Source organism: Drosophila teissieri, chromosome 3L (assembly GCF_016746235.2).
Source record: "Drosophila teissieri strain GT53w chromosome 3L, Prin_Dtei_1.1, whole genome shotgun sequence".
NCBI lineage: Eukaryota > Metazoa > Arthropoda > Insecta > Diptera > Drosophilidae > Drosophila > Drosophila teissieri.
Window position 1 is genome coordinate 5,212,490 of NC_053031.1, and position 137,173 is coordinate 5,349,662.

The following is a 137,173-nucleotide window of genomic DNA, read 5'->3' on the forward strand; positions in this document are numbered from 1 at the left end:
CTTTTCTATGGTCAGCGCGAAAGGCGATGTGCTGCAGAAATAAAATCACGCATACGCCGCGTATGACGAAAGTGAAATAGGCGCGACGACGAAGGCCCATAAAAAGCGGCAGACAAAATAAAGCCAAGTAAAAGAGAAAGAGTAGGCGGCAAGAGAGCGAAAGGCGAAAAAAGCAGACACACAGAAATAGAGAGCTAGGACGGTAGCTTCACTTTTTTTTTCGGCAGTTCAACAAACTTTGAAACGAACTTGGGTCAACAAACTATGCAAGAACCACGGGGAGATCATTAGAAGATCACCATCAAAAAGACGTTGATGATGGCGCTACAGCTGAACCGAATCTTTTGTCCGTGGTACACGCATAAATAAAAAACAACAAGGCGAGAGGTCAATGGCAGCCACACTCGCTTCAAAATGCAAAGTGGTGAAGGGGCAGGCGCTGTAGAAAAAAGCTAAGAAAAAGTGAAAAAAAAAACCATAAAAATCTTACAAATATAGGTGCTCATTAAGTTTTGTAACTGCGTTCTTTGACCCCGAGTTTGTTGTATTTCTTGAGCCTTATAGTAGTAAATACATTTAATAATATAAATAATCATAAGCTTTCAATGTTCTTATTATAAAAGTCATACATGTGCCTGTTTGATTTGATATATTGTATCGTATATGCAGTATACGAATTTCAAGAATCTATTCATAATGCAACAAAATGGAATCAAACTTTTCCATTCGATTTTATTTGCATAGATAACAACGTAGTTTCCAAAATTTGCTGTAAGCAGCGCCACCTATGCAGATAAATTTGATACTACATCGTGTTTGAGTCACAGCTGAAAGTTAGCACCGACCTAAACCGATAGTCGGAACAGATAACCATAGGTCGATAAAAAGTTTAATCGTAGACCAACGGAATTACTGCTTTGCAACATCTGGTCACATTGTCCAAAACAAAATATAAATTGTTGAAATTCTAGCATTTTCCAAAAATATGAGCTCGCCAACGAGTAAAAATGTCAGCGAAACGAACGGCAACAAGCCCAAGAAGTCGGGCAAAACGAGTTCGAATACGAAAAGCGGCTCCATGGACACACGCGCCGAGTTGGCGGACCTCATCAAGAAGAAGGCCGAAACATCGGTGAGCCACAACATAAACAAACCCAAAATCGCACCACTTTATCATTATTGTGTTGCATAAATGACAGGAACAACTGGCCAACCTGGAGCGACAGATTTACGCCTTCGAGGGCTCCTACCTAGAGGACACGCAACTGTGCGGAAATATCATCCGCGGCTGGGAGCGCTACCTGACCTCCAACAAGGCCACCAACTCCAAGGCCGACAAGCGGAATCGCAAGTTCAAGGAGGCCGAGCGCCTGTTCTCCAAGTCCAGCATTACCTCCATGGCCATATGCAATCGTAAGTGCGGTGCTCATGCCCTTGTTTATTCATGCATTTGTTTATTAAAAATATTCGCACATTAATTCACCTTCAGCTGAGCGCGCCAGCGAATCGGATTCCATCACCAATGAAGACTCCAGCGACAATCAGATCTCAATCAATCAGAACACCACAACGGCCCACGATGGAACCACGACAATCAAGAGCACACCGAAAGATGAAAAGGGTAAGGAAGAACACTAGAGAGAATTTTTTAAGCGCTGTTCTCAAGACAAGAGTCTACGCTTCAAGTATTATTTAAATTAAATTTATTAAACCTATTTATTTTCAGACTCACCCTCGCATCGGAACGAGGGAAGTGTAGTTGGCGGTGTGGTGGCGGGATCTACGAATAGTGGAAGTAACAAGGATCTCCTCGGCACACCCACATCGAATACAAAGAGTAAACTGTCCACGAACTCCAGTGCGACGGCGAAGAAGAGCGGACACATAAACAAGAAGATTCGACATCGATGATGATTGCTACAGTATAATCCGCATCTGATAAAGCACTCTTTACGTTCAAAGTTTTTAAATTCAAATTTGTACAAGAAATAAAGCGAATGTAGATTTACAAATTCTTTTATTTGCATATTTCCCCATTGTCTTATCTTTACTCACTTACTCATACAACAACTTACTGGAAACAACCACTATACCGAATTACGCTATAAAATGATAAGCAATGGAAATGAACTCATTCTCGGCTCAAAGTTTAGATTGCAATATCTTGACTTAAAAAAACGACTGGTAAAATATGAAAATACTTTTTAGAAGTATACAAAAAACAAACAAAATATCGAGTCCGGATGTACCTCATAAAAAAAATATTATAATTTTAGTTTTTTTTTTAGTTTAAATAAGCTTATAGTTTCATGGAGATCCTAGACTGGTTAGGGATGTATTCCGAACACACACTTTGCTGAGGTGCTGTTAATTGTATAGGGTGGCCTTTCTTTTGGGGAAATATTCTAGAAAGAGACATACATATTAGAGAACTGGTTACTCGAACTGGGGACTCAAAATGACTTACTGTTCCTTTAATAGTCTCAGAGTTTTGGGCTTCAGAATAAATAGCACAAATATAATGATGCCTTGGGACCAGTTGAAGTAGTTACCGACAACATTTACCCATAGATTATCGTCTTGAGTCAAGTAGGTGAATATCTCAATGCTCCACGATATCCCCATTAAGGTGAAGAGCGACAGCAATTGTAGGTAACTGCAACGAATCCATGAGAGTCAGTTCTCTTAAACTGATATATTCCACAACTATAATTAAATTACTTTATTTGGTCCTGCTTTAGGCCATCCTGAGAAGAACATTTCCTAACAGCCAGCTTCGTGCCGATGAAATGCTTAGCCGTCAGGATAAACATAGTGATGTTGAAGAGAAGGATGATCACCATCGGTCCATAGAAGTACAGCATTGCAGACCAGGTATAAGCTAAGGATAGAAAGGAAAACATTGGTGTACGGGTTCCTCAAGCCGGATACAAAATAGAACCCACTAGAGATCCAGCAATGGCCAGCGTTGCCCATGTTAGGCCTCCAATCGTCGCAACCAATGACCCTATCAGCCAGAAAGGTGACTCCGGTCAAGGCCAAAGCCATTCCCCAGGCGTAGCAGCTGTATCTCAAGAACGCACTATCTGACCCAGTCGTTATGTGGGTGAGAAACTTCCAAAGGTGCCAGCTCATGACAGACAGCCAAAAGAACGCAGCCATGACGAAAAAGTATCCCAGGTAACCTGACGCGAATGGTTAAGTTGTTCACGTTGTGTTAAAGTGTATGCACATGTCTAAACCTTACCTGCTGTTTGACAGAAATTAACTGATAATTGCCACAGATTAAGGAGTAGGAAGAGGAAGCCGAAAAACAGGCACGCCACGTAGCAGACCAAGCAGTTGCCATATAAATTCCTTAGCTTCTTAACGCCCAGGAACACGGCCATTGCAAGAAGTATACATATCATCGATATGATCATTACTGAGGGGATAAGATTGATGTAGAACTGATGCTCCTATGCTGCAAACTATGGGCTTCACATTACCAACAGTCTGTCCCATTCTTTTCGGCTCTATCACGCAATTGTGGGCTGCAATGCGAATGGAGTAGCTATCAATGTCTTGGAATGTAAGGTGCTGTAGACAGTACTCCCGCTTGTCCAAATACACGTGATCGAGGTGGCGCAGAAAAGTTCCATTCTGCAGAGAATCAAAGGGAAAATATCATGCAGAAATAAGGGGTTTTTAAGCAGCCCTACCTCGAACAACGTATACTCTTCCAATTTGTGGCGGTTGTCTAGGGCAAACATTTGACAGGGAGGCACTGGGAGGTCCCCCTGCACTATGAGATCATCTTTAAAGTGCCTTTGCACCACCGATCCGTCCGCCAGGGTCACATTAAGAATGGGGTCGAGTACTTCCTGCTCTTCCGCCGTCATGTTGGGGACACAACCGCCATTATCCATTAAGTGGTCATGTGGGCAGCAAAACCTGACGCACGTCCTCAGCTTGCAAACACATCCTCTCACGTGACTGGGCACCTGCTCCTTTTCCCCGTTCGCCAGGAGCTTAAACTCATACACATCCATCAAATGGGCGGGTACGAGTAAGTTCTCGTAGAGGTATGATCCATTCGAGAGTCTCTGGCCCTCCGAGATATCTACGGTATCAAAGAAGTTGCAGTCGGCAATCTCTGCATTCACAGATTGCAGCTTCAGCAGGAGATACGTAATAAGCGATCCCAAAAGTAGCATTGTTCAACTATTATTTAAAAAAATTAAATTAAATTAAATGGGACTACAAAATACCGGCGACTTCACTGTGCGGATGCTTATGTAAAACTGCGGAAACTAAGCTACGCGTTAACTAATAATCTGGAAGTTCTGGACATTCCCATTCGTGGCTCATTTCTTACTCAACTTAAAAATTCAAAATAACGTGCATACGATAACATCGTATCACAGAATATGCTAAAACGCAGTTATTAATTATTCAAGCAACTAGTTGGATAAGATATAAATGTAACACCAGTTAGCTGGTACCGAGCTGAGCTTACCAAAAAACTATCTGTGAGATACATTCGATTAGCCCGCCATGGCGATACCGCTATGCGATAGGTGGTATTTTTGTAACACTTTTCCGCACGATACGTTCCCAGTCACGTTTTCGTTGGCATTCACATTCATACGTTTTCGAGATACAACCCTAAAAGACGAGAAGGGAATTATTTCTGCTGTCGGCAAATCTGTGTGTTTGCCACAAAAACTGTTTGAAAGCGCAATCTTAGCGAGGGCAATCGAGTCAGGCCGGCAGAGCGAGGTCACCCGGAAGACGCGCAATCGAGGTCACCACCTGGACTAGCCACGATGGGCAGCAGCGCCACGAAAACCACTGTGCCGTTCCGTGCAATTTGTTTATGTCTGCTGATCGCCAGCTGCTACGTGTCGCTCTCCCAGGCGGATGAGCACAACCACAAGGTGAGTCTGGATGCCACATCCCTCGAACACTGACCACATCATCCGCTTTGCCGCCCAGTACAATGACCGCGAGGAGGTGGTGCTTTGGATGAACACGGTCGGCCCATACCACAATCGGCAGGAGACCTACGCGTACTTCTCCCTACCCTTCTGCAGTGGCCAAAAGTCGTCGATTTCCCACTACCACGAGACGCTGAGCGAGGCGCTCCAAGGTGTCGAGCTGGAGTTCAGTGGCTACGAGATGGAGTTCAAGAACGATGCCCCCAAATCGGTCATCTGCATGGTCACCTTGCAGGAGGAGAGCGCCAAGGCCTTCACCTATGCGGTGAAGAACGAGTACTGGTACCAGATGTACATTGATGGCCTGCCCATTTGGGGGAAAGTCGGTGAGCGCGACGAGCGCGATGGCAAGTACTATATCTTCACGCACAAGAAGTTCGCCATTGGCTACAATGGCCAGCAAATCGTGGACATCACCCTGCACACCGAGGGTCGCGAGGAACTCAAGCCGGGCTCCCACATCAACTTCTCCTACGAGGTCAACTGGAAGCCCAGCAAGGTGGAGTTCAAGAACCGATTCGACAAGTATCTGGATCCCAACTTCTTCCAGCACAGGGTGTGTATAGCCAAAAGAGCTAGGATAGAACTTGTTTTACTCCAAAACGTTTAAATTAATCATATTTTACATGAATACCAAGAGGAAGAGGTCAGAGAGCAATCGGAAATTATATACAACCATTGCTTTCCATATCTCAGTTTTAATCATTATGAAAAAGCTTGATGACATCATTCCCTCCGTAATCTTTTTTAGATCCACTGGTTCAGCATCTTCAACAGCTTCATGATGGTCATCTTCCTGGTGGGTCTGGTGTCCATGATTCTGATGCGAACTCTGCGCAAGGATTACGCCCGGTACAGTAAGGACGAGGAGGTCGACGACATGGAGCGCGATCTTGGTGATGAATACGGATGGAAGCAGGTGCATGGCGATGTCTTCCGTTCGCCGCCCAACACGCTGCTCTTCTCGGCCTTGGTGGGCGCTGGATACCAACTGATTTCGGTGGTTTTCTGTGTGATCATGTTCGCCATAGTTGGTGAATTGTACACGGAACGCGGCTCCATGCTGTCCACGGCTATATTCGTGTACGCCGCCACATCCCCAATCAATGGATACTTTGGCGGATCGCTTTATGCGCGACTTGGTGGACGACTGTGGATCCGGCAGATGCTGGTGTCCGCCTTTACAGTTCCAGTAGCTGTGTGCGGCACGGCTTTCCTGATCAACTTCATTGCCATTGGATACCACGCCTCGAGAGCCATCCCCTTCGGAACCATGGTGGCGGTCACCTGCATCTGCCTATTTGTCATCCTGCCCTTGACTCTGGTGGGCACTGTGGTGGGTCGCAATTTGGACGGCCAGCCAGACTTTCCATGCCGCGTCAACGCTGTGCCACGACCCATTCCCGAAAAGAAGTGGTACATGGAGCCGCTGATTATTGTGCTTCTCGGCGGCGTACTGCCCTTTGGATCCATCTTCATTGAGATGTACTTCATCTTCACCTCGTTCTGGGCGTACAAGATCTACTACGTCTACGGCTTCATGTTGCTGGTGTTCAGCATCCTGACTGTGGTCACGGTGTGCGTCACCATTGTGTGCACCTACTTCCTGCTAAATGCTGAGGACTACCGATGGCAGTGGACGAGCTTCATGGCTGCGGGCTCCACGTCCATTTACGTGTACGCCTATTCCTTCTACTACTTCTTCTTTAAAACCAAGTAAGACGGCTTTTCCTAATGTATTTTCCATATATTTATATTTCATTCATATCCACTTTACTTTACAGAATGTTCGGTCTGTTCCAAACGGCCTTCTACTTTGGCTACATGGCACTCTTCAGCGGCGCCTTGGGTATCATCTGCGGCACCGTCGGCTATGTGGGCACGAATCTCTTCGTGCGCAAAATCTATTCCAATGTGAAAATAGACTAAGAGCCCTGCGACTGCAACCCGCCCCCAGATCTGTATATCATCCTAATCGATTTACACTTGTATTTATTGAGTAGAGTTTTAGTTGTGTCTCACAACTTTTGCTCCAGTTGGCTCTCCTTTTTTTCGTCTCTTTAGGTTTCCCACTTCTCATGTTGGTGTGAAAATGAATGCCAGTCCAATATATTCGCACCAAAGATTACAGATTCAGTTTAACGATGTATACGCAAACTACATATATTACCTAAAAGAGTTCCTTCGGAACTATAAGTCTAGGCGTTTGAAATGAGAAATGAGAAAATTTACGAAAACAGTGAATAGTGTGAATTAAAAGCTCTTTTTGTTGCATTTACGTTTGCTAGATTTAAGAGTCAATTATTAATCACATGCTCTTGTTTTTTTTTGTGGAATCTCTTTTGTTCCATTTTGTTTTGCGCTTACTTAAATTACTAACAAAGCTTGCTTACACAGAATATTTGATATATTTCCGAAGATAACTTTTATGTCATATATGTGCTTTTCTATGACGTATGCTACGTTGCATACGGTGTACATCGAGTATTTTATTTGAATTGTTTGCCTAGAAAACTTATCAATCTATGCAACTGCAACAAAATGTGACTTGAACTTGTTTGCGCCAATTAAGTTATGTACGATGCAAGAAATGTGCTGATTAGCAATAGTCGATAATCTAATAATAAATTCAATATATAAAACCAAACCAAATGTTTATTGCACTATATGCCCCTTCATCTTGGCGATTATCAGGGAGATCGTTTCACTTTTACTGTTCTTGATTCACTCGGTAACATTGACCCTCAAATTGTTTTCCAATTACTGGGAATTACTGGGAGGCAAACAACTTCAACGCGCTTATCTGCCCATTTATTAGGGGGCCAATTCTCACATTTGTATTCTTTTGCTTTTTGTTTGGGAGCAACAGGATGGATGGAGTACTTTGGGATTATTCCATGACAACAGCATTGATAAAGCCTTTTGGATTCTTGTCGTTAGCCGATGATGTTTGATTTGGCTCAAGTACTTGAACAAGTCTATTATGTTTACATTGCGTATACGACTAATCACTGCAGTGTTTACACCATGTGCTATGCACTGAAAGGGTTTGGTAAGGTTCCAAAAACCATTTATTTAATTCGTGTTAAGTAGTACCAAATTTCAAGTTTATAATCAGTATTTATTTGGTTATCTGTATTACGTAGATTTTAGTTTAAAGTTACGTTAGTTAAGTTAGTTTTGCTATGGACTGACACACCTTCAAGATAAGCAATTTTTGGTAAAAAAAAAAAACCATTTTGAAGTGTATTGAAAGGTTTCAACAGGTGCCACAAGCCACCCTTCATCCGGATTTACTCCTCTGCTTATCTGGACTTTCAAGAGGCCCAATGTCATCAGACTTCTAGTGGACACCTACGGAGTGGACGAGTCCCGCTAATGACGCGTGTTTTCGGGGGCTTTGGCTCGTCAATGGAATTCTTAGATAAGTCGGAAACGTCGCAGGGCCTTTTCATTTCCAGCCATCGACGAGTGGAAGCAGATTGGAAACATATTGATTTCGTAATTTATGCTAATTCTGGGCAATGGAAACTGTAAGGGCGCTTGGGATATTCGCTCCACAGTTTCCGATTCGATGAAAAGGCGATCAGTATGAGAGCGATTCAAAAGTCTGGGTGTCATTTTGATGGGTATCGCCCACATTTGGTCACATAAACTGTACAATCTGATGGCTGTTTATAGCCTGATAGACAGTTGATGTATTTTTGAACTGGTCCCGCTGATTGCAGGCCAAGAATCGAGAACCCTGCTGACCCAGTTTATAGGCTGGTCTCGCTCCTAATGATGTTCGTGTATCTTGTTGTATAAATTATCATAAATGTAACTGCACCGACTTGGTGATCACAGTTTTTCCCTTTTAATGTTGGGCCAAGAACAGTTATGGAGGTGCGGGAAATGTGTTTTCTGTTCGATCTAAAGATTATTTTGTATATTTTCTATGCACATTAAAATGTTGGTCTCCAGTTCTTCAGCTTATAAAAGCAGAAGTCGCATTCTTGGCTCAGCTCAGTCCGATCTAAAGAGATATCCGAAGTACATCATGAGTTTTCTGGGACTGTTGGCTTTCCTGGTTTTGGGTAAGTTTCTAAAATATTTATACATCTTCCTACCATATTGGAATACAATATTTTCCTTCAGGTCTGTGTTCTACCGCCCAGGCTTCGTTGGTGAAATGCTCGTGTGATCCTGGTCCACAGGGCGAGCGAGGACCTCCAGGACCGCCCGGACCTCCTGGCAATCAAAATCAGATCGGGCATCATGGCGGTGGATCAGGCTACTGGGGTTATCCACCCTCAGGTCCTTACCCCCCGAATCTGCCATTCATTCAGGGACCCAGAGGCTTACCAGGACCGCCGGGTCCTCCTGGATATTGTTTCCCATGCCCGGCTGGTCCACCATTGAGAGCCTTTCCGCCGCCTGGAGTTCCTGTGCCGCCTTTCATTTCCACCCCAGCTGGTGGCGCATTTGGTGGAGCCTCTTCACAGACCAGCGCCGTGGGCAACATCATTGTGATTCCGGGAGCTGCGGGAACGTTCGCAGCTGGTCGAGCTCAGTTCTACCACATTTCACCAGATGGTCAGGTGCTGCAGATCGATCGACCGCAGAATCTGCCCAGTGAACTATTCGATACGCCGGTGAACCAAGCTGCCGGTGCTCCCATTCCACCACCTCAGCCCACATCGACATCTCTGTCGGGAATCACACCTCCAGCCGTTCAAGTGCCACCCACTCAGCCCACACCCAGCGAACTGGGCGTCCAGCAGCCAACACTCTTGCCCGAGAATGTGGAGGAAACTGTGTTCGCGGTGGGCAATCGCAACGACTTCCTGCGCGGTAGCTCCGATGCCAGCGATTGGCGAAGGATTCTCCTCCTGGGAGAGCGACCCACCGCTGGGTTAGTCAAGGGCCAGTCCGTCCAGCAGATTAATCCCAACCAGCTCGAGAGCAGCGTGGAGAACTTCCAGAGGGCCCTGGTCGAACTGAAGGAGAAGTATGCAACGCTCACCCAACCGCGCAGCTCAAATCAATATGCAGTCATCATTTGAAGCGAATACTTAAGCTTAAAGTTAGTTGAATAATTTAATAAAAACGGTACTGATAATGATTAAAAAGAAGATAAATATCAATTGATGAGGAACATGTTTTAAATGGGTTATATTTCTCTTTTGTAGAGCTCTTTCTTCACTGACCTGTTATGTAGAGCTGGTTCTCAAGTGTCATTCGCTGAAGCTTCGCCAACAATTTACGATATCAATTCTTGGTATGTGCGGATAAAATTAGAAACACCTACTCGAGGGTATTCCCCAATGGAATCACGCATGATAATTGTCAACAATGAATTTGCGTTAAATATTTACCTTAACTACACGAGATTCACCAGACAAGTTCATTGTCATAAAATCGCGAATCCGATTAACATTTTATTAGCATATTAGTTTTGAAGCCAGTCTAACCGTTTTGGAAAGCAATTACGATAATGAGAATGAAAGTTGATTAAAATCATATTGAATTTTCTACAACCAAATTGAATTTAGTTGCAGTCAGACTATGTCAGTCTATCATTTTGTGATAGACTTCAAATAGATTTAACTTGTCGTTGATAAAAATAAAATTCCTTGGAATCGGTGGGTAAACAATTGTGGCGTCCAATCGTTTAACGTCATTGGATTCACTTTTTAAAAAAGAAAAGTGAAGTGATATTAGCAGATTACTTTTAACTCGTGATTTGCGAAGATAAAACAAATTGGATTTTCGGCCTTTGAACGATCGTATTCATCTTGAACGATTTGAGATCAGCGCTGCATACTTTGAAAAAGATTTGTTTGAAAGGATTCATCTTTGTAGTTGAATCGCATTTTGTTTCGTGACTTAACAGCATGTTGTTCGTTATTTTGTTGAAGTCCATTCCTTTGCGTCATTTAGTATATACAATCGCAAGAAAAGTTTAGTTATTTTGTTGAAGTCCATTCTTTGGCGTCATGTAGTATATGCAATCGCATAAAAGATTTAACCTTTATCACACATTAACGTTGGTATTTAATCGGAAGTACATATTTTGTGGAAAGTTTGTTTGTTTTTTGTTTAAAGAAATGCCCCATGATAGCAAAGTCCAGTATATTTTTTTTTGGTCCGCCGTACTATCAACATCTTCGAATGGTATGTTGATAGATAAAAGTCTTAAAGCAAATTCATTTCCCATTTTTGAATCACACCACTCTGAGTTATAAAAAGTCGAAAATATAAATTGTTCTTATTAATATAATCAGCTTTAATCGGGCTTTCATTGTCTGCCTATAATCAGACACTATAAGTACATTTGGTTTTTAACATTGATAGGAAATTGTATATTGAAGTATTGGTTTTGGTAATCCCTGATCGAAATTAATTCCTCGAGAGCCGCGTGTTCCAGCACCTGTCAATTGTTGAGTATTCATTTAAAACGATAAAGCGTACGTGAGAATCGTCTAGTGGATGTGCTAATTAAGAGTCCTTCTGTCTGTCAATCAACTCCTCCTGATGGCGTTTCCTAATCGCAGGCGGTTTGTCCATCGCCCACGCAGGCAGCAAATGCCATCATGTGGGGAATGGTGTTCTGCTCGTAGACGCCGGTGAAGAGATGTGCCCAGGGTCCCGAGGCAAAGACACCCACATCCTCGCCACCATGGGTTTCCGACTCCAGGGGCACCATCGCGGGGAAGAGCTGATCAAAGTCTCCGATTGTGGGCAGACTGGTGGGATCCTCACGCTCGTGGGTCTCCGTGTTGTAGAAGTCCTGGAAACTCTTGCCATTGGCGTAGCTCAGGGCCAGATAGGGTTTGCCATCCGAGCCCTTCGCCTTGGCAGCTCCAAAGATGTCGCTGCCTCGAGGCTGATAGCCGGAGATACTGAAGGTGTGCGAGTGATCCGAGGTCACCACAATGAGGGTCTCCTCCGGATTGGTCATCTCCCTAGCCTTCTTGACCGCCTTCGAGAGCTCAGCGGTCTCATCCAAGGCAATGCGTGCCATTGTATCGTGGTGGCTAATGTCAATCTTACCTCCTTCCACGAAAAGGAAGTAGCCCTGCTCTTCGGTTTCCAGAACTTCAATGGCCTTCTGTGTCATCTCCTCCAGGGTGGGCTCATTGTTATCCGGATCGTCCAGCTGCTCCAGGTGATAGTGCATATGGCTCTTGCTGAACAAACCCAACAATCGTCCGGTTTCAGTGGCATTCACATTGAGCAGCTTCTTCTGCGTTTTCACAAAGGTGTTGCCCGCGTCCAAGGCCTCGAACTCCTCGACGAGATTACGTCCATCCGTGCGCCGTCCCTTGTCGTAGTGTTCCGGACTGTAAAAGCTTCGCTTGCCTCCACCCAGCATGACCTTGAGTTTACTGCCCACCTCTCCGTGGATCAACTGGACAGCTATGTCCTGCAGACCTTCCGACAGCTCACCACAGGCCTCCTCCAGAACAGCGTTGTTCTCCCATTCGCGATCGGCGACATGGGCATAGACTCCGGACGGCGAGGCGTGGGTCACTCGGGTGGTGGTCACCAGGCCAGCAGCTTTGCCCGCATCCATGGCCCATTTTCCCAGAGAGAAGACATGGTTCGATTCGTTGGCCATCGCCGCACAGTCACCTCGTTTCACATGCGCATTAACGCCGATGGTTCCGTAGTTCGCCTTCACTCCGCACAGGTATGAGGTCGAGGTACAGGCGCTGTCGGGGACTATTTTGTCCACCGAATAGGTTTTCGATAGACCCGTGAAGGGGAATTCCTCGAAGGAGAGCTTCAGCTCCTCGCCACCAATGTAACTCCTGGCAGCGGCCAGAGTAGCCAGTCCCATGCCATCGCCCAAGAACAAAATAATGTTCTTGGCCTTCTTGGTATTTCTCACGAACTCCAACTTCTCGCGGATGAGTTTCTTGCTGGCCGAGTGCCAGAACTCCTGGGTTTCCTCGCCGGAAATCGCACGCAGCCTGGGACTGGTGGGCAGATGTGGATGCATTCGCTCCTCGTCCACGGGCGCCTTTCCAGGAACCGCAGCACTCCAAACGATGGTCAGCAGGCCGAGGCCAATGCAGAACTTAAGACTCAGCATTTTCGAGAGATGCTTTCACCGTGCCAGCCAAGTGAATACTGTACTCCGTAGTTCCATACCACCCATTAATATACCATCAGGTGCAGCTCGTGTGAGGGAGTCGATGGGGCAGTTTGGTGGGGATCGGGTAATTTACGACCCCTTCTTAGCCAGACCGTGATACTCACGTTTTTAGGCACTCGAGATAATTAATCGATCGCCACTTTAGATTGCTCAAATCACAAAAACAATCACCCATAACGCGTAGGTATATTACAGGAAGAGCGCTTTGAAAATCGTAGGCTATATAATCGGGCCATTTCGTCAGTTTTGGCCAGTCTCGCGGTCACTCCCGAACGGAGCATTTCTCAGTTTCAAGTCACCGCCCCTCCTCCCAAGATGGTAAAGAGTTGCCTGATTGTGTGCTTCATCGCTCTCCTGGTCATCCAGGTTCGGAGTGATCTAGCCGATGACCAAGAACAAGGTGAGTGGAGCCGAGCGGCATTACGAGCTAAACTGCCGAACGAATCCGATTGGCCAAGAGCTCAGCTTATCTACAGCCAATGGGCAGGCTCTCTCGTCTTATCACAGATCTTGTTGGCCTATTCGACTTGGCTAATCTAGACCTATTTTAGGAAGCATTCAATCATCAAGTGGCTACATAATAGTTTATGACTCTGTTGATCACGTGAAGGTAAATTTAAGTTAGGGTGCCATGCCTATTAATAGATTTATGTACATATGTTTAACAAGAAAGATTAAGTTTCTGAACTCAGTTAATAGGATCATTATTAAGCACTCAACGGTCTTATAATTATAATGAAGAATAATAATTATGAAGAATCGATCAATTTTAAAGAATTAGAGGCTTTGTTAGAAAAGAATTGTAGAATTGTTCACTACATGATATGTAGAATAAGCTTAAGTACTCAAATCGAATGCGTAATGGTGACAGCACGATAATCAGCTGAAACGTTTTTAACACGTTTTATTAAGCTGCAATCAAGCGATAGGGTGGTAGCCGCAACACCATAAACAGCTATAATTAAAACTGATTTATAGATCTGCTCCAGATAGGCTGAAAACTTGTTTACCACTTCAAATGTGTGTTTTATTAGACCCATTTTCCCCGCCGATTAGTTGCTAACCCAAAGTCCGGACTTTACAGCCCAACATCCCCGTCTGCAGTCATCACGCGACTTCGAGGCCCTCGACGAGGAGCTGGACACACGATTCTGGCACGATAAGGCCCAATCCATACTGGCCGATAAGCTGGCCAGCCATAAGAAACTCAACGAGAATCGCGCCAAGAACGTGATCCTATTTTTGGGCGATGGCATGTCCGTGCACACGATCGCAGCCACACGTGCTTTCATGGGCGATAGCAACAAACAGGTCTTCTTCGAGAAGTTCCCCTACTTGGGTCTGTCCAAGACCTATGCCGTCAACGAGCGCACTCCGGACTCGGCCAACACGGCGACGGCCTATTTGACCGGAGTCAAGGCCAACTATGGCACCATTGGCGTCAATGCCCAGGTGCAGAGGGGCGACTGCGTGACCAACTCGAGTACCCATGTCCAGAGCATTGGCCAGTGGGCCCAGGAGGCCGGCAAGTGGGCCGGTGTGGTGACCACCGCCCGGGTGACACACGCTTCTCCAGCCGGTGTTTATGCCCACGTCGCCGAGCGGAATTGGGAGCACGATGGTGAGATCACCAGCTCCAAATGCAGTTCGGACATCAACACGGATATTGCCCGACAGCTGGTGGAATGGCCAGTGGGTCAGGAACTGCGCGTCATCATGGGCGGCGGTCGATCCTATTTCCGGGATCAGTCCCAGCACGACGAGACTGGCGTTTCGGGCCTGCGAACCGATGGTCGCGATCTGATCAACGATTGGCAGGAGATCAAGAAACAGCAGGGAGCGGAGGGCAAGTACGTCTGGTCGCTGAAGGGCCTGAAGGAAACGGATCTCAGCAAGACGGACTATCTTCTCGGCCTCTTCGACACTTCCCACCTGCCCTACCATGGCGATCGTCGGCGCACCCATTATGAAGATGCCGAGCCATCCCTTTCCGACATGACCGAAGCCGCCATCAAAATGCTCAGCAAGAACGAGGAGGGTTACTTCCTGTTCGTCGAGAGTGGACGCATCGACATGGCCCATCATGCCACCAAGGCGAAGAAGGCTCTGGAGGATACCGAAGAATTCGCGGCAGCCATAGAGTTGGCTAGGAAGATGACCGACGAGGAGGACACGCTGATTGTGGTGACTTCGGATCACTCGCACACCATGTCCATTAACGGCTATCCGGTAAGAAACTAGCTTATATTTGAAAGAAGCCAAAATGACTATTAATTATGTATTTCTATTTTGAATTTAGTACCGCCGACAGAACATCCTTTCGTTAGCTCCCAATCTGGCCGATGATGAGCTGCCCTTTACCATCTTGTCCTATGCTAATGGTCCGGGATTCGTTGATACCTACAGTTCCAAGGACGGACGCATCGATCTTTCCCATGCGGACACAAATAATGCGGACTTTGCATTCCAGGCCACGGTGCCACTGAGCAGTGAAACCCACGGCGCCGAGGATGTGGGTGTCTTTGCCTCCGGTCCCTTCGAGCACCTTTTCACCGGCAATTACGAGCAGAGCTCCATCCCAGCCATGATGGCTTATGCCGCCAACATTGGACCCTTTGCCAAGGACAAGATTAATGAGCAATAAAGTGCCCACTGCAGTCGCTTACTCATAAGGAATACTCAATAAATTAATAAGGGGAAATACAAAATGTTATGCCTTTCCTGGTCAGTTATATAAATACATATATGTTACAAATATATTTCGCTTAATTTTCCACTAAAATGTATTTAGAGGAGGGGTGGGGATCCCAGGGGCAGTGGGGTCTTTCTTGCTGACGGATATTAAGAGGGCCACGCGAAGGCGGCAACTTAAACTGTATACAATTTTTGAGCTTAAGCAAATAAATAAATCCGGCAAATCGCTGTATCAGCAATTTGGCCAGTGAATGTTTCAGTTACTTGGGACTTTCAGTCCGTTGAATTGCGTTAACCTGAGCTCTTAAAAAGAAGGAACCAAGTTGCTAAAATAAATGTGTAAATTAAAATACATTCCAATCTTACCAACGGACATTTTGGATTGAGTCATTAGCATCCTGATTATTCATGTCCTCCTTTGAGTGGGAAAAACAAATGATTAAAGCCAAAACAAACAGGTAGCAAGCAAGATAATGGGCAGGTAATGTCTCAACCCACAGAAGGTAGAGCAGTTTTCCCGAAGGATCTGGGAAAGTCTTGCCCTGTCTACTTTACCTGGTTGCTTGACTGGCTTGGCCAGCGTTAGTTGTGTTTCGTGCTTCCTACTTGCAAGAGGTCAGCAAAAATGCTGGCTGTTTTGATTTGCACTATCTTGGCGATTTTACTGAGTGTTGTGGCCACGTCCTACATATGCATTCTATATGGAGTCAAACGTCGCGTTATTCAGCCCGTTAAAACAAAGAAATCCACTGAAATCAATCACATAGCTTATCAAAAGTATAATCAGGCTCCTGGACCGCGACCATGGCCCATTATTGGGAATCTGCATCTGCTGGATCGCTATAGAGACAGTCCCTTTGCGGGACTTACGGCGCTGTCCCAACAATACGGAGACATCTACTCCATGACTTTTGGCCACACCCGCTGCTTGGTGGTGAACAACTTGGAGCTGATCCGCGAGGTGCTGAACCAGAATGGCAAGCTGATGAGCGGGCGACCGGACTTCATACGGTATCATAAATTGTTTGGAGGAGAGCGAAGCAATTCACTGGCACTCTGCGATTGGTCACAGCTGCAGCAGAAGAGAAGGAATCTCGCCAGGCGCCACTGCTCGCCCAGGGAATCCTCCTCCTACTACATGAAAATGTCCCAAATTGGCTGCGAGGAAATGGAGCACTGGAATCGGGAGCTGAGAAACCAACTGGTGCCCGGAGAGCCCATCAACATAAAGCCACTGATTCTCAAGGCCTGCGGAAATATGTTTAGTCAGTACATGTGTTCCCTGAGGTTCGACTACGATGATATGGACTTCCAACAGATTGTTCAGTACTTTGATGAGATATTCTGGGAGATCAATCAGGGACACCCGCTAGATTTTCTACCCTGGCTATATCCCTTCTACCAGCGACACCTGAACAAGATCATCAACTGGTCCACGACCATCAGGCGCTTCATAATGGACAGGATTATCCGGCATCGGGAGCTGAACGTCGATTTGGATGAGCCAGATCGGGACTTCACGGATGCCCTACTTAAGAGCCTGCTTGAAGATAAAGATGTCTCCCGGAACACGATCATCTTTATGCTGGAGGATTTCATTGGCGGACACTCCGCGGTTGGAAATCTCGTGATGCTGGTGCTGGCCTATATAGCCAAGAATCTGGATATTGGAAGGAGAATCCAGGAGGAAATAGACGCAATTACATCAGAGGAAAAGAGGCCAATTAACTTACTGGACATGAGTGCTATGCCGTACACGATGGCGACTATTTTTGAGGTGCTGCGATATTCATCCTCCCCTATTGTTCCACATGTGGCCACTGAGGATACAGTGATCTCTGGCTACGGGGTGACCAAGGGCACCATTGTGTTCATCAACAATTATGTGCTCAACTCCAGCGAGAAGTACTGGGCAAATCCTACCGAATTTAATCCATTACGATTTTTGGAAACACCAAAGGAACAAAACCCCAAAAGTTTAAAAAGTTGTGATTCCGGCATCGAAAGTGATAATGAAAAACTTCAACTAAAGCGGAATATTCCGCATTTTCTACCCTTCAGCATCGGAAAGCGGACTTGCATTGGCCAGAATTTAGTGAGGGGCTTTGGTTTTCTGGTCCTGGTCAACGTCATGCAGAGATATGATATCAGCAGTCATGATGTTTCCACGATTAAGATCAGTCCTGAGAGTTTGGCACTGCCTGCCGATTGCTTTCCGTTGGTCTTGACACCCAGGAAATAGAACGGACTACTATAGCAAATTATAATTGCCAAAACATTTGATTAGTGGGCAAATCCCATTAAGCGATAGCAACTAAAGTATAAACCAGAAATAACTCAATATATATAATGGCTCCAGAATAAGATGTCTGCATTATTTCTTATCAAACATAACGAATAAGCTCAATCAAATAGTAAAACTATTTTACTGCTGAGTATATTTTCAATTATTCCACTAACGCAAATGCAAAATTTGTATTTCATGTCTATATTTTGTACGATACCATACACGCAAATTCTTATAGTTGCTCACCACACTATAAAAATTTCACATACATTCGATTCTTGAGGATCTTAATTTTAGATTAATTCGTTAAGAACTTCGTTATAATAAATGACTCAATTATGTTTAAACTGTACGCCGAATGTTAATTCAAGTATAATTCTTAAGCGAACTATTTACATTTTTTATTTTCTTTTAGAAATCAATAAACGTGGTCCAAGTTGGACAAGTTATAAATGACATAGAAACTTAAAGCTGAATAAACCTAAAACGACCTCTATGAATAAATGCAACTTGTTTACAAATGGTCAATTAAAAAATATTTTAAAAACAAAATATTTACGCAATAAATCTAAATGTACGGATACGGCATCCTTATGTTTATAATTAAAGATAATTATCTAAAAAAAAATCAAACTAGCAATATACGGATCTACTACTGGGTCTCCACAAGGAGCTGCGGCTTAACGTCCACCACAGGCTGTTCGGCTGGCTCTGCTACAACCTCCTTGAGATCGTCGCTAATCTCCTCCGGACTGGCAGTTCCGCCTCCATCATCAACGTCCAAGGTCTTGGGCAGCGGTCCCAACTTCTGTAGTATATCCACTGGCATTATCTCCGTTATAGTGGGCACGGAATTCACAGTGAATTGAGACGGCAGTTCGGGTAGAGTCGGCAGCTCGGGCAGGGGTGGTGGTGTGAAGTAAGGAGTTTTCATCGCGGGTGGTGGCGTAGGGTTAGTAGAAACAGGCAAGGGCACAGGCAGCGGCACTGGAACAGGAACTGGAACTGGTGATGGTACCATTGTAGCCGGCTGAGTATAGCCCTGATAACCACTTCCATCCAGCACGGGTATGGGTTGTGGTAGCACATTAACAGGCACAGGAGAAACGACAGCTCCACTTGGCATAGGCGGTGGACCACTCAGGTAATAGGGCATCCCATCGGGTAGAGGCATGGGCATCGATAGCGGCGGTGGAGGATGTTTGCTGAAGAATTCCTTAAGCATTGCCCCTTTCGTGACAGCATCGACATGCGCTGGTAAAATTGGCGGGCGATGTCGCAGGAATCCTGGAGGAATCTGAGGCAGGCGACCGGTCTTCATTAGCATGGCAAAATGCTTGGGATCGAATGGAGGGCGGTTGGGTGAACGTAGCATTCGTGTGTGCGTCTTCACTATTGCGCCTTTGAAAGGATCAAAATGAAAGTACCGGAACTTCGGTTTCTTCTGCACCAAAACAGGCTTTTCTAGATTGGCTGGCTTGGTTGTCAGTGGCGGTGGTGGTGGAGGTAACACAAGTAGCTCATCGCGAATCAGTTGCAGCTTTGCGGCGGCTTGGGAGCGACGCTCTTGATATTTCCGCAGGGCACGTTCCACCGCCATTCCAACAACAGCGCGGTCTTCGTTCTCGCTCTCGTATGTGGGCAGCACGTTATCCACGAAATTGACGCCTTTTCGCTTTGGTTTACTGAAAAACAAAATATATAAGAGTTTTTATATAAATATATTGAGAACTCTGTCTTACCTAATGTCCTCCATTGGTTCATCTATCGCAGCTGCCACTGTGCTCTTCTCCGCTACTATTATATCCTCACCGGAAGGTACTATTTCCAAGACGTTTCCTTTTTGTACGGCCACCGGCATCACTGACGCCGAGGACACCATTGATGGAATTGTCTCCACTGGGGCAATAGGAACAAGGGATTCTATGGGCATCATCGGCGCCATAGGCAGTTCCCTCAGAACCGATCCAGGTGGCTGAGGTGAGGAAGCTACTTCGCCCATATACTCCCCATACGTATTCGAATAATCTTCAGAGTACTGGGCATATGCTTGTTCCATGTTGTATGCGGAGTCCATATAGGCGGCGTAGGCGTCATAGCCCTCACCCATCGTATCCTGATTTTCCTGCTGCATTAATGACATATTGTAGTAGTAGGCAGCCGCTTCCATGCCCTGATTCTCCTCAAAATAATTTGCGAAGGCTCCTTCTGCGGATGATCGAGATCTTGGGGATATCGACCGTGATCTCGACCTGGAGAACGATCTCCTCCTGGTTGGTGATCGCGTTTTAGACCAACTGCGTCTCATCGGCGGCGAAGGTGGTTTAAAGGGCAAGGGGGAACGGGAGCGAGACAAGCGATCACGTTCTCGATCTCGGCTTAGTGAGTGACGACGACGAGAAGGAGGAGGTGACCGGGGTCCAGCCAATTTTGGTGGAATAGGGGATAATGAACTGCGTTTTCTATGCCCAGTTGTTGGCGGACGTCTTCTTCTATTCGGACTCCTACTGCGTGTTCGACTTCTTGTCAAGCTTCTACTATGACTTCTTCCTATCTTAATTCCTCCGACTGTAACCCCTCCGATTCGCTTAGTGTATCGGGAAGCTCTTCTGGGCGATGGAGGACGCCGACGTCTGGGGCTGGGAGTACGAGACTTGGCCCTCGAGCCGCGACGACGGGCCCTATTTCTAGAAATGGAACGGGACCGGGATCTGCGACGACTTCCGGCTGGTGGTGGTGGACTCCTTAGCTTAGGCTTAGATCGGGATTCAACAATGGTCGGTTTCACAATAGCAATCTCCTTCGGTGGCTTTTGTAGCGGTGGCTTAGGCAGCTCCGCCTTGGATGGTTCTGGTAGGTCTGGTTCATCCTTGTCGAAAAGCACAGATTTCCGTGTCAGTTTCAATGGCGAGATGGTCAACTTGATGGCTTCCCGATTGGCACTGAATATGTTGTTCACAGGAAACATTGTCTCCTTAACCACCTCTTGTGCCTGGACAGTTTCTTGTTCATCTACTGCCAGCTGCTCCTCACTGGAATTGCTTTTAAGTTCCTGTTTGCGATATTTATCCATGATCGCGTTGCGTTGCATTAAAAATAAGGATTCCATTTTTAGCAGTTCTTCCGAGATCTCATCCCCCGCATCATAGTTTTCACGCATCATCTGAATCCTGGCCAGATTGTCCTCAAGGCTCTTAAGTTTGCGAAGGTCCTTGCTAACGTTGTTTTTCTTTTGCAGCTGCTCTTTACCAGTGCTGTCATCTTGATTTGTGTTGCAATTAGCAGATGGTATGACCGATTCATCATTTGAAGAGTTTTCATTGGCTTCGTCGTCCTCTGAACTGGAGTCCTCCTCGGTTTCGCTACTGCTGCTACTTGTTGAGGAAGTCTCGCTACCCGAGGAACTTTCTTCGGCTGTGGAATTGCTCAAGGAGCTATTTTTTGAGGTGTCCAGCGTTTCCGACTCCACATGCTCGTCGGACATCTTAATACTATTCATGAATTTGTCATATAATTCATGGATGTTGCTCGTTGGCAGGTTCGCATTTTTGGATCGCGGAGGAGGTGTGCTGTTTGCATTCCACAGGGCGTTGGAATCGTCATCATCGCCATTAAATTGCGAAGCTATTGGCAAGGGTGGCAAAGGTGTAGCGTTAAGAGATGCGTTGGCACTTGGAGCAGGAGTAGGTGTAACGGGAGGGGCGTTCTTTGGCATACTGGCCATTGAATCGTCGTTTTCCCAGTTGTCGATGTAGTCATCCGTATCGGGACTTTCTTGCTCTTTTGCCGGTGGGGGAGCATTGGCCGCCACTGCACCGTTTCTAACCAGCACATCGCGCTCAATGGGTCGGGGAGGCGTGGCATTGCGTTCGATTTTTATAGTGGTTCGAGTAAAGTTCGTTTGCTGAGGCGGGGGCGTAAGATCTTTTTCCTTTTTAATGCTGAATTTTTTATACTCATCACTTCGTCTTGGCTGGGATCCAGTTGGATGACTGCCATGTAATTGATTTCTATCGTGTTCTAGATCTCTATCCCAATCCTCAACATCACTGTCGGGTCTTTGAAGTCGCCTCTCCTTACTTGAAGGGCGAGAGGACGATTTCCTCCCGCTTAATACTGATTCGCGCTTGAAAGGATTTTTATGTCTCGGTTGGCTTTTGTGATGATCGACCTCTGCTTTGACACTAGCAGATCTATTATGCCTGTTATTCGGAAGGGATTCCGCTTTAATCTCTTTGGGAGCCACTTTTCTCTCCTTGTATTCATTGGTGCGACGGAACAACTGCTCTTTAGTAGCCAGTAAAGCATCCAAATGCAAATCGGTATCTTCGAGCAGGGCGCCAATTCTACTATGAATTTCACTGGCCTTGAGCAGAGGATCCAGCTTGTCGGCTTTAGCAATCGGAACAACAGGAATGGACGACTTAAACGGCGGCGTGGTACTTCTTTCAATAGTTGCAGCTGGAGCTGAAATGGCAGTGTTTACTCGTGGAGGTGAATCGGCAAAAATATCAAAATCCTTGGGCTTTGTGTTATTGCCAATTGGAGTCTGAGAGATCTGAACTTGTGGTGGTGTCATTGGAGGAGTTCCTTCTCTACTCTCCCAAGATGAAGGCGCTTGATTTATTGTTCTTGAGTTGTGATCGCTTGTTGTTTCACTTTCACTACGGGAATTATGCGGCGTGCTTGATCGCTTGGACCTATCCAATCCATTTTCTTTCAGCGGATCCCAACATTTTCCTTGATATCTTTCCTTAGCCGAGTCCCACGAACGGTCCCTTAATTGGTCCTTGTGGGTCTCCTTTGGACATTTCGTTACAGATTTTTCTCTCGATCGCTTTGTGTGCTTATCCTTGGAACGTTCGTCACCTTTTTCTACTAATTGTCCCAACAGGTTGTCTTTTTTACGATCAGATGGCGTTACTTTAGAATGTTCTATTGCATTTAATTTTTTTGTTTCAGGTTTGTTTTCTGGTGACTTATTCTGAGTTCTTTCCTTAGAATGGTTTCTATCTTTCTCTTTGGAGCCCGCTCGAAGCCTTTTGTTTACGTTTTGCTCATTCGTATCCTTATTTTTGTCCTTGGATTCATTTCTTTTTTCGCTGCGCTCCTTAGATTTTTCCTTGGATAAGTCTCTGTTCTTTTCCTTATCGCCTAGCTTTTCCTTCGATTTTTCTCGTCGGTTATCCCTGGATCTGGACCTTTTCTTTGATTTCGCTCTGGTGTGTTCCGCATCTTTTGCCTTTCCTCTCGTTTGATCCCTGGCTTGTGATATTTCACGGGTTTTCGTCCTAGCCCGATCTCCCTCCCTAGATCGGTCTTTGGTTTTATCTCTGAATTGATCTCTTTCCTGGGACTTTCCACTTGCTTTACTCCTAAGCTCACCTCCAATTTCATCCTTTTCTGTAGATCGATTCATAATTGTTGCTCTGTTATACCTTTTATCTTGGGATCTTTCTCTACTTTTCCGACGAATAAAATCTCTATCTCTTGACTTTTCTCTTCCTTTCGCTGTGCTTTCATCCTTGTTTTTGGACTTTTCAGTGGACTTTCCTCGTGTTTCTTTTGACCTCTCCCTAGTTCTTCCTCGATTTTGGTTTCTGTCATGGAATCGATTACTAGTTTTTTTTCTTACGTCATTTCCGTGCATGGACTTCTCTCTCGATCGATCTATTTCACTTATCGTTTCGCTTGGGGGTTTCGCTTCCTTGGAGTTGTGGTCACCAGGTTCCGCTTTAGTCCTGCAACTCTCATGCTTTGTATTGGAGCACTCGGAAACAAGATTGAAAACAAAGGACACTGGTGGCTGCAATGCTGTCCAACTAAAAATAAAACATTATAAACTCAACTCTCGATATAAAAATGGAATTTACTTACACCACATCCGATTGGGGTCGCTTGCAACGACCTGAATTGCTGCTATTACCTGTTCCTGGGAGATTTTGCTGTGCGTACACTCCCGGCGGAGGTCCCTGTGTTGGGGGTCCACCCATCATGGGAGCTCCCATGCGATTCGGCGTGGGTGGTCGTCCAAAGAAAAGCGGCCGCATGCCCCTTGGTCCGCCCCTGTTCATTCGTGGCATAAAGCCCATGCGGGGAAAGTCAAAGCAAGGAGCTCTCATGTGGAATCTTAGCGGATTAATGCCTAATAGCGGCGTGGGTGGTGCTTGGGGAAGGGCAGCTGCTGCAGCCTCCTCCTGTTTCTCTTTCCTGGCCTTCTGCACATCCTCCACGTTTTTAAGGTCCTCCCCTGAGGAGTCCGAGTCCGAATAGAGGCCTTCGCTATCGTCCGCATCTTCGGTTTGGGCCTTTGGTGTCCCGACAGATCCGTTCTCATTGCGGGCCTGTTCCAGAATGCTACCTGGTAGCTTCCGCAGCGTTTTGCTTATGATCAGCTCCTTGGAGAGATGCTTTTTGACTGCTGGACTGCCAGGGTTATGATGGGGCGGGGTCACCACCTCGCCGGGTTCCAGACTATTGGTGTCATTGTCCTGGAGATCCTCCGGTGGCTTCGACTGTTTGCCAGTGGCTGGCTGCTCCATTCCGGCGGTCGATCCTCCAGCTGCTTGCGACATTTTCACATCCGGCGACCTCAAATCGGTTTGCCTCTCACTCCGCTCCCTTTTCGCTGGTTCTTTCTTGTTGTTTGCGGGCGCACACGCTTTTCTTTTTCTGCTCTCTCAATGGCGGCGCCGTGTTGCTGGGTTTCCACGCTGCGCTTTCCCTCGCCGAGCGGTAATATTGATTGGGCGGCGCGGGCGGACGTCCTCGTCGGTTGCAGCGGTGCACCAGCTCGGCGTTTGCGGTATCATGTACGTTCCCGGATAATGTTTATGCCATTATGAAAAACCAAAGCCAATAACTTTTCTGCAGCGAGTAAACACTGCTCAATGCAGAACAAAGTCTGGCCACATTGCATCTATCGGCAGGCAGTGCTGCCAGACCGCCTTCACGAATTTACTTTAAAAGTAGCTAAAAATAGGTTTCTTAAATCAATTTGACACGAAAATCTCCTATAGCAACATACAAAGCTAGGAGTTTCGTGTAAGCTCAAAGGTTCAAAATCCTAGATTGATTCTCAGAATCTCAATTAAAAATTATTGCGATTCATTTTTATTTTGCTATATCGGGCTTTCAAATTGTGCTTTCCCTGCAAACATGCTTAAGGCAGGTTTTAATCACAATTTTCATATATTTAAACAAACCATTATGAATTAGGAAAATTTTAGAAAATGTAGAAATATTTAAAAAAATGATACTTTTCCGGTGTGAATACTATCGATACTTATTGACACGTTTCTAGTGCGTACTTGCTATCGATATACTAGCGAAGACACCCTCCATAAAAGATAGCGAGTACACGTTGTTGTCAGCGTTGCCACCGTGTTGGACTCGTAACGCTCCCATATTTTAAATTGGATTTTGAATTCACCAACTTTGTATTTACTTAGCAACTGTCTTTTACATGCTCGGAAAGTTGTAGTAACTGTGCGAAACGCAAACACCCAAATGCGCTTTACCGCTGCAGACTGCACTTATTTCCGCTTCCTCTTGATGGCGAGCGGCGCTCACTCGAATGCGAAGTGCAAATAATTGACAAATACGGTTATCGTTGTGCCCGCTAAGCACACCGTCTCTAAATATAGATACATATATATACAGTGTGCGCGCACATAAGTCAAGCGCATCGTGGAAAATGCGCCTATCCGCAGATATTATGACATTGCCTTTGCCCGGCGGGTAAGGGAGATTCGAAAAAGGCGGAAAAGCTTTCCTCTGGCACATTGAGTTTCATCAAATATGAAGAGTTTGCACTGGGTGCTGCGCTTTTCCAATCAGGTAAAGTTTCTAAATAGCGCTTAGTTATATATATACATTTACATATATAATAATTTACATTTTCGTACAAAATGTAGTGTATTTTATTGCATTTTATTTAGTAACAAACAATTTAACTTACAAAGATTAAAGAAATGAAAGCTCATAAATCAATTAAAACCTTTAAAACTGCAAATTTGATTCATTTTCATCTCAGTGCAACACAGATGCCTTTAATTGCCGACAGCGCTCTCAGTTTTTCTTTCTTTTGTAGATTTGCATGTGCAACTTTCTCCGACTGCTGACGGCGACGGCGGCGGCGCTGCGGCAGAGGCGAAAGGTGCAAATTAATTTGTGCCGCCCCACAATAACCTTCCTCACTTTTATCCCCATCATCAAGCATAATCTCCTGCATTTCAAACGATTTTCCATCGTTTTCTTCTCAGCTTTGTCACGCTGCTCGCCTGAAGCTCAACCAAATATAAACACCCATCCTCAAAATGTGAGGTGTTATCTCATTTTGAAAATCACCCACTGCTAAGTGGATGCGCAATGAAAAACAAGGCAAAAAAAGTGCCACCATTGTTTGAGAACGTCGAAAAATCAACTTGGATGTCCCCGAGCAACGCTTGAGTTGAACCTACGTACAAAACTCATTGTATCCCATCACTGCGGTTCTTCAAGCAGGGCTTTGACTTTGGGCCTTTATGTGGCCACTGGCCATCCATTGGCGACCACGAGACTTCTCGAATTTGGCACTTGGGTGCGAAAACCTTGGGCAACATGGCACCTTTGGGATGGAGGGTGCTTTGTCCTTGGGAACAGAAGGAACATGATATTGCGAATATGTGGGGAAAAGCCTTTAGGATCAAAGCAGCTTAGGCATACGTTCTATGACAAATTGTTTGAATTGAAAATATCTGTACAATTACCGGTAAGCCCAACGCACATAATATTTTCAACTTAACACGCAATCCCTCTAAGTTAAGCAACCCAGTTTTCTTACTTTTAAACCTAGTATGTTTAATCTCATTTCATAAACTTTCTTAAATCACTTTCCTAAATCACTATAAGCAACCAGCACCCACGAGCTGCATAGCTTCCTCCTCTGCCATAACTAACTTAAATAAACATTTTTAAATGCCGCATTAAGCCAAATATGTGCGACTACAAATGTAGCTAATTTTTTCCCCATGCGAGCGTACTTATTTTCGCGATCTGGCCGGCAATTAATACCTGAGAAGCGTTAAAAGCGCAACGCTCCGTGGGCATTGAGGGCGGCACTTTTGTGTGTACTTAGTTGTACTTGCGTGGCGGCTGTTTGCCGGCGTTGACAAATGAGAGCGGTAAACGCTCCGCTCAGACCAGCGGCAGTTCCAATCCAAAAAGCTTACAGCAATGACGAGTCATTGACATTCGCTGCTGAACTAGAAAACTTATAGGCCCGCATTCGAAAAATGTGATAATTGCAGTGGAGTACGATGTAAATCAAATATGATATATGAGGCATAGAAATCTATATCCGATGTGGGATGTAGTCTAATAAACAAATTGAAATTAAATATATCCTTCAATCAGAGGTATCATTATAACAAAAGTTTCTGGGCAAGGATGTCAGTCAATATTCCTCATTTAAGATTTGGAGCTTAAGTATCCTTAGGAATACTTTTTAAAGCAACGATTCCCACAATTAGTTAATATAATAACCATTATTATATATACTTACCATTAAGCAGATATTGAATCTATATACTAAATAAAATTGTATGATATGAATGGTCCAAATAGGTGGTATCCTCTGTAAGGGCTTACCAAATTCCCTAACCACATCCGTTTATGTTCGTGTTAATTATAAATATTTGTAAATACACACACACACCTGTTGGCGTCGCTAATTGGCAGATTTAGAGGAACCGAGAGGTAAAACACGAACCACACAAATGAAGATCTCTGTCAATTTACGGACTGCTAGGCATACAAAAAACTTCTATTGTTCCTGCCCAAATTGGCTTAATTTATTTGGGCATGCTTTCATCACATGCGCATCTCCAGAGGGATGAATTGGCGATGAAGGGGTTGCGGGCCAGTTCTCTTTGGACAGGTAGTAGCTCCGTATGAGCTTGGCTTCTAGCGATGAGGTGCTAATCACAGGTCGCACGTTCGTTCCAGTATAGGCGGCACAAAAAAGCGGGGCAAGATGCTCGATTCTTAGAACGCAGTTTCTCCGGCAGCCACATATACAGATGTGGAAGTACACGTATGAAAAATTAAATAAAATCCCCTCGGCAATCGTTGAAGCAGTTTGAAATCCAATCGTAATTACTGCTTCGTTCACTCTCCCGTGACCAACTCGCATCAAATGCGATGAAACCATTTGCTGCGGGTCTAGGAAATTGTGATCCCTAATTGGGTGGGGAAAGGTTGTAAGCAAATGAAGTGGCATCTGCAAGGGTATAATTTGATTGTGGAACCTTCTTGAAAAATGGGGATAATACATAAGTAAAAGTTTTTGAAGCTTTGGATGAGAAAATCATGCTTATATGACATGCAACCTCGGAATTAGAGTTAAATGGAAGTATTTATTGTGCAAAAGTTATGATTGTTGCAGAAGTATTTTCTATACATTGAAGACCATCAAAGTCCCCATGAAGATTTATTTGCCTTGCTTTTCATAAGCTCGTTAGTTTTTTGGTTTATTTTGGTTTTCTGTTTACAATTTTTTATCGTTATTAGCTAATTTTAGCCAAGTCAAAATGGCGAGCTGCGCTAACGACTGAAAAACTTTTGTTGTTGTCGCTGGCGTTGTTCATTTTTGTGTGGCTATTATTTATGAGCTTTTCGAGATTTGTTTTGATTTTATTTTGCACATAGACACTCAAACATCAACTTGTATCCAGTTATTAGGCACTGGCGTATTGTATTTCTGAGATACTCGCATGTATCCGTCCGATACCTGCATTGAATTTGCTTTTTTCATTCATTTTTCTCGTTTTTAGTTTTGTGTTTTAAGTGTGTATTTTTTTGTTTGTTTTTATTTTTTTGTTGCTTTGCAGTTTCTGTTTTGTTTTTATGCCGTATTCACTTTACACAATTCCCAGGCCTAAGACGGTGCCAGTTCGCCGCTGGTACCTCGTAGCACCCGGCATCTCCGTTCCCCGTGATCTCCGCGAATAAAGTCGCAGTTGTTCCAGCCGGAGACGGAGCCAAATCCGAAGCCGGCTGCCAATTTGCGAGTGGAGCTAAGCTAAGCGCATCTTTCTCTCCCATTTTCCCATTTGGCTCAGATTTAGTTTCGATGTTTATGGCTGGGGAAATACCCCGATCGTAAAACTTCAAAGCCTGATCCCTTGATCAAAGTCTACACATATATATATATTTACACTTTTTTGATTTTGTTTATTTTGGCGGGAATCTATTTTCGCTAATACATTTGTAGCTATTACCATTAATTATAAATGCAAAAGTTGGTGCTTATCTTATTGTAGTTGCTTTTTCTAGTCTAAGAATGTGCTTTAGCATTGGTGCTTTGACTCTAAGCGATAATTAAATATAATATATTCATATTAAAAGTAAAATGTGTAAGTGTGATGCTCTGCAAATAATCTCATATTAGCGAGAAAGGGAAAACCCTTTTCTCTAATTATAATTGAACCAGTACGACGTGTATATCGTTGAGCTCGAACGATAACTTATATTACACTTCTTATTAATAGGAACTGCAATCATTAAGAAATGAATCTCTTTTTTTATTGTTACTAGCTCGAACTTTGAAGAATATTATAGATTTCAGGAATTGGAAGCACATGCTTGGGAATTTCCAGCTGATAAGAATGCAAGTTATTCAAGCTTCTCAACCAGCTGCTGTAAAAGTATCTGAAAAAATGAAACCCAAGCATCAACCACATTTGCAATTGGTTCGCACAATCTGTGATGCAATGAGAAATGAGTTCGGTTGTTCATTGTGCCATGCAAATTAGGGGACCCTAAACCAAATATTACAGTAATTAATAATGTGGCAGCAACCTGAGAAAGAAAAGGTAAATAAAAAGCATGGGATTAGCGGTGGGATGATCGCAATTAGAGGGATACTGTGGCCCATCTCCACTTTCGTGTTGCATAAACATAATCATAGAAAGCCACTTCGTTTTATTGACTAATCACTTGAGTTTGACCAACTTGAAGTGGGGCTTTTATTTCGTAGGTTGCCCGTTGGTTCGTTGGCTTGTGACATTTTATTCATAAACCCTGGGAATTATGCAATTAACGAAGAGAGTCGAAAAACAGATCTTCCGCTTACATAATACCTGAGGCGGGTCCAATGTTGGGTCACCGAAAATAGATAATAAACGAGCATCTAGCATGATACAAGTCCGTGGCGGAGGGAAAAATCAAAACAAAATCAAAAGATACGAAAACCCGAAAGATGCGAAAGAAGAGAAGAAAACTGGTTTCTAGCCAACATGTCGTATAAGCAATATTCGACTTAGAACACTGGTTCAAAAGTCAGCACCGAAGTGAGTCTTATCAAGCTTATTATTATTTATATTAAAAGCAATTCCCAGAATTGTTTAAAGTAATGGACAATCTAAGCAAACAGCAGGCGGCGCAGCTGTTCGGACAATCCAGATGAGTGTGTAGTCGACAGTAAATACCCTGGCATTCTGCATCTGTGTTGGGGCAATTGCAACGCTTTGGCCAGCTACAATCACAATGGAAAAATTACAAAAAAAAATAAAAAATACAGAAATACTACAGAAACCTAATGTTTTGTTTTTTCGTAAGCAACTCGAAGTGGTGCAACAACAACTGAGCTGCAGCCAACCACTTTTAAGTCGGGGAGCAAGTTATACGAGGTCTGCTCTGGTTGTTAATTTATGTATGTATGTATGTGCTGTTGTTGGCGGAGTTGTGCGAGTACCTTTAATTTTTAGTGTGTCGCGAGAGCTTTTTCCACACTCCACACTACATATGTATACCCTACATATGAGTGGGGCATATCGCTGGCTTCGCATTTAGCCTAGCATTCACCTACATGGTTCTGCTTCTGAACCGCATTAGCTGCTTCTAATTGATGGAATGCGTGGCGAATCGATTCGGTAAAACAGAGCTCAGCCAACAAAAGACCCTATAAATAGCTGTGTGTGTACACAATCTATTATATCATTTAATATGATTTTATTTATAAATTCAATTTAATTCGCATTTCGCATTCGGCTAATTGCTCAGCGTCAACGCACAATCACGTGTGTAGCTCAATTGCAGGGTCCACAGCGGCCGAGAGCTTTTTCTAAATCTAAGCTAGGCTTGAATGCGTACAGTCTGCACTCGATTAAATGGAATTCGTACTCATTCAAATATGGACAGCATTGAATGAATGAGTCATGTTATTTATTTAAATATATACAGCTTCCTATAATATATACGATTTTGAGAGCAAACTCTTTGTTATGTTTTTCTGATCTAGTAAACAATAACTTGAATATTTTTGGTTTTGAATGCGTGAGTGATCACTGTGCCCTCACGGATAAGCTGTCAGTGTATGAGTGAGCCAGCCAGCTTGAGCCGCTTCAGTGTGTTATTGTTGATCTTTTTTGTTGTGTTTTTTAGTTTAACTTTTGTTTTTCGTTCGTTTTTTCCAGCTTCGTGTTGATCGTGCAGCTGTCTCTGTCTGCTACAGTCTACCTGTGTGTGTGTGTGAGTGTGGCAGTGTGTGAGTGACCGCTCTGCCGCAGTCACCGTCACCGTCGCAGTCGCAGTCGCCGAGTGAAAAAAGTTTTAAATCTGGTAGACAAATCTGAAACGAAACGCGTTTGTGGCTTCAGACGGCGAGTGGCAGTCGTACAACAAAGACGTAGTAATCCAAAGTTTCCAGAGGCCCAAAGTCCCCCTGCTGAAAAGTTGGTCAGGCAACTTTTTCAAACCAACCGAGACCGCTGAAAAATAAATCGTACAACGAAAACTCCTCTTACTTTTTGTCGAATTTTTGGAAAATCCTCTACGTAAGTGCAGGATACTAAATGCATGACTCTGCGATATAAAACTAAAGCAAGTGAAAAGTGACTAAAAGAAAGTGTAGAAAACTGTGCCTTCCAACTATCAATACGAACTGTTATCCTTGCTTGGATTTTACATGCCAGAACTTCGAGTTGCCGAGAGTTAACCGATTGTTCCCCATATTTTGTAGTGCTATATAGATGACCGAGAAGGATACCGTCTCGATGGCTACCGTGCAAATGAAGCCCGACTATGCGGCTAGCGAGGTCTACAGCACCGCCAGCGAACCGCCACCGGTGAGTACAGTGAAGCCTCGAGTTGCAAGGCTCGATCTCTTTGGGTGTGACCAGTGGCGAAACTAATTACCACGAATGGCGATGATTATGGTTTTGCACCGAGAAAATAAATGAGAAGAAAAATTAGATTAGCCGATCGGTATTTCTGCTCAGTGTGTAGTTGTTTGTTAATGGTAATTTAAATGACATTATGAAAGTGATCAACATTTTTAGTCAGCCCAAAACTAAACATTTCAGTTCAACTGACCCGTTGAGCGCTGATTGGCCGGCCGCCAAGTGGGTTAGAAAATGCCAGGGTCACCCTTTGACTTATTGCATCCGCTGGCGGACGGACCACAGAGCGTATGCGCAATGCGGACTTTTTCTGCAAGTAGCTGCAAACGTGAGCTGCATTTTCACCAGATCAGTCTGCACTGCATGCATAAGCAATTTGCAAATGCCCCGCCATTAATGTGCAATTTCAAAAATGATTATTATTGTCTGACAGCCGAGAGGGAATCGCATGCAACGTGATCGGTTTCGACAATTGTCTGCGACTTGACATTTCCCTCAAATAGGCCATAGTATCGTTCGTATCTGCAAGATACAAGATATACGGATATACATATGTACCTACCTACCTGCATATTTCTTTCTCGGCAAGGTGTGAATGGATCTGTGTATCCGATATGGTTGGACAAATAGAAATCCGCCCGTTCCGAATCTCGAAGAGCTCTAATGCCACAGTCACGACACGCTAATAACGCAAAGCCTAAGCAAATACCATATCTATATAGACTGCGCCACCAGCGCCGAGTACTTTGACTTGTTCAACTTGTTTTCCCAACCATACCATACCATACCGTACACCATATTTATATGCATACGTATATAAATCTATTAGATCCCAGGGCGCAGTGGTGGTTCAACCCACACGGTTGAATTAAAATACAAATTTGCATAAATTGCACCGTACATTTTGCATTTGGCATTCAACAGTCAGCATCCGCATCAGCCATAAATGATTTGTTCGGTTCCATTCACGCGAGGGTTTCCCCTCCCATTATTATCGCCTTGCCAGCGGTACAGTGAAAGCAAAAAGTTATCTAACAGGCTCAATTTCAGTGCCCACTTCCACTGACCCAATGCAAAAGAGCGGCAAACCTGATTGGCTGAGGTACACTCATTTGATTTATAGGGTATATAACATTTAGTGAAAATATAAAACACCTAAAAGAGGTTTTTCATCAGATACACTGTTTATGGAAAATGAAAATGATTTATTTTAATAATTACCAGTTTTTGTTGAATTTTTAAACGCTTAATGACTGTAAAACCAAGCCATTACGAAAACCATTAGGGATAGTACTCAATGCTGTTGAAGTCTGTACAAGTAATTATCATTAATAAATGCTGAATATAAAAATCAACTAGAATTACCTTTGATGTTATACTACTTGACAATAAACCTAACTACGATTACTATCAGTGACTTGATATAATTTAAAGAGTCAATAGTATGACCTTTCCAATAACTGAGTCCATCAATCAATGAGTTACTTAATACGTCAATAGCCCTGTCTTAGCCTTCACAATCGACCCTTGGCCAAAAGCTTTCCCTTTTGTGCAGTGTTTACCTTTAAGCCATATGCGTTAGGTTTTCACCTCAAGTATTATTAAGCGACCCCACACAGATGCAGTACAATCTCATTAACTTTTTGTCTTTTCTTGTTTTTATGTACTGTGTGTGTGCACGACACTCGAAACAAACTCGAAACCACAAAAATCGTTTTTCTTTCGTGTTTGGCTGAAAAATGTGAATGCAAAAAACCGAAACCCAAACCATTCCCGAAACCGTGATTGACAATATGAAATTTTCTCTATTCCCCCGCACTCGCCACCACACAAAAAACCAACACTCAAAACCAACCACAGATGGGATTTTTTAACTTTAATCATCAGGTTTGTCGCTCAAGTCTTTTGTCTGCACAAAAATCTTCACAAAAAAAGTAAAAACACAATAAGCAAAAAAATTAAAACCTCATCAAGTAGAGTAGAGTAGTGTAGTGTAGAGTAGAGTAAAGTAGAGTGCCAGGCGATCCATTCACTTCCACTTCACTTTGCCTGGTGTTGATGATGATGATCACTCACTCATTTCGATCGCAGAGCTCACTCACAATTCACTTTCGCAACTGCATTTTGGGGCCACGCCAGCCACGCACGTAAAGGTGTTAACAAAAAGCATTGCACATTTCGAAAAAAAGATATAGATATAACCGAGAAAAGGCAGAAAAAGCGGCCTCACCTGACTGCACCCACACTTAAGACGCTTCGTCTTCAGTTTTCTCTTGGGCTTGCCACTTCCTCAATTTTGCGGAGGGTTTCCTGTTGCGCAACCAAAGGCAAAAAGGCAACCAAACGCGGAATTCGTTTAGCTAGCCTAACATTTTTGTGGGCATTCCCAATGCTGCGGCTTTTTGCATCCACTTGTAAATTTTTGCACCTTACGCGGAAAGCATTTACTGCGCATATTAGTCACGGCTTCACTCTGCTGGCGTGGCAAATATTTGCGATGATCTAAGGCGTAGTTTAGTCGATTAAAGCACTTGCCAAAATCTTAAATGCCTTTAACAATCACTTATTGTTCATTACCTTGGGCTTCATCTTTCAGCTGACTGTTCAGCTTTTTAATGATTAATCTCGAGCCACCTCTGTCACCTGGAAACTTTCCTACTTTTGTATCGCAGCACTTAAAACCCATTGATAATAAAACATTCATGAAATTGCATGCCCCATCCTAAAACAGTCTCAACTGAAGTAACCCTTTCACGTTTTTTTGTAAATACGTTACAAGCACTCACAAATCGTAGATCATTATGCACCCAGCACTTCTTTGAAATTCTGTACAACTTCAACGTTTTGAAGGGGAGAACGCGCTTGACCATGCCAAGTTGTATTTTGTGGAGTAAGGTCGTCGCTTTTACCTGACCCCCAAAAAAAAACCAACCGACACACAGAGAGGTCATAGGCAAATGAGCACGTAGAAATATTAAACTGCATACAAAAAGAAACTAAATATTTATGTTCATTGACGAAAACCCAAAGCTAATGTGATTTTCTGTACTTTTCTAGGCCTACAAGCGCCAGGCGAATTCGGTGAAAATTGCCAAGATCACCGCCTTCACCATCATCGTGTCAGCCTTCATCCTGGGATCCTTCATCCTGGCCTCCTCCTATCTGCAGGCCAAGGCCTCCTGCGATCAGGTCCAGGCCCTCGATTCGGTGCTGGAAAAGGAGCTAATGCTCGAAACTCTGCAGCAGGTGGGCAAGGTGAGTCGAAAGCATTATGCTATGTACGAGTATGTATTCAACCTGATATGCCAATCTGTACAATCCGTTGTGCTTCAATGGTCCGTTGCTATGGCAGATTAGTATCGTGCTCGGGCTCTGAATTTAAAAAATTATACAGTTGGCTAATAATGGCTCGCATCGTTCCACTGCACACGCCACGGATTGGAGTCAACTGCCAACTCCCAACTGCCGAAAAAAAGTTCGAATATTAAGCAAAATTAAATATAATTACCGGAAAATGTTGCTATAATCTGTGTGGTAGCCGAAAAGTGTTCCCCCTTCGTGTGGACCTGCTGTAATTTCCCTCAAAATGCTGTTGACTGCACGCGCTATTAGTTCCCTGGGACCGCAGACTTTCGACAGCCACTGTATGGGGTGTGTGTATACACGAACTGTGATATGAGCAATACACATGTTAGGTACATATATTAGCTAAAATCGTAACCAGAGCTTCTCATTAGTTAGAAATTTCATTCGAAGCCAAATGGAAACTGAAATGAAATGAATTTTTAGTGAAATAAATCAGCCTGAATATTTTCATATAATTATATACGAATTACAAACTGGACATGTCTGAGTGGAGAGTAAATTACTTTTCTCTGTAAATCACTTGGACAATTATTGGGAAATATCGATTTGCAGTAAAATCAAACGTTTCCTAGTCATTTGCTTATACAAAAATATTGCCACATAACTGCCAATTCAATCAAAAGTGATTGAATAAGCACCTCTAAAGCAATTTCGCATATTCACATGTGCATAATAGCAAAAAAAATGCTCAATTGTGTGCTTCCTTGAGAAATTTCACGCATGTAACCAAAACCAAATGGCTGTTATAAAAAAAGAGTAACAACTTTATAGACACAACTTTAAGACAGTGGATATAAAATAGCTGATTGATGATTGGATGACTGGACAGGGAGCGTAATTCAAAGTTAATGACTGGCGGTCCAATCATTTGCATTCGTGTCATCAATAACCAATTATCCGCTATGGAAAGTGCAAAATAAAACAAATTATTCACCATATTAGAGGTAGTAGCTTATAGCTTATAATGCTCTGATCAGGTTATTCAACCCGATGTGCAGATGGCTTATGTAAACGAGTGAGCGAATGAGCGAACAAACGAATCAGCGAATGCAACGATAAATTCAATCAAGCGAAATTCCCATAATTTGACGCTTAAGTGGACACCAAAATGGTGGAGTTCGCCTTTGGAGCTCGCAGCTTGCGACATAATAACCAGAGAGCAAACAATTGCGAATCAAATGCCAGACGAAGTGAAAGCAGCATTCGGTAGTAACAAAACATGTTGCAAGCCACATACATAGAGCTACAACAAAAATCCACTGAAGCGGGCGTGGGCGCAGCAATTGTTGCTGCTGCTGTTGTTGCTGCTGCTGTTGTTGCTGTTGCTGCTGTTGATGCTGCTGCTGCTGGGGCATCCAAAATGCCAGAGATCATCAGCTGAAAGAGCAGCTGCCACTGGGGATGGTCGGAAAATCGTGAAAGTGATTTTTTCCCAATGCAACTTCCCCGGTTGAAATGAATGCAATTGTTATGTGATCACCCCAAAAACAAGGCAAACCCTCTAAAAACTACACCTTTTTATAAAGCCTCATTACTGGAGCATATGGTCCCAATTATTTTGATTGTGCGGCGAGTTAATGGATAAGAGTGAAAGCTGCCAATAACGGTCATTGTAATGAACCATTGTTTTCAATACTCTGTAACTTAAAATCGAATACTATTTTATTTAATTAGATACTCAAGGCTAACGACTTCGATACACAAAGATTATTCAATATTAGCCCTTAGCTTAATAACAAATGCCATCATTACGACACAGTAACTAAACAGCAATAGTAGTGTTCAGCTTAGTTACTTCGGACTTTAGCTTAGTTACTAAGGGATGAGAAGACTTATTTTCAGGTGAATCTTTCCATTAAAAAGATTTGGGTTTTCTTAAGCATCACTTTGGCTCCTTAAGAGCTCGAAATGATGTCAATGCACTTGCAGCTTAAAAGCCTCACCCTCTTAATGGTTATTTCCCAGAATCCAAATAAAGCTAATAAATCCTCCACCTCACAAATGCGATTTCATACACCAATGTTGATATCGCCTGCTGATGAAGATCTTCTCACGTGGCCATCGCTTGCAACAGCCGCTCCATAATGCAATTTTGCTGTCATTTCGGTGTTTTGCTGTTGTTTTTAAAATTTTTTGGTGGATTTCTTTTGCCGGCTGGCGCCGCTTGGTACCGACCGAAATCCAAAAAATAAGCAACCGAACAACCTTTCGGGCAAACATCCCAAGCATCCAGCTAAAAGCCATCAGCAGACCGAGAGACCAAAGACCGAGGACCGAAGACCAAAGACCGGGGTTCCATGGTTCCATTGTGGTTTTGGCCATTGCCGTTGACTGTTTGCCATTTAAGGCGAGTTGCGCGCTTGAGTCTTTCGTTTTTCTCTGTTTGCCTCTCGCACTTTGTTTGTGCTGTTGTTGTGTGTGTGTGTGTGTTTTTTTGGGGACAAAGCAAATGCTTTTTGGCCTGACGATTATGTAATGTACCGACATACAGGCAGACTGGCAGCCAGCATATAGGTAAATGTAATTTATCTGCTGTTGTGCAAAATCGTTTGGCACTTGGACAAACGACGACGACGGCGAGAAGAAAAACTTATTATGCTGGCTAAGCAAATGGATTTTTTTTTATGGATGATTTCCCTAAAGAAATTGCCATGAGCCGCCTCTAGAATTACAATTGCAGCCGGCGACTGACGCACGTCACTCACACGGGGCTATAAATAAAAGTTTTGCAAATTAAATGCCTACCGTCCGTCTTTGGAGGGCTGTCAGTCATTTTAATTGCACAGAGAGCATTCAATTTGTAATCATTTAATTGTCATCTTAATGCGACTCGAGTCGATTCCCCACATGTCCCGCACAATAAACAAATTAGGGGCGGACAAATGTTCTCTTTGTATTCTAATAGATCTTATCTCCAGACGCGACTGGCCTTGAAATTCAACTACGAATGCGAAAAATAAACAATCAAATCAAGCGAACTTGTTTGCTGAACTGGTTGGGCTTGGTTTCGATTTCAGTTTTTTTAAGGCTGTTTTCCTCTCTTACACATATGATTTTAAAGTGAAATTCACAGATTGTGTGTCACCTGGCCTGGGAGCATATGACTCAAGATTGACTCAGTTTTTGGTCCATTTTGCATACGGACTGGTTTTTGTTGACGATCTGCGGCTTTTCTGAGAAAAGGAAATTTGGTTAAATTTAACAGGAAAGTTTTTATGGTGTAGAAATACTTTTTTTTTGTATATTAGTAGCTACATAAAGTAAAAAAATCTCTTTTCCTGGCCTTCCATTATCCGTTTCAGCTCTTAAAAGTGAAGGGCAGACTTCCTGATTAAATAATGTTTAGAGCATCTTTAAAACTAAATATGTATCTCAGCCAACTAGAGGAAATCCGAAGAGAACTCGTCTCAGTTCAATGTCAACCTCTTTTGTCAAGTACACGGTGACCTGCAAAATAAGCCATCCATCCAAACCGGATATATATAACATTATCCACATCACCTCCATCCCGCTTGGAATCCGCCCAACTCCCCCTCATTCGTGGCTGGCCATTAATGAGACTCATATAATTTAAATTTATTTTTCGTTTGTTTACTTCTCTGGCCATTGTGGCCATTGTGGCCGGGCATGAATTCTGCTTAGCCACGATCCACTCGGGTACAAAACGCAGATATAGCCATTTGTTTGGCTGTGTGATTGTTTGGCTGTGTGATTGTATGATTATGTAATTTCGTGGCTGTTTCGCTGTTTCGCTTAGACTTCTCGAGCCGCGGCTACAACGAGCTTACTCCGATGGCATTTTACTTTTGGTTTCGCTCGTATGTAGGTTGGGGTCACATCTCCGCCGGGCAATTGACTGCGATGACTGCCACCGGGTCTCTGCCCCTCATTGTTGCCAGCACGAAGAGCTGGCAAGTAGCTCGGCAAACAAAAACTAGTCAAGAAAATAACGAAAACCAACCTTAAGCCAGACACTCAGTTTCAGTTGAGGGCCCAAAGAAAATAACTTTGTCAATTTTACGACAAAACGCTGGAAAATTGGGGGAAACGAAATCACGCAACTTGATCTAAGACTGAAAATTGGGGGTCGGTAATATATGTTTACTTGGGAAAATGACGCAAGCAAAGATAAATATTTAATATGTAATATATCAACAATTATGGATTTTTAAAAACTAAGATCTTGTGGATTTCATTAAACTAACTCCAATATTTTATGAAATATTATAATATATTTCAGGAACTTCCCCGTGCTGAGCCCCTGCTGGGAGGAGCTGCTGGATCTGCCGATGACTCCGAACTGCAGAGCCTGGAGCCGGAAAGTCGCAAGACCGATGCCACCCAGGACGCCGAGGAGCACTCCGACAAGGACAACTCCTACTCCGACAGCGATGAGACCGATGAGCTGCAGAAGTTCCCCGGCAAGATGCCACTCGAGCTGGACTTGAGTGACCTGGCTGCCGCCATTCTGCGCAACAACAAGAAGTAAGCTACATTATTGAATTTAAAATACAATTTAACTTTGGACTCAATAAATACCATTTATTTGTAATGCCAAATTCTATGTGCCTATTAAACTTCTCGGTTTCCTAATAGATCTCGCATGAACTGTGTGGTGGAGCGCAAGCACGCCGAGGAGATTGTCGACTCGCCCTCGAAGACGGTGGCCCTGCCCTTCGGAGTCAACCTGACCACGGATCCCAAGAAGGCCCGCATCACCGGCGAGCGCATCTCGATCTTCTGCGACGGCGGCGACGACAAGGACAAGGAGGAGAAGGAGGCCAAGCGCCAGCGGGAGCAGGAGGAGGAGGATTCCGATGAGGATGCCGAGCCGCTGAGGCCCATGTTCATTCCCTTCCAGCGAGTGCCCATTCCTTTCGGACGCATTCCCGACCAGATGCCGCTGACCCATATGCCACAGAGAATGATGCCGCCAGCCATGCAGATGCAACAGCAATTGCCCCAGCAGCAACAGCAGGGACCCTTCATCATCCGCCAGCTGCCCCCGCCGTTCCAGCACCTGCCCATGCGTCCTCCCATGCCACCACAGGTGATGCAGGCTCCTCGCATGGAGTCCTCCGAGGAGATGCAAATGCCCAAGGTGCAGACCGTGCGCATTCACATGCAGCAGATCCCCTTCCGTGAGATCCATGTGGCCGATGATGTGCCCGTCCAGATTCCCGCCCAGCAGCAGCGTCAGGAGATGCAGCAGCGCCAGGAGATGCAGCAACGCCAGGAAATGCAGCAGCGCCATGAGATGCAGCAGCGTCAGGAGATGCAGCAGCAGCAGGAGATGCAGCAGCGTCATGAGATGCAGCAGCGCCAGGAGCAGCGTGAGATGCCCCAGATTCAGATCCAGCCCATGCCCTTCGGAATGGCTCTGCAGCGTGTTGGCATCACCGCCGACGATCTGAGGAACATCCAGCGCATGGCCGAGGATCGCATCACCGACGAGCTGCGTCGCCTCGCCGCCGAGGAGGGTGCGGAGTCCAGTGAGACCAGTGATGAAGACGTCTCCAGCTCCGCCGAGCAGGCCACCACCGAGGCCCAGACCACGGTGCCCCAGCAGCAGCAGCAGCAGACCGCCCAGCCCGAACAGCACCAGCAGGAGGAGCAGCACCAGGAAGTCAGCCAGGACCGACAGGAGCAGCAGCAGGTGCCCCAGATGCGCATCCAGCGCTTGATCCTCCAGCCCCTGCCTGAGCAGCCCCGTGACACCATGACCCCGCCCATGCCCGACCAGCCCCAGCAGCTGCCCTTCGGCCGCATGGTTTACGGACGCAGTCTGGCCCAGCCCGTCCGCATCCCGGTGCCCATGATGCAGGCCATGGAGGGAGGAGCTGCTGCCCCCGAAGAGTCCCAGCGACCACACTGTGAGTAGACCTCTGCACTTTGCAGGATAAGCTGTTCTCTTATGCTATACTTTATTAACAGCCAAAGATGATGTTCATTAATGAGATTATAAAACAATTTCTTAACTAAACTTTTTTTGTACTTCCAGTCGTCCAGCCTCGTTCCGTTTAAGTAACAAGAAGACCACGCCTGTGATTGCTGCTGTGCGAATCGAATCTCGACGAGAGGGTAGACCGAGAGGAACTAGGAGAAGGAGTCATCATGTACCCAACTAAACCCGAAGAATATAAGATTGTAACCGAATCGTCTCGATTTGTTTTGTAATTAAAGCAGCTTAAAAGAAAAAGTAAAAACCAAAACTAATCAACAAGTTTTAAACATGCCTTTCCACCATATTTTGGCCTTCTTCTAAAAGCGTATGCTCTATATATCATTTTTGTATATTTTATATTAATGCGTGTATAACATTCCAAACAACAACAACAACACAGAAAGTAATCTCCTGTGAAAAAGAAAATTGTGAAAGTTTTCCAAGTATTTTTCTTTCAGATTTTTTGAATTGTCTACAGTTTTGTTTTTCACATACACACAAATAAATCCGATGGAAAATTTTGTACATAAATTATTATCGTATTTTTAATGAACTAAAAATAATTGTCTTGTGTAGTTGTTAGTAAATTAAGAACGATGATGATGCTGATCTGATCTTGATATAATCAAATTCCAAAACCAACGACAGCAAAGAGAAATTTGTACATTATATATGAACATATATACTATATACACACTCACATTTTGAAGCGAATAAAATTGTGGATAATTGGAAATCAAATAAAAGGTGTTCTTTATTTGGCTGGGGGATCTAGGAATATATATTTCGAAAGGTCCTGCTTAAAAGGTTTAACTGGATCTATTTCAAAATCACAGATTTCTGGTAACAGTCCCCGCAATTATAAAAACATTTAAACAACAAGCAAGTGCAGATGTTTACCATTATTTAAATTTTATTTTTATTACATCTACCACACTTTCCACTTTTTGGATACCGCTCAAATCATACAAATTCGCAAAAATCGAACAATATTATTTGTATAAGTTATAAGCGCCCGCATTCTTCTCGTTTTTACATATTTGTGCTTGTCTCTCGTTTACGGTTTATGTATATAATATATATTTCAATCAGTGTAAGTTATATGCTTGTATATACAGTGTTTGCACGTGCACACGACAGGGTAATTACAACCGATGTCAGCAGCTTCCGTTGGCTCAGCAAGGATGCGCAGAGAATTTGTGGTTTGCCTTAATTTTCTTTACAATTACGTTTTGTATAATGTATTAATATATATATAACATATATGACTAATCGTAAGTTGCATTGACAAGTGGGGTAGATAGGGGTATTTTTGATTTTAAGGGTTGGGCTTTTGGGTGGGGTGATGTACAATACGTTTTCGTAGCGCTCTCTTCGTTAAAACTAAATTCGTCTAAGCCTTAAAAATCAAAACACGCTTGAATACAATTACATTTCATAACCAAAAGAATTATGAAGGAAACATATACGGAGCTGGAAATAATGCAATGGGCCTACTAGACACACAATCTTTGTTCCTGGTCGGACTCACTCATCACTTGTATCACTGATCACTTGATTTCACCGATTTAGTCAAGCTGTCCTTAATCCCTTAACTCCGCCTGCTCTTCTGACTTTCTCCGATCTTCTAGGATGTAAAGCTGTAACAACGCGAACGTAATTCCGTAAAAAGGTAGTTATTATTAGCACTTTATCTTCGTTGACTATGACTACAGGGGTTTTTTTTTTTTGAGGGAGTGACCGATAAGCGGTGCGATAATGACCCTCTACCCATTTTCACATTGATGGCCCTCGCAGTTGCCCCAAAAGATGCAGTTCCCGACGCCACTATAGCATATCAGAGATACGGCGGTGAGGAATACGAGGCTGCAGATGGTACAGGGCTTTCGCTCCAGGAAGAATCCGACCAGGTAGAGGACTATAAACATCACGTGGGTTTCCATTAGGGCCGGATTCGTGGGTTTCGGTATCAGCAGTACGGGCAGCAGGCATTGTAGGCAATACATTCTGTGTGCGGTTGGGTGGGTGGGTGCGTTGTTGTTTCTATGTGGGATCTGGGTACTATTTGCGTGTGCGTTGACGTGGTCTTCCGCGCGGCCTGCAAGAGTCGCAAGGAAACCCCAGGGGGTCGAGGTTAGTCTTAATTGTTCTATAATTACTATCAATCGTAGTCCTGGGCAAAGACCACCAACGTCACCAGGCCACGGATCTGTTGTCCCAGGTCTGGCACGGTCGGCGCTCTCCGGGATTACCTCTAATTGGGCCTTCTGGCGCTGACCTCTCGGTTTTCGGGTCGTTTAGGTGCTCGTTTGTTGTGAGTCTTTTAAAATCATCACATATTTACCGAAATTTACTTGTCTGGGCCTATCGGGCCCTATCGATATACTAATGTGGGTCTGCGTGGCAGTGTGACCAGCTGTCCGATTCCGGTGCACTGGAACTGCTAGTTCCGTGGAATCAATGGAACCACTAAGAGCCGCCAATATTTAAATTCATCTTATATTCTCATATTCGAAAAACGCCAATCAATTTTAATAAATTGTTTAATTAATAAATGTAAGCAAAAGTAAATGTAATAAAAACAAAATGCAAAATACAGCTCAGATTTCAGATAATTTTCTTGAACAACAAAACATTACATTTTACTCTCTATTATGTACTATACATTATCTGTATCTTTCTTTTTTATCGGAAGTCTTTTTTTGTGCACGCAATTACTTCGCATCGATATGCATTTTACACTTAAACATAATACATGCAAGAATATTTATGTACACATGTATAAACCGACATATGGCAGCGATTGATACAAGCAAAGCAATTTAATTATACATTCCAGTACAGGGTATTATCATATATCGAAGGAGCAGTGGCCAGCGGTACCAGGAAAATCCATCCAATAAAACCAGCTAAGTAAAGAACAATGGCCACCACTCGTCGCCAGAGATCCTGCTGCCACAGATCCTGCAGATCCGGCAGACCCATGTGGTTGCAAAACGCGTGCACCAAGATCGGAGCCACAACGTGACCGGTACGGGCAAATAGAAATGCGGAATAGAATCCAAACAGCGTCGTGTAGATGAACTGGAACAATCCAATCAATAGGGCAGTGCTCAACTCCACTCCCAAGCTTAGGCGCTCGGCTATGTGATGCAAGTGGGCCACTCCAAAGAAGAGCGGCGTTATAAAAACAGCGACCAGGGGCGAAAAGCTCTGCAGGATCAGGGGCATCATGCAGGCGCGGAACACAAACTCCTCGCTCAGTGGCGCCATCACATGGTTGCGCACCCAGATGATGCTGCCAAAGGATCCTTTCCAGTAGTCAAGATCTGGAATATAAATCATGCAGTGAGATTGTCAGGCATACGTGCTTTAATCAGTACCGAAGTAGGAGCGTATGGACTCGTTCTGCATGTTGACAAAGATGGGTCCCAGGAAGAGCAGCACCGTCAGGCTGTATGGTATCACAACGGCTTGCCACAATCCCTTCAAGCGGAAACCTAGCAGCGTGGGAAATGGTTCCCGACTGAGGAGCTCCGGCGATGAGAAGAAGTAGACAAAGAACGGGGCTGCCAGCATCACCATGGACACACTGGCGAATCTTCTCTTGATCGTGGTTGGGTGATCCCGGTTGTGTTTAGTGCTCCAAATGTAGAGGCTTCCCACGTACAGAACAGCCAGCACGAAGCAACAGGTCACCGAGGTGACTACCGGGATTTGGGGCAATGATTCGTGCACTACATTTTCGTTCATGGTGACTTCGGCGTCCGTCTCACTTAAATTTTTCATTCAATTTGTGTTATTCGTCATTCTTCGGTGACCATAAGCCGAAAAAAAGTACACAATCGCAGCTGATTTTCAGCTGATTGCAGAAGTGAGACCATGAATTCGTATGAACCAGTTCCAGATGGTAGTGAAATTTGGTATATTTGAGTATATTGTGATTATCGTGGGAAGTACTCGCACCTCTTGGTCACATTGTGTGGTGATAAGCATCGTGGAACGGCGGCGATTTTCGGTTGTGTTTTTAAACTAAATTTGCCGATAAAGTTATAAAAATAAATATATACCAAGTTAGCCAAGGTATTCAGTTAGCAGCGCAGAATAGCCAAGATGTCGTTCCTACTGAAAGCAGTTACCACAGCCCGTCACATCGTTCATAAGGTTTCCCCGCACATACATTTGTACCCAACTCTTCGAAATAAGAGAAGTTGATGTGACCTTTGTCATGGCTTTGTTTATCTTTTAATGATAGGTACCAGTGCGAAACCTGAATCTCCTGGAATTCCAGAGCAAGGATCTCCTCCAGAAGTATGGAGTGGCCATCCAGCAATTCAAGGTCTTGGATAACTCCAAGGCTGATGCCGAGGTCGTCAAGACTTTTGGTAAGTGGAGGAACCATGCCGGTGTTTATGTAATCCCTGGCCTAATTGATGTTAAATGGTGTGTTTCAGAGTGTCCGGAATACGTAGTGAAGGCGCAGATTCTAGCCGGTGGGCGTGGCAAGGGAACTTTCGATAACGGATTTAAGGGCGGCGTCCATATCACCTCTAAGTAATATAGATTAGGTTTACTCCGGCTTCACGTTTTATCTTAAAATTAATATTAGAGACAAATTCAACAAATTCATTTGTATGTACGATTAATCTTATCTTTTTGCCCATATTGGCTAGGGCCATCGTTAAAATTAAAATATGTTTGATAACAGTCAAAATGATAAAAGTGAAAGCCAGAGTGGACCTCAGAAATACAAGTGATAAGACCAGCTTATACTAATAATTATTTATAATTTCGGCAGCAAGAGCGAGGTGCTCTCGCTCACCCAACAGATGATTGGAAACCGACTGATAACGAAACAAACGCCCAAATCGGGAATTCTGGTCAACAAGGTCATGGTGGCACGTAGTATCAACATTACCCGTGAGACATATCTCTGCATCTTGCTGGACCGCGAGCACAATGGACCCGTGCTGATTGCTTCGCCTGCGGGAGGAATGGATATCGAGGCAGTGGCGGAGGAAACCCCTGAGAAAATTAAGACTGTCCCGCTCGATATTGGCAAGCCCATTCCGGAGTCAACGCTCTTGGAGGTGGCAAAGTTCTTGGAGTTCAAGGGAGACTCTGTGAAGCGTTGTGCTGAGGAAATTCAAAAACTCTATACTCTCTTTAAATCTGTGGATGCCGTACAGATTGAAATCAACCCGCTGGCGGAGACGGATAAAGGAGAAGTCATCTCCGTTGATGCCAAGCTCAACTTTGACGACAATGCCCAGTTCCGTCAGAAGGATATTTTCTCCATGGACGTCACCGAGGAGGAGTCCGATCCCCGTGAAGTGGAGGCGGCTAAGTACAATTTGAACTACGTCGCTATGGATGGAAACATTGGTTGCTTGGTAAATGGTGCTGGCTTGGCTATGGCCACCATGGACATTATCAAGCTGAATGGAGGGGAGCCCGCCAACTTCCTCGATGTCGGCGGAGGCGTCAAGGAAGATCAGGTGGCCAAAGCCTTCGAGATCCTTACTGCTGACCCGAAAGTCAAGGGAATCCTTGTCAATGTCTTCGGCGGCATTGTCAATTGTGCCACCATTGCCAATGGCATTGTGGCTGCTTCCAAGAAGCTGCAACTAAATGTTCCGTTGGTCGTGCGATTGGAGGGCACCAATGTGAATCAGGCTCGCGAGATCCTGAAGAATTCCGGCCTGCCCATTCAGACTGCCAGTGACTTGGATGATGCCGCCCACAAGGCTGTGGCTGCCCTTAATTAGGGGAACGATTAAGGAGAGAATGTCTTCCAGGATAATACGACGCACATTAGCATTTACAACGGTTGGGCCTTTTAAATATAAGTTTTTATCGACAATATAACCAAAATATGTTATAATCTAAAAAAGAACTATATTTATTTTTTATAAAGAAAGAAGTTAGATTTTAGAAATTCCTTAAACATCTAGCAAAAATGAAGAAATTTTAAAATACATTAATTTCTTAATTTAAAAAAATTAAATATTTAAATTATTTTTTAGTACTGTTTTGGTATTTATTAAAACCGCAGGGTTTGGTATTTATTTTGTGGCCCCATGGTATTTTACATTGTTATCAGGGCGGTCACACTGCAGTCCACACCCAAACAGCAAACCAAACAAACATTTCCCCAGGAAACCAGCGAAATTCCAATTGAATTTCCTATTCAAAGGATGCAAAAACCATCCCACTTCGCACGCGAGGATTCCCAGGAGCACCTGCCCACCAGCCACACCCAAAACATCCACACGGTCAACATGAAGAGGCGCACACTATCCGGAAGTTGTGGCGTTGGCGTCTTCGTGTTCGCCTTTGCATTCATCGTGATTGCATTTGCAACGCCCAGTTGGTTGGTCAGTGATTACCGCATCACGGGCGCAAAGTTGGATCGCCTGGGATTGTGGGTGCACTGCTTTCGGTCGCTGCCAGACGTAAACGACGACAGCCTGCGTAGATTCTTCGTGGGCTGTCGATGGGTGTATGACCCATTTACCACGGGCTACGATGAGATCCGTGGATTCCTGCTGCCCGCCTTCATGATAGCCACACAGTTCTTCTACACCTTGGCCTTCATCGGGATGTTGCTGTCTGCCATCGGAGTACTGGTCTTCATCCTGTGTGCTGGTCCGGATCAAAAGCACTTCATAACGCTCATTAAATCAGTTGGATATGTGCTTCTCGGGGCTGGAGTAAGTGCAGCCATTGCAGTGATCGTATTCGCCTGCTTTGGCAACCGGAATGGCTGGATGCCGGAGCATGCGAACAATTGGTTTGGCTGGTCCTTCATCCTCGCATGTGTGGGTACTGTGTTCACCCTGGTAGCGGCTACTTTGTTCCTCAGTGAAGCCCACGTGCAACACAAAAAGAGAATTCAGTTCAAGGAATCGCAGACGCGGTTTGAGCTGGTGCGCGGATAGTTGCCGGTGAGTACTTGACTATATCCAGGTCAGGGTCAGTCGCTTAACCTTCTTGCATTGTCTCTTTTAGTCGCTGCAGCTGGCACACTTGCACCAAGGAAAACACAAGCAAGCCAAGAGAAAAACAAAACAAAAAAAAAAAACATTCCGTCCCCACAAAGAATTCTCACCCTAAAACTTACAGTCGAACTTCTCTAAGGCAAAACATTCTAACTTACATTTTCTGGAAATGCACGTTTTTATTCTTGTTTTATGTTCGGTTTTTTAACATTTCCAAAATACTTAAAGAATTGAAATTCAATGGTATCCATGTGCATAGGCAATTGTTAAAGTATTTATGTCGGAAACATTAGTTTAAAGCGTTTTGTTTTACAAATTTTAACGAACGAAAGTTATTTTGGATAAAATAATTATCGCCATATATTCATCGATTTTCACTAACATCCATAAACTAATTTATTTTAGTTCAGAGAAGTTCGACTGTATTCGTAGTATTTAATTTAAAAAGTTTATGCAATTGTCTACCGCACCGAGTCACAAGCTTTCAGATTTTGGTACTTATTATCATCCATCCAATCGTCCAGATCAGTTCCAAGAGAAGACTGAATGTTTTTCCGAACGAAAACCAGAACCAAGCACAGATAGTATCAAGCGAAGATGCTCAAACAGATGACTCATGTTCATGTAGAGTATTCTACAGTATTTACATATCAATTTTCGCTCAATTAACGCCCAGACACAAACAGCATCCCCCTCCGCAATTGTACCTTTTTGTTTTTTTTTTAGAAAAAGTCGCAGGCTAGTCGGAACTAGCATCGAAATATTACACTCGTGCCTTAATTATATAGAACTATTATGGTGTAGTTCGTAGTGCCTGAAAACAAATTATTGTTATAAACATACCTGAACGACTGACCTGCGACTAACCATAGAGATCATTGAATTGCATAAACTTCAGCTAAGCTAGTGCCTTAATTAAGTGACCCAGAGAAAAGGTAAGCGAATTCCGTGCATTAGATTTAAGACACCAAAACAAAACATTCCCTTTTGAACTCGAATATTCCGCACAAGTTACCTTCTTTTAAAGGTAATAATAAGGTCTGTATTAATAGTCCGTCCATTGCACTTTTATTTTATTTGTCTTTGTATTTGTAGCATGTTCTAAACTGAGAATTTACCAATGTATTAAAGCAATACATCCGTCTTTTACCCCATATACAATAATATGTGTAACATTTTTATGTACAAACGACTTTTAGCTAAAGCGAAGAATAATAAAGTTTTTATTGTATACAACAGCTGAATGCATCTTTAGAGCGGGTTCAAGGCAGCTGGGGTCCAAACTGAGATCCGAAACAATGAATCTCCTCGCCAGTCAGTTTGGTGCATTCGACTTAGTTTTCCCATGGCGTTTGCATTTTGGGAAAACCGAACAAACTTTTTGTTGTCAGCTTTTGTTGCCATTGTGGCAACGAGTCGGATATGCATCAGTTTACAGCAGTAACAACTGATATGCCAACGGATTGTGGGCTGCACCATGTGTCAACTCAGCGATTTCGAAGCTGCCTTTTTGTGTCGGACTATTTGTTAATGATTGATGAAATAAGGGTATCTTTATAGAAAATATGCAACGCATATCATTGGACTTTATAAAGTGTAAAAATGGTAATTGTTCATCATATTTCGTCGTGACTTTTAATCCCATTTAAAAACGTTTTAAATAGTCAATAATTTAAAAACTAAATAGGTTTTTAGAATAATGCAAAATAAGTCAGTATTTAAGATTAAATATCAATGAAGCGATGAATTAATTTATCTTTGTCAAGGCTACTTTCAAATACCTCAAGATTTTCGAAACACTTGATTAATGGTGCATGGAATAAAAGTTATAATCTGCGAAGCTTACGGTCATTCAAACGTTCCAAAAACCACGCAACTATTAGATCATTTTGTCAACAATTTCCGACTCGAGTCAAGCACTTAAAAAGTCTTTTAAATGGTAACCATAACAAATTGAAATATATTAATTTGTGTGGCTTATAAAGGCATAATTAGCAAGGCAGGTGGTATGAAATATCGATCTGAAAAAACCCCACCCACGATTTTAAAACCCGACTTGGCAATGACATTTCAGGGAAGAGACAGAAAGAAAAATGTATCTTTTAAGCGATTGTGAGGACTTGCTGAAGCGTGAAATCTGGCCGAAGATAGTTCGGATTGATGGATGGATTAGCGCGCAGCACACTCGCTACAGATCTGATTAGCGAAAAAACCAAGTCAATTCAAACCGGATGCTCGGATGCCTCATGACTGACTCGCTTGAAGTAGCCTTGGTCGAGGAAACTGCACTGAAATATGTGCTAAACGCAAATTTATTTACGCATTTTATTATGGCCACCACATCGAGAGTGGGAAGCCTCCGCATTCACTTTTTGGTGACCTCACTTTCCGTTAGATTGGCAAACAAATCGGCTTACTCCACTCGTTACACGGAACGGATTAAGAACTTTGAAATACAGCGGCTTAAACCAACTGACTGTGTGAAAATTGTCGAGTTTTTGCCGCACGGATTTCTTGATCACGGCTCTTCTGCCTCGCACTTTGAGTTTGATTGACGGACAGCTTCGAAATCCCCTTTGGGAGCAGTTAGCTGATTGCAAGTGATTTCAGAGACAGGGTAATTATAAATGTTCATGGGAAATTAGCGTGGACAAAAAGCACTAATTATATGAACTGTGGCCAAAGTATATGTCTTACCTAATTTATACATGAATTCTCCTATACGCGGATAACTTAAAACTAATATATTAATTTAATACATTTTATTGAAAAACTAGGAATTTAACTAAAGGAGAATAAATTGATGCTTAATTGGTTTTAAGAGGTTTCAAGATTTTTCATTTGCATAAAATGCTGCCATCACAGCGTACAGTAGAACACGATATGAAGAACCAGAATCTGAAGTTAGTTTCGCGTCCGAGACGAGACTTCATTAACAAAGGCAACATACCTGTTCTTAGGCGCTGGCCAGAGATTAATTGCCATCGCTTTGGCCACAAAGAATCATTTTGCATAATATTTTCAATCAATTCGAGCGTCAATGAACGCTTATAAACATTGAAATTAAAAGTTATTGGCGGTATTTCGTTTTCATTTTTTGCGGGAAGATTAGAAAACTTAAAATTGAAACTGAGAGTTGGGGTCTGCGATTACGCAAAGGTCTCAAAAATAAACTGTTTATAATCAATAGGCAAAGCCATTAGATTGATTACTATTTGCCACACGCAAACTTTCCTCAAAACCACACTTTATTTTTGAAGTTGGTAAGTGCGGCTGCTGGTCATCAATAAATATTGATTGAGACGTGAAGGTCGGGTTTGGTCTGGGCTCATTAAAACTTTATGGACTTGTCGCTTTTGTTTTATTATCGAAATAGAACAACTTGATGGCACTTTACACAAATTGGTCTGAAGCATTTAGAACAGCTTCTGCTGGATTAACTTGTCCAGCCGAATGGAATTAATCAATTTTACGAGCTCTCCCTTTTTATACCCGTTACTCGTAGAGTAAAAGGGTATACTAGATTCGTTGAAAAGTATGTAACAGGCAGAAGGAAGTGTTTCCGACCATATAAAGTATATATATTCTTGATCAGGATCAGTAGACGAGTCGATCTGGCCATGTCCGTCTGTCCGTCCGTCTGTCCGTCTGTCCGTCTGTCCGTATGAACGTCGAGATCTCAGGAACTACAAAAGCTAGAAAGTTGAGATTAAGCATACAGACTCCAGGGACATAGACGCAGCGCAAGTTTGTCGATTCATGTTGCCACGCCCACTCTAACGCCCACAAACCGCCTAAAACTCCCACGTCCACACTTTTGAAAAATGTTTCGATATTTTTTCATTTTTGTATTAGTCTTGTAAATTTCTAACGATTTGCCAAAAAACTTTTTGCCACGCCCTCTCTAACGCCCACAAACCGCCCAAAGCTGCCACGCCCACACTATTGAAAAATGTTTTGATATTTTTTTCATTTTTGTATTAGTCTTGTAAATTTCTATCGATTTGCCAAAAAACTTTTTGCCACGCCCACTCTAACGCCCACAAAACCGCCAAAAACTGTATGTGCTGAAGACTCCTTCGCACTTCGAATAGCTGAGTAACGGGTATCAGATAGTCGGGGAACTCGACTATAGCGTTCTCTCTTGTTGATACTATGATCTCAAATGTTGCTATTTTTAATGCTTAGGAAAAAGGATTTTTTGGATTTTTTTCTGTGGGTTGTGACTTCTGCTGACATGGCTAATTAATGTGGAATTTATTTGAATTCCTGTTTTTGGTTATCCTAAACGAGATTAGCATGTTCATAAAAGTTTCATAAGATATGTGCAAAAAAAGCAAGTTTGCATCATGAATATGCAATCAAGAAGGTGGAACATTTCTTTATAGAGTTGAATGAATCTGATTGTCTGGATTATATAAAAAGAGGTTCTTTAAAGCGAAGCGAAAGCGGAAAGATAAAATGAAATAACTTGTATTTTTATATGAAATGTTTGACTTGAAAAAAACCCCACAGTTTCAGGTTGATTTATATGCCACTATTTATCATCATTTATTTTCAATGAAAGTTCTTGCCGAAGTGAAGGTAAAAGTCTTTCCAAAGAAATTTCAAACACGCTTATATTTTTTCGTTCCCTTGCTGCTGCTGTCTTTTGTTGAAAGTGAAAGCATTTCTAAGCGGATTAACATTTCTGAAAAATTTCTTTGACATTTTACTAGTCACGTGTGGGTAGTTTCTTTCTACCCCTGTCAGGTGAAATGCCATCCCCAAATGAGACATTAGCATCTTATAGTCCACCCGCGAAGCTAAAGTTCTAAAGTTTCGCCTCATATGGGACACCACCTCTATAGATTAAGTATACGCGGCGTGCGTCAGACGGTTCCTTGAACTTCACACAGTTACCTAAAATAGACGAACGTGGCAGGGCGTCTGAGACAGTTTGGTGGCTTCAAGCTTAAAGCGATGCTTAGTTATTATAGAATGTTATATGACAGCATAACCAGTATCATCTAGATGGCTATAATTCTGTGGGCCAGAGATATTATCATTCAAATGGCCAGCACCAAAAATCACCAAGTGACCAATCCGGACACCCAGCATTTGCGTCAACGAAGTAGTGCCCACCATGATATGATTCTAAGCTTGAGAAGATGGGCAGTTTTTGGGGAAGCACAATGGCGGAGGTAATAGCATCAGCTTTATGCAAAACACATTTCATAACACTTTCAGATAAGAAACTCGTCTCGGATATGAAAGAAAAGTTCGATTAACACTTCATGCCAGCTAAAACGAGTTCAAGTTCTTGAAACTAAACTACAAATTTAGAATTCTAATTTATGCACACACACATTTTGGCCAAATCGAATCAGTGAATTTTTGCAAATAAAACCAGCTACCAAACGAACATTGATTAGAATCAACAAAAAAATATAGAGAATGTGGTTTTCTGGTCCGCCCATCGTAAAAGTTCAGTTGTTTGGTTGGCAGTTCTTGATTGGTCTTGAATTTGTAGATTTTTGCAAGATTTTTTTATGATCTAATTTAAAGTGAGCTTTGTGTGCTAATGACGAACAAGAGAATGGATCAAAGTTACCTAATTGAATTATTTCCATGCTAATTTCTGTTTTCCCTCCTCCAAATAGTTCGTAAAATGTTTGCTGTTGCTTTATGCATATTTGCCTCTTGCTTCCCATTAATATCAAAATGTGACACCTGAGCTGGGTAATATATATATATCAGTTTTTGGGCCCACAATCTTAAGTTTAGCTTATATTAATCACTGTTTTTATTTGTGCGAAGCTTCAATGCCACTGTTTTAGTTTGCGCGCTTTTTAGCGTAGTTTCAATTCCTTTTAAAGCGATTTGGGGCTTGTATTTCCTCTTCAGAAAATTATGTGAGCAACGCATTATTTTTCGATAAATCAGCAGAGATAAAAAATCTGGGCAGGTGAGGCGTTTGAAAGGTGTTTTAAGAGGTTCAACCACTTGAAATAGTGGGATTTAAATTCAGGAATTCTCTTGCTCATTTTTGTAAACAATCTTTTAGTTTTTTATGGGCTTTATGGGTTTCGTCTTGACCACTTAAAGTTGCGGCTTTCGTTGTTTCGGGTGAGCTTAATTTGGTGTCATAATTTAAACAAATGCCTCGCTTATAAATTAATAAATATTTATAGTTTCAGTGCCCGGCTTAGGCAAATATTGGCTCGAAATATAAGCCCACATAAGCATTGGTCAATGTGTATCTCTAGTTTTTAGGCACTCGAAACGGAAGTAAAAATCAAATTCAATCCATGGAAGAAGATAAATTTCGCTCGGTGTTGACAGTCAACGGCACAAATGTGTATTGATTGATTGCAAGAAGGTGAAGGAAATTTGTTTGCAGTTTTGTCTGACCATGTTCGACCTTGAGGTTTTTGCTCCACCCCCCTGAAGAGGTCGCCCCTTCCACGAATTATCGCCAATACATGGTGGTTTAATGTTCTCTCAGTGTTCGGCCACAATTTGTATGCAAATGATTTGTTTATATGTTACCAGATGCTACTACAAACTCCACCTTGGCCAAACAAGTTCTTGGTGTCTGATATCATTGATAAGATGGCCAAGCGGATTATGTTTCTGGCCAAGTGCCTAAGACAATTGCGGGCTGTCACTCCATCAGACCCGGTCGTCATTTGTCTTGGCATTATTTCAAATCTTAATTGGCCGCGAATTCTTTTTCACTCTCGTGAATTTCTCACGTATTGTGCGATGACCAATGCGGCGAACAGGGGCGGATTAGAGATATTATTCGGGCGCTACTTTATTTCATTTCTTCCATATCTTTTGCTATTATAGCTGAAAAAATTACACAAACTTAAGATCAATCTTTGCTTTTTGTTATTACGGCAAGGCTTAAAACATGTTAAATAGTTGAGAGACTAGAAAGACTGTATAACTTGATCTTTTGGAACCGCTCCTGATTTTGTCACAAATCATATCGTAGGCCTGCTATTCTTTTGATTATCTAAAATTTGACTAATGCATTTTTAATGAAACGCCACGATGACATCACATATAATTTGTTGGTCGAGATAAAGAAACTACCAGAAATGAAGCCTAATAATTGGAAACTTGTCATCATATAAAAACGTAGCAGCTCTTTTAAAATTCCAAAAGAATTGCGTGTAATAATTACAAAATCATTCTCAAGCTGCTCGGCCGGATAAATTCCCAGCTACCATTAAATTCTGCGAAAACTGCAAACGGATGTAAATGTATCTTCTGCCAGAGCATCTGTGACGCATCCACGAGTGCGTTTCGCCTTTCACTTTAGGCTGCCCCCTCAACAAAAAAAAAAAAAACTTTTCCTTTCAACGGCATCCCGACATTAAAGGATTACAGGGGCGTTCTTCGTTTTTGCCATCAAATTGAAATTAAAGTCCAGTAGACTCGCCCGGAAATGGCGTAAGAAGAACAATCGAGAAGGGGCGATCAGGATTTCGAAGTTGATTTACTTTTTGGGTCCCAGATTGCACAAGGGCAACATGGCAAGAGTCATTCAACTTCGGTTACATAAGCATCGATGCGTGCAACTGAAGGAGGAAACAGCTGCTGGATGGGGGGATCTGCGTTGATATCTGAGATGTGAAGGTCGTCGTCGAATGCAACATGCAACATGGGCACTTGGGATCAAGGGACTTGCCCTGCACACCCATGACTCATTGGCAGTAGAGCAAGCCATTTGGCTGAACGATTTATGGTAACGATTCCCCATCTCCCCCATCACATTTCAGCTCATCTCATCTCATCGGCTTGAGTCAGAGGCGTTGACTTTTGGTATTTCGCCGGTGAGACTGCAACAAATTGATTTTTTGGTAGGCTTTCTAAATTTGGTGCTTCACGTACACATTCTGTCTGCCACAAAAATGTTGCCACATTGCGTAGCTCACTCGCTTCGGGTTCTTTGTTAGCATGAGATATTTATCTTGGGTTAAACTTGCTCAGTTCTTGTTCCTTTTTCCATATCGAACTTGGGCTTGGGCTTGTTAAAATCGTATATTTCTATTTATATTTTTGGTTTCTTGATAGTTTCGCCGGCTTATGAATTTGATTAACAAAAATTTAACTTGTTTTGCGACTGATGATAGCCAAAAGTTTTTCGTTTTGGGGTTTTGTTCTCTCAAAGGTCATTTCACAAAAAAATATATATATTTATTGTGTGTGACTCGTTGTGGTCATAAAAATTTAATTTTGTGTGGGCTAAAATTTTGCAAAATATATGTATAGATATTATATATATTTAAATTCCGCTGAGTAACAAATTTGGATTAATCTCAGTTGAAATATGTACAATTTCTTTGTCCCTTTTCAGAGCCTAAATATTATCTCAACCACTTGATGCTTTTTGGGTTTATCGCGAAATTATGTTTAATAATTTTACTGTCAATGAAACGCTGTCAAAAATGCATTTACATATGAAATAAAATTAAAACAAAACAAAAGCCCCGGTTTTTAAATATTTCATTTCGTTTTTCCTCTTTTTCGGTCAACTCGAAGCGGCTAAAATTAAAGCAAAAAAAATGTAATAATAATTTGAGAATGCTGAACGCTTAGCAGGATAAAGATATACCCCATTTACTAAGCTATGTCAAGGTCAATATTCGTGGCAGGTAAGACAAAAGGAATGCTGAGAATGCATTTAAGTATTTGAGTGTTTACGTTTCTTTTAGTAAGTATTAAGTTTTTTTATGCAGCCTTGCCAAATATTGCCATTGGCGAATTGTTTAAAATTTATTTCTTTAATCATTTACTAAGCCCACGTAGACATATTTTAAAAAATGAGCACCAGCTGCGTTGGATGGTTGCATGCTGAGCCAATTTCGATTTCATTGGATTGCCCTTTCCTTAAGGGTATCTTGAAAGTTAAAATCAAAATCTTATTAATCAATATATATAGTAAAAAAAACGTGCTAAGAATTGTTTTTGGTTCATTAATTATTATTAGTAATTATTTACCTTTTAATTAATTGCCATTGTTTCAGTTTTGATTGAAGGGTATTTAACTTTTGATTTCTCCATCTCTGCTGACTTCCCTTACTCATCTCTGTTTTTATAGTCGAAAATACTCATACTTTGTCTTCATACGGTGGGCTTTGTCCTTGACTTAAGCATTGTCATTAACTTCATCCTGTTTAATGTCCAAGAGCGAGGAAGCTGATTATTTTCTGTGTCAATTGCTGCATTCAAGAGCAAGCCAAGTTTTCGAAATAAGCTGAAATTGTTTTCCCGTTTCTGGCAGTCAAGCCATTTAATCCGCAAAATTTGCTTTAAATGTCAGCAACTCTATAAGAAATGTATGCAAAACAAAAATCTTGAGAAACATTCTAGCTAAGCGGATCATTAAACGGAAGTGTTTCGCAACTAAATGAAAAGGTGTCTGAATTATGGCAAACGGATTGGTAATCCTATCTGACATTGGGTTCGTGAGCTCATAGATTAATTGCTTAGCTACTGTGTGAGTTCATATCAGGATTTAGAAATATCTCAATTCTGGCTCAGTTGCGATCAATAGCTGCAGAGGAATTTTAATTATGCCCCTTGCATACACAGGAAGAAAAATTAGTATATGCGGAAATCGTGCGTCAGGTATAATAAATCCAAGCTCGCCTGGTTTTTTTGCAAAGCTTTAATTAAATCAATAAACCATCTAAATAATATTTAGCAAAATATAAAACCTCAGCGGCAGGAGCGAGAAAAATAAAACGACCACTATATCTATATCTGTGTATATGTTCGATTAACGATAAAATTAAATCAAAATAAACACGAAAAACTCGAATTTTCAATTAAAGACAAAAAACGTTCTTTGAACAAACAAACACGCTAGACAATAAAACATAAAAGAGAACAAATAAGATGAGGAAAAAAAAATCCATCTCTAAATATTAATGAACCCCAAGAACCTGAAAGTGAACTTACATTCTTGAGACACGCAAGCAGATCCTACAGAATTCGCAGCAAGAGAGTTCGATTCATAGCCGAGAATCGAACGCTTCGAGGAGAGTGATCAATATATCAAGTATACGACCCGTGCCTCCGTTGTGGCTTAGTTCGAGCTCATCTCTCCGGCGCTTGGCCAAATAAATTAACGAATCCGGCGAAAAAAGCAAACTCGTTCCAGTCACACTCACACTCACACAGACTCACGCACTTTAAGCCAGGTCTCTGTATGGGTTAGGAGCTGCTCTCAAGTACGATTTTTAGTCTTTTTGTGTCGAGTTTTGTTTTTTCGCCTTTTTGTTTCGCGTCTGCCTCTGTTTATATGGCTAAGACTCGATGCGTTCATCTTCAGTTCGTCCACATCGGTCACCACGGTATGAGCTCTAGTTTAGGCTCCTAAAAGTAAATACTAAAACACCATCCAACCACTTGTGATCAATGGCTATAGCAGCCCCAAGAGAACTGTACTAATTGCAAGGATAAACAAGAAGGAATATTAGCCAAATTCCGACTTTATAGTGCAAAACTGTGTGCCTGTCTGCGTTTCAATACAACTAAAATAAACATTTTCTTCTTTTTAAGATTGGAAAAGGAATAACTGAGTTTATTCCATTGTAAAATTCAAAACACCTTTATATTTACTGGCGTTTCTTGTGTCAAATAAACCATAAAACTCGTTGCAAAATGGCGCGTGCAGCTCTGTGCATGGTAAGTTATAAATAATTATTTTTTAATTATTCGATTTTGGAAGCTATTTATATGTCGCCTAATGCCTAATTGCCAATTAAAAATATTGTAGTCTTTAAACTGAGCTTACTTTCGGTTTTAAAACAAAGTTATGTCTTCAGCTGGCCTCCAATTCGATCGTTATTTCATCTCATGTTTAGCAATGACATTTAGCAATTGGCTAAATATATTGTCAAACATTAAATGCAAATACGTCTGCTCAGTTTGTTTGATCACATTCGAATATCGAGTATCGATCGAGTGATGTATGGCAACCAATTTCGAGCCAAGTTACGAGCTACGAACTGCATGTAGAATATTCGTACAGCTCATAACTGATATTCAAGACGGAATTCCGCATTTAACGAGCGTTAACAAGTCCGGGTCAAATTATAACTATTTCGGAACCCCTTATTCACTGTTCACCGTTCACTGTTTATTTGCTCAAGTATGGGCTCGAAGGCGACATTGTTGGGGTAAACGTTTAGTAATAATACTAATAATAATAATAGTCATAGCCAACCGGCATTTTTCTGGGCAAACAAATACGAATACCGGCAATTTCGAAACTTTGCGATGCGATGCAAACGCAGGTACTTCTATTTGCTTTGGCGCACAACGCAGAAGCAAAAGTATTGCCCAGTTTTTATTTGACTTGAATTTTTTGTGCTGCTCACGCTGCCGGATTTTATTATGGCTGTTGGGAATCGAATCGATACTCGGTACAATTTTGTTGTTTTTAGCCAGGGTTAGCAGATTAGTCAACGCACAAAAATGCGCCAGTAGGGAAGTACGTTGTTTACCAAAAATAACGAATTTCTGGGTATCTAACTAATACTCAGAAAGTGACAGCTATTTTTTTGCCATTCTGTGCATTATGCAAATTCCCAGTGTTTTGTATCATTTGTTACTTGTTGCTGTCTAAGGGAGTCACATATTAAATATGCAAAAGTTGAGATTAAATAAAACCATGAGTCAAGGACTTGCTTCATCATGAAATACTATCTCAAAAGAGTGTTAATTTGATTATGGCCAAAATATTCTTAGATAATGCTTATCCAAAGCTGTTAATTGTTTTTCGCTTGTGACCGCTACTATTTTTTTTACCTGCTATTTTGCGAGCACCAAAATTCCCCAAAAAGGTGCCATAATGATGCTCTAAGTGAGCCGCGATACTATCTCCAGTCGGGATAGAAAAAATGGCTTCGGTCTGGGGCCCTTGTCACCTGCCAAAATTACCCAATCCACGATGGTCTTTTGGGGTTAAGCTTTGCGGGCCTCGGCATTTATCACCGACGCCTGCGGCAGCAGCCTCTGTTTTGGGCCAAGATATTCTGCCAAGCACGTACGTGGCCAACAAACAAAAAGGGGGAAACAACAAAAAATGCGAAGTTGGGGGAGAAAAATATTGTTAATGCCCAGCGGCACAACGCTGACGGGGCATCTCATCTTGGCCCACAATTCTTTTTATTATAAATTTGTTCTCAGCTCGGGTTGTGCGGAATTTTAAAGAGTCCGCGGAATTTTCTTTCCCGCTTTTTGTGTAGTGCAATTTGAAGAGATTTAATCGGCGAGTAGGCATGTTGAGTCATAAAATGGAGTAGCCAAAGCCGAGTTTGGCATGACAAACAGTTGGCTGCTGGCAAACTGGGCAATTGAAATAAATTACGGCATTTATTTGGTTGTAAATTGGAGCGTTATGTCCAATGAATAGTTAAAATAGTTAAAAACTTAGTTCTAATGGAACATACAAGAATTAAGCCAAGAAATGGTGTGGTTCATGTTGCTTCCAGAATATACATATGATTTAATCCAAAACCAAAATGAAAGAAAAAGGGAAAAACAAGTTATTGAACTTTTTATCAAGCTGGGCAAGAACATCATTCCAGCCAGAACATCATTACGTAAGAGTTCAGGGAACTTCACCATTGGTTCTGCTATTTCTCCCACTTGCCAAGTAACTTTCGATATTTAAAGGCCCAAAAGGTCGCCTTTTATGCCGCATTAATTTATGAGGCTTCTTTGTTGCCGAATAAGTTTGTGCAAATTTCAATATGGAATCTGTATCTAAATTCGAATCTAGAAATGCAAATTAGGTCTCGATCGCTAGTCGGCGATTAGGAGAGACAAAAGCCAAAGGCGGCAGCTATGGACATACACATAGTTATACGATGGAGGAAGTCTTTGGTGCTGGTTTTGGGTAAAAACGAAAACGCTATTCAAAGAGTATTCATTAAGTTCCAGCCAGCCAAATGCCAAGAGTTGAAAGTAAAAGTTAAAAGTTTTTAACAATAATATGATGTCATTCGGGATGCTCGACCGTGCCAAGCACAACGGTTTATTTTTTAATTGCTTTAATAAATCAGAACAAGTCCAGGGGAAGTTCAGTGACAGTCGCAGAGATAATGAGCTACACATTCGGTGGACAAATTCCCAGCTTTGTCTCAGATCAAACTGGCTAATTCGTTTGCCTATCGATGGATTCTGATCTCATTAGCACTTTTCTGCTCCCAAAGAATTCTAGACGCGTCGCTAATTAAATTCAAGTCTGGATTAACTGGAAAATCCAAGCCGAAAGGCCATCGCCCACAGCTGGTTTTACTTGTTCCCCAGAATATTTTCGTTTCGATTAAATTTGGTTTTATTTTGCACAAAGATCTTAAAGTTTGTCCAGTTCCTATAAAGCTTTTGTTACTGCGGGGACCTTTTTATTTTTTGGTTACCCGTTTATGAATGCGCTTCATGAATGTTTGTTAGGCGTTTTTACGGCCATCTCTTTATCTCTTACTTTATGGAAATGTTTGCCGGAAAGCTGGGGCGTGTGTTGAAACAGGCATTTCACAATTCCCCAACAATGTTTCGTTAAAGAGAAATTTCACAATTCCCTGCAGCCCGAAAATGCATCCTAAAACGAATTGATAAACACAAAAAGATGTCATCGATTAAGGTCGCCGTCCCGCAGTCAGTTGCATTTTGATTCGATTTATAAAGTTTTTTTAAAAACAACAGCACATTTTTTCTTGTACAATTCATTGGCCGCCGGCAAAAGATCGACCTTGAAAAGTATAAATACTTACACGAAAAAAAGTTTCGCTCCAACCGCCAAAGGGCAAAAGCAGTCAAGATACTTCAGCGAAAAGTGTGAGGATGACTAAACCGGTTACTTTTCGTATGGTTATGATCATCGAGATGCTGATGATGATGATGAAAAATGCGCTGTACATCAGAAATCATGTTGGCAGCCACAGAAACAACCGCCTTGTGCGTGCGAATAAGTCGATTAATAAATTGTCTTCGCTGAGTTATGCAAACTCTTCAAGATTCATTGGCTCATAGAGCATACTACACACTACTCATACAGCACAGTATGCTGGATAGTAACCATAGATCGCTTTGGTTCTCAAGGCGTAGCCATATACGTTTTTTGGGTCACAACGTCAGTTGGCACTCGGTTTTGCATGATCTATGCGACTTGGAATTGATTTACTGCATTCGCAACTCGAAATTCGCCTCTTCGCACTTCTTTCATGACGCCTCGTCTGTGTACACACATTTTGGCCCACATTTGTTGGCTGGCTATTGAGTTTAATTGATTGGCAATTGATGTGAGGCTTTGTGCAGCGATCGGCAGCTCGAAAAGCGGGCTTGGCGGCCCCTTCACTCAATTTGAGAGCTTAATTATGCACAACAAATAAATTTGTCAGATTTTGGGCTAACCCATATTCGAAATAAATCTATATTTGAACTTTATTTATGAATGCCCAGAGTAATTGGTTTTATATTCCACTCCTATCTAATCAAATGTACCAATAGTAAGCACAGTTCTTATTCACTTTCTTTATTAACAATGGCTGAATGGCTCTTTCCTCCAATTTGCCACTAGAAAGACAGCAAGTCACATTAGTCAATCCATCAGCATTTTCGTATTTCCGTCATGTCAACGAAAACAGTTTCCCAGGCTGGAACTAAAGGAAAACTTACTCAATATGTTGGTTTCCCATAGGTGAAAGACGAAGTTTCAAATGCAATCAACTGGCGTAGTAAGTTCAAAATCGATAAGGGGCGAAAATAATGAGAAACTTTCGTAATAAAAAGCGGAAAAAAACAAATTTATTATGAAAAACTTGCCCTCAGGCTCGGTTATGTGGGTGAGATGGAAACGACCTCTGCTGTCAGCAGCTGCTGGATAGCATGGATAGCATGGCATAATAAATTAAAAACAAAAATGCTTTTTCCATAGTCTCCGGCATTTTTGTGCACCATTTATGTATTATTGATTAGTGGCGGAGATTTTGGAGCAGGCGATTTGGCCACATTTTAAACTTGCAGATATGCCAATCAAAAGACAGTTATCTGTCGAGCCACCGATTTGCATTAATGAGATTTCATATTTTCCATTTTTTTTGCCATTGGAATCTCAATCTTGAATCTCGGCCCGTTTGATGGCCGCGATAGGCAAATAAATTTGTTTTATGAGAAATTCATTTGTTTTGTCTCCGCTTTTTTTGGTTTCCTTCACATGGTTTGGTTTCCACTTTGTTTGCACCCACAAAAGACGCAAAATCATTGACCTTATCGCCAGCTATTGATAGATGGAATCTATTGCGGGTGTTGGCCATAAAATGCCATTGTCTCCCCTTTAATTACTGCAATCCCTCTTTAACCTTAAGGCAAACACACCCTCGCCGAAGAGATGGAGTCTCAATTTGGACTCGAACCAATCCATCAATTCATAAACGAATCGATTACTTAGCATAAGGCGAAGGTCATACTCCGCACCTGATTTTTGGCTACGAACTCAGCGGCGACATATTTAAGAATTATGATATTTTAATTCTATATTAGGAACTCGTTTCCACAAGGAAGTCTTGGCGATGCCGGAACTCGACTTGCTTTTATTAATTCTATGGACAATATATGCAAATCGATGAGCGGATCAATTTCGTAATCTCAGCTACTCAGGCGGAGATCTTCGGCCAAAAGATGATCCAATGATTATTATGTGGGACAGTTGAGTGCTAAAACCTGATGCTAAGTGGTAATCGATTTGGCGCTGCCACTCAGAATGCCAGCAAGTGCATTTGGAACTAAGCTAATTGTCCATTACTGTCAGTGGAAGCCAACTAGTTTTTCTTGGTCGACTGTGACAAATCTTGGGAAATTAGCATGTTCTGCCAAATCGCAAACTCCAGTTCCAGTTTGCTAAAAAGTCCGTCAACATTTGACGAGTGAGCCAAGAATGCGTTGTGATTTGATTATTATGCCTTTGACATTTTGCCAGCGGTTTTGGTGAACGGATTTCTTCTTTTTTTCTCTTTTTTGTTTTTTTTTGGCTTTGCTGTATTTTTCTTTGCCTCGGTTTCGAATCGAACCGGATCTAAACGGCTGCTGATTTGTTTGGGCCTGTTGTCGGAGATACAAATAACCAAAAACGAGCTCATCTCTGAACGGAGTATGCAAATTGAGCCGAGCCAAGCCAAAGACTTAAGTCTTTGAGATACTTGCTCGGTTTCTGTGGGGGCGTGCCTTGAATGTGACAAATCTTTCGACAGTTGTAGGATTTGGGTTTTTCGTTGGACAGTTTCATTAATCATACGCCTATGTTTTTCTTGCACTTTTTTTCAGGCCGTCGCTTGCATCTTCTTGCAATGCGTGTACTCTGCCAAGTTCGATGATCAGAACCGTCGTCTGATTCTCGATATTGACGACCAAAAGACAACGAACCGTCAGTACTATTCGTCAAACATTGACACAAGTAAGTGAAGCCGTTTAACAATTTTATATCCGTGCCTATCTAAGCCGCTTGAATCCATCCCAAAACATCCGAAAAGTAAAAGTAGTACAATCCCTTATCCAATCCATTAACTATGTAAAAACCAGTTGAATTTTGTACTGCCCATCCATTTCTGATCTGACCCATCCATGCAGTTAGTTAGTCCTTGTTATTGTTTTCGTTATTTATATACCACTTAAGTAGTTAACTTGACCAACAAATTGTTATCGTAGTTGTTAGTAGTACCGTAGTCGTAAGTAATTGTACCGCCCCCTTACACACCCCTTTTGATAGTTCAACCGACTTACATCAATTAATCTCTATCCCCCAAAATCGAAACAACCAACCACCAATTGTAGTACCCTCCTATATATATATAGACATTTATATATATTTCCGTAGCAGCTTTACTAAACTCACCCAGTAGAACTCGTAGTATCAAATTGTAAATATATATACACGCTCAATCAATCAATCAACCATTACCTATATCTCTCCTCTCTCTTATTGTATGCTACTTTCTCCTCCTCTTACATATAAATTTACACTTCCTTCAACAGTTTTATGTAGTGGACATTTGTTCTTCAGTGGCCAAAAGTTCTACATGAAACCTCTTTAAAAATGCTTCGCATACTCATAACTCTACCACACCACCTCAAAATTGATTACTCCGAACCAAAAAAGCGAAAAAAATTAATTGAAAAATACCCAAACAACAACAGCACACAACAAACACCAACATTTTCCTTATACAAACCTCATCTGATTAGGTTCTTCGTCGAACTTTCAGTTACAGCGCCCTTTTAAGAGAAGTTAGAACACAGTTAGTCGAAAGTCTTAGGGTTATATAAACACACCATTTACAGGTCCTCACAGCACTACAAACCAAAAAAAAAATAAATAAACCAAAAACTGCAAGCAATCACAACAAAACAAAAGCGTTATACTCTAAACATTACTCTTCCAAACCAAACAAAACACCACCAAATCAAAAACCAATCCAAATCGACACGAACCCACCCACAACGATCACGATCACCCAAAAGATGCCTATCGGTATGGCTACGATGTCGGCAAGACCGGCAACTTCCATCACGAGACCCGCGGTCCCGATGGAGTCACCTACGGCTGCTACGGCCTGATCGACCCCTACCACCTCCTCCGGGCAACACACTACGTGGCCGATGCCCACGGCTACCGCACCGTGGAGCCGGAGATGCCAGTGGAGACCTTCCCGCCCCATCTGTACAGCGAGACCAACGGCGGTCCATCGGAGCCGGGCATTGTGCTGCAATGGGAGGAGCTGTACTTCCCCATCGGATGTGGAAAGTTTGCGAATGGCGCCCAGCACGGCGTTCCATTCTTCCTAGATGATGTAAGGGTTGATGGGGTTCTGTTCCGGGCGGTTTCTGCACATTTCCCAGAATTCAACCTGTTTGGTTAACGGGCATTCTTGGAAATGCGTAGAAATGCGCCAGTTGGACCCCTTCTAATCCGACGCACACACACACATATTTTGCAGTTTAAGAACAAGGGCGGTAGCAACGATGCGATACCATCGTTCTCGGCCAACACAATTGTGATCAAGGGCTCCGACCAGAAGAGTCTGCCCATCCACAAGCCCACGGGTCCACTGGTGCCGCAGGGCACGGGGATCTTTGGCACGGACAAGGGTCATTCGGATCTCAGCCATCCCGGCGATCAGGCGCCGTCCTTCCATTCGGTGAACACCCTGCTACCGGGCAGCAATAGTGAGCAATGAGCTAGAGATGGGATCTGCGGATCGGAAACTGCATCGTTTGTGTCCTTTTAGATGATGGCCAGTACGTGCCGGATAGTAATCCCTATGTGCATGTGATTGGACCCAATGGCGGTAATGGAGGCAATGGAGGCAGCGGCTCTGGCGGCGGTTTCGGTGGAAACGGAGGATTTGGAGGCGTTGGCGGTTTCGGACCCAATGGCCCGGGTGGCCCGAATGGCCCAAAGGGACCCAAGGGACCCAAGGGTCCGCCGGGACCACCGGGACCACCTGGCGGCTTGGGTCCGGTCGGCGCGGGAGGAGGAGCCTCAGGAAAACCGGTCTATAAGGATGGCGATCGCACTGGCCTGGGCGCCGGTTCCGGAATCGGTTCCGGTGATCGCATTAGCACCGGAAACGGTGGCGGTGTCGGCGCTGGCGACCGTTACACCACCGGAAACGGTGGCGGTGTCGGTGCTGGTGACCGTTACACCACCGGAAACGGCGGTGCTGCCGGTTCCGGCGATCGCTATACCACCGGAAACGGTGGCGCCGTTGGCACGGGCAGCGGTTTCGGAATCGGAGCCGGTGGCCAGTATCGCCCGGATAATGAGGGAACCTACACGAGCACCTACACGCACACAGAGACCGGTTTTCCTGGGGCCATTCCATACACTCCAGGTTAGCCCTCCAACGATTTCTCTACTCATGGAGAGCTAAATTTGAACGAGCTGTGGAGGAAGCGGATGATGGGTAGCCTGCTATGGTGTTACCCAATCAAAAAAAAAAGGGTGCCAATGAAACATCGATTAATTTCTCATCTTAGTGCGCGATCAGTTCGTTCAAATTTCTCTCTTCGAGGCTTTTAGTTTGTAAGATAGCGATCTTAAACGTATGTCTTTCTTTACAATAATTCGTACTTAAACTTTAAACTATGCTAAGCAACTATCTGTTTATTTTCAGCCAAGAAACAATGATTTCGCACCTTACTTCAATATTTTCTATAATCCTTTTATCCTTTTTGCCAATTTTCCCCCAAAAAGAACATATACTCGTACACACATACTTAAGTCAGGCAATGCTAGGGCACGTTTTTGATTTCAGTTATCCTTTATCAGAGCACCTTTCCCAAGAGCGCACAATCCCTGCACAAAAAGTTATCCAATGAAATATGAAATTGAACACCAATTGATCATAAATTCTGTGTCTCAGCGTTCATTTGGCTGAGATCGGATCACAGTTATCTCACCCATGCTTGCACCGATTCTTCAGTTCAACACCCACCTATCCACACACAGATACACCCACACACCCACACAGCCACACACCAAAACACCCACACAAATACACACATTTATTGTAAAATAATTACACGGCACATGAAAATGTACAAAAAATTCGCTTGAGCAATGACTATTAATCAATTCTATAAATGCAACTAACAATTAATACCTGTGATTTATTTTAGTTTGGTTTTCGGTGTTCCTCCTGATCCCCCAACTAAGCCCATACTTTAATACTAACTCCATCCTACTTGTTTGCTTTGTTGTTCTGATTTTCGTTTTTATTTATTATTTATTTTTGGTGTCGGTGTAGAACGTAAGCCTGTAATTTTCGAATGTTACACGAATACCTAGAGCAGTTTTAGAAAATCCATTGTTGTAGTTAATGTATTGATTAATATACGTAGTTACTAGTAGCTAGTATCTGTAGTTAAAACGTGAGCATGTAGAAAGTACACTTTTTACGGCACAGTTTTTAATCGAACGATTTCTATGATCTTCAAATCCACTATCTAGATAACGGTAAATATAACGGCAACAGCGGACGCTATAACGGTGAGTAACTGTGAAAACCGACGTATAGAACTGTGAATACTCATTTCATTCGAATGCCATGCACAGGTATTAACGATGGTCGCTATTATCACGATGATTCGGGCAAATATGTCCACGTTGAAGGCCCCACTGGACCACCGGCACCCCCATATGTCCACGTGGTTGGACCCGAAGGCGGATTCGGCGGCAATGGCGGCAAGGGAGACGGCGGCGGCGTAGGCCCCGGCGGCCCAGGAGGACCTAAAGGACCTGGCGGTAAAATCCCTGCTCTATCCGTGCTCGAAAACACATTTGTATTACAATTTTGAACTCGCATTCCAGGCCCCAAGGGACCCAACGGACCCAACGGACCACCCGGCCCACCTGGACCACCCGGACCACCTGGTATGTTCTATAGGACGGCCCAAATTGTTCCATATATTAAGCAATTGCATACCTTTTAGGACCACCCGGACCCAAGGGACCTACTAAGCCCGGACCTTTCGGACCTCCGGGACCACCCGGACCTCCTGGACCCACTAGGCCCGGACCTAAGGGACCACCCGGCCCACCTGGTAAGCCACATTAGTCACTTATTGGATTAACAGATGTTAGAAGAAATCCGATTGCATTGCAGGACCTTCTCCCAACGATCCCCGGTACTCGGACAAGGAAACGCCCGGCTATCTGCCACCAAACCAACGGGGTAAAATCACGAAACCACCTCCATCCTACTCACAAGTCATTGAAATTGAGCCACCAAAAACAGTATATAAGCCGAATTACGAACAAAATAATGATTATGCTATTAAGAAACCATCCGTAACGACAAAGCCACCACTAACATATATTCCTCCTTCTTCTCCCAACACTCCAAAACCCTATGTTCCCGCTCCCGTTCCCGTTCCTGTTCCCGTACCCGCTCCTCGACCGCCATCCCCAAAAATAACCACGACGATCGTACAACCAAAGGTTCCCGTCGCCACTATTGAGAAGGATAAGCCACATAAGAGCGTTCCCACACCGCCAGTGACAACGGGTAATATTGAAAACCACACCTACTTGCCACCACCACCACCGACTCCGAAATACGTGACCCAGACCAAGACCCCGACCAAGACCCCGACTCCCATTCCGGTTCGCACTCCGGCCCCGATTCCCGTCTATTACGAACCCTCGACTCCACGACCCTTCGAAAAGGTGGTGACCCAACCGCCGCAGATCCAGTACCATACACCACAGCTGCCCCCCGTGGTGGTGCCCAAACAACCAGTGACCGTTCCGTACAAACCCGTGACCCGACCTCCACCCGTTTACGTTGAACCGAAAGTAACGCCACGTCCCTCTCCCCCATTGCATGTGCCATCGATCAGCGATCAGTCCTGTGTTTGTAACGCCGATAAGACGCACTCATCGAAAAGCACCCTTACCTCAACCACAACCACCACCACCACGAACTCCTATCCCAATCCCGCCTCCGTTGACTTTAATAAACAATTTTCCGGCTTCAATGGACAAGCAAACTTCGGCAGCATAATAAACGCCATGTCACTCACCCAATTGCCGGTGATACCACAGGCCCCCGGACAGCCGGCCTTCTATCCGCCGGACAAGATTCCCAAGGGAGCCGTTATCGCCCTAATGCCCGTGGTCATCCTGCCGCAGGAGTACTACTCGAACTGTGAGGAGAACTCGATTAACCAACACACGAACATCGATTCCTTCCCGCTGGGCGTTCAGCCTGGCGTATCCTTCAGCCTTCACTCGGTGCTGACGGGTTCGGCGCCCAAGGATCAGTGCATGTGCCCCTGCTCATGCACCCAGAATCTGCCGGCCAGACTACACAAGAAACGCGAGGCCAGCGATGCTGAGGCTCCGCTGGAGGTCAAGGCTGCGGAACCCGTTGCCGCCGCCTCTGATGAGGTGAAAACCCTGGTCGATCCCGTGCCAGCCGCCTCCACCCCCGATGAGGTGAAAGTCCAGGCCGAACCCGTTCCAGCCGCCGCCGAAGAGGTGAAGGTCCTGGCCGAACCCGTGCCAGCCGCCGCCGAAGAGGTGAAGGTCCTGGCCGAACCCGTGCCAGCCGCCTCCGAAGTGTCCAAGGCTGAGGTTCAGCCAGCAGCCGCCGCCTCCGAGGAGAATAAAGCCCAGGTGGTGGAGCCCAAGCCCGCAGCATCCGAAGAGGTGAAGGTACAGGCTGAACCCGTTGCAGCAGCCAGCGAGGAAGTGAAAGTGAAAGCTGAACCCGAAGCAGAGAAAGTCCTGGCTGACCCCAAACCCGAAACCAAGGCGACTAGCGAGACGAACTGAGACAAGGACGAGAGGACCATCCCATTCCCCTCCCAGATCCCGCTTGAATCCCCAAATCCCAACCTCGATCCTACCTCCTCCTCGAAAAACTAAACCTAGTCTAAGTGTTTTTAATGTCTGCCAGGCAGGGCCAACCAGCATTTAAGAAGCGTAAATCGAATGATTTGATGATGGAGCACCCAGTTAATGTGTTCGCTTTTTCGTGTGTTAAATTTCGAAAACGATGATAAACGGTTTTGGTAAATGCACTCCAAACCGCCTGTCCACGATGAGTTTCGCAGCTCTCCAATGTAATATCTCCCTCAGATACTATTTGTGATCTATACTTATCCTTAGGAGAGCACTGTGAATTGGCAAAGAAGAGAGATAATTGTTTTGTGACATGTTGTTTATTATGCATTTGTGTATGCTTTTTATTTTTTTATGATTTTGTTCACTCTTATTTCTTTATGATTTTTATCAGCTTTAGTTCTTAGTTTATTTAATGTCTACGCTAATCGTGATTGAGACGGAATAATGAATTGTTATGTCAAAAGAGAAACACTGAAATTAAATAAAAATTTTAAGAAAATGCATTCTGGCCTTATTATTATACCCGTTACTCGTACAGTAAAAGGGTTTTCTAGATTCGTTGAAAAAAATCCATGGGATCTCCCATTGGATATGGGATCTTCCATGGGATATGGGATCTCTCATGGGATATGGGATTCCATGGGATATGGGACATTCCATATTTGGACCAATATTTCAAATGTTCTGATCAAAATACTGATATTTAAATCGCAAAAAAACAGAAAATAAATTTTCGGCCAAAATCCCAAAATCATCATCAAAAATTGGAAAAAATATGAAAAAAAATACATATTTTTTGGTAAACACAGTTCGATTGGAAATTTAATTACGAATTCAACGAGATATGACAATCCATATTTGGACCAATATTTTGAAGGTTCTGATCAAAATATTGATATTTAAATCGCAAAAAACAGAAATTTTTTGGCCAAAATCCAAAAATCATCATCCAAAAATTGAAAAAAATTTGAAAATAAAAAACATTTTTTTTGGTAAACACAGTTTGATTCGAAATTTAATTACGAATTCAACGAGATATGACATTCCATATTTGGACCAATATTTCGAATGTTCTGATCAAAATATTGATATTTAAATCGCAAAAAACAGAAAATTGTTGGCCAAAATCCAAAAATCATCATCCAAAAATTGAAAAAAATTTGAAAATAAAAAACATTTTTTTTGGTAAACTAAGTTTGATTGGAAATTTAATTACGAATTCAACGAGATATGACTTTCCATATTTGGAACACTATTTCGAATGTTATGATCAAAATACTGATATTTATATCGCAAAAAAACAGAAAATCAATTTTCGGCCAAAATCCAAAAATCATCATCAAAAATTGAAAAAAATTTAAAAAAAAAACAATATTGGATTCCATGGGATATGGGATCTCCCATGCGATATGGGATCTGCCATGGGATATGGGAAATATGTGGAAAATAGGAACACGATGAATACCTTTGAAAGCTAGATGTACTAATAATTTACTTTTGGATTACGGTACATAAGAGTTACTTAAATAGAGGACGAGGATTACCCTTTTTGGTTCCGCCATGAAGAAAAAATGTGCGCATGTGGCCATTGTCAAATAAACTTGCCTTAAAGAGTTAGTTTAAACTGTAAGGTTTGGTTTCAACACAACTTGGTAACCTTTACCCTCAGGTAACGAATATCATACAAAAGTACTCCGGCGCAGTTGACAAATGTGTTACATACCTTAAAGGCGTTTTCTTTAGATATTTTTACTGTACAGCAACCATACCAATTTAGTGGCGCCATTACTGAGTTTGTGTATCTACAGTACCTACAAAGATATTTAGGCCTAAAAGTATACTGGCATCTAAGAAAATCATTGACTTAAGTAACATCTTTAATTGATTGATTTCGTGTTACCTACATTTGCGCGATCTGTTAGAAATTGACTTGCCATATAATATATTTATATCTATAATAATCATATATTTATATATACATATGTATGTATTTATATTTTTATAGAATAAGTGTAATTGATGTTAGCCACACACATTCCAGATATACATAAGTAGGGTATAATAATTACTTTTATTTTATATTTAAATTTTGCAGGGTTTACTGTAGTCGACTTCAGCTAATTAGATTTATCTGCCGCTCCTGATGCGTAAAATGGCTGTCGCCAAGAAATATCTGGCAGCAACATTTGCCATTTGCAAATATGTGTAAGGCTCTTTTGTGCCCCCAATGCACGAGCAATCCGAGCAGGTGAGGTCCTTGGAAAAGGACTTGAAATCAATAGGCAAACAAAGAGAGGCACTGAAGCCAGAGTGAAATGAATACATTGTGTTTATTTTTTATTATTCTTGTGTTTTTCCTCTTTGTTGTTTTGATAGGTATGAAATGGAAATGCCTTTAAGCTTGGAAGGCTTGGCATAATTTTGCCTACAGCTTAAAGAAAACAGAGCGCAGATATTTCATTAGCATTTATTAAATTATTAACTGGAAATTTTCAATTTTTACCCGATGGAAATATGCATCTCGTTGGCGGCATACTTGTTATTAAATTCTTCATAAAATGGGCTGCACTCTTTGGCAAGTAACAATTTTACCTTGGCTACATGAGTAACCCAGTTTTGGGATATATTTTACGACTATGTTGGGTAAATATCCAAAGAGTTGTAATACCCGCATGTTGCAAAATAGCCGATACTTTTCACACATCGTATCTTGAACATTAGCTGTGAACTCTTCAGTTGGTTTTAGGGTTTGGTTGGAGGCCGAATTTCGGGTAAACACAAATACGGTTTTGAGATAATTTTCAAGCTTTCTAGTGCGATTGGGAACTGGAGTTTTATGAATGAGCCTGCTACTTCTCATGGCCTTTAAGAATTACAGCATACGTGGCGGTCTATTTGCACCACCACGATAACCGGCGATTATGCAAGAGGTTAGCAGCAGAAAAAAAAGTTCACAAAAACCAACAAGAAGTCAAAAAAGCTAAATATTTAGATAGCAAACTCTCTGTAGATAATTGGAATTAAAGATATACTAAGCACACACGACCTGGCCAGCAGCGTTTTCAGCATTCTCATTCATGGCGAGATGGCGGGAAACTTGAAAGAAATGCGATCTGTGAACTGTGGGTAAATATTCAATGGTTTACCGGGGCGAGGCTTTTCTCTGTATTTTGTTTTTGTTTTGGTTTCGGTTTTGTTTTTGTTTTTGTTTTTGCCTTGGCTATTTGTGTTTGTTAAAGTTTTGCAAAGGCAAATAGGTAGGTAATATTAAACCCGGCTCACGCACCGGCAAGATGGGCATTTATTTTGTCACCTGCCTCGAGTAATTGAGAATATTACGCGTATTACTCAATAATCATAGATAATCACTGGCTGAAAAGGCCTCAATGCGCTGCTCAGAATGGTTAGAACTCTTTAGGGCTGGATTCCCACCTGCTGAGGTGGGAAGTTCCGCTGGAGTTTTGCTTTGGCCACACCAACGTGTCGTATGAGTAATAAGTAATGAGCTCGAGTGAGGAGACACTAAAGTGCGACAAGTGCGGGAGTTAGGGGGCTTTGTTTTGTTTCTGTTGCGGATTGTTTGTCTCAGCGACGTCGACGGCGACTTCAACTTGAGCGTAGCAACTCAGCCGGAAAATGAAAAATATAAATTGGCCCCTTGTCTGAGAAACAGAATTATTTAACGTCCAACAACCGAGCCAAGCAGTTGTCTTGGTTTCCAAACCTCTCTTGCCGGAAAGCCTACTGTTTCGTTTTTTCGTTTTAAAAATAGTTAAGTCCAGTGTCATGTTCATCAAGCTGTTTACCCTAATGGTGAGTGCTCTCAGGAATATTCAATTTGTGTACATAACCGAAACCAAGTGCTCTTTAACTTTTTAGTTGGCCGTAACTGGAGTCTGGAGTGCGGCGCTCCCAGAAAATCAGGTAGCAACTGCGGCCAGGACGACAACAGGTGACTTGGCAACCGCCGAGACTTCGGCCAAGTGTGAGTACACCAGCGTTTTATAGTTGGCCATCATTCACATGCTTCTAAGCTTACTCGAATGATTTCTTAAGAACATTTGAAATAGTTCTATGTTTGCGTCATTGTTTTTATACCCAAGAAGGTGGTGCGTAATTAAACCATCTGTATTCTGCTTTACCCACAACTTTTTAGTGCTAAATCTGTTTGGAACTGGCACTGGGTATCCGAACTATGGCTACAACTACAATCGTCCCAGCAATCCCTACTATCCCGGCTACAATACGAACTACTACGGCTCATCGGGCTATTATCCAGGCTCGGGATACGGATCTAACGCCTACTATCCCAACCAGGGCAGCTATGGCTCCTCCAACTACTACCCAACCCAGGGCTATAACTACTATTCCACGAGCACTTATCCCACCACGAACATCCTGGGAAGCCAAGGAGGCGGATACGGAGGATATGGCGGCTACGGAGGTAATGGCGGTTTAAGGCAATATTCGGGATATTGGCAGCGGGATTATCAGGGCCAGCGGAATCGCGGATATGGCTACTATGATGATACAGATCGCTTGGGCCTGCCAAACTCGAGGGATCGTTCCTATGGATCGAGTTCCTATCGTGGCTATAACTGAGGATCTGCTTCTTGTGTCTGTTGTTATTGCATTTTTGTTACTGCTTTCGCCGCTCTCTAATACCGCTTGACTAATAATAAAATACGCAACCATATCTCAATTGCTACTAATTTAATGTGTAAGCTGTCGCTTTGGCTTGGCGCGTAATTAATTTGCTTCTAGGTTAGATTTCCATGAGGCATTCAAATTACCTGCGGACACGCCCAATTGCACACTCAAATCTGCCAATTTGTCAGTCGTTCATATTCATGCTCTCCAGTGCCGGTAAAAATGTGTGTTGTGTGTTGTTAGTGTCACTGTCTGAACTGATGCCTACATTTAATTGCACTTTTGCAGCTTCAACCTGAAAGTTGACTATACGTATTACTTGTTTGGCTGCAACGCGTTGCCGACTTTTCGACCTCACTCAAATCACTCTTTTCACATTTTTTCAGGCTATGTGCGCAGTACTTTCGGCTAAAGCCGTCAAGACACAAGAACTTAACCAAATGTTACACTCCGGCACGCATCAAAACCAACACACTAAAAGATCGTAAAACTTATATAAGCAATTTATTAGCAAACACATCTCCGAAGACGAATAAACCCCTGAACCGGCAAACTTTAACTGCAACGTCGCATCGAAAATATCTTCAAGTTTTTGCGGGGAGACAAAGTGTGTGCAGCATCTTGAGCACTAAGCCTTAAATTTTAAGTAAAGTCATGTTTATGTTTTCCCCTTCGGCATCTGCAAGCTCGTAAATGCAGCGCAGCAAAGTTTTCACTGGAATTTTCTCGGAAAAGCGCCCGAGTCCCTTTGCCAGTTGAGCATGTGCTGAGAGCAATTTGTGATAAGCTAATAGATTTCCCCTGTTAAATAAAGCAATGTTTCCCAACAAATTTATGTCTGCCCATAAGAAAATTAATTAGTCAGAATGCAGCTGACGCAGAAGAAAAGTTAAGATATATTTTGGCTGGGGAGAGTTGGCTATTTAGTTTGTCAGTTCAAAGGCGTAAAAATTTGAAAAGCCAATAGCTGAGTTTATTAAAAAAAAGAGATTTTTTCAAAAACCAAACGATTTTCTCTTCGAAGGCAAATAGTTGAGGTAATAAAAGAGGCGCTGAAATGGAATTTCTATATTTCTAGCATTGCTTTTTACATAAACACATGAATGAATGACAAAAGCACTGAAAGGCATACCTCCATTCATGCCATCTGCGATTTTTAATTTATTTACCCATTTGCTCATTTGGCTGGTTCCATTGAATGCGCCGCTTCCTTCCGTGCAGTCATAAAATTAAAAACATAAAAAACAAAAACAGTGCAGAAGCAAAGACACAAGATACAGATACATAACGAATAAGATGAGCATTTCATATGGAATTTTTTTTAAATTTATCGCCAAATTGTTTAGAATAGGTACGGAGGCATAAAAACCGAATTCCCAGGTCATTAAAGAACACAAATTATGATCGAATGGAATTGAAAGAGAATACGAATCCATTTACGAGTATATGTGTATTTTGCCTTGGTCTTCATTTATTTTGCACTGTTTATTATGGCAGTGCTGCGCTCTACATTAAAGGCAAATAGAAATAATTAGCCGGCGCAAGCTACAAATAAATAAAAATAACGAAAACCGATGAAATTATCTGGCTCGCCTATGGCAATGGAAATATTCATTTGCCGCGCGGATTAAATACCGCGCATCAGGCATTGAAACCAAATGTTAACAGCATTTTAATTAAGGAACAACGCTGGCAAATAATGCAAAAAGTATTGCACATAATGAGTGCCGCGTCTGTTTATTCAGCGCAAATATTTGCATGTCATATACAAAAACTCTTTTTGCTGCTGCTGCTGCCCACTGAGTCAAAGCGGAAAAACAAAAGAGCAAAGGGGTTGAATGCCATAACGATGCGAATAAAATTGCAATTTCTAAAGAAGTCAATATGCAGGCAAAAACTAAAGGCATCCCACGGATATTTTCAACTGCTAACAGAAAAGGGTCGAAACTACTCACAGAAATTGTTGTATAATTTAAAACTCTCATCCAGCCAGTCAGCAGTCTGCGGAAAATCGTTTTCACCCAGGCTTTCGTCACGTTCTTATCAGTCTGGCGAAAGACTTTCGCTTTCCCTTTGGCATTTGGGCTGCGGGAAATGGCGCAACTTTTATATGGCAGTTCATAATTTGCCACAGCTGCTGTTGCTGCTTGAAACCAAAACTGGGACCAAGTGTTGTAATTACTTGGCCAAACTTGCACACAAGCAAGCTTAAACAGCGTGTGAAGGTGGCAGAAAATCGTAGGAATACCATAGTTGACATGAGGACAAAGTTTCGAGCTTTCCCAGAAAGATTTTCTCACTCAATGGTCAGTGGAAAAGTTTACGCCAGATTTTAATAAGCGCTTCCAGAGAAAATAGAATTTACTAGAATTTCATTGGAACCCAATTTGATTAGAATCAAAAACACAGGCAGGCTGCAAACGTAAATTGGCTCAAATTTACTAAAAGGTGAGTTATTCCTGGATGTGAATTCGTTTACTAAAAAAGGCTCAAAGGCCGTATCTTAAATTTATGAATCCATATGCCAGTTTCATTGGCAATTTGCAATGCAGAGGTTTTGCTATCAATTTCTTCCATTAAATTATTCATATGTACATGGAAAACTCTTAAGGCTCTTGAAAATTATTACATTTTCAATGTCAATAGTTGCATAATTTCTGTTCCAAAGTTCAACAACAAAATGGACACTTTAATGCCGCCATATTAGCCCGCTAATCAACAATTAGACGCTTTTTTCTGGGCGTTTCGCAGTCTCTGCTCCGCATTATCTACATATAATCAAAACTCGATTTCATCGCGTTTTTGTTTAGATCGTGCTTTTTGGCTAATTTTATATAGAACGCGCCTCTTGTGTTTCGTTTTGCCCAAAGCGAGTTCATTATATGGCATGCTTAACCAATTAGCACCTGAAAAGCGCCACGTGCTTCAGTTATTTCAGTTATTATTCCCAAAAAGGTAAGAGTTAGGTGCAAAGATCACAAGCACCGACCTCGAGCTAAAGGGGAAAAGCAAGTGAAATCGATATAACTGATTGATGATTAACCACAAAACCAACAGCCATAAATTGTATCTGCAAAACACACAACTGCAATCCCAAATCCCCCAGTCTCTAGTGATAGCTTCAGCACGTGCCGTCGGAAGGAAGCCAGACTATAAATGATTCAAAATCATTATCATATCGCACTCAGTTCTGTTTGTGTTTCCCATTAACGTTGAACAAGAGAGGTGTAGCAGAGTAGGCTGATCTATAAACGGATGGACTGAGGGGCAAATCGCCATTGGCATTCATTTGAGCTATGTAATTTATTACAGATAAATCAAAACAAATCGCTTGTTCGCATTTGCCGCTCGCAACGAAGCGGAATTTCTGCATAAATGCATTTGATTGTATGCGTAAAAAACTTGGCCCAAACACAAAATCGATTATTGGCGAAAATTTAGTGCCGATTTAATGTATAATCCAGAATGAATAAACCTCGAAGTTGAGGAATTTTATGAACTGAACTTCTTAAAGGGCAGACCGTAAAAAAAACACACTTCGCAATCCAAATAATCACAAAGCCAAAGGTAAATCAATCAATGTTGTTTGTGTACATAAAAAGTTGGGAATAACACGTTATATACTTATTTTTATTGGATTTCGATGATAATTTTTCGCGATGCGAAATGAAAATGTTTTCTGGCGAAACATGTAGGCCTTTGCCGGTGGGTAAAGTGAGCTGAAATAATGTAAGGCTATAATTAAATTAAGACAGAATTAACAGACTGATGGCTGAGCTAGACCTGTTGGTTCAACTCAGTTTGCGAGTTGAAGCAAACTTTTCTGGTCCCGATGATAATGCGAATTTAGTTAAATTAGTTTGTATTTAATTCAATTCGCACACGAGCTCTAATGGACGCCATGATGCCACCTTCTCGAAATCTGTTCAAATAATATCTTAAGTATGTGTGGAACTTGGCTGCCGTGGGATGTGATTTCAATGTAAGAATTTCTACCTAAAGTTTGCAAATTTAAACAATTTTTTCACCCTTTAAGGGTCACAGAATAAATTGATTAAGCGCAATACCTCAGGAAAATACCTGAGTGTGCACTGAAAGCCGATTAAATTGATTACAGCATGCTGGCGAATTTAATCTGGTTGTGAACTGCAAAAGCTGTTTAAGGGTAAAAAAGAATTTTTAAATATGCACACCCACAAATTGCGCAACTTTAAAGTAATTGAATAGTTTGCCATGCTTCAGTGCTCTTTTATAAAGCGTTCAAGTGCGGCTTAAACTGAAAGGAGCCACATTTTCCTTACGCACTTACCCCCAAATCCTATTAGCCTTCAGCTTCCATTTCAGTCTGGTTTTTTGCCAGTAAAATTCACTGCCTTCCAGCCTTTCTGAAGTCTGTTTTCAGCTTTCTGTTTTTTTGCGAGACAATCACTGCTCGTTCGGGACCCCATAGGTGGGTCAATCACTGATGGACATTGTCGTGCATGTGTCGCTTTCCTGATGAGTTTTTCTTCCCAAATTCAATTTTCGCATCTTAAAGGGAGCAACGAACAGCACAAATCCTTTGTACTTGGTTACAGTAAAGACATACAAAGCAGTGCAAATTAAATTTCAAGCAGGAATTTAACAAATTGAATAACATTCCAAACTGAAAATTCGGAGGAATTTAGCTTAATTAAGCAGCATAGCTGTATTTATAGATCGAGAATGTGTTTCATGTGAAATTTCTCCCCTGCTTGTGAGCTCAAATTTTAATTAAGAAGCGAAGGAGTGTTCTACATATTTATTTCGAGCAAATCGCAAACTCATTAAAGGGCCTTTTATCAGCACTTTTGTGGCCAGAAATTAGTGAAACACTTTGCGTAGCTGTAATTGCTCTGTCTACACCCAAGCCTTGCTACAAATAAATCACTTAGTGGCAGTTAGTTGGCGTAACTCCACTACCACAAACAAGTCCAATTGTCTGGGGTAAATGGATTTAGGGGCGCGGAAAACTCCACTGCAAACCTACTAAAAGTACAGCATTAAATGGTAAATAATTGACTCAACAATTGACAACAAAGACATTGATACTTTCACTTATCTGTGTCAGTTTTGCCGAGGGGGAGGCAATAAAATAATTTGTATGTTCCCCTTCTTTTTTATTTTGGGTGGATAGCAGCTCTAATCAGTTGGCAAATATTCGGGTGAAACAGCCAAGACACGCCCAGACTCCCAGCCGAATTGGCGTTGGATTTTTATTGATTTATATTAACAGCACCGCGCAGAGAATTCGTAAATTGATTAAGATTTCTTGTCGGGCTGCACCTGAGCAATTTTTTCGTGGTCATGCCTACTCTGACGTATGCGTAATTCTTCCAGAGATAAAAATATAAAAAAAGCAAATAGGGGGTTGTGTCTGTGTGTGCGAGTGCGCCTGCCCCTCTTTGTATCTGTGTGGGAATCAATAGAAGCCGGCACGACAAGAAAAATTAACAGGCTGCCGAGTTTCCACTGCCATTCAGTTGAGTTCGGGAGCTTTAATCGTGCGGTTGTATCTTGCGATCGAAACTGTATCGAAAGTAACGAAATATTCACCCAAAGATACTAAATTCGAGCAGTGGCATATATGCTCAGTTACCACTGAATTTTTTGTGAAACAAATAGCCCTAATTAAATTATTTAAAGTGTGCATTTATCTAAGTGTATAATTAAACATATACACAGTTTACTGTTTATTCGCCGGCTGATTATGACCATTAAGCAAATAAATGCGGAGTCAATAGCAAACTAACCAGATAGCTAATTGCATTGGGCAGTGAAAGAAATAAATGAGCATTTACTCATTAATTACAACAAAAATAAAAAAACGCATTTAAATCCATCAGAAAAGTCATTAATTTTTGTGTGGTAAGTTGGGCACATCAAATGGGCTTCCGTTATACGGAAAATGGTGAAAAATTCATTACTATTACAATTAAGAGCATTAACTGCACACATTGTTGGCATATTAAATAGTTATCAAACGATCTGAGCTCACGCCTCAATAAACAAATAAAAAATCTATTAAAACCCCATACACTTTGTCGATTTGTTTGGCAATTGAGCAATTTAAACGTTCTCTCTCATACGGCTAGTAAATTTTCGTTGTCTGCGAAATTTATCAATGAAATTTTAGCATCCAATAGACTTTGATCACGTGGGACAATAAAAGAGCGTCGAGTACAAAGTGGTTTGTTTACTTGCGATAGTCAAACGTTTTGCTTGGAATTTTCCTGTTGCGGTTAGCTAACGAAATACTCAATAACAATGTGTACAAATGTAGTTAGAATCGAGTTTCAATTAACCGCAGGCAAGGCAAACATATTTCATAAACAAGAATACACAATTTATCTGAATTTCAGTGCCTAATAAAATATTTCCCCTGGCACTGCGAACACAATCCTTTTCCTGTTCCTAATAGTTCAGCTCTGTTCGTCATTGAGTATTTCAAATGCCAGATAACGAAATGTGGAGTCAGCTTTGTGAGCTGTCTTAAGTTTATGTTTTTCCCTTGGCTGTCCGGCAGATGGGAAAGCTCTCCAGTTATAATCTGTTGCCTTAAATTTTGCAACCTTCACTTTATTCTCAGAACACACATAAGTTATTGTACAATGTTGCCAAGACCAGGGAATTTTCAATTAGTTGTGGAAGAAGGTTATTGCAGGTGCTACTAACTTTTGCCTTGGCAGGGAAATTAAACAGCGACAAAGAAAAAATGCAAATAATAAACAGAGGAATAAGCTGCTGAGTCAAAAGAAAAGGAGCATTTAATGTTTATACAAATTTAAAGACGCATCTGGAATTTAGCACTCGTTTTATTTGTGTCTCAAAGGGAAAGCCCGTTGTACATATTAAGCCAAGAAACAAACACGGCACAACGAGAATTGCAGGTGAGAAAACACAATCCACAAATGGCCTTTTCCTGTCGTGTGTTTGTTATTCGGGGTAAAAGATAATAAAACCTACTTTCCTTTTCTTGGCCAAAATTCGTATTCTTCCTGTGGTTTGGCTCCGTATTTAACCCGTTGGAATTTCGGCATTTGGTTTCGTATTGCTAGGCCACTAATTACTACAGATAATGATAATGCCCGTAATGGGATTTTCCTTTGTTGTTGTTGCGGTTAAAGTGTGAGATTAAATGTATTTATCTCAGGTTGGTTTCTGCTATCCTTCTGCACACAGCTTGTCTGGATATCGCGTAACATGATTAATTACATTATCCTGGGAGCATAATAGCCTGAAACTTCGACGGGAGTAATCGGGAAATAATATTAGCCTCGTGGTCCATAATTTGCTGGGTTTCTTAATTTCGTTTTTAATTAAGCTACTGATTGAGCTGGAAAAATCCAAAAATAGAGGACGAGATTTTCATACAAAAGGCCGCGGGATGATGCTATTAATTTGCACCAGCTTCAAGAGGATTTGCATAGTCTACTTATGGGGGCTTTTATATGGATTTCGCTTTAAATGCCCGAATTGCTAAAGTGGATTAAATTTTCTGCCATTTTTCACTTTTATAGCAGGAAAAATCTTTAAAAATGATTTGTTTGCAATCGCTTTGATAGGCTTTCTTCGGTATTTCATGCCATAAATTTTTTATTCCCTCTTACAATTTCACAAATATTGTCCTTTCTTTGACACACAGGAGGTTTTGGCACATACGAAATCCTTGCATTGTCAGGTTGGGTATCGTTTAATTGGGTCATTGGCAGGGGATTTTCCATCTTCTTGGCTTTGTTGTTTCACCTTTTTTGTGGAACCGCTTCGGTGTTGTCATTGTTCGGCAAAAAGGTCAAGGAACAGTGGGAATTTGTAATGGCAAATTGTGTTTGCTGCGAATGCTTGCTCAAAAATTAGCCAAACCTCTTTTGCAGATGAAATTCAATTGAATGGAGCTCGATGATTACTGCAAGGTTCACTGAACGGGTGGCAGATGCTCTGGGTAATTAAAGACTTTTTCTGCAACTCAAGTTGTTTTAAGGGGGATTGAGCAAAAGTTTAAAGAACTTTCAAGGGTAGGTGTGGGCTGAAGTGCACAGAACTCAAAGTGGTTGCAATTCTAGGGCTCTCGAAGTCAACTTGAAAACTTTGAAAAGTCTCTGAATTAATTTGTAGAATTTCTCTGAAAGTTGTCTTTTGCGGGTAATTTGAAGTCTTATCAACGAGAGACGAGGGAAATTACGGTTGATTTAAAGGATTTAAAGAGGTGGAATTTGGTTAAAATGCTTTTGACAATTTTCAGTTTAAGTTGTTCATAAACTATTTTTTCTCATTTCAAGAGTTTTATTTTCCTCATTTTTCCTTTCAGTTTTTGTGTTTATGAACAGGATACTGTTTACCATCCGCCCAAGTCCTGTATGCTCATGCCAACACGAAGTCTGCCACGAAAATATTTCTACTCGTTTTCACGCTTGTTGACTTTTATTGAAAAAAATTCACTTTTCGCGTTGCTTATTGCTTGTTTTAATGCTTTCGAAAGAAAGGGTACTCCCTGCCAAGCAAAAGACAAAAAAAAAGAATGTCGATGAGTAGAGCGATGCAAATTTTGTACCCTCCTCTGGCGGAGGACTCTACTTAAAATGTCTGCAAATCGTATATAGCAATTATTTGCAAATCTTTGACATTTTTGCCCTGGAGAAAATCTTGTCATCGACAGCAGAAGCCAGTTTTATTTTTTTTTTCTGCATAATATTGTTCTATTTTTAGGAGAAAGAAAATCGTTCGAAGAACATGGTTGCCTTTAAGCTAAAATAATCATGGTCAGAAATCCTTTAAGTGACGTCTGTCTACTTCGTTGAATGGCAGTAAAAGTCCTTTGCAGGGCAAATGAAGCTAACATATTTCAGCCTGAATACATTATGAATACAAATCGACTAATGACTATTGAAATCGTGTTCAATGAAAACTGTGGGGTATTAATAATAATAAATATGTCAGTTGCCTCCACTTTGACGGACAGCATAATCAATTTTTGATTCATTTATACATGCACACTGCTGCAAGCAATTACAATAAGATCAAATTACATTTTACTCGGTTAAGTGAAACTCACATGATAATTTGCATAATTAATAATAATTATGGACTTATCGTTCCCAGCAATCAAAATTCTATTTCAAGAAGTTTTCACTTACTCTTGTGCTATATGCGGAATAATAATAGCTCTTTTGGTAATTATCTTTTCGTAATTAAATATTTATGGTAACCAACGTCAGGCGAAGCTACTAATTTGTTGATATCTTCAGCAACTGTCACCAACGACTTGATGTGCAGAATAAACAACATTGATCAGATCTAGACACTTTCAGGCTCAAGTGCTATTAATATTTATAACATTCGGACTATAATTAGTTAGCTTGAATAATTGTGTTGTGTCGGTGTATTTAACCGCAGAGAGTAACCGACAATAGAATGTGAAATTTGTATTCTGTCTGTCTGGAGTTGGCAGTATTCCACGTGGAATTGAGTTTTTGCTGCTTCTCACCACTTGAGATGACCGATTAGCTCTGGAATTTCTGCTTTCTGACAAGGACGAAGCCAAGTGTGCAAAATGGTGTGTTGTCGTCTTTGTGTCCTTTATGTGCATTTAGATCTGCTGATTAACTTGATTTAGGTCTGGCATTGCCATTGCACATTTCGAGTCTGGGCCGAAGTGCTGTGAACTGTGATCAGGTGAGATTAGATGCACTTGAATTGAAATGGCTTCGTCGATTGCCAAGTGATGCACGTAATGTGAGGCCCATATGCAAATTTGTCCAGTGAAAACAAATCAATGTTGACTATCTAACAAGTAAATATGCAGCTCAATTAACTTAGCAAATTGATGGGAAGTAAGTTGTGTATTTTGCTTTAACATCGTAGAAGTGCCCGAAATCGTAATTGAATTATTTAAGCCCATGACTGACTTTGTGAATTTTCGAATTACCTGGCCTAATGTCAATCTTGTTTCAATCTTGAGATGCTCAAGATGCTAATCTATGTGGGGGGTCAGGGGTCAAGTCTGGAGTGCTACAATCTCATGCTGAGTATGCGTGAATCGAATTGAAATACATTTTTATCGGCGCAAATATGTTTCAATCTAATAAGCAGATTTCAACGCAAACATTTACGGTCCATTTGCACCTGTCGTGTGGCAATTTCGTCTGCCAAAGCAAAAAAAAGAATTTTGCATTTTGATTTGGTGGGCCAGCTACCCCCCATAGACAATTTTCCCAGATTTTTCCCTGAGCCTGAACATGATTGCGAATTTGTGACACAGTCACTTTCGGAGCTGCTTAAAGTTGAGTTGTGTTTAAAGTTTTCTTTAGAGAACCTGAACCTCATCAAAAGGTTTTCTATTTCATTTGATTAAACTAGAGAGACGCACGTGGTCCCAAGTTATTTTTTTTCTGCCATGCTGTCAATCTCAAACTTTACACATTTTATTAAAAATACATGTCTCTGTTCAAAAAAGGGGTTTACATTTTAATGAGTTGCGAGCAAACGTGATGTGCTTGTTAAATAATCTTTTGATCAAACGAATACCACACGTGAACTAGAATTACGTTGGCTTAAGTGCAAGCCATTTGTTTTTAAATCTTTAAGTAAAGCATTTTGAAAAATTATACATGAAAGCATTTCCGGTTCGAGGAAATGCTTATCGCCATCAAAGATTTCCGCGGTTGACTTGAAATGATTTCTGCCCTCCTGTTGACAGCAATCAAAGGGAATTATTTTGTTAAGTGCAGTGAAACACTTTTCAGATTATCTGTTTTCAATTTCCGCCACATTTTCCACACACAAATTTGCATATTTTCGGCAATCCAAGAAAAGAATGAGATGGTACAAATTTGGGTATTTCTCCTCCGTTTCTTCGGCATGATATGTAATTTAATTCCCATTCAGAAAACGCGAGCGTGCCACAAAAGGTGTGTATACACACATTTATAGTAAGTGGCACAAAGGGTGTGTGTGATACATATACATATATATTTAGTATGCAAATCAGAGTGTGTTCAGCCATTTGGATTTTGCCGGCGATGCCAAGGTGCCGGGTAGCGTTAAAGCTGATGACATGGAAAAGCTGTGATAAGTGGAGAAATCTGAAATCGGAAGGGAATTCAGCAGACCCTGTGAATAGCAACTTTTTTGCACTTTGTAGGATGTGAAAAACGCTCTTTAATTGCTTATTACTTTTCTTGCTAATTTTTCACTTAGCTTCATCAGCATAAACTTGCCGGCGGAATGGAAATGAGCATCATAAATTTATGCTCTTATATACAACATACATATAGAATGCGAATTACTCTTTTTTGTTTTGCCACCGCTTTTGGCCAAGTTTAAGGGTCGTCGGAACCTGTTCGATGGCCAACAGGTTTGAAGTGCAACTTGTTGTGTTTTGAGTGCCAAAATCCCCGACTTGAATTTGCCTTTTTCGCCCGCCTCGTTTTCTTGTTCTTTGAAAAACTCCGCCATCGGCTGATGCTCGTACTTTTGGCTTCGTGGGCGTGTTGCCAACAGTTCAACAGTTGTTCCAGCCGAAAAAGAACCTGCTGCCAACAGTTGATAACGGAAGGTCGTGCGGCCAGGATGCTCAGCTGGCTCCTCTGAAAACGAAAAAAAAACCCCCTCTTAGTGAGAATGAGTTCGGGAAAAGCGAAAAGCGCAAGGACTTTTAATTGAATTCCCACACGGACAAGTTAATTGTGGCCCTAGGCTGGTGAAGTGCACAAGAACTATATAAATACCAATTTGAGTGGACTCCTTTGTTTTTTGGCTTTGCGAACCGGAAGAGGGTTTCGCGTTTCTCGGTATTACAGGCCCTGCGGGCACACTGAAATTTATTACAATTAGACTTTTACTGCCACAAATGTGTCCCCTTTCTCTGCTCACCTTTTCGGTCCTTATTGTTCCATGTCTTGATGAGGATTTTATTGGATTGTGGTAAGGCTTAACGATGATCACGTGACTTTAGAGAGTAGTAAAAATTCTCTTACAGTGGTAAGACCCTAAATGCGACACTAAAAACTGTGATTTACGCGCAACAAAGTGTGTCTGCCTAATTTTTTGTATTACCTTACCTTTAAAAGGGAACCGAAAATATTTAAAATATCAAATTATACTATAGATGGATTCTAATACAGTTGAAACACTTACAAACTTAATTGTGGTTATGAAATAATTTAGTTCGTAATTTAAAGCTGATTACAATAACTGGTTTTTTTTTAAAAGGTCGCGACCTGTTCAATAATTGGTAGCAATGGCTGTTATTTTTTACGAGCCACGTGTCCAAAGGACGAGGACATCTGGGCCATGATTTTTGGTAAGCCTTGCTGTGCGTAATGCGCAATTAAAAATCAGGCCAAAAACATGTAATTGGTGCTCGGACATTGCTTTGTTATTCGTTTTGAAAATATTTTAGGCATACTAATTTTAGCATTTGTGAAATGGTTTTGACAAATGGCCAAGCAGCCGCAAAAGGGCGCATAAAATTGACAGAATATTACGCAAACAATGTCAAAGGAGAGGCGACCTTAATGGTGGACTCTTAGCCAAGTCCTTTGATGAATACCGCGTTAGATGGCCCAAAAGTGGGAGAGGTGAATTGCGGGAGAAGTTAAATGAGCTGTGGGAAATGCTTTTTACCCCGACAGCACAGAGCATTTCGTCGAGTGTTTCAAACTGAACTGGTAATGTTGGGCTAATGTAGACGATTGTGGGAGAACATTTCATCATGCTTTATGCAAATTAGTCAGCTGCCTAAAATCATTTACCTGCCCCCTGGGGCATCAAGCTAAATGAATTTTTAATTGATTCGCCTTTGAGTACTGCTGACAGCAAACGCTCAAGTGCCCATCACTTTGCCATTGCCCAGAAGAGGGTCAACAGATTTGCGGCCTTATTAAACTTGAGAAAGTCTCTACCCGGAAAATTAGGACAAACAAGCCAAGATCGTAAGACGGCAAGTAAACAACATTGAAAGGGTTACGACAAGCTTCCTGGAAAACAATTAAACGAGATAAAGCCAGCACAAAGCCTCCTCATGTCAGGGGGATAACTGAACTTTCAGTGACATTTTCGTAAGCTGTTATAATTTATAACCACTCCTTTGACACTCTAACTTGGCAGAACAATCTTAATTGCAATCCTCGCTCACCCAAGTGATTATTTCATGAAATAAGACTAGACGGCTGAAAACATTTGTCCCCAAAGACCAATCAAACCAGAAACCGTAAACACACAACGTCTCAGTTCGGGCTTAAGTCAAAAGTCCGTTGGCACTGTAAACAAAGAGACCCACACGACCCCAGAATCAACACCCTCGCTTCCTAACTCAAAAGCCTTTGCCCAGAACACACAGACCGGATAAAATACAAGCCAGAAAGAGAATTACTTTCTATATCTTAATACTCGTACATTTAGGTCCACTGAAAAACTTAGAATGTTCTAAAAAATCATCTAATTTTAACTAGTCAAATTGTTAAAGTCAACATACCAAATCATGATTATTTTACTTAATTTCTTATAATTATTTGATAATATTTTAAACCTACATATCGTACATATACAGTTTGAAAATATGTTGGTAGAATCTGGAATTAAATACATTAATATGTATTTTATCAAGGGAGAAACTTCACGAGTAAATGAAAATACCCTCAGCAAAAGTCATTACAAGGCATCGGCCTACAGTTGCGCTTTTATTGGACAAGTTGTCTTTTCTTTTCTTTTCTGTTCTTTTCTCTTCTTTTTTCATTAAATGAGATGCCTCTGCTTGGCGATGGTATAAGCCTTGCCATAATGTGGCTGTTGTTGCCCGGCTTATGTGTCGTATGCGCAATATTCAATGTTATTTAAAAGGACAGGATGTGGGAGTCCATTTTCATAATACATATATCGTTGTCAGCCGCCTCGTTGATGGGCTCTACTTTTGATGCCGCGTTGCCATCCAATATGAATTTTCGCTTTGATCTCCTACATCTACCTATCCATCTGACGGTCTAATAGGATACACCTTTGTTAATACTCGCTGCCTAACCAACAATTTTATTGAAAAAATTTGTTATTCACTTCACCTGGCTCTCCATCGCAGAAAATTCACAACTCGAATGCACGTGCGACCCATGTTCCTTGTTTGTGTGAAGTCAAAAGTCTGTAAATTTTACAAATTAATGGCTTGGTCCTTGGTGACACGAGTCCCGGCTGCTTTGTTCTCGAGTGGGTTTCTAGTGAATTTTATGGCAAATCTACGGCAGCACTTTTCACGCCGATGGAGTTTTAAGCACGGATAAAAAAGTAGTACCAGTTTGCAGATTTTGTGCACTTTTCTTTAGCAAGTTTCCTGTCGCAAGTAGTTAAATTTCATTCTGATGGTCTCAGAGTCAAGGATTAATTAATTTTTTGCTTAAATCTTTAGGTTTATTTTCTTGTGCGTACATACAAGCAATCCAAGCAAATTCACACCCACAATCAAGTTGTACCTCAGCCTAATGGGCCGAAAATCATGGCCTCTCAATTAGCTGACCATCAAAATTCAAGCCACTCAAGACGGCCACAAATAAAGCGAGATTTTCCTTTGACGTTAATTAGAAAATCCTGGCGTCTCGCTTGGCCGGACTAATTGCACTCACTCTAAGCATAATCGGCCCTGACAGTTTTTTCGATTTTTCCCCTGTCTTCCTTGCCATTGAAAAATTGTTTACCATTTTTCAAAGAGCCCGCAGCAAACCTTTGCATATTACTACCGCAAACACAAAAAAGCAAACTTCTGGCTTGTCCCTGAACTTTTCATGCGATTAAGCGGCAACTAAATGAGTGAGTGGTGCTGATGGTGTCCCACATATTTACACACAAAAGCAAATGGAAACTTCAACAATGACCGAAAGTTCCATTCAGTTTTCGGTTCCTCAATTTCCTCGAATTAGGTCCTAAGTTATCATATTTTTCTACAGCCCGGGGTAAAGCTTGGCAAATGGGTCTAATTCTGGGATTTTGAGGATTAGAATAAAGATGCTAGTTTGGGTGGAGGCAGATTGTATTACCCATATTGCCTTGGAAAATATGTTCACATATGTTTGGTGCAACTACAAAAGAAGGAAAGTTACGAGTGTTATTATTAGAAATTTTGGGGCTTTGCTTTAGGGTGGTTCCTTGCAGTATTTGCAGCTTGTGACCAGAATAATAAAATGAGAAATTTAATGCCCGAAACTAATTTTTGCAACCAATTTAGTAAAGCGTATGATATACATTTCCCTTTTTTCAAGTCGATTTATACTTTAATCCTATGAAAGTTTCTTTCTAGGGATAAGTTTGCAAGGAGTCATTCAAAACTAAATAAATATTTTTTCACGACACTCGCCACTTCCCTAATACACTTTCTACAAACCGCCCCACATCAATCTACAGCAATTCCGACCGCCTATAGAATAAACATTTAGTTGCCCAATAAATTAACAAGTCTTGGCAGTGTTTACACAGCAGAAGATAAATTCACAAGTCCCAACAATCTTAACAGTTCGATAAATGCCCAATTAACCACAGTGAGGCCCCTACTCTCAAACACACAATGAACTCGCTCAGTTATTTGTTTATTTTTTTTAACCTCCTCAATAACATTATGGCGTGACTCTTCAATAAAGTCATTGAAAACATGAAGAACTGTTTTCATAAGTAACGAAATACAGTCGAAGTTCTATTGCAGTGCACACAGTCTGAATTCAGTCGAACAGAATTTTGGTGCAATTTCAATTATACAGAACAAACTTTTCACATGTGAAAGCTGACAGGTGATTCCACCTGAGCCATAACTCATGTCCACCCACTGAATTTGTTATGTTCCTTGAGGGCAAGACTGAGATTGCTTGTATAGCTTTTCAATGTTATTTCGGATCATTTGTTTCTCCTTGTTGTTGTGCACTCACCTTTTACTCTGACCACCAGATAACTTTTTGCGAATTTTCCGAGAAGGTTTAAACAAATGCTGCAATTTATATCTTTCCAGCTTAGATTGCAATGAAGCCCAGAAGACCCTGAAGATGTACTGCACTACATAAGACAGCAGCAGTCGAACTAAAGTACAAGGCTTGAGGGATATTGTATCCCCATTAGGATACTCAACGAAAACCAAAAACAGAAAAAGTGTTTCGGCCATGGACTTAATCGAGCAGGAGCCCCGCCTGGAATTCTTGCCCGGCGCCGAGGAGGAAGCTGAATTTGGTAAGTGTCCTTCCTAATCCCTTCATGCAGCTGGGGACGCGACTCATCCAACTGGATCAAATTGACTTGACGTCTCATCAATCAAAAACATTGACAAGTGTTTTTTCTCCCGACAGTTCGCCGTTAGTTTTTTGATCTTGAATCATTCATGAGACTGGGGTATGTTTATTTAAAGATGAAATTTCGGCTTCACCATCCATTTATTAACTTTGATATGTGGAAACAGGTGATGTTTTGGAAATGCTAATGAAATTCGTTTCAAAGTTAGGTTTTTACTATAAATATTTTATATGAAATTAGGTGTGTATCCCTGTCCCAAGTGGCAGTTATGAAATTCTATCTCCGGCTAACTAAATCCGGTTCAATTTCCTCGACTCGAAATGTCCTGCAGTCAGCAGGAACGTGAATGTCGACGGCTCTGCTACCAGTTGACTGACAACTGACACTTGAATTAATCTGCTTCTGTCAGCAAACGCGATTTTTCACACGTTTAGCACTGAAACTAATGGATCCGAAGAAGCCTCAGTTTTTTCATTCATAAAAATATGATCTTGTTTTGAACAACTGAGTTGTAGTATCCTTCTAGAACCAGTATAACGTTTTCAATTCATTTTCAATTGTCTTGCTCAGTAGTACGAAATTTCGCTGAGTGAAATATAAATGCACAACTATTTTTCATTCCATTCGCAGAGCGCCTGTATGCGGCCCCCGCTGAGATTGTGGCCCTGTTGTCCATTTTCTATGGCGGAATCAGCATCGTGGCTGTCATTGGCAACACTCTGGTCATTTGGGTGGTGGCCACGACCAGGCAGATGCGGACTGTGACCAATATGTATATCGCTAATTTGGCTTTTGCCGATGTGATCATTGGCCTCTTCTGCATACCATTTCAGGTGAGTTTCAACAGCCAAGCTTAATTAAAATGCGGGTAATTATGCCTCCTTTTTTTGCGCGGTTATAAAATGCATGCATTCGAAATTGCTCATACGCACTGTCGAGCTGGTAAATGGATTTGGACCTTATCGCATAAATCACACAAGCCAACAACATTAGCATTAGTTTTCACTTATTTTCACCATAGATATGTAGCACCTAATGGACGCGAACACTCAGTTTTTGAACCCCACAGTGCGTAGGGACATCAATTTCAGCATAATCCGGCATCAATTTAATTTCCGGACAACGAGCGCTCATGTTGGGAATTAGAAAATTGGCATGGCCCACGCCCATCTTGCCTAAAAAGTTGTGGTAATGGAATATTACCTACATCAAATTTAAATGTGATTTTCGGTTTACGTGTTAATGGGATTAAGTAAAGTGCTAAAAGCCATGTGAACAGTTTGCTGGGCTTTCTTTGGACATGGTATGTGATACTGAGTAATTCTATTGTGATAATCTTCAATTGATTCCCTGGCGTCGTGGAATGCAAAACGCAAACGCAGTTTGCTTTGAAAATGCTGCACAGTCGGAAAATGGCCAATCAATGGGCAATGGATATTTGAATAAAGTAATTGAATCGTTACTTTGTATTCAGCTCGTTTCGCAGTACACCGCAATTGCATTTCAGCTTGTTGTATACGTAGCATTTTGAATGTAACCACCAAATCGTACAAGCGAAATAATTGTTAATTGGTAGTAAAAATATTGTTCAAGTCTGCATGTTAGGACTGTGCAAAAATATAATAAATTGTTAAATTATAATAATGCTATTTACCCATGATTTCATACAACCCGTTGAACCTTGAACTTGACCCAAAGCCAGCCTTCATTTTGCGCACTTAATTTATATTAATTCCGCAATCAAATAGCACATTGGTCCTGTCACCAATAAGCCGGCGAGAAAATTGCAATTTGCGGCCGGCATTGAGTGGAGAAAGGCGAAAGGAGAAAGCGCGTTCCTCAAACATCCGCAGTAACCACACACACGTTTCCACTCACTCCCACGCAAATCAGTGTCCGAAACAACTTAGCTGGGATTTCGAGCGTTTATTTGTCCACGAAATGTTGAAACAGCCCAAATACAACACCCTGCACATGTTCCTGTTGTTTGTGGTCCAGTGTCCATTAATGGTGTTTGCCATGTTGCTTGAATGGAGGCGCAACTTTGGGTTGATTTAATCATTGCGAACCGCAGGCAGGGTCACATGCATACATATATCCTGTTGTATTACACTTTTAATAAAAAATATATATATATAAATAAATAACTTATATATAAATTGCAAAAAACAAATTTCGGCAAAAATTCAAAAATTATCATACAAAATTTCAAAACAAATTGAAAAAAAAATGAAATTTTATTTTTGAACACAGTTTGATTGGAAATTTAACTACGAACTCAACGAGGTATGACATTCCATATTTTGACCAATATTTCGAATACTCTGATCAAAATACTGATAAATATAAATACATTTTATTAGATTATTTGTGATCTTTGAACTTTATGTTTAGGCTAAGATCAGTTACAGTTTTAGGAACTATATATTTACCTTACTAGCCAAGTATTTAGCAGCAATCCCTCTAATAATTGCCATATTTTCTCTCTGTGCAGTTCCAGGCTGCCCTGCTGCAGAGTTGGAACCTGCCGTGGTTCATGTGCAGCTTCTGCCCCTTCGTCCAGGCACTGAGTGTGAATGTCTCTGTATTCACGCTGACCGCCATTGCAATCGATCGGCATAGGGCCATCATTAATCCACTTAGGTGAGTCACTGTGGAGGGAGGCTCCCTGTATTCGATTCGATTCGTCAATCATAATCATTAAAAATCGGCTTACGCATGCAGGGCACGTCCCACCAAGTTCGTATCGAAGTTCATAATTGGAGGAATTTGGATGCTGGCCCTGCTGTTTGCGGTGCCCTTTGCCATTGCCTTTCGGGTTGAGGAGTTGACCGAAAGGTTTCGCGGTAAGTCAATACGATTTGCATGGATTAAATGCCCATGACCTCAACCAAAACTTCGTCCCTTTGAACAGAGAACAATGAGACCTACAATGTGACGCGCCCATTCTGCATGAACAAGAACCTTTCGGATGATCAACTGCAATCCTTTCGCTACACCCTGGTTTTTGTGCAGTATCTGGTTCCATTCTGTGTCATCAGCTTCGTCTACATCCAGATGGCAGTTCGTTTGTGGGGCACACGTGCGCCTGGAAACGCACAGGATTCACGGGACATCACGCTGCTGAAAAACAAGAAGAAGGTGAGTGTTGCACTTTGATTTTGCTATGCAAATCGGAGCGGATTTTAATTTCCTCCTTTTTGCGACGCTTGCAGGTCATCAAAATGCTAATTATCGTGGTCGTTATCTTTGGACTCTGCTGGCTGCCACTGCAGCTCTATAATATACTGTATGTCACGATACCGGAAATCAACGACTACCACTTCATTAGCATCGTCTGGTTCTGCTGCGACTGGCTGGCCATGAGCAATAGTTGCTACAATCCCTTTATTTATGGCATCTACAACGTAAGTGTTTGTGTGTGTGACCCAATGATGGTGATTTGTTTACGGAGTGTTAAATTTGCATTTGTCTGTCTGGGTTCTGGGATCTGGGATTTGATTGACATCCTCCTCTGGATCGTAGTAGCTGCCCAGGGACACGTTCCAAAAGGATATATGTGTCTCTAAATGGGCTGTAAATTTGCCAGGGAATAGTGGGGATTGATGAGGGACTTAAGGTCGCCTTGGGTTAGTTTTGAAGCACTTGAGTTTGGGTGAGCCAGATATTGACAGGGGATTTTGGGAGAAATTGCTTTGCGTACCCATGAATATCTCGTCAAAATATCTACATGTTTAACGTTCTGCCTTGAAATGTGAAGTTAAAGGGAACACGCAAGTTTATGACCTTCCTAGGTGTTTAATATATTTTTTTATTTGTAAAAAGTATTTTTTATATATTACTTTTAGACCTAAAGGCAAGAAAAGACTCAGCTCGTGCTTCCAAAATTAGCTTTTTCTATTATCTCATCGAATGAAACACAAACATGGACGCAAAGTAAATGAAACTTTGGCGGAAGTTTCATGGTCTCAAAAATCAAAGAGGCTTAGAAATGAGTCAAATACGTCTCATTTTATTTCATTGTACGCAAATCGATTGATTCGTTGATGTTTCTTTTGCCCATTTTCCTTCTCACTGATTTATTAGCATCCGCGTCACATTTTTATCGAAAATAAATTCCGGCTTGCTTTGAAACATTTTCCAATTTCCATGCGCCGCGTGCCAAAAATAGCTGACACAAAAAAATACTTTGTGGAAGTTAATTAAAGCAGCGCTCCACTGTTGCCAATGGGCAAACACCTACAGTCTGGGCCGCAGGAATTGTGAAACCGCAACGTGTAGCGAAATCCACAAAAATCCTCACAATGGCAATGTGGCAAACCGATGAAGGCGGAAAGAAAAACCCGTCGGCTGTTTGCTTTGACACTTAAATTGTCTGTAAAAGATAGATTGAGAGCCAGATCTGCGAATGCTCGTAAACTTTTTCCCCTGCTGGCTGTGCGTGCAAAACTTTGTCAACAGATATTCTATTTTACTGTCGGCGAAGACAAATGGCATTCGTGTCTGCGAAGGTGGCGGTTTTCCTAGACCACTTTCATTAGCCAGCAAGATGCCATGTGCCCCAAAAATTTTCTGCCAATCCACTTAATAATTAGCCAGAAAGTTTGATTGTGCCGCAAAAGCAAATGGCGAAAAAACGTATTTTGGCATATAAAAGACTTTGCTAAGTGGTCTTATGATTTATGCAATGCTCTTTATTTTCTATTTAAGTACACAGGCAATGTGATATAATTGCGATGGATTAACCTAAGCCGCGCTCTATTTTTCTCCGCACAGGAAAAGTTCAAGCGGGAATTCAACAAACGCTTCGCGGCCTGTTTCTGCAAGTTCAAGACGAGCATGGACGCCCACGAAAGGACCTTCTCGATGCACACCCGCGCCAGCTCCATCAGGTCGACCTATGCCAACTCCTCGATGCGCATCCGGAGTAATCTCTTTGGCCCGGCGCGGGGTGGTGTTAACAATGGAAAGCCGGGTTTGCATATGCCGCGGGTGCATGGCGCCGGTTCTAACAGCGCAGCTTACAACGGAAGTAGTGGGCAGAACAACAATGTCAGCAGTGGTCATCATCATCATCAGCAGCAGCAGCAGCAGCAGCATCATCAGCATCAAAGCGTGGTCACCTTCGCTGCCACTCCAGGTGTTTCGGCGCCAGGTGTGGGCGTCGCCATGGCCCCTTGGCGCCGGAACAATTTTAAACCTCTGCATCCGAACGTAATCGAATGCGAGGACGACATGGCACTCATGGAGCTGCCCTCGACCACGCCCCCCAGCGAGGAGATGGCATCCGGCGGCGGTGTCCACTTGGCGCTGCTAAGCAGGGAGAGCTCCAGCTGCATTTGCGAGCAGGAGTTTGGCAGCCAAACCGAGTGCGATGGCACCTGCATACTCAGCGAGGTGTCGCGAGTCCACCTGCCGCCCGCTTCCCATGGGAAGGTGAAGGAGAGGGAGAGGGAGCAGGAGATGGCGAAGGATGCGGGCAAGTCCTTGTGGCAGCCACTTTAATTTCAACTAGAGTGATTTAAGTTATAGCCGTGTTCCAATGGCACATTCCGCAGCCATGCGGTTGCATATAAGTACGCATTTTTATTTGTGGTGCATGGGGTGAAATGGCATTCCAGTTAGAACGCTATCATAGCTCATTAATCGCCGCAACTTGTGGCACTTGTGTGTGTGTATTAATGTTTTAGTGACAGACTATTATTAAGGTCAAGCTACTAAACTAACATGTTGTATTTTAGGCGTTAGTAAAACCGCTTTACAGTGCATAGATTCCCGCAACTAAATGTGCCAGTGGAACATGGCCATTTACCTCTGTGATTTCGTCTTAATGAATTGTGATTACAAGTCCCATTGCTGATAATTGTTGCGCAGATGGATACGAGTATATTGAATGAGTGTGAATGCTGGTCGTGAGCCGTGTACAGTATTATAATCCTACAAGCACGAAGTCCAAACGTAAATAAATAAATAATGTAAATAATTGATTCTTTAAAGACCTTATTATCAAGCCAAAACTCACCAAATCAAATGTATTAATAGCAGAACGAAAAAATAAATCAATTTAAATTTAGCACCTGAAATCAATTAAGTAGTTTTAAATTAAATTATTTAAATAGTATTTTAACAACAATCCGATTACGTATTAAATCCTACACAAGCACACAGCTGGATGTACGCAAATGTAATGTACAATATTTGTCATTAAAAAACAGAAAGGCTAATTAATGTAATTATTATTGTATTAAATTACCAAACGAAAACGAATAAACATTTCGAGTCATTAAGCAAACAAACCAAATATATTAGTATTCTTATTATAATTACAATGCAGCACAATTATTATTTTTATGCGTGGCCCATAAATTGCACGAATTAAAACGGTTCGCTATTTCCGCTTCAGTTTTTCTGATTTTTAACTAACTGCCATTTAAATCTAGTAGTTATGGCATTCTGCTATAAATCTGCAACATAAAGAAAATTTACTTTTAAATTGAAGTACGAGATTTTCAAGTTTTTACTTGAGCGCTTTTTACTTAAAAGATTATCGCTTAGCGGAGACTCGCACCGGAAATGGACCATCAAAAGCTTAAGATGGTAGAGGAGCTTTCAAGTTCCTTGCGGCGCCAGCGAAGACATCGAAAAGCTTTAACCCTTAGGCGGTGTCGCATTGAGTGGAAATTTTACTTTCGGCGGAAAATGGAAAACTTGGTGTTCTTATGTTTTGTGGAGCTTTCAGAACCAAAGACTGCGACGCCACAGACTCGAAATCAAATCATATTATATTTCCGGTATTGAATTAGTGCACTTATTGATGCCTAAGTGCGCATCAATAATTTAAATTTTAAGCCATTCAAAACTCGTGGCATAATCAGCGTTTAACGATTTGGCCAACCGTTTTTCCCTAATTCCAATGCAAACAACTGCAGGCGGAATGTGGACAGTGACAATTGAACAGAAATGTATGACGACTGCAGCAACAACCACAACTATGTCGCATATCTATGTGTGCACTGAAAAAAAATACCTATATTTATACCTATAAAGATGATTTTAAAGTTTGAAAACTAAAGGAAGAAACTTTACTTATACATTTAGTTTAAACAAATATATGTAAGAATAAATCGTCTATTAATTTTGATTCATTATTCAAATGGAAATGCTGTTTAAAAGTATATCTTATTACATATATTTTATGTTAATTAGTTCAAAACCCTTTTTTATCTTTTATTTACTTCAAACCTAATTTAAAGTGCGGCATTATTTTTGTGAGTGCATCCGTGCACGTTTTACTTGCGCCTCATTTTTCGCTTGCAATCAAACAACATATGCTGCGCACTTGCTCACGCGATGAACAAGGACCAACTGTGACTATGACGGAGGATATGGACACGCACACATGGCTGCCGACACGCACACCTCCACAAGCACACACACACACACGCACAGCGGCAGTTAGAAGGACACATGGTCACAGGGACGTGGCCGCATTGGCTGTTGATAATTGAATAATTAACATTGTTTAAAATGGCTCAACAAGCGGATGGACAGAGAGTGAAAGAGCAGGTGGGTCCGCCGTCTCCCTTTCGCCAGACATCCGGCGCCCAGGTCATCAGGTCAAATGCAACCACAATGTCAGCCATGCCCACCGCCCCCTATCCACATTTTTAAGCCATATATAGTAAATGGATGTGCGCGCTGGAAAAGTGCAGGGGTGGTCGGGCACACGAATAGATATAGTATAATTGGGCTAGAAGGGATATACTCGTACTATATCGTGTGTACTTCATATTAATATAATTGACTTGCGGTGGGAAAATCTTTTCGATACATGTCTGCCGTTTATTGATTAAAATCCCACTTTTTAGTCGCATTGAAATTGAAAACTTGTCAATGTGCTTTTTACCCTTGAAGTGAACGGTTCGATTTTTGGATAAGCCGTACAAAGTCCGCATTTCAAGTCATGCACGAGGCAAATCCTGGTAAAAGTGTGTAAAGTAGGAGTTTAAGGAGTTTTATGTACTGCACACACACATTTAGATTTATCAAAACTCAAAGCATAGTCAGCTGACATCTTTGGCATTGTGATATAACACTTGCACTCATACTCGGTTATAAAAGTATCTAACAGTATGCTCCATGGCAATATATTGTGGCCTACTTTTGGCAACCTTTGCAAGTGTTATCCTTGTGACTCTGTTAATTACTTGACAGAATCTTATTTCAAGCAGCACTACTAAATGGGCCCTTAAACTGATTGGCTTTATATGTGTTCTTTAATACACCCAATAGCCGCTCGCAAGGCCTTCTCGTCCACCAGCTCCTCGCGACGCAGCAGCAACGGGTGTGCCAGTGGCCACGATGTCGAGGAGGACGAGGAGGAGCAGCTCTACCAGGAGGCGTCATCCAGTGCAGGAACAAACAGCGTCGATGGCAGTGGCTTCAACCCCTTCACCGCCGCTGTCAGTGCGACACCGGTTACGGATTTCTATAGCAATGCCACCGTACTCATTACGGGCGGCACGGGTTTCGTGGGCAAAGTGTTAACAGAGAAATTGCTTCGCTCGTTTGGATTGCGTAAAATTTACATGCTGATACGCAGCAAGGACAGCCTGAGCGTGCAGGAGCGTTTGAAGGGCTTTTTCAATGAATCGGTAAGTGTCAGCACAGGATACGGTCAGACTGTCAGGATGTCAGTCGGCCCCTTTCCATTCCAACCCCCGGTTGGCCAGCACAATATCGGATAATATCCCAAACCCAACTACTGCCTTCGAAACAGATATTCAATAGGATGCGCGAGGAGTCACCGCAATTGTTGGCGAAGGTGCATCCGATACGCGCTGATTACAGTGCCATCGACCTGGACATTGATTCCGCCGACCGAGCAATGCTCTCGTCTGAGGTCCAGGTGAGTAACTTTTGTTGCTGCTCCATCGGCTCGCTTGCTCCATCAGCAGCAGTTTCCATGCACCGCAACCACTCCTCTGTCGGCAATTCAATCAATGGACTTTTTGTGTGAGAAACTTTTCATGGCTCTTTGTTGTGTTTGCCTATCTGGATGGCTCCCCCGATTCCTGTCTGCTACTATCTATTTGCACTAAAAAAAAAGGGGAACCAATCCTGCAAAATATGTCAGAAGGAGTATATACATATAGCGATAATAGCAATAATAATTAATTAAAGAAGTACATGTTACACTGATATCGTAAGTAGCATTCTATAGAAGCTAAGTTGCATGTGACATATTTAGCTTAGGGAAATTTCTTTCAGTGCTCAACCAATACCCCCTTGGCAGCCCTAGTTGGCGCATTACGTATACGTAGAACGTTGCATGCCAAAGGCAGGCTCAATGTTTACGACAACACCAGCCAGGCAGTCAGTTTATTTCCTTCGTTTCTCGCTCCTTATTTTTTCTGCTCTGTTTTGCTGATCACAAGAGGCACACGATATGTATACATGTGCATATGTATATGTATATATTTTCTACTTTTGAACAAAAATTGAAAAACCCGCCGCCACGTAAAACTGTGAAAATGTGTGTTGCTTCGCCGGCTGGTGGTTATAAAACACAATATATAAATAAATGAAAATTCCTGTGCATGCTTCAAGTGCCCGGCATGCGCGAGCCATTGTCCTGCCATCCGGGCGCATCCGCATCTGCACACGCATCTGCATCCTTGTCCGCATCCGCATCCGTTGGTAGTTTTTATTTTCCTCAGCTTCCCGTGGCGTTTGCAAAAACATTTTGCATACAAGTCACTCAGGCCTGGACGGTCTGCTTAGGGTCCGCTTGCACTGTTTTAAGCTGAAATTGCTTTGTTGTCGATGTTCAATGCACGCGTGGCACTGCAGGCTTCCCGCCTCATCGTCCTGTTTACAGGACCTGCCACCGCAACTGCCACCGCTCATCCTGCTGCATTTGGTGTGCCGACTTGGAGGCTGTCATGGAGCGCAGAGCAAACGATTGAGCGTGATGAAGAGGGATACAATAGAAACTCATTTAGCAAAGCTAAAATATTATATCTCTTTTTTTGTTACCAAGAAATCAAATATTGCTTTATGTCACGAATAAATATTAATTGGCTAGCTGTGAGATAATTCTAAGCACATACATATAGTTCGCTATATTAGTTATAGGACATGTTACATCTATAAGACACTAGATATTTGCCATCACTGACTACTGCTGCTGCTTTGTATGCGAATCTCATGTGCATTTTGCATGAGCATTTCTGTGCCACTGGGCGCTTCCCCTTTTGTTCTTTTCATTTTTAATATGCATTACAATTCCTGGGTCTGGTTTATCTTCGCCTGCAGATTGTCTTTAATGTTGTGGCTTCGGTGAAATTCAATGAGAAACTGAGCGACGCTATTGACATTAATGTCCTGGGAACGAAAAAGATCCTCGACTTGGCCATGGAAATGAAGCACTTGAAGGTAAGCTGAATGCAAACTATACTTTCATAAGTATTTCCGACTCTGCAAAAATAAGATTATACGAAAGTTCTTAATAATGATGACTTTGTTGAACAATAACTCGTTTTGCTTACTGAACCAACGAAAGTATCAGCAATCAATACGCCGGCATTCAATAACGATTCCATGCATATAATTTAAAAGCCTATTAAAGGCTTCCACCGACTTTATATTCCACCCATCATGGTTGGCATTGGCCGCACTTCCATTAGTGGAAATAAACAATGGTTAAATAAAGGTTCAATATTCGCATATCGCGCTTTTAAGTAACCAAAATACATAATGCCCCGTTGCTGAATAAATGCAAAAATATTTGAGTATGAATTGTTATATTTACGTGCTGTTCTCCCACTTTCCCACTTTTTCTCCCACGATTCCACCCTTTTTCCAACTATTTGGGTGTTTCATATTTTACGGCGTTGGCGGGCAAACAACAATTTCCAACACAATTCAATCAACATTCAACATGCGTGTTCCCCTCTCCGATTTCAATGCGCCCCTATTTGGATCCTGCCTGATGGAAAAACATAGTCCTTCGTGCACATTTCGACACTCTACTGCAACTGCAATCGCAAATTCATCAAGGAACAAGTGTACGAGAACGAAATTGGCTACGAAAAAATCATGCAGGTTGGTAGAGCTGGCATAAAGTTTATGCATTACAAAAGAAGTAGTTAAACCATTTCAATTAATAAATTTTAAATTCGAAACTTAACACTTAAAGCTATGAAAGATACATGAAGATTAATCTAGCTTTTCTTTAAAGACAAATGCAAATTTTAAAAACCTAACACTTAATTTAAGCTGTGTGGAATTTTCACCTGCATTCTAACTACTTCAGATCTATCGCACATTCGACGACGAGACTCTGGAGAAGATGCGGCACTGTCTCATTGGCCAGATGCCCAACACCTACACGATGACCAAGAAGTGTGCCGAGAATCTGGTGAATCACCGGGCATTCCACATGCCGGCGGGTATTTTTCGACCGCCCATAGGTGAGTTGGATGGCTGGAAGGAAGGAATATTTATTGCGGTTGCAGACTTGACTTAACAAACTAATTGTCAGATAATTAGCACAAATACCCAGGGGCAGGCATTGTGTAAGCAAAAACACACAAGCAACATTTCCAGCTCCTTCCATTTCGAGAGAGAGAGTGAGATAGTGAGATCCCCGGAGGATCTCTGTGGCAAACAAAAGGAATATTTAAAATTTTGTGAAAAATGGCCAACAGAGTTGTCTTCGTTCGGTAGCTAGTGAAATTTTAGGGGGAGGGTTCTTAGGGTTTACCAGATAAATGTATGTGGAAAAAGTTTTTATATTTCGTTTTTGTTTTTTTTTTGTTGCTGTTTTGGTGATTTTTTTGCTTCTTTGTTCGTGCTGCACAAAACGCAACGTAACGTAACGAACGAAACGTAACAAAAAGTCAGAGGATGGCTGACTTGGTTTACCATCGTCTCAGTGTTCAGTGCTCAGTGCTCAGGGCTGGAGGAATGGAGGAGTGGGAATCCTGGCTGCCGAAGCTCTCGAGGAGCAGAGCACAAACAAATTTTCATTTATTTTAACACAAAAATGCCAAAGCATCGTCCTCATGCAGCTGCATCCTAAGCTGGCTGTGCAAACGAGAATGGCAACGAAAAAGTAACATTTTTGGCTGATTTGGGAGATGCTGAAATACTCTAACGTAAAATAGTGGTTTTCAAAAATAAATGCTAGTTTGAATCTGAAAATATTTATAATCGGGGAGAGTTGAATTAGAAAGAACTTCCTTAAGCTTCATATTTCAGAATTATTACACGAACAGAACTTAACTCTTTGAATGGCTTTCTTTCCACATTTAACAATAAAATAATTCAAATGTTTAATTAGTACAAATATTTGGGATATCTTTTTATATTTATTATATACAAAATATTTACTATAAAATATTTAAAAGGTATAAGATCGCACTTGGCGATTTTGGAGTCCTTTGAACTCTTTGTAGTCAAAGAGTGTTGGTTGAAAAAATCAAGTCCAAAACTTGCAATTGGGAGTCAGGCATATCAGTTAGCGAAATGGCAAATGGAATGGGAAGTTCGGAATGAGTTGGCTTAGGTGGCATTGGTGGCTGGTAACCGAGCTGGTGGACCAGTTCCATCCTACCATTATCGCTTTGACGTTGGCGAAAATCAACAAGGATACTCCGAGCCACAGTAAAAATCCTGCTGCTTCTCTTGCGTCTGCGTCTGCGATTCTCTGGCCGAGCGAACAAAGCAGCCATTAATTCTTATTTATTCGCAGTAATGTCAACGTACAAGGATCCATTTCCCGGCTGGACTGATAATTTGTACGGGCCATCAGGTTTATGCACTTGGTCCGCCCGGGGACTCGTCCGTTGCATTTACGGCAAGGCCAGCTGCAAGGCGAACATGCTGCCCGCCGATTATGTGGTGAATGCCATGATAGCAACCGCCTGGGATATCGCTCGAAGGTTAGTCCACCAGCACATAGCACACACAGCATACAACACACGGCACATGGCACATGGCACTGAAGCATCCTGCTGAAGCGGCGCCAAAGGATGTGTAAAAGTTGTAAAGAGTTACACCGCAAGCTGATAGCAGTCGCCTGTTTGCAAACGGCAGGAAGAAGGTGCAATACCACGGTTGTAAATACCACGGACGGAGAAATTAAGAAGGGCAAAGGTCGCGGGCGATAATGTCAAGGGACAGGAAAAAAAGATCTCCTGCTTTTGCTATTTAACTAGGGTGCTTAATTTATTTTGTTGTATACTTTTCAGTTTTTTATTTGTGAGATTCTGATAATTTTTGTCATATTCATTAGCCAGTTTTTCCATTTTACGATTTTCACAATTATTATCATATTTATTATCCAGTTTTTGAATTTTAAGATTTTAACAATTATTTTATTATATAGTTTGTCCTTTGTAAGATTTTAACCACTATTGTCATATTCATTATCCAGTTTTTCTTTTGTACGAATTCAACAATTACTTTCATATTCATTATCGTTTATAAATCAATGTTATTCATATTATTGAATCTAGCACATTGTTGTATCATTTTATGTGTGTCAAATGAAGTGCTCTGTTTCTTTCCCTGCAGATTTAAGCTCCGCGAAAGTAAAGTGGATGGCAAAGCGGAGCTGCCCGTATACAACTACGTGTCCGATGCGAACAACATAACCTGGGGCCAATATATGCATCTGTCGCGCAAAGGATTTCACGAACCTTTCGACAAGGCGCTTTGGTGAGTTTATGCCACACACACTGTATGGTATTTGGTATAAAAATAAATATTCTTTATTGAATTTTTTCCGCCCCCCTTGAAAAAAAAACGAAATCAACACGAACCGCTGCCGTATTGTATGCATGTCTAATCCAATGCTTAAATATTGCCGAATTCTTGTGAATGGAAAATTTATCTATGCTCTGCTAATACCTCGAAACAACGAAACCTGAACGAAATACGGAATAAAAAACCGAAAAAAAAACACACACATGGCTCAAACAACCTAAAAACCAACGTACACAAACTGGAAACACAAAACGAACTGGGGATTGCCAACTAAACCAAATCGAACCCAAATGCCAAACGAAATCGCTTGAATCGCTATGTCCACGACCTCTCACACATACACATAAAAACACACACTCGCACACACACGTACATGTCCTGCGATCGACGGCATTATTGTCACAGGTGCTTCTCGTACGTTATAATACCATCGAAGCCTCTGCATTGTGCAATTGCATTTTTCTTGCACAATATCCCGGCTTATATTTTAGATTTAATTGCCATGGTCACCGGACAAAAGCGCATGTAAGTACACTCACACATCGATTCAGCTGCTCTCCACACAAAGACACACACACACATGCATGCCCGACCCTTTGCCACGCCCAATCTCGCCACCGCCCCCATTGCGAATATGCTTGCAGAGGTGGCAATGGTGTTGGTGTGTGGGTTTCCGGGGGGTTAGCTACATTGAATGGGTTTTAAATGGTACATGGAAAGGCAATTGAATGACCTGTTCAGGGTATCCATGGGGCACTCATTTTTTAACATGAACTCTGCCACAGATAAAGGGCTAATCAAGGGGAATTATAGTGGCCACAAATGCTCTATATGCAAACTTTAATAATCTCTGTAAACTGGAAGACTTTCTGCTAAGTATCTTAAAATATTGATTAGTTAGAACTTGGCAGATGCATACTTAAATACGCTTTCATTGCTAGAGAATGATTATATCCAGTTTAAAAACTTTAGGAAAGAAAAAGGAAGAGCACAGACAGTTCGTTGTTTCCATGCGTAGACCCTCTTGGCAAGCTTCTTAGTTGCGAGCGTATACGTAATATTTAACAAATTGCAATTAGAGCGCATTAGCCTCAGCATTTTGCCATTTATTTATGTAGGTGGTCGGAGCCCCGGCACGGACGCACTGCCTCCACTCTAGACCAACCCAATTAGCAAACATATTGACAACAATCTCTGCATCTCGGTACCAGAAAGTGCACCCCACACACACTTCATGCATTTTGTGCACAGAGAGATTGCAACAGTTGAAGTTATCATCAATTCTATATTGGCTTGCATATATAGTAGCATAGTAGTTTATTATTTTATTTCATATTTAATATCATATTTTATATGGTTTTGAGCTGAGCCCATGATTTCTTTCGGTGCAGCTATGTGAAGGCGTACGGGAAGATCTCTCGCATAATCGACATGATGGCTTGGTTCGGATTGAAGGAGTGGAAGTTCGCCCATCGCAACATTGACGAATTGAACGAGCTGCTGCCACGCGAGGAGCGTTCGGTGCTGCAGTTCAACATTGCGACGATTAATTGGAGCGAATATTTCCGCTCATACCTCAGCGGCATCAGGCGCTACTTCTTCAAGGATAGCGCTAACGATAATAAATTACAGCAGCGCAAAACTATTTATCGCAGGTGGGTCTGACTCACCGGGTTGGCTGCAAGGAAGGGTCCTTTGGTCCTTCGGTCCGTCGCTAAGTAGTTTTTAATTACACTTTGTTTACTACCTTTTTTGCATGCTGCATGCTGCTTGTGCTGCTCTGCATCTGTAACTGGACTCGCTCAGGATGCTCATTTTGCACACGCTGCTGAAGACGACATTTGGTCTTTCATTAATTATGTGCATGCTCCGAGTTTATCTCAGGGTTTTCAAAATTATGCCAAAGATTTCGCTCTGAACGGGCGTCGTTGTAAATTGTAATCTTAATAATCTTAATAAAACTGTGCGATTCTTAAAGCGTATATCCCACTCTTGTCTGGCATTACTCATACGCCGTGTGGCGTGGAACTTTTGACAACTTTTGCTCCCCAGCTTGTTCGCCTCCTTTCGCGCTGACAGACGTCTTAGTTGGCCCCTCTCGGTGGCTGGTAAGTAAAGTTACCTCTTCCGAACTTTTTTCCCATTCCTATACAGTATTCTATGCAGTAGGTAGAGGTATTACTTATAAACACATACATATATATATTTGGTTGTCACGCTGAGGTCCGTGAAATATGATGCAATTTCTGGCGCGATAAAGTTGCAAGGACGCCGCGATCTCGAAGCGCATCAAAATGTGAGCTGTGTGTGTTGACTTTGAGTGCGGGAAAGTTGGCGGTCGCTGTGGGTAAAGTTGCCAGATACTCTACTACTACTAAGCTACTATGCTGAGAAAACATTGGATATGTATTGTAAACATAATTATAATAAACAGAAAAATTTTAAAAATTATGGCCAGCAACAGCAGAACATACCGCTCTTAAGTTTGTTTGCTAACAAATTTAGAAGTTTGCATATGTATATTCAAGTATAAGATAAATGAAAGGAACTAGTGTAGTAATTGGTTTAGGTTTTACCAAATGGAATATTGAAGATAACTTATGGCCAATAAGGTGAAGTAATATCACTGTAATATTAGGGTATTCTAGTCCAACAAACCGCTAAAATACACCGTGTAGTTTCGCAAGAAAGAAAAATGGCCAAGAAGTGAAGTAAACAACATGACAAATACAAACACACACACCTACCATCAGCGACATATGTAAGTGGATGCATGTATGTGTGTGCTGGGCCAACATACATATATAATTTTAGTTAAAAGTTTTATTTCTCGCATATTTCATATTCTTGGCTGCAACTTTTTTCCACCTCCAGCATTTCCTTGTTTCATATATCATCCCAAAAAAGAAGGACAAAGAAAGAGACAGCAGCAGTGAGAGTAAGCGAGCAAGGGCGTCGCGGCGCATTCATTATTGTGTAATATTTTTACATTATTTTATTATAAATCAACAAAATGCACTCAACGCGGCAGCACACAAAACAAAAAAAAAAGAAGAAAATAAAGAGTTAAAAGTTGCATCTACGCCGACGCCGGCAGCAACTGCAACTTCTGCCGCTGACAGCAGAAACACATTAAACGTCATAAAATGCACAACGCAGCGAAAAGTCGCCGACAACGAGGGGGCGTTCAGGCCCTTTTGCCTTTATAATTTATTTTTGCTTGAATTAATGTGAATACTTTTTACCACTTGGCTGCACCGAGTTGCCCCAGCTACCTGATAGTGCAGCCTCCCGTTTCCAGTTACCAGCTTCCATTCAGTTCCCAGGCTGTGCCGCCTGATAAGGTAAGTGCTGCAGGAGGGCCCCCGAAAAATACTTAAAAATTATCTTAAGTGCAGTTGAAGAGGCACGTGTGGCAGGCAGCATCGACAGCTCGGGATTTCTATAAGGCGCTTACATATATCGAATTGTGCTAGTTTCGTATACTAAGCCAATTTCATTTCATACTGAAACTATAGTCAAGCGAATTATATTGATTAATGACTATAATTTTTATAGGAAAATCCTATGTAATTACAAGTTGCTGATCTAGTTTAAATTTACGCTCTAGCAAAGAAATTCCGAATCAGTTCTAGTTCCACAGTCAGCTTGGCATAATTAGCCCGGTCATGCTAATGGACGAGCGCTGGACGGAGTGGAGCCGAAAACTCACCGACCACCAGTGGGAAATATGCAACATCATCAGCTGTCAACTGCCAGCTGCAACATGCCGCATCAGATGCAGATGCGAGATGCGAGTTGCGAGCATGCAAGATGTGCAGCGAGTGTTGATAATCAAGTCAACATTAGAGAATGTCCGCTCATGCGGACACTGTGCTGCTCATGGGCGGGCAATGCGGCGTATGAGCAATATTCCAGCACCAGCAGCAGCAGCAGCACCATCAGCATCAGCGCCAAAACTCGAACAAAACCAATAAAATTATTGAATGGAACCCAAGCATAAATCACAAAAATTCAGGACAAGCATGCTAAGAATATTTAGCATGTTGCTCGCCCATGTTCTGTGTATTTTTGCGTTTCGTATAGATTTTTAATTTAAAACAACCTGGCCGAAGGTAAGCCGGAGCACCTGTGACTGGGGAAAATGCCCATGCCCTCGAAAGGCCATTAGTTGTTTGTCCAGGACCCAGCCTAATGTCCTCTTGTCAAAGTCCAACCTCAGACAGAGCTCCTGCCCCACACTCGCTGCACAAAGACACTGAGCGGAAGTGCTACACACATTAGATAACTCATTTTATAGAAGATAGAATAAGAAAACTAAAGTCAGTTTTATTAAAGTTTGAATGGATTATAATATAAGCTCTCAAAGATATTTCCAAGTGCCTATCCCTTTGGCAAATATGCCTAAGAATAATGGAAAAAAAGAGCATTTTTTCTCAGTGTGACTAGACGAGCTGTGCATGCAAAACGTAGCAAGCAATAAAGAAGATTTGTGTCGCCGTCGCATTTTGTGGATATATTTTTACCCCCTTCACATTCTCTTCCCTGCTCATCTGCTACTGCTCGTACTACCCTATTTTTTTGCAAATTCTGCAGAAAATCTCGGGCCGGAGTAGAAGTCAAGTTTGGTTTGGGCTAATGACCACAGAATGGCTGCTGGTTGCAGTCACTCAGGTAGGTCCTTCTGCATATGTATGTAACTTGGGCGGCAAAGGACATCTACAGAGGAAGGGTTCCACAGTTGATGTGCAGGACCTTCTATGTTATCACCGAACCTTGAATAAAATATTATAATTGAATAACAATTAAAACACACAAATAAAGGGCCATTTGCAAGCTATGTTATATATTAAGTTAATGTATAATTTGAGTCGGTTCATTCTCCGTAGCCAATGGCCCGAAAACAACCTTTACAAAAGTATTGAAAATATATAAACTAATTGTTGGACTTTCATGGCCACCTTTTCAATTAGCGTTCTGCAACATGTGGCTACACTGCAATTACAGTTCCTGCCCAATCTCACCCAGCACAGCAATTATTGATTTCCCCACCAAGTCCAGTCTGTGCTGTTTGAAGCCCATTAAATTCGCCGTTTGACCGGCCAACTCAACTTTCAACGTTTGCTCCCCAAAGATTACCGCAAATGCACAATGGTAAAATAATCATAATTGCATATAAAATGTTAATGGGCAATGGACCAGGGACCAAACGGCAGCGAAAATGTTTTGGCCAGCTCCTCGCCCTCCAAAAAAAAAGCTCAAAAAATGGGAACTAAAATAAAAAGAAAAATGCGCAAACTTTTTAATACACCAAAGGACACATTTGGGCCCCGCTTTGCCACTCCGCCCATCGAATGTGTGCGCCGCAAAATGCAAAAACAATTACGAAAACTTTGTTGCCGGGGCCCAGGATCTGGGAAAACAAGGGAAAACTGAACTCGAAAACCAAATGTGGGAAATTTCCCAAGCACAACTTTATGCTGTTTTTCTTTCGCCCCCAACTGGCTCGTTGCTCGTTGCTTGTTGCTTTTTATTGGTTATTTGTTGGCATCTTTTCAGCGTTCCTTTATTTTTTCCTGGATTTTTTTCGTTTGGATTTTTGCTTTCATGTTTTCATTGCTCAAAATGGGCGATGGGCGGAATGGCAGCGGCCAACACTTAAATTTACATAATTTCCGCTTCAAGTCGCCAGTGTAAAAGCTTTGGCCAGAATCAGCTGCTCTTGGTCCAGAGTCGGCCGTCCTAACTTGTTTCCCCTGTCCACGTCCATTACGTTTTATTTTTGGTCTTTCGCTGCTTGGAAAGCGCGGAAATGTTGGCAATATTTTAGCGCTTCCATTTAAGCTGAATTTCCCACCGTGTTCTCGGGGCCGAGCCCTTGTTTTTGTGGTAGACCCAACACGTTGCCGACTCTCGACTTTTTGGCCTTTGGCAAGTGCACGAACACAAAAACAAAAATGAAAACTAAAATGAAAACTAAAAGTGCAGCCCAACTTGTTGGGGCACCTAATACACCAAGGGCAACTATATAGACGCTTAGCAATTATGGCCACGCCAACTATTTTATCCCCACTCCACAAGGCCAAGTGAATTGCGAGTCCATCGAGTGGTTCCATGAAATGCGATAGGGTTGGGGTCCTGTGAAGGGGAAAGGGTGGGGATCCATCGATCTGCTTCGCCATTTGAAGTGCACAATTTCCGCAGGTGATGGAATCGTTTTCAACAAAAGTAAAGCAAAATGCTTTGGAATATACAGCTTAACCTTAACTCAGAATTGCAGTTCAGTGGGTTTAATTTGTAAGGAAAAAACAGGTCAAGTCTTCTTATGAGGAGTAAACATCTTTCCTATGATAATCCAGTTTTATGCTTATACATATATAGATTTTAATAAGACCTATTTATATCACAGATGGTCAGGCAAATAGGATATCTCGAAGTCTATTCAAGAGTTACCTGAAAACCTCGATATTTTAAGTGCTAACACACCGGAAGTTAATATTTACAATATTTTAATAGATCATTTAGTTTTTCATCCGTGCTCTCATGTTCATTCATGTTATTCTGATATTCTATGTTTAATAGATGAGATTGGAATGGTTTTCTTATATAATTTGATAAGGTTCGTAGTGTAGATATATAGATTCGATAAGCCTCAGTGTTGAAGAAATTTCCTAATGCTTTGGGAGTATCGATTTCATCTCTTTTATAGTTTTACTGAGCTACGGTCTCTCTAATTCCGAAAGTCTTTTCTGACATTACTACTAGTAAAATTTTGCAGAAGCAAAGCTGATTTGTCTTTCAAATAATGGAAAGTCTTATTGCAAACAACGAACCATTGGTGCAGCAAAGTTTGGCAAATGTGGAAGGCGGAGAGATGAAGAATGCATTGATCACCAATGCGTCTGCCAAAGAAGATGCACCCGCTGAAGTTGTTCCACTCGCCGGTAGGTGGAGCGACAAGACACTTAAAAGAAAAGAATAAGAGCAGCATGACAAGCATGACAAGCATGACCAGCAATTTGTAGACTGAGAAATTGCATTTATTATTATTTTATATTTAAAATAAACAGGCATCAATATTCCACTTCCGTTCTAGATTTTAAGAAAACTTCTGCTATAGATGAGGAAAACCCTGAGAAGCAAACTATGAAAGACCTTACAGCTCTAGAAACTGTTTCCTCTGAGCCAATAGGTAATGCTGTCTCGAGTTCTGATACATCTGCAGAATCAAAGGCTGCCAGTGATACATCCGTCGCGACCTCGTATGCCAAAGGAAAACTGGGCGAAGAGGATTCGTATCTCAAGATCACTGATGACGACTCGCAGTTGGATTCCTCTGAGAACGTTTCCATGGAAACCAGTAACCCTAAAAAGCAAAAGAGCAAGAAACAGATTTGGAAACGCCATCGCTTTGATCGCCAGTTGCTCAAGGTCCTGACCCCCAAGGATGCCATTACGATTCTGAATGAGTTGAAGGGCGTGACGATCGACATCATGAACGTAAAACGTGACCACGAGGGACAGATTGTGGCTCACATTGCGGTTAACTCAATTGAATACCATGCGACAGGCTCTTCAGTGAACTCTGCAAGGATTGCCGCCGCCGAGAAGGCACTGCATGACATCTTTATGGCCAAAATGAAGGCTCAGTTGGCCGACACAGAAGAGGACTCGGAAAGCGATGCGGATGATCTACTCGTAAAGCTGAACTCATATGCCATACACAAACTATTTGAGCAGTGGAAGAGCAAAGACATTGATGTTGCAGCTATGTATAATGAAATGCAGAATAAGCAGCAGCTTGCCATCGATCCGAAAACTTCGTCTTTAGCCAAGGAGTTGCCCAAATCATGGAAGACTATGCATCCTTGCGTGGTTCTCAACTGTATGCGCCCCATGTGCATCTACAACTTGTTGGGTTCCACTGGCGAAGCGCCGAATCAAACCTTTAACATGGGCATCTCTGTGGACAACCGCGAGTTTGAGGCTAATGGGAAGTCCAAAAAATGTGCACGTGCCAAACTAGCTGCCTTAGTTTGTAACAGCCTGTTTGGAACCGACTTTCCTCAACTATAAACGTAATGTTGTACGGGTTCATATGTTCAAAATCGAACATTACATTCGTAATTTTCCATCAATTTTATACGAAATACCTGTATCAGCTGTCTCAGAAAATTGTTAAAGGCTCTGGTATCGTAAATAAAACTTACAGCACTTTAAACACTTGCGAGGCTTGTCATCGCTATGTACACTTCATTTGCTTCTATATATAAGCTTTTATTTGAAAATGAAAAAGTTTGATCAATCGTTTTTATTACATCACCCCACAACCTATGCAATTTTGCATATTTGCATTCATTTTTCATATTCCATTTTCCTGCCGGTCACGCTAGAAAGACAAACAAAAAAGCGGGGGGACCCAGATCTTGGATATTGAATTTAATTAAAAATGTTCATGACAGTTCAACCAGCTTATTATCTCCTGTCATACTGAGTGAGCATAAAAAAAACGATTGTTGAATGAAAATGGAAAAATATTTCAGCGAACGTAATCGAATTCGAATTGGAATTGTTCCGCTGCAAATGGAAGTTGTTTAACTAGACAAAAAAAGAGAGAGAAGGAAAAGTGTTAATTTTATTACACGGTTCATCAATATCCCTCTCATTTCCGATTGGGTTTATTAATGCTTTCTCGCCCTAATGGTTACTCCTGGGAAATGGCTGGGCATCCGCGTTTAATGACAATTAACATTTTTCTAATGGCCGGCAATTAGGGGAATCCCCGGGCTTTAAGCAAGATTTATTCGAGTGAAGCCAAGTCCGGGAAAACCACTTTCTGTAGCTCAAGTCGAAGCCAAGTTCTCGCACAATGTTGGCCTTATTATTACATTGTTTATGAGAGCCCCATGCTTCGTGGCTTTCTCCCCGCTCAATTTATTGTTTTGTGTTCTGTTGTTCTTGTTGCTGGCTTGTTTTACAAGACCGTCTCGCACTGTTCACTAGTGTATGTTCCTACCCACCCCACAAAAGCCCCCAACCACCCACGGCCACCCCCTTTGAGGTCGCAGCATCTTGCGGTCCGCCTTAAGTCATATTTCCTTATTATCTGGGCGGTTTTCGACTTTGTTTTTGCGCCGCCCCTTGACTTTTTTGCGGCTGACCTTACGAAAAAATGGAATTATTAATGGCCTCGTCCATTTGCTGCTAAGTGGCGCAAATTGTGTGTTTGTTTATGTCATTTGGCGGGCCAGGGAACCTTAAAGATTTCCTCTGGTTTCTTTAACTACATTTTTCGGTGGCAACAGTTTATGGAGCGCAGTGAACCGTGCTGCACGTTAATGACCCACAAAGTTTGTAAAAAAGAATATACGTCAACCGGGGATTCGAAATTATAAACTCGAGATTTAGAGAAATATATAATTACAAAGAAAAATCTTACGAAATCTCGTATAAAAGTAAACCGCATACCTGCCAATAATAGCTAATTAATAAGAAATAATCATCGTACTGTTGGCCCCTGGGTGCAAGCTTAAAGGATCAGTTATCCCTACCCCATATCCTGCACAACCTGGCCAATACCTCAGACATGGCCAGCACCTTCCGAAAGTTACCTAGCGCAACTTTGGCCCCACCCACTCAGCCATCAGCCATCAACCTCCAACCCGCCCTCATTGCATTAATTACCGCATACTTGGAGAGCATCTGGAGGGCGGACAGGGCGGCAAAATCTGTGGCTGTGCTAAATTGCACTTCAAAACGAGAGCAGCTTTCCTCGGAACGAGGATGAGCATGAGGTGAATGTGGAAGTGGATGTGCATGGGAATGTGGATGTGGATGTGTATGCTCCTTTAACTCCACCTCAGTTCTCCTGCTCCTTTGAGAGTTCCTGTCGTAAAGTGTTTGCACGTGAGTTTGTGGGCGCCAACATGCGCTGATTGAGGGTTCCTGCCCCTCCTGTTCCCCCTTCCCCTGGCACTCACACACTCGCACTGCAGAAAGGATAAATGAAGGACGACGCTTAGATCCGACGGGAAAAAAGAGAGCAACCAGCTCAGCTATATTTTTTCTTAAACACTCAACCAAAACAAAGTCTCTAGAAAAATTTACCAAACAAAAAAAGAGAAACAATAAAAATGTGTGTTCAGGCAACTTATACTTAGAAAATCAAATGTATAGCCATATATGTTTATTAAATAATATTTAGTGTGCTAAATAATTTTTCCCGTGTACTTTGGAATATATTTTTTTTTTTAGAATTTTTTAAAGTTTCCAGTGAAGTGTTGCTCAAGCGCTTTGGCAAATATTTGATTTTAATTTTTCCAATTAATTGGTTTTCCATCAAAAATTGAAGGTCCTACCGGGACCGATGCATCTATTCTTTTTCTTTTTCATTTTTTGCACCACCTATGTGGCGTCATTTTCATGCCACAAAAATCCAGATTTTATTTGCTTGTTTTCTCCTGTCTGACGTTAAATGTCTGACTTTAAGGGGGCCAAAGGACGCTGGCAAGGATGGCGGTATAAACACAAAAACTTTGTCCTGCAACCGCAAAATGTGTGGGGCGGGGGAGGGGCGTGGCAAATGTCAACTACAAGAAAATTGTCACTAATGAGTGGTAAAAAAAAGCAAGGGCGTTTTGTTTGCATAGGCCGACAGGGCCGGAAATAGGGGGAAAACTAAGAGGCAGTTGCAAATTCTATAAACCGAGCGGCAGCTGGATGTTGGTCCCCTGGGTACAGTCAATATTGGCAAATGTGTCCGTTGCAGTTCGCTTTGAGGTGGGCCTCCAAACGGAAGGGTTGTTGCGGCTTATAAGCAGCAAAAAGCCAAACGGCAGAGGATAATGAAAACCACGACAAAAGCGCCAAAGTTACACAGCCAAGTAGCCGGGAAACTGGAGGACATCCAAGGCCCTCACTGGCACATCATGTTGGTCAAGGGTTAAGGGTAAATACAAATATTTTAAAAAATTAAAACAAGGTAAATATAATCCGAAGCACATTATTTACCTACTATGAACCACTTTGGAAGCGCACAAAAAACACAAATCCGTGAATACATAATTTAGAATATTTTGGAAGTGCTACAGTATACAAAAATAATAAGATAAATATTATATAAACATAAATATGGGAAAAATAAAGAAAATTCAAAAGCAACACGCCTCAAATACAGGGTATCTGCGAAACAAATCCAACCTTTGGCCGGAACTCTTGTGTTCCCTGATAATGAGATAAGCATGCAAATGCCCTAATAGAATGAGCTGCTCCAGCTTCAACTTCGCCAGCCATTCGACCGCCCCTTTTGTCTTTTATTCAAGGGGCGTGGTCGAGGGGGCAAATGGGGATTCGCTGGAGAGCTGAGTAGTCAATTAACCAGCCGAACTGTGCTGCAGGTGGATAACCATAACCCAGACATCGGGCGAAGGTGAGAGGGGGGGTAAAACAGCGCCACCGTTCATCATCGTTTATCTTAATAAACCGCGCACTCAGTCAGACATTAAGCTGGCGAAACCAAAAAGCAGCCAAAAGTCCTTTGGAAAATTGCTTAATTTGCAGTTGCCACTGACGCAGCCAGAAACAGAGTGAGGAAAATCTGATTCAGTGTGAAAGCAGGGGGGGCGGCGGGGGAAAAGTGAGCAGATTCAGTGGCAGATACAGTGGCAGATTCAGTGCAGCGTTAACGCAAACTTGAAGCGCGGCACGTAAAAATGTTGATAAAACGCACAAAGCCAGTTGATGATTTCAATTTATATTTCCAAGTGGAACTCATCTTTAGTGCTGGGCGGGAAAAAGCGTAGCCTTTTCCAGCATTTTAACCACCCACCTCCACCACCATTACGCGTTACATGTAGCGAATTTGCTGAAGCATATCACGTGCAACATAATTTTTCCAAGCGACTTGCCACTTGCAAGTAAAAGTAGACAGGGGCGTGGAAAAGGGGGGCTTAAGCCTGGCGACTGACACGAATGCTCCACGTCACCCAGCTCCTTCTGCCCCCCTTTCCCCCTCCGCTGGGAATGTGTATTATGAGCGTGGAGTAGACTAAATAAATTACGTTTGAGCACCAAAGGTGTTACGCACTGGAAGAAATGGTAAAGAGTGAGATATGTGAACGTGAGAAGAAAGTCACTTTAAAGACCTTACGAAAATATGGCTTAAAGTTTCCCAAATACTATCAGAACGTGTAAAATTCAATTTACAATATTTTCTCCTAAAAAAGTTTAACCTAGTTATCCACGGAATGCACCTGGTCACCTTTCGGATGTCGTAAATACCTAAAAGTAGTTAAAAAATGCTAATAGCCATAAAGTAAGTTGAAAAACTTCGCACGCAAACCCTATGCAAGTTTCGATGCGTACTTCGACTCCTTCAGTATTTAAAGGCCACATAGAAGGCTGTGCCACGCCCACTTCAAAGCTCCCTGCCTTAACTTTAACTTCAAGTTGAAGTTGGGAATGCATTTGCTGCTGGTAAAAGTTTTCGGCAAGCAAATGGAGCAGGAAACAGCTGTCCCTTCATATCTTTTGCATATCAAAAGTATCGACATAAGGATAGGAGAATATGGGGAGCAGGATAAAAAGGACATCTTTGCACCACCCCCACCCACTATCTTTTGCACTCTGCTGTGGAATAGAAGCAAAGTTTACCCAGGCCAGAGTGAGAGGGCGACTTTATTGAAAATGATGGTCTCTGGCTAGAACAAATTGTTTTTGAGTACTAGAAAGAACACCTTGGTATAGTGGGAGTTGCAATACTTTAAAATGTATACTAAAATATAAAATAAAATATAAATTACGATATTAGGCTTAAGCTGGCTTCACAGATTTTGTCAAGTATTAAATATTTTATAACATTCTAAAGGATACAAGAACATCCCACTTGCACCAACACACATGCAGCAAAAGTATGGATGTGTGTGTCGCTGTTTGCATACATGAGTGCAAAGTTACATTCAATTTATATGCACTTCCCGAAAAGTTTACACCGAAAAAGCGTTGAGCTGGTACGAAAACTAAACATTTTGTTATCGCTTTGATAATGGACTTCAGATTCTCACCAGCACAGATATGTGCATATATGTATGTACTCTCATCCTCTATATACACTTAAAAAGAGGAGGACGTTTATGCATGTATATGTAGATTTTTGCAAGACTTCCGACGAAATCCGTTTTTATATTGGGCTTTAGTGCTGCTGTAGTCAAAGTTTATTGCATTGGGGACAATTGAATTGCAGACACGAATTTACGCGAAAGTAAAACACGCTTTTAAAAGAAAAAAGGTCAAATAAAATTGGCATGAACCAAATATTAATGGGTTTATGCAATAACTTTCTTCTATACTAATCACAACTTGGCGTTTAAACTAACTCTACCAGAATTAAATATTAAAAAGCACATATAGGTTTAATGAAATCCATGTCCTTATTCATTGCAATTTTATTGTGCAATTAAGAAACACAACTGCCTGGCGATCAAAAACGGCAGCCTTGACTTATTAACTTTGCCGTGGGCTGAAAACTGGGAATTTCAAAGGAATTTAGCTACAACAAAAGCAAATGGGGTGTTTCAAGCGGCAACAACAAAAGCAAATGCATCGATTATGGAAAGCAGACATCAAAATTAATAATCTCAGTTCGCAGCAATGCAGCGTAAAAATGCCAGACGACCGAAATGAGTTGCTTTGAAGTTCTCCACTGCAAGAACGGAGAACGGAGCCCAAGGCGAGAAATGCAAAGAAGAAAGCCAGCAAAAGCAAGCAGGCGATGAAGAAGAAAGTGGGAGAAGCAGCAGCAGCAGAAGGAGGAGAAAGTGCGCTTCATTTTTGCCATCATCATCTTCATTTCTTGGATGAGCATCCTCATCAGCGGCAGCTTCATCAATGTGGATTTTATTTCTGTAGCTCGGGGGAAAATGCAGCCACCACCCACGCACAAAAAACGTAGAAAAATGGAAAAATAAACGCAACCAGAAGATCAAAATACCCTTATAAATCTTAAACTCCTTAAGCAGCAAGTAATTCCCAAACACACTGCCTTAAAAACTACTCTAGCTGACTTCAAATATATGCAACATAAAATATATATCAAATATGCCGTATACGATGAAATATGTATGTATTCTCAATAGCTTAGTGCAACTTCTGCGCTTCAAAATTCTTATCAAAATCGTAATACCCTTTGCCAGGATATAGCAAAAGTTGGAGAACGGAAACACCAACAGAGAACTGCAATTTAAGTAGCAAAAAAACAATGGAGCATGGCAAATGTTGTTATTGCCTTCAAACGATGTTCTCAGCAGTTTCCCTTATTTTCCCGATTTTCCCAGATGGCAGCTTATTAAACACCGGACAACTTGCCACTAACACTAATGCGCCAGCACACTGCGATTTCCAAGCGCATACTTTGTAACTGTGTTAAAAAAACGAGTTATATAAGGTAGAAAAGAGCTGTGTTCCTTTAGCATTCGGTTTCGTTTTCCCAATTATAAGGAGAATGGTAAAGAAAGTGACCTAAATGCACCTGGCAAAAAAATAAGAAAGTAACAAACCATGCACTTTTATATTATGAAGTGGCGAACATATATTTATAAATACTTAAATATAAAATAAATAAATATATTAAGTAAGCAAAATATTACCCAAGGATACTTTGCTCCTATGAAATCTGGTAAAACAGGTAGCACTGCAGGAGCCTTTGAATATTTCATATATAAATAAATAAATATCCGAGGGACCACTGTAGCAGCTCCAATGTTGCAGCAGTTTTGGATGCTCTTTTCAGTGGCGCTGCTCGCTCCGCTTGCATATTACTCATGTGTGCCTCGGGCGGCCAGTGGGTGGTGGTTTTTGGGTGGCTGGCATGGGTGGGTGGCTGGGGTGGTGCAGACCATATATGATGGTGTGTAATGCAGCTGCTGCTGCTTTTGTTCTTGTTGCTGGCCCGTGGCTGGTGCTATACGTTTTTTAATAAATTATATATTTTTGCAAATATATTTGCAGGCAGGGATTACATTTATCCCATAGCCATTCCTCTTTACCATCCGTTTTGCCCCCCCTTTTTTGCATTTCACAAGTTTTTGCCGAGGCCCCAAGTGTGTGCACCCCCCCGCCCACTTTTATCGCCCCAAATACCCCACTGATTTTCATGTGTGCTTTTGTATGCACTTTGGAATTTTGTATTCATGCTTAAGTCACGTTTCGCACATTTGTTAAGCGAACTTCTTAAGGCGATTGCACTGCCGCTGCTATCCCCCCCCCCCCCCCCCACATCTCGCTCTGTCGTGTTTATATAGCAAACGGAAATTATGCGAAAAGTCTTAAATTAACTGCAAGTGGCAAGCTGAATGCCGGGATGTGGTTAAGTGAGGGGGTTCCTCTGCAAATATTGCGTAAACTGTAAAACTGTCTCGGTGGCGAGAGAACGTACTTTTTTAATCAATCACAGATCCTTTTAACTCAACTCATCTTAATCCACAGAACGTAAAACGACGTGCACAGTTGGAATTGAAAGGAAAAGAACCCTAAGGAGAAAATATGATACCTTCTTCGGTGTTAAATTACTTTCAAAATGTGTACAAAAGATTAAGAAGAACATTTTATATTGCGCCAAAAATGTAAGCGCTTTCCTTTAAAGAAATTATTTAAAGTTCCAGTGAAAACACAAAATGCAACAACAGTGAGCCCAATCTAAAAATTCCCTAAACTCAGCGGAGCTTGACAATAAAAGTGTCATTTCAAAAATGATATATGTGGGCTCGCATTCACATGGCAAACACATTCCACATGCAAAAGTTGCTGTGTGCCATTAAAATCACGTAGTAAATTTTCTTTCGTTAAACTTGAGCCGCTTTCGATAATTCGTTGTGAGTGAAAAATGTTCGTAGGTGAAGTTTTACAGTATTTTTTTTGTGGGGTTCCCCCTTATTTCTTTGCTGCATATTAATATGAAATTTGTAGCATACTTTTGAGCGACCGTAAATGTTTTTTGGAGTATGTAGGGTGGTATTGTATTAAAAGAGTCATAAATTTCCAGCCCTGCTGACAGTTTTCATATTTGACTTTTCCTATGCATGTTCAACGGAAATCGCTACACCTGAAACACCTACGTATGTCGGTTTTTTCGTTGTGGGAATCGAGGATGCGGGTTCCACCTGCATTTATAAGGTGAGGAACAACTTTTTGGTCTAAGTAAATGCCTGGGAATGGGGAGAAATGTTCTGCATATGAAATGAAAGTATTTTCGGCATAGTCCTATCAAAGGGGAGCTTGATTTTACTGCAAGATGGGGAGTGAGGACTGATTTATTGCATCTAAGGAATCTTTTTGTTATAAATAACAAAATTACTTTTATAGACGTATTAATTCTTAATAGACAGCATTCAGTTTTTGGAACAAGATAAATGTGTCAGGTCAATTTGTAAATATATATTATTAAAACCTTTTTTGGCTGATAGCTAAAAAAATATGGCTTTATTATTTTTATTGACTATCTAAATCCAAGTATAATTGGACGGAGAATCAGCCATGGTTTGGTACTTCGACTATTTTTTCATAACTTCGTTGCAAATGAGTATGTATACAAAAAAATAACCGTTTTGTAAAGCTTATTACCCATGCTAACAATCCACATTTTCTTTTTGCGGATTTTGATAAAATAATTTTTGGGTTAAATTTCGCATTTTTGACAAGGGGTACCATTATAAAAATATATATAAAAAACCCAAAAAATTACAATTACCAAATTTGAATGCCAATCGAATGCGCTATCAATTCCGAGCTCAACAAGGTATGAAAATCCATATTTGGACCATTAAATCCAATGTTTTGGCAAAAATCCAAATATATGTTGATGGAATATGAGGAAAGGATGTTTGGCAAAATACAACCAAAAGAACGTATTTATCAGCAACTGATAAAGTGTGTCAGTCATTCTCTCGAATCGACAAGCCAAAAACAGAATCTTGCTGCGAGTTGGAGCCCTACAGACATCTCCATTCGAATCCCAATCAGGGGCACATTCAATCACACGCAGACTTCCAAATAGCACGGCCAAAGAGACGCACAAATATTCCTTTTTCGGGTGTCGCATTGAATAACATTTCCATGGGGGGAGGAAGGTGGGTGGTTAAGAGATTTTCCGACGGCACGAAGCGAAAACTTTTCAACTGCAGCTCCAGTTGCAAAGCTTCCAGAAAAGTTTTTACGCCATTTCCGGCGTAACGACATTTTTTGGCCAAATTGTGTGTGAAATTGAATTGCAATTGTCAATAATTCGTTGCCAAAAATGTATATAGGTGGGTATTGAATGGATCTTATGTACTCGCCGATGGAGAAAAGATTCTGGCAAAGTTGAGTGCGTGTATGCAATACGATTACCAAAAAATTCAGCCCAAGTTGCCAACTTTTTCCGCTCACGGTGCTCTTCACTCTAATTAAAATCCAGCAGTTTCCTCAACTTGATTGAATGCCACGGGTTCCGGGCATTTGCCTTGTTCAATTTTGAACAATGCCTGGTTGAGCTAAATCATTTTCCCGCCTTTTCCCATTTGCTGCAGTAATAAAAACCAATGACGTGTGTAAAATTTATTTATTTTTTATGTGCTCACAACTAATGTCATGCACCAACAAAATAGAAGGAAGCGAGACACCAAACACATTGAACACTGAAGGACCAAGGCAGCTGCAACAACTTCGTGCCTCGCCAAAGTGGCACGTACCGAAAAGTTCCGCAAAGCCATTTTTGAGTTCCATTTCTTTGAGGTAGGTCTGTGGCTATGCCGGTTTGATGAATAAGAGACTTATAGGTATATATTTATAACAATCTGAAAATATGTTGCGAAATAGAAAAACTGATATATAATAAATTAATTCAAGCTTTCTTTAACACTCCTTGAATATTCAGGTAATAGGTATGTGAAAGTCGGGGCCCCAAGTCGCACCTTTCGTCTTTACTTTTTATTCTAAGCATATGGGCGAATTCAAACGTTTGTGTGTGTCTGCCAGAGTTTGTCATAAATTTCCAAAGGGAAAAGAGGGGCAGTGGTTCTCCGTGCAACTGACTTTGCTTTTCCTTTTGGCCGCAACATTTGACACCTGCTACGGCAGTAGCCAGCAGGCCGCCCACTTTTTGGCCTGGTCCTGTTTCGAATTTTATTGTTTGCTTAAATATTTACACAATGAAAACGAAGCGTTTTCCATGTGTGTACTCTACTGGGGGCAAGTGTTTGCGGTTCTTGCTCAACTTACAAATATTTTTTCCATGGCTCAGGGGCTTGTGATTTATGTTGGCTTGCTGTGTGCCCCCGCCTGATCCCCAAAAGGTTGAGTTTTATGTATTTATGATATTCTATATTGTACTCAATTGCCAATTATGTGCTGTTAGGGTGTCTTGGCTGTGATAAATGGCACGAAGTAGTGGAGTGGATTTTTTAGCTCGGTGCCAATTAAAGTTGTGCCGAAAGTTTTGCCTAAAATGTGTTTGGGCCAAAGTGACTTCGACAGCGACAGCAACACTTTTGCCAATTTGAATATTTCATGACATTTGTCACTCCCTGCATGCAACAGACACTCGTTTCCTGTTTACAGACCGTTGTGGATGACACAGCCAACTCTTGAATCCTTTTTTTTTCTTTTTTTTTTTTGGTCTAACCTGCCCGCTTTTCACCCGTCTGCATGAGTCGCGGATACGAATTTCTACAGAGTTTTCTTCTTCGTCTCGCTTTTTCAACGTATTCAGCATGTCAACTGTGAAAACTCAATTTGCCTAAGTAAATAAACGGAATATGAATGTTTAATTTATTTTATAGATATTAAATAAACACACGACTCCACACAGAGTTGAGTACACACATCCAGGGGGAAAAACTTTGACTTGTAGCTGAACTTCGTTGGCAAGCAATAAAGAAAGCCAATTGTGGGAGCGTTGGCCTGGCTTGTAATAACAAAATTTACAATTCGCCAACTTTTAGCAATTGGAATTTCTTAAAGCACCAAAAACATTTGAAAGGTGCAGTTTGCTCAAGCTCTTCCTCTTTCTCCTCGTGCTGGAAAATCTATCGAAAAAGGTTTAATTAAAATCACGCCACGGGGAGGAGCGGAAATCAATTTAATTAATCTGGCACTCACTTTCGCTTTTCCCGCTCACTTTCTTCTGCGATTTATTTCGGTCTCGCTTACAAAGGAATGTTCAGAATGCAGTGGAGGAAATTATACAGAGAAAGGTAAAAAATTCGGATGTAGGTTAAACCCACATGGCAACTCACATTTGCTAAAATCCAAAATTAAAATAGCAGATATGACTGCTTGGGAATAGTGTTTTATAACGGCAATAGTTAGGAAAATTGTTTAAAATTATCCAAAACATATAAATTGAAATGTTTTCAATCTTTAGATATTTATATGTGTTTCAATCAGCGTCATATTTTATATACTTTAAAATATGAAAAATATGAATAATACTGCTCATTTTAATTACGATATACGTGCTTAACTTTTTCTTGCTACAATGAACCGCAGTGAAGAAATTATTTTAATGCCCCACGCTGATTTTTAATTAAGCCACAAAGCCGCCCCCCACATTGCGTATACGCGATGTTGGCATGAATTCGCATTTCCTTCATCCTTCATTTGGCGGAGTATCCTTTCTCGCCCCCCTCAGTTCATAAAATTTTATGCGTGACTCATGATTTTTGTCTCTTTTTTGTTGACTTGTTTACATGCACCCATGACAAATAATGATGAGTCGCTGCCTTTTATGAATATGAATGCTGTGTGGGCGGCGGGGGTGGTAGGTCTTTCAAGAGGGCGTGGCTGGGCCATAAAAAGCTAAACGTCTGCGTCGGAGGCGTTAAATTTGTGCGAATTTTGTTTTTATATGACCGAATCGTGTTATGACAACGCTTACATGCTGTTATCTCACCGAAAGTGGGCTGAGGTTTGTCTTAAGTAGATGGATTGCTGAAGGTGTGTGATATAAGCGGAGTATTGGGTTACAGGTGAACTTTTCCAGATGTCAATTAATTGGGAATTTATGCTTTGCACGGTTTTACCTTACCTTCTGGCTTGGAAATTAGTTCGAAATGTGCTTAAGTAACTTTTTGATTGACATAGGTGCATGCTAGATTACTACATATATTTTAATGGAAGTCAATCTAGGAATAATATAATTTGTGCTTCTGAGGTACAAACCGAAATCGAACGATTCAATTATTATTATTAAAATGTTTTAAACCAAAAAGAGGGATATCTCTCGTTTTGAGTTGCGCTCACAACCTTTAGTTCATTTAAATTCTACCATAAATGAAAACCTTTAAACTTCAAACAAATGTTTTCAGTTCACTGAACTCGAAACCGACAGTCGTGCTAAAAGTTAAGAGCACTTTTCCCTTGCCCCTAAAAAAAACACTCCGTCGTGTATAGTGGGTATACTTTAGTTGCATTTGCTCCAAACTGGCTATAACATTTGATTATGTTTTCATAAATACCAGTAAACCACTTTTCCGGCTTTTCCATACCCATTTATTTTGCATAAGCTTTTTATGAAATTTTAGTGAAATGTAAATATTTCAAAGTTACCAATTTTCGCAATGAAATTTTGCCATTTAATAGAGCGCAAACAAGGCAAAAAACATCGAAAGGCCTGAACTTTGGCTGTCTGTCTAACTGCTGGGGCATCCAGCACATGGTATAAATTCTCGCGGGAAACATAAAATACATTTTACATAAATGGATGGAGTTGCACATTAATATGCGGCAGCAAAAGTTTTATAAACTAACCCCATGCAACTACGGATACGAAATGCAACGGGGCAAGGGGGGAAATTCGTAGTTTCTGCAATGGCAATTTGATATATATGTGCATGTGTCGAGGGCTTCGAAAATGTTTTCTCCTTCAACTGCATCGCAATGAGATTTTGATAATTGTTAGTTATGTCTAGATATCGTTACAATTTGAGAGTTTTGTGAAAGTTTCCATATATCTCCCCCTTAAGTTGCCTTCGTTAGCAATTAACTGGGGAATTCGTACCTGTAATTAGTTTTAAGTGTTGTTTATGCCCCCAGAAACTAGCACTATTAAATTCTAACGCTACTGCATTCTTGGCACACATTATGCATACACTAAGTGGTACATTTATGGGCTTTTGGAAAGTATTGGCTCGTTGCCCAATGTAGGTAACACCGCCTTCGGGGAAGACATTGAAGTGTAACGAATTGAATTGCATAAAAAAATAAAACCAGCGAATTTAATGAAGTATTAAAGCAGCTTTTAATAAAGGAAGAAAAAAGAATGCTTAACTTCGTTTTATGTAATATTTAAAAGTCTAACAGAGTCCTTTTCAGAAGTGTGTCCAACTTAGTGTGTATTGCCTGTTCTACACTTTTGGGCAGCTCGTTTCATTTTGGCAGTGATTCAACTAAATCTGGCAAGGCAAATCTAGGCAAAATTGTTTTTTTACTACCCAGCTTGGCATCGAGATTCAGTTTAAGGCGACGCCCAGGCAATCAACATTTAATTTATGAGTATTTAATGTTAAAATCCCAATTTGAAATCATTTAATCGCTCCTGCTGTAAGGCGAAGGCTTATCTCCAATTAAGTGAAATTCGTGCGACTTGTTGCTCAATTTGGGGGCTCCTCCACGGTTATCCCTATAGACACAACCACAAATCCTTGTTTATCCTGGGTGGCTATCAAAGCGTTACAAATCACTCCAGCTCCAAGGAGCGGCTTGGCGCGTGTCTATCGATTCAAGTGCGACAAATGGAACGCATTAAGTTAACATTATTGCCAAACAATTTGCTCGAATTGTGTTCATTTTGTGTCGTTACTGTCATTGCTACTCACATACATAACTTGCCTTGGTTTCCTTTCTTCGATTTCCACCACAACAACCACTGCCGCAGTAGCAACAACAAAAGTGAACAACTTATCCTTGTGCTTGTTATATTTACCCTCAATTGTATATGTCCCGCCTGCCACCTCACACCCCAAGGATAATTCCTTGGCAATTGTGTTTTTATGTGGCCAACCCCAAATCTGATTAGACGAGCTTCCGAGGGTTTCAGCTTTGGGCCAAGAACGCCAGTATCAGGCTACGATAAATGGCTGAAACTTGTAAGCGAGCAGATATCGGACGTGGCATTGTCAAGGGGAAACTGCTTTTAGCCTGTTGCTAAAAATGCTGTCGCGCGTTTGCGTCCCCTTGAGGGTCTTCTTTTGCAATCCGTTCGCCAGGAGGTTCTGCAATTCCAATCGGCTTGTTACCTGTCGGGGGAATCGACTGTGTTAAGTGGTAAATTACCTTTTTTCTTGGTTTCATTTCGTTGGGACAAATTACGGAAAAGGGTTTGCATGTAATGGATACCAAAACAGGAGCAAGTATATGTCTAACATATTCAACACTTAAAAAGGACTTATAAAGCCCTAGTAGTGTAAAATGTAAGGAATATGTTAAGCGATTCTCTGTTATTGAGCATTTGTGCATTTACCCAATTGATTTTTGGGGGTAGCAAAGGGAACAGAAATATAAAAAATTTGTATTGCTGTGCTTTATTATAATATTTTTTAAAATTCAACGAACAGACACCTTTCATTGGGCGCAGAGGTGCATTGGAGAAGTTCATCATTGAAGATCGTTCCCTCATCACAATCCACGGCATATGGAATGGGATAGTCACAAACGACATAGCGACCGCAGTCATTGGGATACGGAAGCAGAGTTCCAAGAGCCTGGCCACAGCAAATATTGGGGGTGTACGGATCCAGAGTTGTTGGAGTAGCCACAGTGGTTGTCGATTCGGTTGTTGTTGATTCAGTAGTTGTTGATTCGGTGGTTGTTGTCTTCGGAGTTGTTGAAACGGTTGTTGATTCCGTGGTAGTTGTTTCGGGAGTTGTTGAAATTGTCGTAGATTCTGTGGTAGTTGTTGATTCTGTTGTAGTTGTTGGGAGAGTAGTTGATTCTGTGGTAGTTGTTGATTCGGTAGTTGTTGATTCAGTAGTTAATGATTCGGTGGTTGTTGTCTTCGGAGTTGTTGAAACGGTTGTTGGTTCCGTGGTAGTTGTTTCGGGAGTTGTTGAAACTGTCGTAGATTCTGTGGTAGTTGTTTTGGGAGTTGTTGATTCTGTTGTAGTTGTTTGGAAAGTGGTTAAATCTGTAGTTGGTTCTGTGGTAGCTGTGGATATTGTTGTTGACTCGGTAGTAGTGGTCTTTGGAGTTGTTGGCAATTCTGTAGTTGTAATCTCGGGTGTTGTTGAGACAGTAGTTACCGGGGAAGGCGAAGCTTCTGTTGTAAGCCCTGGTGTGGTTAACTTAGTACTGCAACCAGCTAGTTCGGGATCCATGCAAGTCAGTTCCGTGGGACTAAACTCCAAGCCATCCGGGCAATCGTAACCAACTGGTATTGGATATTGGCACTTTATATACTTGGTGCAGTTTCTCGGGTAGGGTACTAAAGAGTCGTCTGTCTTGCCTTCACAAATTCCCTCTGCCGGCTTGGCAGTAGTAGTACCTTCTGGTGTTGTTGATCCCGGTTCCATTGTAGAAGATTCTGGTGTTGTAGAAATTGTTGAGGGAGTTTCAGAAGTTTCAGTAGATAATTCTGTTGTTGATTCTGTTGTTGATTCTGTTGTTAATTCTGTAGTTGACTCTGTTGTTGATTCTGTAGTTGACTCTGTTGTTAATTCTGTAGTTGACTCTGTTGTTGATTCTGTAGATGATTCTTTGGTGGATTCTGAAGATGATGATGTTGGTGGTTCAAAAGGCGTTGTTGAGCCTTCCCCGTCCTTTGGTGTCGTCGTCGACTCCGATGGCTTTGCAGCGGTAGTAATCGAACAATTGGCAAGTGAAGCATCCACACACTTTCCAAGCTCCACACTAAATTCATCTCCTTCTTCGCATTCAAAGGCCACCGCAATGGGTCTATCGCACTTAATGTATTTCGAGCAATCGTTGGGATAGGCGACAAGGGCTCCATCCTCGACATCGTCACATGGTCCTTTCTGCGGTGGCGGTCTCGTAACCGCTGTGGTCGTGGTCGGCTCACTGGTAGTCGATGTGGTTGAAGTGTAGTCCCATCGACAGGCATCTGAAGGCACATCTGCTCCACACTTTTCAGTAATTGGATCGTAGTACTCCCCACAGTTGCAGACGTCCATCATGTAAATGTAGTCATCCACACAGCGTATGAACCATTGACAGTTATCCGGATATGGGAATGTATCCCGACTACTGTTTGTACACATGGTGGGTTCAGGAGGAGGTCTTGTGTAGCCTGGTTCCAAAGTCGTGGTGCTCTGATCACCCTCGCAATCACTTTCTTCCCAATCATCAATGCACTTCTGTAACTTTGAACTGAAGAATGTGTCATCGGGACAGAAGAAGGCAATGGGAATTGGTGAAACGCACACAATATACTTGTTACAGTTGTTGGGATAAGCAATATTCTCGTTCTCATTTCGACCACCGCAAATACCAGTTTTTGGGGCCACAGTTGTGGTTGTCCTTTCAGTGGTTGTGGGTTCCTGAGTTGTGGACTTGGGGGTGGTGTCTCTTTCGGTTGTTGTGGCCTCCGTCGTTGTTGTTGTGGTGGTGACTTGTGAGGCTCTACAAGCATCGGGCGACACAGCAGGTCCACACTGTCCTGTGCTGGGATCAAAGTAACTGGCGTATATGCAGGGAGCCAGAGTCCATTTGCCGTCGCCCAAGCAAAGATAGTACTTGCTGCAATCGTCCGGATAAGAAAACGAAGTTCCCAACTCTTGACCATCGCAAAGCTGATCTGGTCCCAAAGTTGTGGCCACTGTGGTGGTAGTCGTGGTGGGAGTGGTTCTTTCCGTAGTAGTAGTGGGCGTGGTGGTTGGAATGGGCGTGGTGGTGCGATCTCCCAGGCACACTACGTCATCTGGCTCATCGCATACAAGCCAGTCGGGATTGAAGAGCGTATTAGGAGGACAATGACCCATTTGCACCTGATTGTCTTTACATATCAAGTACTCGGAACAATTCCCTATGTAGGCAAAAACAGTGCCGTCCTTCTCATCTCTACAATCATTTGGATCGACATCAGAGGGAAGTCCGGGGGTAGTGGTTGCAATCTCCCCTGTGGTGCTAGTGAAAATCTCGGTTGTACTTGAGCCATCAGAAGGAAGAGTTGTCGGCGTTGAAGGAGTTGTAGAGATTGAAGAAGTTGTAGGGTTTGAAGATGAGGTTGGGTTTTCGGTTGTTCCCGGAGTTGTGGGGAATGGCGTGGGATCACACCACACGGAATCGGGTGTATCGCAGATGTGCAGCCAGTTATTAAAGAGTTTATCTGGTTGGCAGTAATCCAAATCGGTGCAACCATTCTTGCAGGCCAAGTATCCACTGCAATTGTAAGGATACTCATAGAAACCATTTCCCTTCGGCACACAATAATCCTCTTCAATTCCCTCCGGCGTTGGACCGCAGACCACATCCTCCTCAGTCGTGGAAGTGGGCGGTATTTCTGTTGTGGTTGTGGGAAGAGGCAGCTCCTCGCATTCAGCTACATCGGGAGTATCGCAAATGCCCAGGTACTTATTGAAAACCTTGTTTTCAATACAATAATTCAGCACCGGCCAGCCGTAAGTGCAGTTTATATAGGCCTGGCAATCATAGGGATAATAATGTACCGAGCCATCCTCTTTATTGCGACAGTAGTCATCTGAAATGCCCGGTGGTGCAGGAGGTGGTACCCAACTTGGTGTTAAGGGGTAACTTGGGGTAGAGGATGTTTCTTTGGTTATCTGTGAACTGGTGTCGGTGGTACTTTCTGTCGTTATCTTTGCCGTACTAGATGTGGGTTCTGTGGACTCTGGCGTTATCTTTTGAGTACTGGATGTTGGTTCTGGCGTAACTCGGGTAGTTCCATCCGTAGGCTCTGGCGTTTCAATAGAGTAGTATATACATTCCACAGCTTGGGGGTAATTACACAGCTGAGTCGCATTATCCCACCAGAGATGTGCGGGACACAACTTCACCGTCGGATAGAGGCAGTCACAGACCAGGAACAAACTACAATTATCCGGATACGGTACCAAAGCACCGAACTCCTTGTTCTCGCACATCACCTGGTTTTCGTAGCGCTGTTCATTGTTACAGGTTTCGTGACGAGGCTCGACTTTTGGCAGGGCCAAAACATTTAGCTGCCAGCTCCAAAATACAGCTATAACCACCAGAAGCCATGGCAGGGATTTGAAATTATTATCTGGAATTAAAAGCATAAAAAACACTATTGTTACAATTACAACACTTTTCGACACTAATTATTATAGTTTTGTCAGTTGATTATATTAACATAATAGTATCAAAGCTTTACCTTGCATAATAATTTCCCCTTTCAAATTTTATTATGCTATTTTTTATAGGTCTTTCCTCCTTCGCTTTAAACTCCACACTGACTTCTTAACTGGGCCAAGTGTCTATAGCAAAGGTATTTCCTGATTAAGCGTCGGTAGCTTATATTAATGACATTTTGATTAGATTTAATTAGAAATTCGTAGAAAATCGTTTTCATTTAAGTGATTGTGATTTTCGGTTCTTTGTTATCGTTCACTTTTGAATTATTTTTCTCAAGTGCCATTTCAACACGAGCAGCGCAAGACAGTTTCCGTAATATTCTAATCTAGTGATAAACCAATGACGTATTGAAGTCTTATCTCTGCGTCATAGATTGATTTGTTTACAAAGGTTAATTTTTAGCCGAATATAAGGCAGGAGATTTCTCGGGGGTTTTCATTAGGTATTTTCCCGACTGGAGTATTTCTACACACGTACTGCTTGCAAAAATGACTGTCATTTTATATTCCTCCCTTTCGAAGGTAAATCATTTTATCCTGTTCGCATGTGTTTTGTGTGCGCCTTTTGTGACTCTTATTGCTGCTGTTATTACACTTATTGTTCTTGTTCGAGTTCATGGCGTTGCTGGCTCTTTAATGAGCCCACGTGACCTTTCCGACAGCGAAGCTCGAGTCACAATTTATGATCAGCACTCGACGCGTAAATTACACAAATAAAAATGCGAGCATAAACGTGAATGAAGCTAGAAGTTTAATGCCCGGCAAGCCATTAAAATTAAGCGACAAAACATGAGTAGCACACAAAAAGCGGCATTAAAGTAGAATTAGTTGAAAATGCATAAAGATATTGAAGAAATTTGTATTTCAGTTTAAAAGCTGCAGTTGCATAGAAAGCTAGCCATGGAATTTCAATTTGTGCTGCAAATTACTTAAAAGCATACAAATCTATTTGTCTGAAAGATGTTTTTATGCTGTCTGGCTGAGCTTTTTTTCCATCCCTTCTCCAGTCGCCTTTGGGTTGACAAACGCTCACGAAGTTGGGAAATATAAAGTGCAGCCTGAAAGGCCAAATCCATTAATATCAAAATAAAGTTGCATAACAGAAAAGTGCGGATTATTTCGGTGAGAATTTTTTGAGATTAAAATAATAAAGTGATTCACATTTAGGTAAACTAAACTACAGAATATGAATGCAAATAATGAACTTCAAAAGTTGATTACAAACCATACTTATGTATAACCTTAATACATACATACTATAACTGCAAATAATTCTAAGGCTCAACGCCGAGATGGAAATACCTATAATCAAATGCTCCCACCTCTTTGGCCAAACTTGCTGCTGGACAATTTTTCAGCTTGATCTGTTGGCTGCTGTCAAGCGTTTGATCTGCAACAGATTGAACTATCAATTATGCCACACCATCCGACGTGACCAGCAACTGGCATGTGCCACATGCCGCATCCCCATCCAAAATCTGGGAAACAAGCAGCAGGACCATCAGGTGGCAATGTTAAAACGGACGTTTAGTTACAGCTGAGCACCTGCTCGCCTTTCTGTGCGCCTGGCTGCTCCTCAAAGGAAAGGCGCCGGAAAAGCGGGTGAAAGCGAGGGAAAACGTGTCCCCCACGCAGCAAAGCTGCTCCTTGCTCCTTGCCCCTTGTCAGATCTCCTCCCCTTGTTGTTTGTGTTGCATGAAATTGACCCGGTGCGTGTGTCGCCAGCGACTGGAAAGGATTCTCGACGGTCTGATGGAGTATATGGCGCAATGCATCCTGGGGCCTAGATTCATCACCGAGTCTGGCAGCATTCGTGTGTTTTTCCAGCTTTCACAGATTTCACGCAAGCCTCTGTGAAGCCCCTAAAAAACAGCATAACGTTTTATATCAACAATGCAACGCCACAAAAAAATAAAGCTCAAGGTCAATAAAGAATACAAAAAAAAATAAAACTGCTTAATAACTTTAATCGATTTTTAATATTTTTCTTTATGGGAAAGATAAACCATTTTAAATTATAAATATATGTATTTTTAAGTAAACAACTTAAGTAAGCAACTTTTACAGCACCACAAGTTTAATTGATTGTTTTAAAATAGCTGAAAATCCTTTGGCTAAGATTCCCAAGAAATCTGTACAAATGAACTGTTTGATTACCACAGCCGAGTGAAAAATCAAGTAAATGAAATGCCGCAAAAGTGCAATCATGCTATGAAAACCCAAAATCATTGAGTGCAAACCAAGGACTAAAATCCCAGAGTAAACTAAAAAACATACAAAAAACAACGAGAGCACAAAGTGCACATAATATGCATGTGTATTCTCTTTTTTTTTTATCAATGCCGAAGGTCCTTTGGCTTTGTTACCGCTTTTTTGCCCCCTTTCCCTGTATTTTTTTCGTTGTTAATTAAAATCCAATGATTCCCAGAACCTTCTTTGGGCTTCTTTTAATTTCTCTTATGTTTGTTTTGCTGAATTTACATTTTCTTTCCACTTGTTTCTGATTTTTTACTTCTGTTTTGTTTTTTTCTGTGTGCTGAGAGTTTTTAATTGCACACATTTTTGCAACGTTTGTTCATAAGAATTTTTCGTTTACCTTTGTAGTCGTAGACAACTACAATCAGCAGAATTAAAAATATTTTTTACTCGCCAGATTGCGGAATTTTTATTTCGGCTAAAGGTTGAGATTTATTTTTCTAATAGAAATATTTAGCATGGTTCAAATGGAATGCAAATCGAGATAGGAAAACCAGAAGAATGCATAGCAATTTATAAATGTTGAATTCATGACTTAAACATTGTTCAGCAAGAAAAATGTTAGTCAAGTAGAGGCTTTCTGGTGTGTAAATGTTTGTAAGCATTTAGTAAAACGATGTTTTTCTTGATTTTTAGATATCTTCGTTTGAGTGCACATCCATTTTTAGAGTATTGTTTACGAGTGTCAAAATGCAACATATATTATTAAATATATTATTCAGTAATAACTTAGATGTCTTATTGTTTGCTAAAAGATCGAAGACCCCGCTTAAATATGGATCACTATTAAGGACACATTCAGCCTTGGAAGACATAAATCGCACTCTGAGTTCTTATAACGTACATTAGCTCTTTTTCTTTGGAGAGTTCCTCTCGGCATTCGAAATTCGAGCTGGCGCCTGCGTTTTCATTCAAAGTGAGAGTTTTCCCTTCGGTTTTCCGAGCGACAAAACCGAGGAAAGTTTATTCTATTTGGCCAAATCAAGAAACAGTTGCTGTTCAGCTTAGGCCGAAGGCAAAAGGCTCTAGATTTTAACTCTGCATATTTTTGTAGTTATTTTTCCATGCTCCATAAGACGTAAGATTAACTGCGAATAAGGGTCAGTTCAGATAGCTTCAGAAATGCAGCAGCAATTAATATTATCTGGGCAGATATAAGCCACGTTTTCCTTTCAATGCAGGTGAAAGGAAAAAAATTTACATATTTATAGGTGTGAAAGGCCCAGGCAAACGAAATTGCAGCCTTTCGTGAGAAAATGCAATTAAAAATGCTTTCTCTGCCGGAGACCAAACATATTAATTGCCCGACAAGGCAAACCCGAATTGCCCCCCAATGGAGCAATTTTTTAATTGAGCAAGTACATGAAAGCAAACAAAAGGCATACAAAGGATGCACTTCCCACTTGGCCAGGACGAAGATTAGCTGCATGCAGAAGGAGGTTGCGGAACATGCAAATGCCAGCCATGATTTATGCCGGAGTCAGGGTGAAAGTCAGAGCTTAGAGAATGCACAGCGAGCAAATCTAGGTAACTTTATCAGCATGCTTTTGAAAACTGACAGCTTAGAAGGGGATAAAAAAGAATTAAGCTTCGAACAAAATATGTTCTATGTATGATAAGGATAACTCAGGTGAAAAAGAACTATTGTATTTTTTCTAAGCTCAAATCTTGGCCACTTTATAAACATGCTTTCGAAAATTGTTGCGTACCTTTAAGTTTATAAGCAGATAAAAAAGAATTAGGCTTCCAACCAAATATGTTTCTTCATGATAAGGATAACAGATGAAGAATATGTAGTGTGTTTTTATTTTTCTCACAGTGTGCAGCCTGGCAGGCAGTTATGCACTCGAGGCATTTGTTGCATGCTGACAGGATGGGAGGTCCTGGGAAATGGGCGGGGAAAGTGGCCAGGATACACGGTGTCGGATGTGCATTCCTTCGCCCGGGGGCACAGTGTGCTGATGATTGTTGTTAGCTCGTAAGCAGTGCGAAACAAAAACCAACGAAAGTGCTGCCCCAGGAGGATCCCGGCATTCCGGCTCCAAACATGGATGGCTAGCACCGGTTTGGAGCTTCAATCAAACTTCATTCGGTTTCCTGGTCTCCCGCTTTCCCTTTTCATTATGCTAAATAAAAACGACTGCGCGGGGTCTCCGTTCATTCATCACTTTCCCGAACAGCTTGACGGCTGCCTTCGTACGTTGACAAAAACAAAAAGAAGAAGAAAAAACAAAATGAACACAAAAAAACAGGTTGCGAAAATGCGCTGAGGGAAATGTGTGAAATTTCCCAGCTGCAGTGACGGCAGCGGTAAAAAGTGTAGCTGGAAAACTTTCTGGCCAGCCTGCTCGGCGTTGGTTAAAAATTTAAATTTTCATTTTCTGTAGCAAATTGGGGAGCAGCAGTTTGCTGCTGAGAAAAAGAAAAGTGGAAAAGCAAACCGCGGACTTTTGCCTGCGAGAGTTCTTTTTTTTGAGTTTATTTTTTTTTGTTTCACCACAGAAGTAAGGATCTTTCCTTTGCATCCTGGCATGGCTGTTGTCGTTGTTGTTGTTGTTGGCGCCACAGAGTTTCAAGTGCGAATTGCATTCTGCTTTTGTCGCATTTGCGGTTTTGTTGCTTTCTCGGATGGAGTGAAGTGAGGCGGATCTCCGGAAAACGGGTAAGGAAATAGGCAAAGTGAACTAAATGTTGCTGCCACCTGAAACCCGATTTTCTGCACGTCCATACACGTAGAAAAAACTGTACTGCAAATAATATTTTAAATCATTTCAAGCGGCTAATCAGCTTAAGGGAAAACCCTATAAAATTATAAGACATTAAAAAAACAAGAGGGAACGCTGTAGTCGAGTTCCCCGACTATCAGATACCTGTTACTGTGCGTGGTGCGGGGTGCGGCTATAGATCCTGATCAAGA

General features: G+C 41.7%; 19 protein-coding genes across 22 annotated transcripts; 13 read left to right on the forward strand and 6 right to left on the reverse strand.

Annotated features, from left to right (window-relative positions):
• The first annotated feature begins 907 nt into the window (after window positions 1-907).
• Window positions 908-2,008, forward strand: LOC122617593 (chromatin modification-related protein MEAF6). Its single transcript, XM_043793513.1, has 4 exons — window positions 908-1,132; window positions 1,200-1,413; window positions 1,490-1,621; window positions 1,727-2,008. The coding sequence occupies exons 1-4, from the start codon at window positions 986-988 to the stop codon at window positions 1,909-1,911; spliced, it is 678 nt and encodes a 225-aa protein (XP_043649448.1). The 5' UTR covers window positions 908-985; the 3' UTR covers window positions 1,912-2,008.
• Window positions 2,009-2,039: 31 nt separating this feature from the next.
• On the reverse strand, window positions 2,040-4,639 carry LOC122615723 (probable G-protein coupled receptor Mth-like 2). 2 transcript variants are annotated; one of them, XM_043790798.1, is made up of 8 exons: window positions 4,499-4,639; window positions 3,702-4,203; window positions 3,489-3,642; window positions 3,248-3,424; window positions 2,946-3,185; window positions 2,722-2,881; window positions 2,468-2,656; window positions 2,040-2,405 (listed from the first exon to the last, which is right to left on the reverse strand). In XM_043790798.1, exons 2-8 carry the CDS (start codon window positions 4,194-4,196, stop codon window positions 2,300-2,302), a joined length of 1,521 nt encoding a protein of 506 aa, XP_043646733.1. In that variant the 5' UTR covers window positions 4,197-4,203; window positions 4,499-4,639; the 3' UTR covers window positions 2,040-2,299. The 2 variants fall into 2 exon arrangements, with proteins under 2 accessions (XP_043646733.1, XP_043646734.1); XM_043790799.1 differs by lacking the exon at window positions 4,499-4,639 and adding an exon at window positions 4,358-4,379.
• Window positions 4,638-7,611, forward strand: LOC122615722 (transmembrane 9 superfamily member 3). Its single transcript, XM_043790797.1, has 4 exons — window positions 4,638-4,919; window positions 4,978-5,535; window positions 5,731-6,695; window positions 6,764-7,611. The coding sequence occupies exons 1-4, from the start codon at window positions 4,809-4,811 to the stop codon at window positions 6,906-6,908; spliced, it is 1,779 nt and encodes a 592-aa protein (XP_043646732.1). The 5' UTR covers window positions 4,638-4,808; the 3' UTR covers window positions 6,909-7,611.
• Window positions 7,612-9,006: 1,395 nt separating this feature from the next.
• Window positions 9,007-10,024, forward strand: LOC122617999 (collagen alpha-5(IV) chain). The gene is made up of 2 exons (XM_043794105.1): window positions 9,007-9,055; window positions 9,117-10,024. The coding sequence occupies exons 1-2, from the start codon at window positions 9,019-9,021 to the stop codon at window positions 10,022-10,024; spliced, it is 945 nt and encodes a 314-aa protein (XP_043650040.1). The 5' UTR covers window positions 9,007-9,018.
• A 1,203-nt stretch (window positions 10,025-11,227) lies between these two features.
• Window positions 11,228-13,085, reverse strand: LOC122616999 (membrane-bound alkaline phosphatase). The gene has a single exon (XM_043792629.1). The coding sequence runs from the start codon at window positions 13,057-13,059 to the stop codon at window positions 11,506-11,508; it is 1,554 nt and encodes a 517-aa protein (XP_043648564.1). The 5' UTR covers window positions 13,060-13,085; the 3' UTR covers window positions 11,228-11,505.
• Window positions 13,086-13,387: 302 nt separating this feature from the next.
• LOC122618507 (alkaline phosphatase) lies at window positions 13,388-15,857 on the forward strand. Its single transcript, XM_043794996.1, has 3 exons — window positions 13,388-13,522; window positions 14,207-15,351; window positions 15,422-15,857. Exons 1-3 carry the CDS (start codon window positions 13,438-13,440, stop codon window positions 15,764-15,766), a joined length of 1,575 nt encoding a protein of 524 aa, XP_043650931.1. The 5' UTR covers window positions 13,388-13,437; the 3' UTR covers window positions 15,767-15,857.
• A 250-nt stretch (window positions 15,858-16,107) lies between these two features.
• LOC122618506 (cytochrome P450 307a1) lies at window positions 16,108-18,076 on the forward strand. Its single transcript, XM_043794995.1, has one exon. It carries the CDS (start codon window positions 16,442-16,444, stop codon window positions 18,056-18,058), a length of 1,617 nt encoding a protein of 538 aa, XP_043650930.1. The 5' UTR covers window positions 16,108-16,441; the 3' UTR covers window positions 18,059-18,076.
• A 668-nt stretch (window positions 18,077-18,744) lies between these two features.
• LOC122618505 (serine/arginine repetitive matrix protein 2) lies at window positions 18,745-25,011 on the reverse strand. The gene is made up of 3 exons (XM_043794994.1): window positions 23,981-25,011; window positions 19,846-23,925; window positions 18,745-19,788 (listed from the first exon to the last, which is right to left on the reverse strand). Exons 1-3 carry the CDS (start codon window positions 24,676-24,678, stop codon window positions 18,756-18,758), a joined length of 5,811 nt encoding a protein of 1,936 aa, XP_043650929.1. The 5' UTR covers window positions 24,679-25,011; the 3' UTR covers window positions 18,745-18,755.
• Window positions 25,012-31,722: 6,711 nt separating this feature from the next.
• LOC122616270 (putative mediator of RNA polymerase II transcription subunit 12) lies at window positions 31,723-42,316 on the forward strand. Of its 2 annotated transcripts, XM_043791669.1 has the most exons (7): window positions 31,723-31,920; window positions 32,106-32,211; window positions 34,126-34,152; window positions 35,323-35,520; window positions 39,872-40,116; window positions 40,228-41,504; window positions 41,633-42,316. In XM_043791669.1, exons 2-7 carry the CDS (start codon window positions 32,116-32,118, stop codon window positions 41,653-41,655), a joined length of 1,866 nt encoding a protein of 621 aa, XP_043647604.1. In that variant the 5' UTR covers window positions 31,723-31,920; window positions 32,106-32,115; the 3' UTR covers window positions 41,656-42,316. The 2 variants fall into 2 exon arrangements, with proteins under 2 accessions (XP_043647604.1, XP_043647605.1); XM_043791670.1 differs by lacking the exon at window positions 34,126-34,152 and having other exon boundaries at window positions 31,724-31,920.
• A 154-nt stretch (window positions 42,317-42,470) lies between these two features.
• LOC122617210 (bladder cancer-associated protein) lies at window positions 42,471-43,968 on the reverse strand. The gene is made up of 2 exons (XM_043792956.1): window positions 43,828-43,968; window positions 42,471-43,673 (listed from the first exon to the last, which is right to left on the reverse strand). Exon 2 carries the CDS (start codon window positions 43,579-43,581, stop codon window positions 43,342-43,344), a length of 240 nt encoding a protein of 79 aa, XP_043648891.1. The 5' UTR covers window positions 43,582-43,673; window positions 43,828-43,968; the 3' UTR covers window positions 42,471-43,341.
• A 207-nt stretch (window positions 43,969-44,175) lies between these two features.
• On the reverse strand, window positions 44,176-45,430 carry LOC122617228 (CAAX prenyl protease 2). Its single transcript, XM_043792983.1, has 2 exons — window positions 44,959-45,430; window positions 44,176-44,904 (listed from the first exon to the last, which is right to left on the reverse strand). Exons 1-2 carry the CDS (start codon window positions 45,362-45,364, stop codon window positions 44,402-44,404), a joined length of 909 nt encoding a protein of 302 aa, XP_043648918.1. The 5' UTR covers window positions 45,365-45,430; the 3' UTR covers window positions 44,176-44,401.
• A 111-nt stretch (window positions 45,431-45,541) lies between these two features.
• LOC122617050 (succinate--CoA ligase [GDP-forming] subunit beta, mitochondrial) lies at window positions 45,542-47,435 on the forward strand. Its single transcript, XM_043792709.1, has 4 exons — window positions 45,542-45,739; window positions 45,831-45,960; window positions 46,030-46,129; window positions 46,374-47,435. The coding sequence occupies exons 1-4, from the start codon at window positions 45,689-45,691 to the stop codon at window positions 47,341-47,343; spliced, it is 1,251 nt and encodes a 416-aa protein (XP_043648644.1). The 5' UTR covers window positions 45,542-45,688; the 3' UTR covers window positions 47,344-47,435.
• A 269-nt stretch (window positions 47,436-47,704) lies between these two features.
• On the forward strand, window positions 47,705-49,788 carry LOC122616755. The gene is made up of 2 exons (XM_043792308.1): window positions 47,705-48,522; window positions 48,587-49,788. Exon 1 carries the CDS (start codon window positions 47,773-47,775, stop codon window positions 48,514-48,516), a length of 744 nt encoding a protein of 247 aa, XP_043648243.1. The 5' UTR covers window positions 47,705-47,772; the 3' UTR covers window positions 48,517-48,522; window positions 48,587-49,788.
• A 9,127-nt stretch (window positions 49,789-58,915) lies between these two features.
• On the forward strand, window positions 58,916-71,349 carry LOC122616992 (nascent polypeptide-associated complex subunit alpha, muscle-specific form). Its single transcript, XM_043792619.1, has 11 exons — window positions 58,916-58,928; window positions 59,137-59,262; window positions 64,906-65,035; window positions 66,100-66,428; window positions 66,576-66,804; window positions 66,867-67,472; window positions 68,591-68,629; window positions 68,696-68,884; window positions 68,951-69,013; window positions 69,073-69,183; window positions 69,246-71,349. Exons 2-11 carry the CDS (start codon window positions 59,239-59,241, stop codon window positions 70,916-70,918), a joined length of 3,393 nt encoding a protein of 1,130 aa, XP_043648554.1. The 5' UTR covers window positions 58,916-58,928; window positions 59,137-59,238; the 3' UTR covers window positions 70,919-71,349.
• Window positions 71,350-74,491: 3,142 nt separating this feature from the next.
• Window positions 74,492-76,473, forward strand: LOC122616436 (shematrin-like protein 2). The gene is made up of 5 exons (XM_043791888.1): window positions 74,492-74,534; window positions 74,664-74,803; window positions 74,870-74,975; window positions 75,147-75,434; window positions 76,027-76,473. Exons 1-5 carry the CDS (start codon window positions 74,492-74,494, stop codon window positions 76,050-76,052), a joined length of 603 nt encoding a protein of 200 aa, XP_043647823.1. The 3' UTR covers window positions 76,053-76,473.
• Window positions 76,474-81,164: 4,691 nt separating this feature from the next.
• LOC122616771 (RYamide receptor) lies at window positions 81,165-98,208 on the forward strand. Its single transcript, XM_043792327.1, has 8 exons — window positions 81,165-81,526; window positions 91,638-91,852; window positions 92,543-92,745; window positions 94,407-94,555; window positions 94,637-94,758; window positions 94,827-95,053; window positions 95,128-95,319; window positions 96,689-98,208. The coding sequence occupies exons 2-8, from the start codon at window positions 91,786-91,788 to the stop codon at window positions 97,415-97,417; spliced, it is 1,689 nt and encodes a 562-aa protein (XP_043648262.1). The 5' UTR covers window positions 81,165-81,526; window positions 91,638-91,785; the 3' UTR covers window positions 97,418-98,208.
• Window positions 98,209-99,834: 1,626 nt separating this feature from the next.
• LOC122617609 (fatty acyl-CoA reductase wat) lies at window positions 99,835-107,603 on the forward strand. 2 transcript variants are annotated; one of them, XM_043793531.1, is made up of 11 exons: window positions 99,835-99,900; window positions 100,205-100,566; window positions 100,692-100,820; window positions 102,230-102,349; window positions 102,920-103,018; window positions 103,230-103,386; window positions 104,670-104,859; window positions 105,494-105,637; window positions 106,091-106,210; window positions 107,077-107,340; window positions 107,492-107,603. In XM_043793531.1, exons 1-11 carry the CDS (start codon window positions 99,876-99,878, stop codon window positions 107,601-107,603), a joined length of 1,722 nt encoding a protein of 573 aa, XP_043649466.1. In that variant the 5' UTR covers window positions 99,835-99,875. The 2 variants fall into 2 exon arrangements, with proteins under 2 accessions (XP_043649466.1, XP_043649467.1); XM_043793532.1 differs by lacking the exons at window positions 104,670-104,859; window positions 106,091-106,210; window positions 107,077-107,340; window positions 107,492-107,603 and having other exon boundaries at window positions 105,494-105,573.
• A 4,811-nt stretch (window positions 107,604-112,414) lies between these two features.
• On the forward strand, window positions 112,415-113,941 carry LOC122617267 (double-stranded RNA-specific editase 1). The gene is made up of 2 exons (XM_043793037.1): window positions 112,415-112,629; window positions 112,782-113,941. The coding sequence occupies exons 1-2, from the start codon at window positions 112,491-112,493 to the stop codon at window positions 113,759-113,761; spliced, it is 1,119 nt and encodes a 372-aa protein (XP_043648972.1). The 5' UTR covers window positions 112,415-112,490; the 3' UTR covers window positions 113,762-113,941.
• Window positions 113,942-128,250: 14,309 nt separating this feature from the next.
• Window positions 128,251-131,925, reverse strand: LOC122616437 (mucin-5AC). Its single transcript, XM_043791889.1, has one exon. The coding sequence runs from the start codon at window positions 131,923-131,925 to the stop codon at window positions 128,251-128,253; it is 3,675 nt and encodes a 1,224-aa protein (XP_043647824.1).
• Window positions 131,926-137,173: the final 5,248 nt, after the last annotated feature.

What these genes read in the sequence shown, in the direction of transcription:
- LOC122617593 (XM_043793513.1), top strand. Translation starts at nt 986, where the DNA reads ATGAGCTCGCCAACGAGTAAAAATGTCAGCGAAACGAACGGCAACAAG. An exon ending in AGAAGAAGGCCGAAACATCG is followed by an intron (nt 1,133 to 1,199) that starts GTGAGCCACAAC and finishes CATAAATGACAG; the next exon opens with GAACAACTGGCCAACCTGGA. An exon ending in CTCCATGGCCATATGCAATC is followed by an intron (nt 1,414 to 1,489) that starts GTAAGTGCGGTG and finishes ATTCACCTTCAG; the next exon opens with CTGAGCGCGCCAGCGAATCG.
- LOC122615723 (XM_043790798.1), bottom strand. Translation starts at nt 4,196, where the DNA reads ATGCTACTTTTGGGATCGCTTATTACGTATCTCCTGCTGAAGCTGCAA. An exon ending in AAGAATGGGACAGACTGTTG is followed by an intron (nt 3,425 to 3,488) that starts GTAATGTGAAGC and finishes TTATCCCCTCAG; the next exon opens with TAATGATCATATCGATGATA. An exon ending in TAATTTCTGTCAAACAGCAG is followed by an intron (nt 3,186 to 3,247) that starts GTAAGGTTTAGA and finishes CATTCGCGTCAG; the next exon opens with GTTACCTGGGATACTTTTTC.
- LOC122615722 (XM_043790797.1), top strand. Translation starts at nt 4,809, where the DNA reads ATGGGCAGCAGCGCCACGAAAACCACTGTGCCGTTCCGTGCAATTTGT. An exon ending in CGGATGAGCACAACCACAAG is followed by an intron (nt 4,920 to 4,977) that starts GTGAGTCTGGAT and finishes TTTGCCGCCCAG; the next exon opens with TACAATGACCGCGAGGAGGT. An exon ending in TACTTCTTCTTTAAAACCAA is followed by an intron (nt 6,696 to 6,763) that starts GTAAGACGGCTT and finishes TTTACTTTACAG; the next exon opens with AATGTTCGGTCTGTTCCAAA.
- LOC122617999 (XM_043794105.1), top strand. Translation starts at nt 9,019, where the DNA reads ATGAGTTTTCTGGGACTGTTGGCTTTCCTGGTTTTGG. An exon ending in GTTGGCTTTCCTGGTTTTGG is followed by an intron (nt 9,056 to 9,116) that starts GTAAGTTTCTAA and finishes ATTTTCCTTCAG; the next exon opens with GTCTGTGTTCTACCGCCCAG.
- LOC122616999 (XM_043792629.1), bottom strand. Translation starts at nt 13,059, where the DNA reads ATGCTGAGTCTTAAGTTCTGCATTGGCCTCGGCCTGCTGACCATCGTT.
- LOC122618507 (XM_043794996.1), top strand. Translation starts at nt 13,438, where the DNA reads ATGGTAAAGAGTTGCCTGATTGTGTGCTTCATCGCTCTCCTGGTCATC. An exon ending in AGCCGATGACCAAGAACAAG is followed by an intron (nt 13,523 to 14,206) that starts GTGAGTGGAGCC and finishes CGGACTTTACAG; the next exon opens with CCCAACATCCCCGTCTGCAG. An exon ending in TGTCCATTAACGGCTATCCG is followed by an intron (nt 15,352 to 15,421) that starts GTAAGAAACTAG and finishes TTTTGAATTTAG; the next exon opens with TACCGCCGACAGAACATCCT.
- LOC122618506 (XM_043794995.1), top strand. Translation starts at nt 16,442, where the DNA reads ATGCTGGCTGTTTTGATTTGCACTATCTTGGCGATTTTACTGAGTGTT.
- LOC122618505 (XM_043794994.1), bottom strand. Translation starts at nt 24,678, where the DNA reads ATGTCGCAAGCAGCTGGAGGATCGACCGCCGGAATGGAGCAGCCAGCC. An exon ending in CGACCCCAATCGGATGTGGT is followed by an intron (nt 23,926 to 23,980) that starts GTAAGTAAATTC and finishes TTTTATTTTTAG; the next exon opens with TTGGACAGCATTGCAGCCAC. An exon ending in GAACCAATGGAGGACATTAG is followed by an intron (nt 19,789 to 19,845) that starts GTAAGACAGAGT and finishes TTTGTTTTTCAG; the next exon opens with TAAACCAAAGCGAAAAGGCG.
- LOC122616270 (XM_043791669.1), top strand. Translation starts at nt 32,116, where the DNA reads ATGACCGAGAAGGATACCGTCTCGATGGCTACCGTGCAAATGAAGCCC. An exon ending in CTCTGCAGCAGGTGGGCAAG is followed by an intron (nt 35,521 to 39,871) that starts GTGAGTCGAAAG and finishes AATATATTTCAG; the next exon opens with GAACTTCCCCGTGCTGAGCC. An exon ending in ATTCTGCGCAACAACAAGAA is followed by an intron (nt 40,117 to 40,227) that starts GTAAGCTACATT and finishes GTTTCCTAATAG; the next exon opens with ATCTCGCATGAACTGTGTGG.
- LOC122617210 (XM_043792956.1), bottom strand. Translation starts at nt 43,581, where the DNA reads ATGTATTGCCTACAATGCCTGCTGCCCGTACTGCTGATACCGAAACCC.
- LOC122617228 (XM_043792983.1), bottom strand. Translation starts at nt 45,364, where the DNA reads ATGAAAAATTTAAGTGAGACGGACGCCGAAGTCACCATGAACGAAAAT. An exon ending in GTCCATACGCTCCTACTTCG is followed by an intron (nt 44,905 to 44,958) that starts GTACTGATTAAA and finishes TTTATATTCCAG; the next exon opens with ATCTTGACTACTGGAAAGGA.
- LOC122617050 (XM_043792709.1), top strand. Translation starts at nt 45,689, where the DNA reads ATGTCGTTCCTACTGAAAGCAGTTACCACAGCCCGTCACATCGTTCAT. An exon ending in CCCGTCACATCGTTCATAAG is followed by an intron (nt 45,740 to 45,830) that starts GTTTCCCCGCAC and finishes TTTTAATGATAG; the next exon opens with GTACCAGTGCGAAACCTGAA. An exon ending in GGCGTCCATATCACCTCTAA is followed by an intron (nt 46,130 to 46,373) that starts GTAATATAGATT and finishes TAATTTCGGCAG; the next exon opens with CAAGAGCGAGGTGCTCTCGC.
- LOC122616755 (XM_043792308.1), top strand. Translation starts at nt 47,773, where the DNA reads ATGCAAAAACCATCCCACTTCGCACGCGAGGATTCCCAGGAGCACCTG.
- LOC122616992 (XM_043792619.1), top strand. Translation starts at nt 59,239, where the DNA reads ATGGCGCGTGCAGCTCTGTGCATG. An exon ending in CGCGTGCAGCTCTGTGCATG is followed by an intron (nt 59,263 to 64,905) that starts GTAAGTTATAAA and finishes ACTTTTTTTCAG; the next exon opens with GCCGTCGCTTGCATCTTCTT. An exon ending in GGGACCACCCGGCCCACCTG is followed by an intron (nt 69,184 to 69,245) that starts GTAAGCCACATT and finishes ATTGCATTGCAG; the next exon opens with GACCTTCTCCCAACGATCCC.
- LOC122616436 (XM_043791888.1), top strand. Translation starts at nt 74,492, where the DNA reads ATGAGCTCGAGTGAGGAGACACTAAAGTGCGACAAGTGCGGGA. An exon ending in AAAGTGCGACAAGTGCGGGA is followed by an intron (nt 74,535 to 74,663) that starts GTTAGGGGGCTT and finishes TCTGAGAAACAG; the next exon opens with AATTATTTAACGTCCAACAA. An exon ending in TCAAGCTGTTTACCCTAATG is followed by an intron (nt 74,804 to 74,869) that starts GTGAGTGCTCTC and finishes TTAACTTTTTAG; the next exon opens with TTGGCCGTAACTGGAGTCTG.
- LOC122616771 (XM_043792327.1), top strand. Translation starts at nt 91,786, where the DNA reads ATGGACTTAATCGAGCAGGAGCCCCGCCTGGAATTCTTGCCCGGCGCC. An exon ending in GCCATCATTAATCCACTTAG is followed by an intron (nt 94,556 to 94,636) that starts GTGAGTCACTGT and finishes TTACGCATGCAG; the next exon opens with GGCACGTCCCACCAAGTTCG. An exon ending in TGCTGAAAAACAAGAAGAAG is followed by an intron (nt 95,054 to 95,127) that starts GTGAGTGTTGCA and finishes CGACGCTTGCAG; the next exon opens with GTCATCAAAATGCTAATTAT.
- LOC122617609 (XM_043793531.1), top strand. Translation starts at nt 99,876, where the DNA reads ATGCACGAGGCAAATCCTGGTAAAA. An exon ending in TGCTCTCGTCTGAGGTCCAG is followed by an intron (nt 100,821 to 102,229) that starts GTGAGTAACTTT and finishes CTTCGCCTGCAG; the next exon opens with ATTGTCTTTAATGTTGTGGC. An exon ending in CCTTTCGACAAGGCGCTTTG is followed by an intron (nt 105,638 to 106,090) that starts GTGAGTTTATGC and finishes TTATTGTCACAG; the next exon opens with GTGCTTCTCGTACGTTATAA.
- LOC122617267 (XM_043793037.1), top strand. Translation starts at nt 112,491, where the DNA reads ATGGAAAGTCTTATTGCAAACAACGAACCATTGGTGCAGCAAAGTTTG. An exon ending in TGAAGTTGTTCCACTCGCCG is followed by an intron (nt 112,630 to 112,781) that starts GTAGGTGGAGCG and finishes CTTCCGTTCTAG; the next exon opens with ATTTTAAGAAAACTTCTGCT.
- LOC122616437 (XM_043791889.1), bottom strand. Translation starts at nt 131,925, where the DNA reads ATGCTTTTAATTCCAGATAATAATTTCAAATCCCTGCCATGGCTTCTG.